The 143,764-nt window shown below is 46.5% G+C and overlaps 3 protein-coding genes across 4 annotated transcripts; all 3 read right to left on the reverse strand.

Annotated features, from left to right (window-relative positions):
• Positions 1–17,335: 17,335 nt before the first annotated feature.
• LOC134424687 (organic cation/carnitine transporter 2-like) lies at positions 17,336–43,823 on the reverse strand. Its single transcript, XM_063168640.1, has 10 exons — positions 43,407–43,823; positions 34,163–34,266; positions 30,814–30,968; positions 29,281–29,452; positions 28,236–28,362; positions 24,426–24,526; positions 21,360–21,574; positions 19,917–20,099; positions 19,335–19,470; positions 17,336–18,790 (listed from the first exon to the last, which is right to left on the reverse strand). The coding sequence occupies exons 1-10, from the start codon at positions 43,797–43,799 to the stop codon at positions 18,703–18,705; spliced, it is 1,674 nt and encodes a 557-aa protein (XP_063024710.1). The 5' UTR covers positions 43,800–43,823; the 3' UTR covers positions 17,336–18,702.
• Positions 43,824–45,239: 1,416 nt separating this feature from the next.
• Positions 45,240–69,517, reverse strand: LOC134424688 (solute carrier family 22 member 4-like). Of its 2 annotated transcripts, none has more exons than XM_063168642.1 (10): positions 69,092–69,517; positions 63,004–63,107; positions 61,232–61,386; positions 57,427–57,550; positions 55,444–55,570; positions 53,410–53,510; positions 52,220–52,434; positions 51,376–51,558; positions 48,800–48,935; positions 45,240–47,658 (listed from the first exon to the last, which is right to left on the reverse strand). In XM_063168642.1, the coding sequence occupies exons 1-10, from the start codon at positions 69,482–69,484 to the stop codon at positions 47,583–47,585; spliced, it is 1,614 nt and encodes a 537-aa protein (XP_063024712.1). In that variant the 5' UTR covers positions 69,485–69,517; the 3' UTR covers positions 45,240–47,582. The 2 variants fall into 2 exon arrangements, with proteins under 2 accessions (XP_063024712.1, XP_063024711.1); XM_063168641.1 differs by having other exon boundaries at positions 57,427–57,598.
• Positions 69,518–75,993: 6,476 nt separating this feature from the next.
• Positions 75,994–120,541, reverse strand: PDLIM4 (PDZ and LIM domain 4). The gene is made up of 7 exons (XM_063168643.1): positions 120,396–120,541; positions 107,212–107,363; positions 98,766–98,850; positions 87,623–87,801; positions 83,436–83,593; positions 79,648–79,768; positions 75,994–78,774 (listed from the first exon to the last, which is right to left on the reverse strand). The coding sequence occupies exons 1-7, from the start codon at positions 120,486–120,488 to the stop codon at positions 78,570–78,572; spliced, it is 993 nt and encodes a 330-aa protein (XP_063024713.1). The 5' UTR covers positions 120,489–120,541; the 3' UTR covers positions 75,994–78,569.
• Between the last annotated feature and the right edge of the window lie 23,223 nt (positions 120,542–143,764).

The following is a 143,764-nucleotide window of genomic DNA, read 5'->3' on the forward strand; positions in this document are numbered from 1 at the left end:
GCTTTTACCTTCCATTGAAGGGAAACCTGGTGTCTCCACAACCATGAGCTGATGCAAGATTTGCAGTGCAGAGGAGGAAAGCAGCACAGCTAGAAATGCAGGGACATTGGGGTAAATCACAGCAGAACCCATGGGATTGCCCCCACTGTGGGGTGCTGAGCATGACCTGAACGTGAGGGCTCTGTGTGGTGTCCTCATCTGAACACACACAACAAGGATGATGCAATTGACCACAGGTTCATTTTTCACAGTCTTTTATCAGAGTAATTTAGAAACATCAGCAGACTGGTGATGACTGAACTTACCCTCACCTTGAAGCAGCCTGGGAAATATTAACCACAAACATGAAATGAACATACCACAGCCACTGGGGTTTTGGTTGGTTTTGTTTTTTCTTCTTAGAGTTGTTTTTTTTTTAGCTCATAGCCATTATGCCTTTTATAAGTACCTTTTATAAAGGTATTTGTAACACTGCAGAAAAGAAGAACTGAAAATTCCAGAGGTGCATTTTATGCACTACAAAATGGGTTTCTTCCAGTATACTATCTTAAATTTGACTTTTGCTGTATCCCAGTATAACACTCAGCTTGAAAAGAGCATATGTGAGCTATATCCTTGAAAGGAGTGTATGTCATAATGGCATAACCAGTGTTTTACATGTGCAAAGGAGAAATTACTCCTGCCAACATCTTTGAAGACACTCAAATATTAAAATAGGTGTTCTCCTTTTCCAAAACACGTTTTATTTAAATTCCTTTAAAACACAATTTAATTTTCAGTGCATCAGCCAAACAATCTCTAGATAATATCTGACTAGGGTACAGTACTCTATTTTTAGGATAATAAACCTATATGGAGATAGTTAAGTGAAGACCCAAACCCTGGCGTGAGAACTGATCCCTGATTTAAACCTCCTTAAAAAAATCTAACAGCCCCAGAAAACCAGATAATTACGATACAACATATACATTCATGCACTTGTGCCTATGGGAAAATGAGATTTATTTTCATAATTCATAAAAAATCCAATTTCTAATGCATCAGCAGCTGCTTCCTTGCAACAAGCACCACAGCCAAAAGCCTACACCTTCCCCTTGCAGCCTCCGAACTCTGCCACTCCTACAGGTGATTCTGGCTTTCCTTCTCAGCTGCATGGACAAGCACATCCTCTCAGTGTGGCAGAGTCCTCAGTGACACAGAACAGCAGCTCACCTTCAAACAGCTCAGTGTGCCAGGACAGAAAGCTCTCACTGACCTGGCCCCTTGCCGTTCCCTTGCAGCCTTTCATTTTCAGAGCAGGCACTGAGGCATTTGCCTCTCAGCTGAGTGCATTGCCATACTGCTGGAGTCCCACGTGTCCATCTCCTTCTGGCACAAACTGCTGCTGCTGACACATGCTGTTGTTCTGTGCTTTCCTGTTCAGTCATTCACACTGTCACATTCTGTGTCCTGCTTGCATCTGAATCTAAACGGAGAAGTTTCTGGCTACATCTCACACACACAAGTGTGCCAGGAGGGAAAGGTTGCTTGGACATTGCCACTTACATTCAAAATGTCCATTCACTCTGCAAATGACAGCTTTCTTCCTTTACATCCTTCAAACTTCACACACACACACATTGGAGCCATGCACTTTATTTCTCAGCTGCACTCACCCTTCCCCACCTTGACTTCTCTACCCCTTTTCTCTTGGCCTTGCTGTGCATGGACTTTTCCCCTAAGACACTCACTGTGTTGCCCATCTCCCTTTACATTGCCTTGCCCTTCCTACCCAGCCTTGCACTTCCTCATCATTCCTGACCATTCCTTTTCTCCACTTTCCTGACCCATCCACATCTTTCCTTTGCCCTTCCCTCCAATCCAGTTCTTTGCATTGACTTGCTCACCTACCCCCCCCGGAATTCCACACCCCTCTTTTTGTGGAATTCCTTCAACGTGCCATTCCCTGCCTGCTCCTCCCAGGACTCTCCAGACCTTCACACACCTCCAGTGTTTCAAGAGCCTGTGAGAGGGAGCCCAGAGGAGGTCATGTGCAAGCACACCCATCTGTCCTGGCAGCTTTGTTCTGGCACCTGTCCTTGCATGTCTTGAATTTTGGACACAAAATTCACATTTTGCCCTTTGCTCCAGGACCAGAATGACAGTTCTTTTCATACACAGGAGAGCAGGTAGCCCAAGTGTTTTAAGTGCAGATTAGAGATGGCCCATGCGAGATCAAGGCTGGACAGAGCAGTGTGTCCTGGCTGCTTCTGTGTACCAGCAATCATTGAATGTAGCTGTCACTTGCCTTGCCTTGGCACCCCAGCAGTTTCCTTGCCTTGCCCTGCTGATCCTCCATTGCTTTGCAAGCCCTTGCATGCCCATTCCCCATCCTTGACCTGCTACTGCTTTCCTCCAGGGCCTCACCTCCAGGCCTACACCTTGTCTGCATTTCCTTGCCTTCCCTGTCCCTTCCTGTACTCTCTGCCTTGCTGTGCAGTCTGTATCCCTCCCTCAGTCTTCCTTCCCTCCACTGTTTGGATTGACTTGCTCCCCCATCCCCCACCTGACTTCCCGTTTGTCCAGGTCAACCCTTTCATTTCCTTCTCCTTCTAAGACTCCATTGCCTTGCCTCCCTCTTTGTTTCCCTGCAAAGCTCTGATTGTCTTGCCTTGCCTTTGAACCCCTGCCTTGCCTTCTGTTCCTTGCTCAGCCCTCCCTCACCTGGAGCTCAGGATCCCATTTCTCCAGGCATGTCCCAGCCCTGTCCTGCCCTGAGGACTCCCAGGGCTGATCACACCACCCCAGTGTTTCAGAAGCATGTCAGAAGAAGCCATGGGGAGGTCCCATGCAGCCAGATCCACCTTTCTGGGCATTTTTTGTGGGGGATCAGTGCTTGCATGTGTTAAATTGTGGACAGGCAATCTAGATTTTGCCCTTGGTCTCCGGGATCAGAATGACAGTTCTTTTGCATACACAGGAAAGCAGGTGGCCCAAGGGCTTTAGGTGCAGATCAGAGATGGCCCATGTGGGATCAAGGCCAGACAGAGCACTCTGTGCCTGGCTGTTTTCGTGCACCAGCAGTTCCTGAAGGCACATCTCATTTGCCTTGCCTTGGCAACCCCAAGAGTTTCTTGCCTTGCCCTACAAACCCTCCCTAGGCTTGCATGTATGCCCATGCCTCACCCTTGCCCTGGCTACTGCTCTCCTCCAGGGCCTTGCCTTGCCCTTCCTGTTTCTGCCTGCCTTACCCTTCACTGGGCTTGCCTTCCTGTGCCCAGCCTTGCCTACAACTTCTGCTCTTTCCCACCACCCCATTTGCTTTCACTGCTCTGACCTTGCCCACCTGCACCTTGACTCAGCCACAATTGCCTGCACTTGGTTTGCAGGGCCTTGCCTGCATGGAAGGCAAGGCAAGGAGTGGTAGGCAAGGCTTAGCAAGGCCAGGGAGCTCTGGGGAGGGCGAGGCAAGACTGACACAGGCAAGGCAAGCAAAGCCAGGGTAGGCTGGGAAAACTAGGCAAGGTACTGGAGGCAAGGCAAAGTCACTTGGAGTCTCTCACAAAGAGACTTGGAGTGCCTTTCCTTGGGGCCAGGGTTGGCAGGGCAGATGTCAAGGCACCATGGGAAGGTACAGTCCATCAAGACATTTCTGTCCTGGCCCCTTCTGTGCAGGAGCCATTGTTGGACATGTTCAATACTGGAGACATGGTATGCAACTTCTGCTTGCTAAGTTCCTGAACGAGAATGGCAATGCTTTTCATGGGAAGGAAAGCATGTAACCCAAGTGTTGGAGGTGCAGATAAAAGCTGTGTTGTGCAGGTCAACAGCAGCAGCAATTTCTGTCTTGGCATATTTAGTGTGAAAGAACTGCCTCAATGTGTACAATAATGGAGATGGTATCCATCTTTGGAAGGTGGTCTCCTGAAAGATTCAGTTTGGCACTTCTCAGAGGTGACCTTCTTGAAATTCTGGAAGCACATTTCCTTTGGACAAGTTAAGCAGCTATGCTGAGGCTTGGTGTGCAGCTGATCTAGTGCCCTGGGCAGGTAATGCCCAGTAACAGTGTTCTGGCACTTTTGTATGGGATCAGTCACTGGAAGTTTTGCATTTTGGAGGAGGGGATGCCATTTCTCTTGAGATGAACTTCTAGTTCCTCTCTTTGGCAAAGCAAGCAAGTTTGGATGCACACTTTGGGTGAGCCTAGTGAATTTAAAGGCTTTTCCCAATAGGCAGTTGTCCAGGTTAGAGCTGTTGAACTGTCAGTGGGAATGCAAACACCAGGCTGTTGAGCTTTCTGTCCTGTTAGCTTTAGTGTGTGAGCTGTCCCCAGTCCTGTTCCATCTGGATCCTGACTCTGAGATTGAAGGCTGAGGATGGTACCTAGAGCTGGGAAGGAAAGTGCTGATAGCAGGGTGTGCTGTTAGCTTGATGAGTGCAGGTGAAATTGTAGGCAGCAAGAGCTTTTTCAGAGGGCACTTCTGTGAGCTCTGTTTTTGCCAGATGTTTCCAAGTTTGTTAGAAGTTTCACTCTTCAAGAGTGAAAAGCTTTGTTGGGTAAAGGAGTTGTGTTGTCCTTTGAATGTGATGCAAAGAAGAGTAAGCACTTGGAAGGGGAAGATCAGCCAAACGTTTCTGTCCTGACACGGCTGATTAGAGAGCAGGGATGTTTCTGACTTGGTGTGTCCTGGGGGAGTGCTTTCGAGCTGGGCTGGGTGTGTTTCCTCCTTCTGAGAGCCGACACCACCATCGTGTGGTTGTTTTGGTGAGCACTGACAGTGCCCAGGACAAAGCCCAGCCTGACCCCATTCCTGTGGGAGCAGCTCTTGGAGCAGCTCTGCTGCAGGCCCTGGCTCTTGGGCACTGACAGAACAGGATCCTGCATGGAGCAGGGCAGGAAGAGGAATCCTTTCCTTCTTGGCTGAGCAGTTTATCAGCTGCAAAAGAAAAGGCAATTGCAGCACAGCCTCTTCCTTTTAGAACCTTTTCTGTGCCATCAGCTGCTCAACGTGTAACTCACGCCCTCTGAACTGCATCCACCTCCATGGAAATATGCATGGTACATCAAGCTCTATGTACCATGCTACCCTCTCACTTTCACAGATCCCAAACCCCTTCAAAACACCCAGCAGCTGCTCACAAAAAAATGTCCTTCAACAAAAAGCCAGTGCTGGCCTTCACAGTCCTTTTGCAGTCTGTAAACTAGACAAAACACACTAGTGACCCACACTTCCCTTCTCAACTACACATACAGCATCAGCACAGTCAAAGTGGCAGAGTCCATGGCTAAAGGAAAGCATTTCCAGCTCAGTTCAGACTGAAAGATCTGCCAGGGGACAAGGCATTTGCTAAGCTTCCCTCTTCCCTGAGAAACCTGATATTCACAGCGTGATCAGTCACACAGCTTCACTGTCACTGAGCCCAAGCAGCTCACAGAAAAGTAAATCTCATGACAGAAAACATTTCTAACACAGCCATTTCTCTTAACAGCATTTAAATTGTGCAGAGCATACTGGGACAAGGCACATTCCTTCTCACATATATCCTGTGAGGAGGACAGTCTGTACGTGAGAGGGACAGTCACTATGTGAGAAGGACAGTCTATATGTGACAAAGACAGTCTATATGTGACAAGGACAGTCTGTATGTGACAAGGACAGTCTGTATGTGACAAGGACAGTCTATAAGTGAGAGGGACAGCCTGTATGTGACAAGGAAGGTGTGTAGTCCCAGTGTGCTCTGTGCAATTTAAATGCTGTTTGGAGAAATGGCTGCTTTAGGAACATTTTCTGTTATAAGATTTTCCCCTCTGTCCTGAACTCAATATTTTTACCCCTCCTGGATCAACCAGAGGGCATTTGGCCTTGGCATCATTCCTATCTGCCTGGGCCACTTGCAGCAGCTCTTCTGACCAGGGCCAGTTCCCAGGTGGGTGGAGCAGGCTGGACCCAACGTATTTACTAAAACCCCATCAAAAACTCTCTGTACAGCAAACTCAGCCCCTCCAGAGCTAAAAGGGCATGGGTTTGGGTGCTTCCCCAGAGGAAGGCAGCATTCTGCTAGGTACCTGCTTTGTGGACTGAAGGCAAGGCCAGATTACTTGAATCATTCCTTCCTGTCACTGGAGTCTGGGACACAAGAAGATGCTCCACAGGGTAACAGGAATCGTTGTCACAAGGTTAAACTACTAAGACTAAATTAAAGCTAAATCATATAAATAAATCTAGGAAATATTGGCTGTAACCCAACTGCAAACCCAAAGTGCCAGCCAGGTTTGTTAAATCATCACCATTAAATCAAATACATCACCATTAGCAACTTATCATGCTTTAAGAACAGAATTCATTTAGCAATATGGTTTAAATTTTTGTGAATTTATTTTATAATACCTGGATATCAGAGTAGGTTTTTTTGTATGTAGTCCAGAAGCCAAAATTATGATTGCTTTTAGGCTGCAACTAATCAGCAATGAAGCAGTCTGCCCACTTCCCTGAGTAAGCACAAGAAAAAGTCAAAACTTTTCTGCCAGTCTGGGGGATTTTTAGGAAAAAACTGAGTTTTTGATAAAACTGTTCACTTGTAGCCATTATTTTCCTTCCAGGAGAACTCCCTTTGTGATATTTTTAACTTTCAGTGGGTTAAACACTGCTGCAGCCTTCTGTGAGCAGTAAAATACTTCAGCTTTGCCATTTTCTAGCACATGGGTATACAACCTCTTGGGCTGAGTTGTTTCTTCACCCAGACCACACCAAAACAGCGTCCCCAACCCCCCCATCCTGTTCACCCCTCAGCTCTGCACGTCTCTGCTACCTCACCCTGATCAACAGGAAGCAATATTTTCTATTCTGATGACTCATGGTTCACACAGCACATCATAATTCCCTATTTATGGCACAGTGACCCTTCACATGGCTCACCACCCTGGCAGCTTTAAAGAGATCATGGACACTCCTCAACACAGTAACCCTGATCCTGGTGCTTGGGTTTGTTCCTCCAGAATACAGGGTTGATTCCCAGGGTGTCTCTTTCTTGCTTAATGCAGAATCTGTGGCCAGGGGTCCCCAGCACAGCTGTGACAGTGACAGTGTGGGGCTCTGCTGGCCTGCTGTGGCACACACAGACACCTCCAGCACCTGCATGCACTGAGTTATCTCTCCTTCCCTTACTGCCAGGTTTGCCAAGGTACACTGGAACTTTACAGAATGTGATGACACACGTCAAGGCGCAGCAGCAGCAACAGCCAGGTCAGGGGAGCAGGAATGACCCAGCAGCAGTGACCCAGTGACCCAGCTTTGTCACCCTGCCTGCCTCCTGCCAGCTCTCTGTGCTTTCATCGTCACCAAAGTGCCATAAACACAGAATGGTTTGGGCTGGAAGGGATCCTAAAGCTCATCTTGTTCCAACCCTTCCTCCAGACCAGGCTGCTCCAAGCCCCATCCAGCCAAGCCTTGAGAACTTCCAAACCTTTCTGAGCAGCCTGTGCCAGTGCCTCACTGCCCTTTCAAGGAAGAATTTTTTCCCAAAATCCAATATAACCCTGCCCTATCCCAGTTTAAAGCCCTTTTCCCCCTTGTCCTGTCACTCCAGGCCATTGTCAGAAGAGCCTCTCCAAATTTACATTTGCTGATCAGCTTCAAACCAGCACTAAAGGCAACACTGCAGAATACTGCTCTTATTTTTGTAATCTTTGTTTTTTCTTTCCTTAGCAGGGTGTGCCCTCCAAGAACACAACACAAACAAAGGAAAGCTTCTGCTAACAGACAGACCCAGGTCCTCAGGGCTGTCTCTGCACTGCAATGCAATCTGTCCTTGGACACACCAGTGCCAGGAGGAAACCTGACACTTTTAAAAATAGGTCCACATCAAATATGTCAACATTACAAGCCCTAAAAAACAAAAAAACTCACTTGAAAGCTACAATCCTTCCTGCCTGAGGCCATAATACAGTCAAGCTCTTAGGCTCACCTTCTCTGGGCTCAAAATAGCCCCAGAGTCACCAGCCCAGCCCAGCTGACACCAGCACCCAACCTGCCCCAGCAGCACCAGTCTGGCTCCATGGTGGGGCCAGTACAGCACACTGGGAAGGCAGAACCCATCCCAGACATGCCCAGGGGCAGAAACACAGCTGCAAGGCTGCCAAGCCATCCAGCCCTGAGTCTGAGTGAATTTACAAGGTGGCCTAGCAAGGCTGGCTCTGTGTCTCCAGTGAAAAGACACAGCTGGGTGAGAGCTGGATGCTCCAGCCCAGCCCAAATGCCCTCTCATGGAAAGCAAGGCACTGGGAGAAGGGGACAGGGCACCTCTCCCTTGACAGGGACACCCAGGACCAGGATTCTACAGCCCACAGTGTAGAGTGAGCAACAGCTACACACACAACCCCCAGTCCATATCTATATTCCACCTCTATTACTTGCCTAAAAAATAGTGTTCGCCACCAGGGATTTTTTTTTCTTTTTCCCATGATGTTTCCAAGGCAAAAGAACAGACATTATCAAGCATGTTTGATGACTATAAGAGAAATATCCTATCAGTGAGCATTCACATAGTCTTTTTTGTCCCTTTCTCCATGTAAGTACTTAGTTGTAAACAAAGGAAAACAGACAAAATAAATTGCAGAGGAAGATGTACTTCAACAAATGGATATATTTCTTTCTTCCTAAAACTGCCTCAATTCTGCTTATGCTGGGAGACAGCACTCTCCATTCTCCTCAAACAACAAACCAACTCTGAGCTAATCATGCAATTCCTGCAACCAAGGTCACGAGCCTGGTTTTGCTGGAGCAGGCACTGAATGCTGTATCCAGGGCAGAACTCAAAACCTCATTTAAAATGGGCTAAGAACCAACAATTTAAGTAATTTGCTGAACAGGAGGAAAAGCACTTAGGGAATGTTTTTCTCTCAAAAGAAAGGAGGAAAGTCGGAAACCTTGTGGGTCATTTTGAGTGCTTCCTGCAGAGGAAGGCACAGGGAGAGCTGTGCAGCAGTGGCAAAGCTCCTCCCCACCAGGGTGAAACCAGGACTCCTCTGCATCTCCTTGAGGCTACACCCAACCAGGAAAGAGGGTAGTTCAGAGAGAGAAGGGACGGCGCACCACTCACACCCACGTGCAAAAATCAGAGTAATTTCCCACCTGTGACACTCAGCCGGGGTGTCAGTGCCCGAAGCAGCAGCTTGGCCCCACACTGTGAGCAGGCTGCTCCCTGTGCTCTGTGTGCCAGGGATGTGGGCAGGGGCCTGACAGCCCTTCCGGGGAAGACTTTCCTCCTCATATCCAACCCAAACCCCAACAAGTTCGAGGCTCTTTCCTCTTGCTCTGTCACATTATCTGTGAGCAGAGACCGATCCCCACGTGGCTCCTGATGCTGCCAGCGAGTGCTGGAGGGTGACAAGGTCTCCCCTGAGCCTCCTTTTGTCCAGGCTGGGCGCCCCCAGCTGCTCTCATCAGTCCAGTGCTCCAGACCCTTCCCAAACTCTGCTGCCCTTCTCTGGACACACTCCAGCCCCTCAATATCTCTCTTGTCACAAGGGGCCCAAAACTGAAGCCACGGTTTGGGGTGTGGCCTCACCAGTTCCCAGCTAGGGGACAGTCACTGCCCAGCACAAGCTGCTTTTATTTACACTGAGTATTTGGTATAAATTAAAGCTCTGCTGGAGCCAGCTCCTTCCTGTGCCAAGGGACCTCCCATATTGATGCTTGTTATCACCAAGCTGTCCCAAACTACAATTTTATTGCCCAGAGAAAGATGATGCAACAGCTGCATGGGAAGCATCAGCTATTTTATGCAATGCTGTTTATTGTTTCAGAAAGGCAACCTTCAGAATGGAATGGCTGCTGCCATGCTTACTGACCTCCTCTAAGAAGGCTTTTGGCTGTGCCTTTTCTTTCCTCTAAGGGAGAGAAAAGTATCAGGATGAGAAAATTGGTGTACGGTAGTGAAGAGGAGAAATCGAGCAGGGCTGTCCTCCTCTGCACCCATTCTGGCTCCTCCCAGAGGCTGAACTCCAAGGGTTGAGCAGATAACACTGTCGGTTTCTGTATCTTATCCCTTGCCCATTGCATTATCTCAGCACAAACAAACAGCTGGTTTCTCCAGTGCTCAGCTAAACTCCCTCGAGGGAGCAGCAGCCACGGCATTGCCTGAGATCAAACAGGGCTGGGGGAGCTGCTCCATCCTGCACTGACAACACCCCCAGGAAAGGAACATTGCTCCATGCTAACAACTCCTTTGGAATGACAATGTCGGCCTGCTGTTTTTTCCCTGGGGCTCCCAGTTACCTTTCTCTTCAGGGGCACAGAACCAGTTCAGCTTTATCAGCCCCAGTCACTTCCATCATCGCTAACCTCATGCCACGACAGTATTACACCACCCCTGAACAAAGAAAGGATGGCAGCTGCATTTGGGCTCCTGAGGACAAACATTCCTGCAGCTTTTCACGGGCTTGTGAAAAGCCTTGCCAGACAGGCACGGATAGTGACAGTCGAGTAAATTAAAGGCACACTGACACCAAATCAATGTCATGCTTGCAGAAAGGCCGGTTCAGTTCCTCCCATCAGCAGGTGTCACTGCCCCTAATGACAGGTAGGTAATTAGCAGCTGCCCAGGCCGGTGCTGGCAGGACCATGCAGCCTTCCCTCAGCATCCTGGCTCTGCAGGGCTGCGGCAGGAGGAGCCCAGGACCTCTGCATCTTTGCATCTTGAATTTCCAAGGCTCACAGCCCACATTTCCCAGGAAGGAGCAGTATTTCAATTGTCCCCAGGAAGGACATTTTTTTTTCATTTTACAGGACATGGAGGTCACCAGGTAAATGCTTTAGGTGGCCAGAATATAACAAATGCCTTTCAACAACTCTTATGGGAAACCCAGAGAAAAGAAGGCAAAGATTTAAAGTTTGTCACCTCCAAATCTTCTTGTTCTGCACCTTCCACCATCAGATGGTGCAAAGGCAAAAGCTGTTTCATCTGTGGAGCCTGAGCCCTGTCCAGTGGTCAGCAGCCACCTCTGACCCATTCAACACTGTGCTATGAGAATATGGTATTCAAGACGATCCCTTCCTGTAAAACTCACAGAAAACTGGTTTTGCAGCCCTTCAGTCATGCTCATTTGCTGATGGAAAATAAGGTGTTTGTAAGGGAAAGCCAGTTAAGTGGGCTTTATCCAGTTTAATCACTGTGTCAATTGTACAGGAGACGAGCACCATTTAAGTTGTATAACTAGTGTATAAATCTCCTTAAGTATGGTTCACTTAGAACCAAAACATCTCACCCATGAAACCACCTTCTCTCCAAGAGCGTCCCTCCCATCAGCTGCCAGAGGTAAAGAGAGGAGAGGCTGCCCTGAGGCTTCTCACCACAACCACAAAGGCAATAAAGTCACGCCAGGCGTTCCCTTTTCTCCAGGGACGCGGTTTCAGCTGGGAGAGGTTCGCTTGGGCAACGTAAGTTGTAGACATATATTGCTAAAATAAAAGCAAAGGCTCTGTAAGGCAAAGGGGACTGACTCAAACTCCTCTGAAGTAACGGAGCACTTTTAGCAGCAGCTTAAACTGCCACTCAGGGGAGGAACCTCACATCTCCTTTGCCTGTTTCTTCAATCAGATCCACCTGCAGTTTCTCTACCAGACCCAGCACACTTCTGCTCTCCTGCAAACCCCTCTTCTGCTTCTCTCTTCTAGAAATAACCCCCCTCCAGGTTTCCTTTTGTTATAAATGGCAGTGCAGTTATTGGCTTTTGCATTTATGTATTGATCACAGCTGTTGCTAGAGGAACAAACTGAACTTCATCTGCCAAGGCAAGGGTAAAGCACCCTGTCCTCACTGGTCTCCATCCTCTGCAATTTATAGTGTAGTCAGTCCAACCCCAACATTAGCCCCTTATCCCAGCAGTGTCTGCTAAACCCACATTGATGCCTCACCCCCTTCCGGTTCCCGACCTTTTCTTCACACTCTGCTCCACCAGCAGCAATCTGTACAATCAATACCCAACTTGAGACAGAACAGAAAGAAATTATAGTTTATTATAATTTGTGCAAATCAGCTTATACTTGGGCAAGAGATCTTTACAAAATCTGTTCCCCCTTCCCAGATATGAATTCCTAGCTGGAGTTAAGAAGGAGGTTGGGCAGGCAGTGCTGCTCCAAGGAAAGGTCACCAGAACTACGGCCATCTGAGAGCCAGGGGTCAGTCATTGCCTCGCTCTTGGATGGAAGAAAATAAATGAACACAGAAAGGAAAGCCACCCAGGTCACAACACTTTCAGCTCAAACAACTAAAGCTGGCAGAATGGTAAGCAACCGACAGAATTTATAAGCAACTGAAAACCTGAAGATAGGACCTTGCTGTGGGAAAAACAGAACCATCATTGGGCAGCTGCTCCCCAGCACTTTGGGAAACACTTGCACGAAAGAAACCCCCGAACAGAATAATCACAGAACCACAGAACGGTGCGGGTTACCAGGACCCTAAAGCTCGTTCAGTCCACACCCAGCCATGGAACCAGACCGAGCTGCTGCAAGCCCCATCCAGCCTGGCCTTGAACAGGCACCCACAGCTGCTCTAGGACATGCGTGCCAGGATCCTGCTGCTTTCGAGAGATAAATACATGCGAAGGTCTGACGTGCAGAGCTCCACCGGGAGCTCGCAGGACCCAGCCCTGGGGTGCAGGACCCGGCAGGGCCGGAGCGGACCGGACCGGAGCGGGGCGGGGATCCCCGAACGGGCGGCACCGCTCCGAGACAGCCCCCGCCCGCGGCCGGAGGAGGAGGATGAGGAGGAGAAGGGAGCGCCGGGGGGCCGGGCAGGGGCTCGCCGCAGCCGGTCCCTCAGTGCCCGCAGCCCGCCCGGCCCGCTCCGCTCCGCTCACCTGCCGGGGCCCCATCGCCCCCAGCCCCGCTCCACTGACACCGCTCTCCGCTTTCGCTTTCCCTTTCCTGGCCAAGGAGGGGCGGCCCCGGCTCCGGCCGCCCTCGGGGAAGGGTCTGGGGGAGCAGGGGCGGGGGGACCGGCCCGGAGCCGCGGGGGAAACCCGGGGAGGCGGCTCGGAGCCGGGGCTGCGGGAGAAGCGGCTCCCCCTGCCCGCCTCTCACGCAGAGGGGTTGTCTCTTCCCCAGGGCCCGGCTGCGATTTCCCCTGAGCTGCATCAGGGCCGGTGAAGAAACACTGAGGCCGAGCACCGGAGGGACCAGAGGGGTTAACAGACGTGTAGATGTGGCACTTGGGGACGGGGCTTAGTGGTGAGCTTGGCAGGGCTGGGGAATGGTTGGGCTGGATGATTTTAGAGGCCTTTTCCCACCTGAACGATTCTGTGAGTCCCTGTAGATATGGCAGACCCAGCTCCCACAAGGTCATTTACCTCTTGGGAATTGACTTGAAGGCACTTGGGATGGTGGGAGTGACTTTGTTCATGGGAAAGCAGCAGTGCCACAACAGGAGAGCTCCCTCTGACAAATATCCTCTCTGCAACTGAGAGCAGGAGCTATATGAACTCTGGTGGCTTGGATAAAGCTATCAGAGCACTGAAGAGTTCTTATGGCTAAGAACAATTAATGAATAAATCAAAAGGAAATTAAGTTGGTTCACCCCAGGGGCAAAGAACCCTCCAGATGGTTACAATTAAGATACTTCAAGAAGTCTCACTTCTAGCAGAAAGCCAGCACCAACACAGCCAAGGGGGGAAAAGCTGGGACTCTCAGAAGTGCTTTGCAGGAACAAGGAACATCCTCCTCAGCTGGTCTGCAATTCCCCTCCTGCACAGCTGCTGCCAGGAATGCTCACTCAGTGACTGTAGGCTTTTAAGGTATTTTCTTCAGGAATTTAATCAATTACCTGGTGTTCTTGGACAGTTGCTGCTTATCACTCATTATTTACCTTGCCTCGAAGTAAAGCTGACCTAGGAGCCAGCACACTTGTAGTTTGTTAGAAGTCAGGCAAAGAGTCAAGTGACACAGGTAAGACTTGCTGGCCTGAGAGGTCAAAGATCTACAGTGCAAGTGAGACAGAAAAACTCTCCCTGCAGCTATGGACATCCACCTCCAGGAACAGCTGGCTTTACACAGTGCAGTCTCTTGTTTGGATGTGTTTTTTTTTCTCTCCTCAGAAGCATTTGTTTCTGCACAAGAATTTCTGGAATGCTGCTCCCAGAATCTGTTCAAAAGAATTACCCCAAACGTAAGAAAAACCAGTGTGCACAGGCTGCTAGAGGCACTAGGGGTTTTACATGAAACCACAGACTGGTTTGGGTGGGAAGAGATGTTAAAGCTGATCTCATTCCAACCCCTGCCATGGGCAGGGACACCTTCCACTAGATCAGGTTGCTCTAAACCCATCCAGCCTGGCCTTGAATATTCCCAGAGATGGGCCAGCCACTCTGTTCTAGTAGTCATTTGTCCCTCCACAGTTGATAATTTCTTTTCCATCTCTTATCTAATCCTGCCCACTGTCAGTTTGAAGCCATTTCACCTTACCCTGTCACCTCAAAGCCCCTCTCCCACTCTCCTGGAGCCCCTTTAGGCACTGGCATCGGCCCTGAGGACTCTCTGGAGCCTTCCCTTCTCCAGGTGAGCACCCCCACTCTCTCAGCCTGGCTGCACAGCAGAGGGGTTCCAGCCCTCAGAGCATCTCCAGGGCTTCTCTGGACTCACTCCAGGTCCTTCTGATGCTGGGGATCCAGAGCTGGACACAGCATGGCAGGTGAGGTCTCACAAGAGCAGAGTACAGGGGTAGAATCTTGTCTCTTGACCTGTTGGTTATTCTAAAAGGACATTTCATTCTGCTTTCATTCTGCTCAGATCCTGGGCAGCACATCTGGGTTGCACAAGTGCTGCTGGCACCTCTTGCTGGGCTCCTGGGCACGGCAGGCCTGCTGCTGTTTGGATGCACACAGAGAGCTCTTACGCAAGGATCCAGGGTACAGACAGTCCAAGGGATCTCAGACTGGCTGCTAAACAATGAAGCATCATACCAACAGCATTTCAATAGATCCTAGGATATATTTCTAAACAAAAAAAAAATTAAAATATAATTCCAGACATTTTATTCTTAATTTTACAAATAACAAGCATTTCTATATTAAAAAACTAGGGTAAGAATCAATGTAGGTACAGCTAGGAATATTTACATTCTTAGAAGAAATTTATATATCTTTCTGTGTACAAGGCTGTAGCCATTGCTGGTTTAAGGTACTCCCAAAAGCATTTCTAAGTAAGCCTTTATGGTCCTAAGCTGATAGTATGCTTTAAGAAAATAATTTATAACTGCCAGGACTAAGCTTCTATTCTGATACTGATACAAATACTGAAATAGGTGTTGCAGTCCCTGGGCAATGCACCCCCTCCCTGTGTACCCACCCACCCCAAATGCTCACTTGCAAAGGGGGGAGGAGTTCACAACCTTTCACAAAATAATGTCAGAAGTCAGCCAAAGTTGCCCCATTGTGGAAGATGAAATACTAAATGATGCTTATGGGAGCATTACATTCACTGTCAGATCAGAGATTCTAACAATTATTGACTGTGGAGCACAGAACATCACAAGTAGGTGTGGTACCTTTTGAGTTAATGGCATTTCCAAGCAAAGAAACAGGAGTCACAGGATTATCTGCCATGCCTGAGAGCAGGAAAGGAAGGGATCCTTGTCCCCAAGGCCATTGCTATTCTGTGATTGTTCTCTGGCAACAGGAGATCCTCCCTAACCAGGAAACTGTAACATGTATTGCTGCAGTGATGCAGGTTTTAGGCACCAAACCTTGCAGGATTTCCCAGGTTAAGATCAGTCTGAGTTCAAAGTCTGTTTCATCTTCCTCCTCTGCAGCACAAGCTCACAGGTCTGTAACAATTCCTCTTCCAAAGGTCAGTTCTGGCCTTTCTCCCTGTTCTGCAGGTACTCTGTGCTGCAAATCTTATCTGTTGCCAGCATGGATACCACTCTAAGATTTACCCATGACTGTATCAGGTCCTTTTGTCTGTATCTGGTTTATTAAAAGATTCCCTCAGTTTCTTTTGGAGATGCTTGTTACCCACTAGAACAAGATCCTTGGCTTAGAGCTGAACTTGAAAAGAGGAGGATAAAACAGTAAGTACAAAATAACCCAGTCTTCTATTTCAATTACGTTCCACATTTCTGACTCAGACTTTTAAAAACATAAGCAAGGGAAAAACCCGTTTTTTGACATGAAGTGATTGTCATTGAGTTTTGTAGTATTAGTCACAACCAGGAAATCCCCCCATTTGGATTTTAAAAAAATCCCAAACCAACAATAACAACAGGAGACCTCATAAAGAACTTTAGTAAACATCAAAATATTTAAATATTCAAGAACAAAAGTCTCTCTTTCAAGGCACATACTTTGATAAAACAATGGGTGAGAAATTACAGCTAAATCAGATGTTAAATGGACACTGCATTTTAGGACTGGAATTTCCAGACTAAATCATCTATCAGGCAAGCACATATCTTACATTTCAGAGTATTTTCTGAAGCTGTTTACAGGAAGAGCCTTATGGGACATGGATGTTTACATTGGCAAATTCATCACAAGGAAGTTGCAGCTAAATGCTTTTTGCCTCAGATTCCTGCAGTTACCAGATCATTCTCCTACAACACACACCAAAAAAGCTGCTTCTCAGTGTTCCAGTTCCTAAACATAAGGTTTACAAAGAAAAATATCTGTACTACGTTTTACAACATACTCTCATGCTTGCAATAAATATTTCAAAAGGGCTGTAAAGCTCACAAATCAGGTCATGTTTTTGGGCAAGGGGGACTGGCTGTTACATGCACTACCCTGACACGTATTTGTTCATGTCAAGGCTGTCCTGTGATGTGCAGTGAGGCTTGTAAAATCCAGGTTCTCAGTTTTGGCAGTAGCCTCAAATCACACACTGCATTTTGAACCTGCCCACTCAGGGCTTGTCAACCTACTAAACAGAGTGACACTGAACCTGCCCCAAGGTTTGGATTTTTTCCTTGGAAAAGCTGGTAACACTGTGGTTTTGGTATCATTCTCTGACCCGGGGACACTGGTCAGCTCCCTGCTGCATTCATAAATGAAAATCCTAAATAAAGAGGTGAGAAAATGCAGGAAAAGTGAAGCAAACCCTAGAGCTCAAGACAGTGTTAAGAAGAATTTAACCAAACCACTATAGTCTATAGAGCATTTTCTACTTTCTTCTTGTGACAAGCAGTCCAAGGTACACATCAGTCCCATTGCTGGAGTCTGTTACCAAGGTCACAGTTTGGGATATTGATTAATGAAAGACTGAAATCAGCCAACACCACCTGTATATTTAAACACCATAGAAAAATGCAAAACTTCCCCAACCAGCTGCTGCAGCAGAGTAAGGACCCTGAGAGTTTAGGCTTCAAAGGTTTAGGCTGTTTATTATTATTGTCTTAATTTAACAAGACAGAACAAAACACAAGTGCCATGAGAGAGAAACCTTTCACCACTCACATTTGTCACAGTGTAACCAGCATAGCACAAATGAGACTCTGTGTACATATATATTGTGTATTTAAAGAAACACAGGTAATGCCAAACTTCCAGAACACAAGGAACAGTTTCTTGGCAGACTGACAACAAGATTTGTGGGTTTGTTGGGTTTTTAAAACAATTTAAAAGCAATTCGCTGATTACATAAGTTAAGTGAAACTTAACTTAAAATGTACAGACCTCACAGCAATCATATAGATGACACTTGAAGATGGAGAATCAGGGGTCAGAGATATATTCTGAGTTCTGTTCTCAGTACATTCCACCAGGAGGTCACTGCAGTGGCATGATTAACGTAAAAATTTACAACTGAATGTATTAATTGTGTGCATGTGTACAGGAGTGGGGAAAACACAGAACAAAGACAGGAGAATTGTTTCCATCATCCAAATTGCACAGAAAACATTAAAACAATTTATACATAAAAGTTTCACCACACATTGAAAAGGGAGAATGCCAAACTAACACCACTCCCTCTACACACAGGTGAAACCATTTGCATTTAGAATAAATCCAGCCTGAAAAAAGGCCACATCCAAGGTCAGATGTAAACAACTTCACCAAGAAGGTACAGTTGAAATCCAGCATTGGAATCAAGTGAATTTCGTGAACAAAATTTCAGTGCTAAATACTTTGTGCAAGACAGTCCTTTCAGTCTATGCTGAGTTAAAACATAACAGGTTAGAATTAATGCTCAAAATCTTTCTTTGCATCTTTCTCAATTTGATAACAAATTAAGCATATGCAAAGTCATTTGAGCAAGATCACAGAGAGGCACGTTGTCATAAACCTTCACTATAATAAATAAGTTTCCTGTCCACAAACAGAAGTCAAGGAACCAAAAGCAATGAGCAACTTTTCCAGGCAATTTTTACCTCTTGATGTAAGCATTAGCTTTGGAGGAGGTTCACTGAAGAATCCAGGCACACTGCCAGCCCTTGAACTCATTTTCAAGTATCTTTCAGCTGAACTATATGTGTAAAGTTACAAAAGATTGATCAGATTCTGCTCCATGGTACTACTGCATGAACTCAACCGTGGCTGAAAAATCTCACTGAAGGCTACAAAGTATTTATGTTCATATAAAAAGAGAATGTAGGGAACATGGTGCTTAAATTAATAAATAAGGTTCAAATTACATAAAACAAAGTGTTGTCACTAGCCCTTTCTAGGATAAATTTTAGAAGAAAAGTCCATTTAACTTTCAGTCCACCAGGAAATACATAGGAGTTTCGTCAAAAAGCTGTGCTTTTAAAAATCTCTGGATTTTCTTCTTCCTCCTTGGATTCCCTTGTGCTACTAGATGGAGGCCTGTATTCCAACCTAGAATGAAGAAAGAAAAAATAAAATAACTTTAAAAACAGATGAGAGAACTTAGAAAAAAAAAATCAGAGTCCTGTCTGAAAGGACACAGCTTCCTATTTTTAATATCCTGTTGACTTCATGTGAAAAGGTCCCTTTCTTACAGCACATCTGTGCTCATGTGTCATCTTCAATCAGAGCCATGGCAAAAGGCCAAATGCTCTCAGTGCCTTTTAGATCAGCTGAACTAAACTGGAAGAGTTCAGCTCTTCCCCAGCACTTAGGGGACTTTCAGGACCTACAACATGCCCCTATACCTTGATAAAGCAACATACTTTTGAAATGCATTCCTCAGATGTACTTTTATTAAGTCATCAAATGATAAATTTGGAGTGAGAGATGTACACATGAACATTTACAGTTGGGAAGACAGACTAAGACTTCAGCTAAGCTTTTGTATTTTCAACAGAGTGCTGCCTTTGCTGCCAAAACCAGCCTCTCCCTCTGACCATACCTAGGCAAACCAATCCTCAGAGCAGAGGATGTTAAAGCAGGTGGCACTTACCCTTTGACCCTCAGCATTTGATCAATGGTGTCAGGAAGAGGCATGCCATAGCTTTCAGGCAGGAACAGTGTGAGAATTCCTGACAGCACAGTCAGGCTCCCCATCAGGATGTAAGGCAAAAACCGATCATAGGCACCTGTGTAAAACACAAAAAAGAAGAGAAAGAAACAAAGAAAAAAAAAAAACCTGTATCAGCTCTATGTTTCTGGTAATTGCCCAGAGATGCTGTGGATGCCCCATCCCTGAAGTGTTCAAAACCAGGCTGGACAGGGCATGGGGCAGCCTGGTCTGGTGGAAGTCTGGTGGAATGAGATGATATATAAGGTTCCTTCCAACCCAAACCATTCTGTGGTTCTGTGGTAATGTTTGTACCAAGGTTCAGGGCTTCACCTGGGTAAGTCTGTGCTTTCAGTAGAAACAAAACCAATCAACCCCCATGACAGCCTGATTTCAAAGTGAATGTTGTTATAACTGTGGTTGTAGGAACTCAATGAGTGGGAATAAACAGCTGTAAGGAGTGTCCTTATTGAGGCAAGAGAATTGAGTCTCTGGAGCATCTCTCCAGCAGCCCAGGGAACTCACCAAGGTAAACAAAGTAGGGTGAGAGGATGCTGCCCAGTCTGGAGGCCATGGAACTTGCTCCAACTCCCATGTTTCTTACTACAGTTGGGTAGAGCTCAGCCGTGTAAACATAAACCATTGAGAAGGCAGAGGTGATTCCAAACTTGCCCAACATCACCAGCAGAATAGACAGCACATTGAGATCTGAAAGCCAAACACAGTCAGGACTTAGGCTCCTGCAATTCACTGTATCCCTTAACTCCTTTGTGTTTGTGTAACTCCTGTCTAATTAACTCCAATATCTGCTGTCTTTTTCCCCTGTAAATATCCACAAACATAAGCAATGTTCTTTTTAATTTTTTCTTTTTTAAATTACTAGAAGTCAACGTTTCCATTTTCTCTTGAGAACAGGGCTTCCTGCCAAGTGAAAAATAAGGAGAGCAGAATCAGAACTGCTGAGATCCTCTCAGGTTTCAGGGGCCAGACCTCTGCTATTGCAAAAAATGCCATAGATCCCTTTTTAATGAAGTGAACAAAGTAAGACATTTGAAACAAATTATTTTATTTTAGGTTCCCTAAAAATCTGGTTTTTCATTAACATTCTTAGCTACATTCTTCATTCCATTAACACTCTTAGCTGTAATAATTTAATTACAGCAAGTTGAGTTGACTTTAACTGAAACAGTTAAGATTTGGAAATCAAAACAGATCATATCAGTGTCCAATTGACTCAAAGAACAGGGGAAAAAACACCAAACCTGAGAATGCAGCACACATATTACTGTTATAAAATAAGCAAGGCAGTTCTTGCACATTCTATTTTGCATGTCTTTGATTTTTAAATGAGTCCTAGGCAACATCACCTCCCTTATATTCAATATTGTTATCAGTAATGACTCTATAGCCCTATTAATCTAACTGGACTAAAGATATGTATGGTTTGAGATCCAATAAATGTTGGTTGGCCTTCCTTCCCAGTAGCTCCACATTATTTTAACTATCAACACTAATTCAGTACAAACATATCTGCTTATCAAAAATACTTTCACAATGATTCCATTGAAAGTAACTCTTTAAATAAGCTCCAAAGTCAACAGCAGCTGTTTGAGAAGTGAGTTCTGCAGCCCCTTGGTAACTTCCACTTACCAAATTTACAAATTCTGGTTGGTCTAGTCCTGGTTTTACACCTGGACCTTACCAGGACACCCTGCCAGAGATGTAGCTTAGAGGCAAAGCTGGAGTACAGTTCTAATCCCAACAGATCCCAAAGCCAATGACCCACCTTCCAACCTGAGTCTGAATGTCCTGCTGTGGCAGTGACTGAGAGCCAAGGAGAAGGGGCAAAGACAGGACATGAGTGTCTGCATTGAGTCCCCTCAGGACACTTTTCCTCCACATCTGCCCCGTGCAAGGTCCTGTACCTCACCTATCATAGATATGTGAGATCAACTAATGATTCCATACGTGAAGGCACCAGCTGAATGAAGAGAAGAACACAGCCTCCCAAGAATAACGCAGCAGCCATTGAGTACCGTCGGGGCAGGTTGCGCAGCAGCAGCCACGAGATGATGTAGGCTGGCACCTCGATCACTGCTGACAGGAAGCAGTTCACATACACGTCCCCGTGCAAGTTAGGTGTGTCAAGAGAAAGTCCAAAGTAGCCAACTGAGATTATCATCCTGAAAGAAACAATAGCAGGGTCAAATCTCTCTTCTTCCTCAGGTTGCCATGAACATCTTCCACATTTCCATCAAGCACAGAAATGGCTGTGTAGGGTAAATTCAGCATCTGGCAGACTTGTTCACTTCTGAAGTAGCTAAAATGCTGACTCAGAAACAGCAACTCAACAATTAAACCATGCAGATGCTTTTGATCTTTCAGACTGCTCTTGAACTCAAAGGAAAAAAATATATTACCCTGGGAAGAAAGCAATGATCATTCACACTGCAGTAATGCAGTAGTTGCCTTTACTATTGTTTATAGCCTTAACCTGAAAGTCTGAGCTACTGAATTTTACTGCTGCTTAGGCCTACAGCAGCTTTCCATTATGTTTACCAGAGAGCTCTGGGTGGAGATCATTGTTTCTGGGTCATTATGCTCCATGCTTTCTGTGTAAAGTCAGAGAGGAGGAGAATGGCATCCTGGCAGCCCCAAGCAGCCTGAGATTTTCTCTGCCATGCTCCAAGCTGGCTGGGCAGATTCTAAATGACAATGGCATGCCTGGCTGCCTGGGCTGGTCAGTGCATCAGGACAGAGACTGGTGGCTGGATCACTGCCATCCTAATTTTGTGCCAGATGACAGCTGGCTTCCATGTAATCCAGAGAAATACACAACTGGCCTTGGAGACAAACTCTGTCCTGTCCTGGGAGATGCTGGGTAGAGAAGGTTAAGCTTTACTGACAAGTATAATGTGGTAAATAAGGAAATAATGGGCAGTGGATCAGGACATGTCCAGGTGCAAACATGAGGCACAGAACACTTGGCACTTCATCTCCACCAGCATCTGCCTTACAACAGAACCTGGAGCAAAGCCATTGTACAGCACCAAGTGCACCACTGACAAAAGATTAGCTCTTCCTCCTCCTCACTGAATATTGGACAAGCCTTCATGGTCCAGTTGCTTAAAATAAAGCTGCTTAGTGTGCCTGGGAGGGCATGAAGTGACACAAATGAGAGCTACCCCCAGCTGCTGTGGTGCCCTGCCCTAAGCCATTCTTCTCACAAGTAGTTCTGAAGTGTTTTTCACACCCCGTGCTCCTTGGAGTTATTTTTATATACAAACTGTAATGATGGAACTCCCTTTTGGTAGCAGATTCCCTCAGCTCATTACATTGGCAAACCTTAATATAGTTATATAATTTGTAGAAAAACTTCAGTGGTATTTACACATCCTAGGGTGCCAAGAAGCCAAACTTCTTCATCCCTGGTGCAAACCCTGCAAAGGGAATAGTTTAAGGGCCTGTTACTTAGTCAAAATTATAAAACACTCAGCACTATGTAAAGCTGATATATTGCTGCCTGCAAGTATCCTCTTTTATAGCCCTTTTTGCTGAGAACTTTTAATTAATGACATGGAATACACCATCAGTGTACCATGGGCTGGAAAACTATGCTGTGAGGAAGCACAAGATATTATGTCTTTATATATTGGGAAATTAAAGGAGATTAGGTCACTGACATATAAATTAGAATAGTGAAAACATTGCCCAACTTAACCAAATATTTTTCTGCAAGAGGAGGTAAGAGTGTGCAAGTCAACTGTACCTCCTTGCCTCTTCTTGCCTATCATAAAACTTGATTTTTGATGTGGTAAAAAGCCCTTCAGTATGGGTTGCTGAATCCATTAGAATGGATTATGTACTGTCATGTCAGTGCTTCTCTCAGTTGCTTCATCCTGCCAGAAATGCTGTTCCAACAGGTTTTGCCTTTGATTTCTACAACCACACACCCAAAGCTGGTTGTGCCCAGGAGCTACTGCCCCACATCAAGCAGATGAGGAGCAGGGCAGTCTCACCTCCAATCACACATGGGAGTCAGTGACTGGACTTGAGCAGGAAGACATTATATAGGCACCTTACTGACATTTCTGCAAGGAACCAACATTACTCTTCTTTTTGAGCTGTTTTTTTTTGGCACAAGTTCCCTTCTCAGTGTGTTTATGGCCTGGCCTTGTGCTTGGTTATGGGCCAGAGAATCTGGCTTAAACATAAGCCAATTCATCCTTTGCCCTAAGATGCCACATCATCTTGTATGTGCTGGCAGGTCAGTGGACTGAACTCTGAGGCTGTGCCACCTAAGGAACAGGAACATTGCTCAAGAAGACAGCATATAAACTTAGTTGGCTCCCAAGCACTTAAGGGGCCTTTTTGGTTTGGTCATTAGGTACATGCACTAATTAAACCTCACTTGTACAGCCTCTGGCAGGTTTTCAGTTACCCTCTCTGTTTACAGCTTAGTAAGATTTCTGGTAAGGAAAATAACCACCATTTAATCAAACTGAGCATAAAGCATGGCTTCAGCCAGTGAAAACCAAGCTGAAGATGACAGCTTGGTCATCTTCAAAGCAGATATCAGGAAAATATAGAGAAATCTCAGATGAGAACTTAAAAGGCAGCATTATCCCTTTAAGAGCCAATACAAAACAAATGGAAAGAGTCTCCCCTTATTCAGGCATCACGTTCAGATCCCTGGGCAGAAGTTCTCTGACTGGGGGTAGGGTATGACTCATTCCTCTAAAAAGACTTTGCTACAGTCAGAAGAGCATTCCCCAAGGCCCAGGATGAGGCAGCATTCCCACACATCCACTGCCAGCTGTTTGGATTCTTGCTCAGTTCAGGATGAGCCTGACTGTTCACAAAGGAACACCAACCCAGATGTGTTTCTACACTGTCACCAAAATGAAGACCCTATGTCACCAGAATTTTGATGTTTCAGCCAGCTAGTCATTGATTTTTGAACTGGTTTTGTCTGTATCTCTTCAGAACACCTTAGTATTTAAAGTTACATACTTCTGAATCACACTTGCTTACCAAAGAAGCACTGACATAATTGTGATAGTTAGGATATTTCGAGTTCTCATTAGATCCAAAATGGTGTATGTCTGTTGCTTCTGGGAATTCACATCTTGTAGCTGTAAGAGAGCAAACAACAAAACATGGGAACTTAAACTTCCTGCAGAAATAATGATTATGAAACTAAGTCCTACCACCAACTTATACCTCAGTCTTTTGATCTACTGAAAGAGGTTTGTAACAAAACACATGTGAGAGCCAAATTTGTGAAAGCAGAAGCTCTTCTCTAATTTAAAGTGACTTAAAACTTAGACTGAGACTTTTAACTCTCGTGACCAGTGACAGGACTCAAGGAAACTGCATGAAGCTGAGTCAGGGAATGTTTATCAGAAAGTGGGTGGCTGGGCACAGGAGCAGCTCTCCAGGAAATGGTCACAGCACCAAGGCTGACAGAGCCCAGGAAGCACTTGGACAATGCTCTCAGGCACTCTCAGGTGTGACTCTTAGGACGTCTTGTGCAGGGCCAGGAGTTGGACTTGACGATCTGTGTGGCTCCCTTCCAGCTCAGCACATTCTATGGGTCTATAGTAATAATTTTCTTTATCTGAGGCTTCACAAATCAACTGCTTTTTGTTACTTGAATTATAAAGCAACAGTATTAATTCACTATTTGTATGTCACTGCTGGAAGGGTTCTTACATCCAGTTTTGAGCACTGCACCTGGAGAATCAACTGCACTCAGACTAGAATAGAGTAAGAAGGATGGTGACACATTTGGTAAAAAGTAGAGGGTTTCTTTAGCCTAAGGGTCAGAAGACCAAGGACATCTGGAAAGACACAGCATAGTCTTCAAATATCAGGAAAACAAAGTGATAAACTGTCCATTGCAGACACAGCAACAATTAGCAGGATTTGCTTCAATGAACTGCAGCAGGGCAGAGTTAGCCAATGACTTCTCAAGCTGGACCTAAGAGTAATGTATTTAAACCAAGACAAATTGACTAATGAGCTAAGAGTGCCCATCATTGTCTAGTCTGTTTTTGAGATTATCTTCTAAGAATGTAAACAAAAAGACAACAATCTTCTTCTTTCCCCATTAAACTTTCCAGCCTCTCAACATAAAACCACTTCCATGTAAACAATGCAAGGGTATTCATCCACAAAGTATGAGAACAAGTTCTGTGCTTGGTAAGACAGTAAAAAAGAATTATTTTTTTTATTAGGACTTTATTTAGACTCCTAAAGAGGGGGACCAAGAAAAAGATTTTTCAAAATATAGAAAAGGTGATTTAAGAGGACAAAATCCATTGATTAAAACTATCAGCTCTGATAAAGCAACTTGGAGTTTCTCAAACCTCTGCAGTAACATGAATATTTTTTCCAAGTGACAGTCAGTTCTGAAGATCTGGATCATGAAATAGCAGTCTGGTACACACCAAATTTCTGTGTATTTGCTTTCATCGATCCCATTTTCTACAAAAGCCAAACAGTCCTTTACCTTTGTTAACTTTCTCTCTGCCTGAAGCCAAACTTACATCACACAAACTGTAGTCACTCCACAGCTCACAGCCCTTTCTCATAAATCACATGATCTTTCCACATGCCACTACTTGTTGCCAAGAAACAAGGGAAAAAAAAAGAAGAAACAAGCAAACCATAAAACAAAACCAGGAAGAGAAACATGCAGTCAATTAGTCAGTTGATGAGAAAAAGGGTCCTTGCCTTTCAAGAGCTGGATAAGCAGACAACATAATCTTACCAGGACAGGCTCAAACAAGAAGGTATGAGAGAAGGACGGGGAAAACAAAATGATGGTTTGAAATTAAATTTATCATCCAAACATTTCTATCCCTTCTTAACCAACCATACCCCATTTGTGCTCCACAGCTGGTTTGTGATTCATCACCTGCTGGACCTCAACTGGCTTGAAATCTCTGGAGTCAAAACTCTGCAGTTGCAGCTCTGCAGCTGCACAGGCTGGAGGGACTCTCCAGCCATAAGCTCGGGTGGCTCCTCCATCCCAAACACACATTCCAAATGAGGAAGGCAGGGGGCCAGCCAGATTTCTGAGAACCTCTCTGAAGCATAAACATGCTTCCTAAACCCTCAAGAGGCTCTAAGCCTTCTGCTTTCCAGCTCTCCAGATAGCAGACACAAGAACAATGTAAACACACCACTGATGCAGAGGAGTTCTGCGCAGATCTTTTGGCCACAATATTACTTTTACCTTAGAAAGGAAAGAGATGGACAGGAATTCTCCATGTTCATCAAGATCATTTTCCTTTGATGGTCAGAAAGTTAGTATGTTTTTGAAAGCTGATGTGCTCGTGTCTGTAAATGCACACCACATTCTCCAGCCCACCCTGCTGCAATGCATTTCTCCTTGTCCAGCATTTCCTGGAATAAAATCCCTATTTTTGCCCCTGCCTTCTGCTCCTTCACTATCCAACGCCATTCAGAGACAGCAAACTCATCAGTGTTTCTTTCCAAGAACAAGAGAGAAGATTCCAGGAACAGTGATCTTAGGCAGATGTTGGAGCCAGAGTTTATTTTCTATTCTCCCACTGCATTGCTGGCAATAGATGAGTTTTCATGGCCACAGCATGAGAAAGAAGAAGAAGAAAAAGGAAAATATGTATTCTAACAAAGATCCAGAGGAAAAGGTATCAGAATAAGTGTTTTCTTGGCATTTTTACTCTGTTCCAGTAAGACCAGGATGTTTGCCCTACCATCTCCTAATAAGTCTGCACAAACAGCTTTGTCAGTACCCAGCTGACTTCAACACAAGGGAAGCTGTTTTAATCTCAGTAGCAAACACCTACAGCTTAATGGCTTCCCATTCTCCTTAGCAGAACAGAGGCATTGTAAAGCAAATGAGTACATTATATTCATTATATTCATTATATGTATTGTCACTTAAAGGACTGTCAATTGTCAGCCTGCAACTGCCCAGACAGCTTCTGTCGAGGTGCCCATTCCCCTGGAATATACAAACAGTTTGTCTGTCTTGACTTTCTGAGGTCAAGTTTGAATGTCTATGGAACTGCTTCTACACCTTAAAGGCACCCTTCAGCTCAGACAAAGGGAAGATTTCCAGAGAAAACAGGAGCACGTAGGAAGAAAGAGATGGGAAAGATATCTGTCACTACTTCACCTGAAAGGGGCTCAAGTGCTGCTTTCCCTAACATGGATTAGAATCCTAATATGCTCTTATGGATTCCAGAAGTGCTGAAGGAATTAGCAGTGACTCAGAAAAAAGGGCAATCCAAACATTCCAAGTATGGGATTAATTTAAGAAATTCAGAAATGTGAACACACAAGCAGCACGCTGTAGATTAAGAAACCTATCTTTAGAGGCTAAAACATATTAAATTAGTAACTGTAAATTCTGTGACAGAAGTTGAGTATGAACTAGAATTACAGTATTTCCAATGTCATTGGCCAGGATTAGCTCTGTGTTATACAGAGTTATATGACAGACTGAATTAACACAGAATCTGTTTGGTGCAAATATGTAGATGACTGAGCAATAGGCACCGCAAATTCATTATCCTCCCCTGAAAAACAGAGTTTAAAAGGAAAAAGGGCAACTGTAAACTGGATGAAAAAGATGCTTGCATTAGAATGCATGTTGGCCTTCCTGTGGGAATGGCACCACAAAGGCTTTGCAATGAAGGGAAAGAGTATTGTGCTTTTCAGCAGAAAACAATGATCTTTCACCCACTTGAGAAGCACAGAATGCAGTGCAGGCATAACTCCATTCATCTGTATGGAATTAATTGCTTTACATAAAGTCCACAAACAACTGGACTGCTAAACAAGTCTTACCTCACTAGGGTCAAATATTACATCAGGGGCTGTAATGCCATTGGTTTTTGCAGCTTTTCGGATGATGTCTTCTGCCTCCTGAAACCTCCCCATGGAGATCAACCACCGTGGAGACTCTGGAATGATCCTGCAGAGAAGGTTCACAATAACAAGCCTGCATTTCCATAGAAAGAGCTGCTGAAGGGACCAACACATTGTTCCAGGCAGGAAGATCTCTAAACATGCCACATCTTGCAGGAATTAGTGCAGTGACAACAGAAATCAGATTTACAAGAGCAGACTAGTGTAAGGAACAAGACCAGACTACTATGCCCTTATGGATTTCACAAGTGCTGAAGGAATTAGCAGTGACTCAGAAAAAAGAGCAATCCAAACAATCCAAGTATGGGATTAATTTAAGAAATTCAGAAATGTGAGCACACAGGCAGCACGCTGTAGGTTAAGAAAAATATCCTTAGATGCTAACACATATAAAATTAGTAACTGTAAATTCTGTGACAGAAAGGAAAATCAGAGAGCAGAATTCCCCAGTCATTCGATTGCACAGGAACAGAGATGGAAGCACAAACACAGCTGCTACTGTAAGTGAAGCAACACCACCACCACGTGGACTATTTCAGCTTTACATGCTACTCATATGTAGTATTTTAACAACTACAGAAGAAAACACGGAAGTGCCACAGCTGTGCAAGTATTGTTTTGTAGTTTGTCATATCTGTGTCACCCTACCAATGCCCAGAACATCTGCTTTTTCCTTCTGCCCTTAGTTCACACCTACACTTAAAAGCCTGTGGATTTCAGTTGGTGCAGAAGTATGAGCAAGATTTAATTTTACAGAAGCCTAGAGAACATGAAGAGCAGGTTTTTCAGGCATCAGTCAGATCACATACAACCCCACAGACCGACAGCTAAACAACTGGGAGAGTAAAGGACACAACATCCATCCTTCACCTATCCATTCCTGAATTTCATTAACTTCATCATCTTAAAAACCTGCAGACAGGACCTTCTAGAGACTAAAGCCTTGTGAGTGAGCTGTACTCACCACCAGAGCGGGATGCAGAGCAGGCCGGGCAGGGTGAGCGCCAGCAGCAGCATCCGCCAGTCCCGGAGGAAGAACGCGAACAGGGGCAGCAGCATGTAACCAAAGGCATAAAAGATGCACACACCCAGGGTGCAGAACAGCACTCTCACTGACTTGCCAAGGATTTCTGTGCCTGTTCAAAACAGCAGAGGGGTTATTAGGTTTTCACTTAATAGCAACCAAGCCACTTAATAAAAATACCCCTAGCAATTGGCTTTGAAATGCACTGTAGAGTTGCAGGGTGTAGCACTCTGCTGTCTAGCTGGAGGCACCACAGAGCTGCTTCATGCTGTGATCCTGCACCAATGGAGGTAATTATATGTGTAAAAGAATGAGAACTGGGCCACATAGCATTTCTGTAGCTCAATATGTAGCTCATATTTCTGTAATTTTATCATTTTAGAATCTTACATTTTAGCTCAGGAGCTGAAATCACCTGACATTCTCAACAGTTAAATGTAGCTTGATGTCCAGAATCCTCTCCAGCTTATGAAGAGCGACCAGCTTCTTTAAAGAATAATTCAAAGGTGCCTAAACTAAGTTCCCAACCTGTATCACCTTCTAAAAGACTATTTAGACTATCTAAAAGCCAAAATCCTCACTGTCTTTTGGGGTAGACATATGGAATTCGTGTTGGTTACAAAGACCACGCTACTGCCAGGGGAATTAAATGCATGAACAGGGGTCAGTGCCCTCCTCTGAAATGTTTTGGGACCTTCAAATCAAGAGATAGAGAAGAAAAATACAATCTTTCTTGTTTCCATGGAAATCAAAGAAGATGCCAGCAGTTGCAGCAGGCTATGTGCTTATCTAAGCACTGCTTTCACCCCTGAACTGGCCGTCCCTGGCTCAGAAATTATTTCTTGCCACCATTTGGTACTTTGGACAGTAAAGTCATGGTAAATGAATTTTATTTTTTTTTTAAATCTCAGATTCATGAGATAATTCATATCCCCATAATTAAATATGGTCTTAGTTAGCTTGAAAGTATACAAAGCAAAAGTCATGACAACATTTAAATTTTTACTATAGGCTGTTTAAAGAATACTTTATAAAATTTACTCTACCTATCTTGGTTCTTTTGCAACTTTTAAATGAAACAGGTATTTAGGCTAGAAATGGACATCAGAAATCCCAGAAAAACCATAGAATCATGGAATGGTTTGGGTTGGAAGGGACCTTAAAGATCATCTAGCTCCAATCCCCAAGAAATCATGTCTCACATGTATTATGTCTCCCATTAGAAGATGGACTTTATTTCAAATAGTTTCTGGGGTTTTGCCTCTTTTAGGATGGTAAACCATAGAAACAATTCAAATTGCACCTCTATCAGCTGGAAGCTTCCAAGGAGAAGAGAAGTTATTCATGCATGGTGAGGCCACACTCTTAACAGTGTTGCTTGGCAAAACAAATCTACCCTAAGTCAGTACTGAAAAGGAGCAGGAAAAGCACATGATGAAAGGACACATGCAGTGACTAGCAGGACTTTCATACCAAGAACAAATGCTGCCACGTAGTTAGATATCTGTCCCATGCCAACCAGCACAAACAACACTGAAAACATCTCCCAGCTGGTAGAGAAGACCTGTATGAAACTGAAGCCAGTCTGCATTGCCAGAGTTGCAAACAGCACATTCTTCCTGCCAAACCTTCCATGGACAGATTAAAAAAAGAAAGAGAAGGGGGGAAAAAAAAATATGATTAAACAACATCATGAACGAAATCTACAGAAACAGAAAAATAAAATTACTTATATGCATAGTTAAGGAGATACAAAACTTCTGCAAAAAGCAGAGGTTCAGGAAATGTAATACAGGCACAACTATTCTAAACACATTAAAAACATCACTGGCAAAGAGAAATTATATCCTAAGGGCTGCTAGTTAAGTCATCTTCAAGCATGTGCTGGAACACTATTCCTCTCTTACTGACTGGAAACAAATCATCAGGAACAAGTTACTTTAAGTGCAAGAGTATCCAATGCTTCTCTTCCTCCAAGGAGCACATGGCCCCTGACAGCTCAACAGGTAAAAAAAAGGAAAAGAAGAAAGGAAGAGAGGTATGCTTCTGGAAGAGAGGTGAAACTCAGATTTGGAAGATGCTATTGGCAGTCAGTGATCCCGTACCACAATCTTCATTCCCTTTTGAACAAAATTAAGGGATTCCAGAAGATCTCCTGATGAAGTACTAACAAAACCCCAAAAACCAAGAAGAAAAGAAATTAAACTAAACTCAACCTGTCAAGCTGCTGTAAGAGTGGCTGCTGCTGTCCTGGCCCAGGCAAGCCCCACGCTGCTGGGACAGGGTGTGCTGAGTGCAGGTTTCACAGCTTGAAAGTCCTCACTGACCTGCAGGTCTACAGCTGGTGTCAGGGGCATTACACAAAGAACTGTTACTTGAAACCCCCAAATATTCTGTCAGCCTTCATGTCTGAGGCTCACTGCGGGCAGCTTTGCTGGACCATCCTCCTCATGGACAGAGGAAGCTCCTGACCCTGAGCTTGGTGTCCCTCGGTGGCTACAAGTGACTGGATGGACTGCAGGGATGGGCTGCAGGGATGGACTGCAGGGATGGATGGATGGATGGATGGATGGATGGATGGATGGATGGATGGATGGATGGATGGATGGATGGATGGACGGACTGTAGGGATGGGCTGCAGGGACGGATGGACTGCAGGGATGGATGGATGGACTGCAGGGATGGATGGATGGATGGATGGATGGATGGATGGATGGATGGATGGATGGATGGATGGATGGATGGATGGATGGACTGCAGGGATGGATGGATGGACTGCAGGGATGGATGGATGGATGGATGGATGGATGGATGGATGGATGGATGGATGGATGGATGGACTGCAGGGATGGGCTGCAGGGATGGACTGCAGGGATGGATGGACTGCAGGGATGGATGGATGGACTGCAGGGATGGATGGACTGCAGGGACGGACGGACGGACGGACGGACGGATGGATGGATGGATGGATGGATGGATGGACGGACTGCAGGGATGGACTGCAGGGATGGACTGCAGGGATGGATGGATGGATGGATGGATGGATGGATGGATGGATGGATGGATGGACTGCAGGGACGGATGGACTGCAGGGATGGGCTGCAGGGACGGATGGACTGCAGGGACGGATGGACTGCAGGGATGGATGGATGGACTGCAGGGATGGATGGATGGATGGATGGATGGATGGATGGATGGATGGATGGATGGATGGATGGATGGACGGATGGGCTCCTCACCTGCACCTGGTAAGGATCTGTGCCACCAGGGGAAGGAGCTGCAGGAGACTGCCAGGAGTGTGAAGTAGGAAGCTCATGGATTCTGGCACCAGAACAGTTCCTGCTTCACCTGCTGGGTAGTGACCATGGGAGACAGAATCCTTGTAGCAGACAAGGAGCTCTTTGGAGGGAAGCACCTGAACCTTCTGAAGCAGCAGCACCAGGAAAAGGTGGTGAGAGACTCAGGGAAGAGGGGAATCACCCCTCACGTGGGAGGGCATGGATCTGGGCCTGGGGATGAGTGACAAGCCAGCTGAGATCATGGGTTGGGATTTGCAGGGAGGACAAGGGTGCTGGGTGCCTGCTGCAGCCACCTGCTGAGAAAAAAGCAAACAGGACCTGCTGCAGAGCACCACAGGAAACCTCCTCATGTCCAAAGGTGCTGCCCACCATGAGGGCTTTGAACACTCTAGGACACGCTGGAAGGACACAACCCAGGAGGCTTCTGGAGCTCATTAGTGGTGACTTCCTAACAGAGAAGGCTGAGGAGATGACAAAGGGACACTGCTGGACCTCAAACAAGGCTGCACTGATGGGGGTGTGGAGGCCAGCAGCCTGCTGGCTGTGCAGGGGGAAAGAGCAGGACTGGGAGGGGAGGAACCAGGCAGAAGGCAGGATCACAGAGAGAGCAAACACTGGCCTGCCCAGGGATTTTTTTGGACAAAAAACATAGCATATAGCTTTGGAGAGAAGTACAGGAGGCCTGGTTAATTTTAAAAGATCATTCTTTCTAAGCTTGAGATTGGTCCATCCTGATAGGCAGCTATGAAAAGGCTCTAAATGATGCCAGATTTGTGGCATGGAGATTATGTTTCAGTGAAACAGAAACTCTGCAAGTACCAGCAAATTAGAGAACCACATATTGTTCTCAGGGAATAAGAAAGACTGCACACAATGCACAGCAAATCCCAGGGAGAGAATCAGAAAAACTGAGCTTTACAAAATACAAACAACTGTTGGCATCACCACAGAAATTAATGGTGTCTTCCTTTTTTCCCTATGTTTGTACTGATCAACAAGAAAGTCTTGCTTCTCTGGAGTACAGCTGAACAGCATTTATGCTTCCACAAATACAGATCATTGGACTTAAATGCTGTATTTGATGATGAGAAAAAGCAGCTATAGTTTATAAAAAGAAAAATCCCAATTTAAACTAAAAAAGAAAAAAGAAGAAAAAAAGAAGAAAACAAGTGTCAGGGATCCCTCAGAACGTAGTTCAAAGTAAATAGAAGAGAATGTCATTGATCAGATTTTTCCAGACAAAACTCATCTCCAACACCTGTTTTCTGTCACAAAATACCAGTTTGCTGTAGAGTGACTTTGTTGCAAGAACAAGCAGATGTAGACAACACTTACTAACAATCTTTGTAACATTCTGTTGTAGCTCAGCACATTTCTCTACCCACTCTGTGTACACTCAGGTTAGACAGTCACAGAACAGACATGTTAGCAGTTGCAGAAGGACACTAGTAGGAAAGCTGATGTACAAGAAATGCCTACAAATGAGCATCAAAGAGACAGCAGCTCTGGTGTATATACTTTACTTGTCTGAGAGCTGTCCTGAGATGAAAGATCCCAGCAGGACACCCACAAAGAACAGGGAGGTGCTCAGGGGTCCCTTCCAGTCGTTGTCACATACGAGATTCCACTGCAGGGAGAGAGAATTGGAAAGTCTTTAATAAACAGGATTTCCCCTCCCTCCTAAACTCTGCTGAGCTGGCTTTGGAAGGACTGAGAACAGAATTACAGAATAGTTTGGGCTCTAAGGGGCCTTAAGGACTATCTCATTCCAACCCCCTGCCATGGCCAAGGACACCTTCCATTGTTGCAGGCTGCTCCAAGGCCCATCCAGCCTTGAACACGTCCAGGGATGGGGCAGCCACAGCTGCTCTGGGCACCCTGTGCCAGGGCCCCACCACCCTCACAGGAAGAGTTTCCTCCTAATATCCAATATAACCCCGTCCTCTGTCAGTGTGAAGCCATTCCCCCTTGGCTTGTCACAGCATGACCTTCTAAATAGTTTCTAAATTTGATTTCCCTACATATAGTAATGTTTCCCATTAAAAATTCACAGTCCTAATTTAAGAAAAATTGAACCATAGAAACAACAATATAGGAAGGAAAAAGCCTTTTATTACATTTTAATATGGTTTGGAGAGACAGGAGACTGCTCATTCTTCCCTGGGAATCTAACTAACCTCAATTAGAATCTTTGAAATACAAATTGAAATATATACCAAACAAACAAAGATTTCCAAGATTAAAAGAAAAATGAGGAATAAAAGGAAATATTTTTTAAATAAAGTCTTTAATATTTTTCAAGATCCTACCCAGTTCAGTCAGATGTTTTTGAAACAGCACTCGTGTTATTTTTCCATCTACATAAACAACTATTATTAAAAGAGTCTTAGTTCTATTTTGGTTTTCTGGAAGAAAAAAATGTGTAAATATTAGAAGAAAGGACAAAACCCAGCAGGGATCCCTCATCCCCTCCTTCACAGCTATGTTCTGACTGGAGGACATAAAGCCAGTTTCCCAGAGCTCTCCCAGTACCTGCTGCCAGAGGGCAGGTGCTCAGCCCTGCAGGGCAGGAACTGGGAGGCAACAGATGTGAGACCAAACCCTCCTGAGCGTAGTTATTCAAACAGCTCCTTCAAGGCCTCTTCTGGTGTTTGAGCAATGGAAAATTTTAGGTTTTAATCTGTATTAAAAAGGTCAGAATGAAAATATTCACCCTGACCTGAATAATTAATCCCCTTTGTCCCCCAGTTACAAATAACTGAGTCTATTTTTTTCAATTCATTGAAGGGAACACCCTTCCATGCTTTGATCTGCTCATGACAAACACACAGCAGTTGCTGTGTGCTCCAGCTCCCACACAGGGAATGCTCCTGTTGACTCCAGGAATCTCACAGCCCTCAGCCTGTTAACAGTCACACCAGAACCACATCTTGCCCATGTTTTAAGGCTGGAGCATAAAACTATGCACAGAATGAGCAACACCAGCAATGACCTTTCATTGCCAGATTCCTGTGTCAAAATGCAACTGAGACATCGCTTATTTCATGGAATAGCATCTAGTTTTGAATTAGAACTGGGAATTGTTCCAGAGATAAATTGTGGTCATTCACACAGGCTACACTCTCATCAGCTGTCTAACTCTAGCTGCCAGCCCTTACATTACCTTATATTTATAAGACAGTCATCATAAGTATTATTTTTAAGGTCAATATGCACCTTTTTTGCAACTGTATTCTGGTTATTTCACAACCCCTCCATTGATAAACCTGTTTATGATTTTATGTCTGAAAAATCTCTCTTTCTATCAGATTGCATAACCCTCAACATTTCCTCCTCAGGCCTTTCCAGCCTCACAGCACCTGGAGCTCAGGTACCAGCACGCCAGGCAGTGCTCCAGCACATCCCACCACCACCATCAATCAGGCATCACTACAGAAGTTCCTTCCAGAGCTGTGGCTTTCCAGTGTGTTAACAAATGTATCCCACTCATGGTAAGGAATTGAACTTACTAAAGTTATCCACATCATTTAGATTATGAACTATAATTAACATTCATAGTTAAATCTCTATTATTCAACAAAAGCTATACTTCATTATAGATTAAAGAAATCTTGAGTCTGTCATGACCACAGAGGCTAAGCCAGCTAGGAAGCTTCAGTAAAACATACCTGGCAACTGGGAAATACTAGCAAATGATTGTTATCAAATTTATAATTTATACAGACCAAAGGTCTCAGTGGTTAGTATATGCCTTTATATGATAACACCTACCAGAGAAACAAACAGAACAAATACAAAGCCTGCTGTTCTAAAGACTTGCCTACTCACAAGAAGCTATCTTTGCATCAACTACTGCAGCCAGACATCCTCAATAACACAACTAAAACCTGTCTTGGTCATCAGTCTGTCATTACTAAATAGATCATTACTTTCCAGCTGATCACCCTGTGCCTGTGAGTCCACCACCTCCTTTCATCTGTCCTACACCCTGAACTTTGGCACAAGGCTTGAACAACACTTGGATTTCCAGACACTGGCACGTTTGTGTCCTACAACAAACACTTCCTTCAGATCACTGAGGTGGAGACCTTTCTTGGAAAAGTTCACAGTATTAAAATGTTTAGCACAGCTCTGCCAAAACCTTCTTGCACTGGCAGGTGGAAACATACTGGGCATTCAAATGTGGCAATGATTACCAGCTTGTTTTTCTGGCCTCCCTGTAAAGCACAGTGAGGAGCTGTCATGCTGAAGATCACTTTGAACCAGGCATCAAAGTGAACTTCAACATCAAATTTCCAAAGTAGAACTACCCTGGTTGTACAATACCAGTTATTTACAGACTCCACAGAAACATAATAACTAGAACAAAGGGATTTTAAGGTCTGTTACCCTTTGCCCCAGTAAATAAATGTCAAAGTCTTCAACTCATTAGTGACACACCTAAAAGGTCTATCATACTGCTTGTCAGTGATGATGGCATCATCCTTCCAGATCATTTTGCAACCATACCCTTCCCTCAACTGCACATTGTCCAAGAGGAAGTCACCAAAGCAACCCTGCTAGATCAGCATGGCAAAGAGCAAGTGACCCAGGAGTAGTTACTAATCAACCCCTGCTGCTGGCAGTGCTGTTTGGACACAGCACACCGTGACCTAGTGCTCTAAAACCATGTGCTATGTTCACTTCTTAGAAGCTAGCATCTAGTTCTTTTGAACTAGCCTGCTAGCTGTGACAGCCTTTGCCCCACTGGACAAGATAAGATTAACCTTGGCAAGGTATCTGGGCTTCAAGCACAAGAAAAACATTTCCACTCTGTTTTCAAAGAGCAGTTGCTGATTGTGAAGCATTGAGCTGCTCATCACTGGTACCCAACAGAACAGAGCATTCCTGACCTATTTTGTTATAACTTTAGGACATCCTTGGTTGCAGTTTAAACCCTGATCTATTTTGTTATAACTTTAGGACATCCTCTGTTTGCAGTTTAAACTTGTCTTCTTACTCATCTTACAGATCTTGTGTGATTTTTCTACTTCCCAGGCCATTCCTCAGGCTGGGGTGATGTCTGCCAGCAGCCTGACAGCCAGCACAATGCTCACTTGTGTGCTGGAGCTGAGCTGTGCTCAGGCACCTCTGTAAGCAGATCCCTGGCTGATGCCAGTGCTGGAGAGGACAGCTGGGAACAGGGGATGGGGAAAGAGGACAGGCTATGGAGATGGCCAGGGATGAGGACAGCTTGGGTCAGAAGGCAGGGGGAGCAAAAAGGAGAGGGACTGAAGCTGTTGCTTCTCAAGCCCAGGTTTGGGGCTCGAGTATCAAACAGTCCCAGGCACTTACAGCCATCACTCACACACCTTTCTAGGAGAGCATTTTGCAAGTTCTGCTTGATCTCTTACATGCCAGCTGCCCGGAACCATGTCTCCAAGTCCCTTGCTAGAAAGGCAAGGCCAGTGAGAGAACTGAGAAGAATAAAAACTCTATAAATTACTCCATCAGATCTCCTCCCTCCCACAAACTCAAGGCCCTCCCCTAGTGCCACTACAAGAACCCTAAACAAAGCTGGACTGTGACAAATACAAACCTTCAAGATCATCATCTGACCTCTGTCCTACAAGGAAAAGCCTTATAGACAAAACAATTTTTACAGCTACAAGATACTGTGTCATCACATTCCTTTATTTTTTAAAACTCTTTTCCTGGCTTGCCCAGAATGTGCACAATGATAACACCTACCAATTATGCAACATGTGTAATTGAAAAATTAAGTGGCTAGTTCCATGTATTAATATTTTCTTTATAAAAATCAAGACTTTTTGAAGCTGGCCCAGTACCCTGTATTCCCTCCTTCCACTTGCTTCTCTCAGCAAGTAGAGGCAAGTTCTTCAAAAAATCTCAGTTTTGAAGATTGAGTCTTCAATCTTCAAAAGACTGAAGTCACACAACCAAGTACTGACAACCTTTGATGCTGAATCTGATTTTGTTTATATCCATACAAGTATTCTCTGCTTACTTGAAAGCTGTGAGTGTTATTAAACACCCTTTCCTCTAAAAACACATTTGTATATTCCAAATACTTAAAAGATCTAGATGTTACATTGAAACTTATTATCTACAGCAAACAGAAGTCTGTGTCTACAAAATACACATTCTGCTTAATTTTCCCTCCTCTAGCCGTTTTACATTTTTGCAGCAATAAAGTCTGCATAGAACAGGAAGGAAATTGCCAAATATTTTACAATCCCGGTGCAGAAATGGAACTGTTCCCTACACATCACATTTTTGAGATGGCTGGAGAAAAAGGAAACGGGGCACTGCCATCACCTGAGGTGAGTTTGAATTTAAAAGTAAAGGCGACATGAAGGGAATTTTACCTTTACTAACTGCCCACAGTGCCTCTAAAAGAGCACTGTTTCCATTTAACAATATCAACTGCAGGCCTATTATTCTTTAACAATATTAATCTTACTTTATGTTGTGATCTCAGAAACAGCTGTACTTTGTACAATTTCAAACACTACTGCATGATGTGCTTTTTAAATCACACCTTGAAAAACCCAGCATTTTACAAATACCTTTGTTTATCTGTCAGATATTTGTATTTACTTATTAAATGAAACCCAGACTTTCTTTTCCTTCTTCTGACAAGACTAGTAATACTAAACTTTTGCAAAGCTGCAAACAGCTTTTTCAGCTCCTGGGGCTGCAAAGTCATGAGTATGAAACTTCAGCCACAGTGATAAGCAGGTATTAACCTACAACAACAAAAAAGAAGCACCTGTTTTAAAAGATGATAAATAATGGAGGTGGCTAACATTAATGAAGAGTTGGGTGAGAGCTGAACCTGGATGACACAGGGCTGATTTACAATTCATCTGCCGGCCCCACTCCTGCAACAGCCTGCTCTAGAGGAAGCTGTCCCTGCCCATGCCAGCAGGGGTGCAAGAAGATGATCTTTGAGGTCCCTCCCTGTCGGTTTCTTGGCTGTTTAGGTGGCCTGGAAAGGCTCGGGGATGGCCTTGGGCAGCCCGCGCTTCAAAGGACGAGAAGAGGCTTCAGATCTTTTCTCGGTCTCGGTGTTTATTAATTGTTTATCTAAAAGATTTTCTCTTGGCCCGACAGAGTCTGCACAGCAGCCAGCCATGAGCACACTGAGAGCCCCCAGGGCGGTCACCTATCTTTATACTCGAAGTTACGTATACAATATTTATCATTTTTCCCCAATACCTTTTACCCTTATTGACCAGTGCACTTTTAGTAATAACCAATCCCAAAGTGCCAACATCACCACAGAAGATGGAGCCTAAGAAGAAGAAGAAGAAGAACAGGTCACGCCCCAATTCCTCCATCTTACTTCTCTAGACCCCCCTGTACAGAAATCTTAAACCCTGTGTTTTACACTCTAATTAACTTATCCCTTCACCATTCACCCCAGTGAAATCCTCCCATCCTCATACAGGTGTCGTCTCCCGTGTAGAATCAAAGTCCAGCCACCAGACACTTCTGGCAACATTCCAGGACTCCCGAGCCCCGCAAGGGTGGTCTCGGTCACTCTGCACCTCTGTCCTGAGGTGCTGAGATCCCACACCTCCCCACCCAAACCATTCTATGATTCTATGACTGTATAAATTACAATGTCTAGCACAAGCCTGTGGTTTTATTTTGGCAAAGTGAAACAACACACCCCTCTGCCTTCCAGCAGAAACCTCTGGATGAGCAGCTGTGCCCCAGAGCCCATTTGTGTCCTGCACACGTCACTGCTGCAGCCTCCCCTTGCTCCCTGGAGCCCTGGCATAACCCACTCAATGCAGGGACTGTGGTGTGACAGCACAGCAGGGCATTGGATCCCTGGGGCTACAGAATGGAAACCTCTGGGCCCTCACCTCTGCCCAGAACTTTCTCTCTGAAGAGCCACACAGGAAGGAGCACCAGCCCTGCACCTGACCAGCCTCCAGACACCTGGCAAGTCCCACCATGGGCATCCTTCCCCTGCAAAAGCCAACAGGCCCTAAAGTTTGCCAATAGCAAAACAGACACAAAGCATGCAAATCTGGCATACACCACCTGCACTGATTTCAAACTGATGAACAATTACAACACCTTTTTAGAAGCTGAGGATGAATAAGTGTATCCAAAATTCAGCATCTGTTTAAGGTTCACTGTTTAAGAATTACTCTTGTGTGAACTAAAATGTTCTGACTGATGTATCATCTAACACCTCATTATATCATATTTCTAGTGCACTCATGCCCTTAACTCCACTGCTCAATTCTACTCCTGGTATAGCCCCATAACAGCCATGACTGGCAGAAGTTAATCTTTTCCCTTAATTACTCCTGGTTTAGTCCTTTTACTACCATGTATGAACTTTTACTACTCCTACATTCATTTTTTACAGGACTTATGGAGGAATTAGAATGACACAGCTGGTTTCTTGAGCCAAAATAAAGCCCTTCTTATGCCCTGAGCTACAGCATTTCAAAAAGTAAAAGACAGAAAGAGATTTTGTTGCACCAGAGCTGGTTAAATACTGCAGACTGGCTAATAACAACCTTCTGTTGTTAGTCTGTGAGAAATGAAAGTCTCTCTTTAAGTGGGAGAGAACTGAATGTTTTAAGTCTCTGTTGAAAAGCAGAACCGTAAACAAGGTTTCTCTAAAGTCATGAGAGATTCAGCAAAAACCTTTCTTAAAAAAAAAAAATCCCCCTTCCCCCTCCCAGTGTCAGCCATGGAAATCTGGGACAAAGGTCCTCATGATTATTCAACAAGTTAGATATGCAACTAAACACAAGATTAGTTAATCATGAAAGCAGTACCACCAAGCCAAGAAATTAAACAAGTTAAACACTGAAAACCTGTAAGTGTGTGAAAGGCCACAGCTCTTGCAAAACTCGTTTAGAAGCATTAATATTAGAGGAGAAAAAAAAAAATACTGCCTCAGTGCATGATGCCTGGGCAGACAAACATTGCCTCCCACGGACATGGGACATCTGCCAAGTCACACAGACCAGGAGCCAGGGCTGGGGAGCCTCAGCACTATGTGAGCAGCTCCCTTGTCTTATAGATTGTAAAACTCCTGGACAATACTCCAATAGCTCAAGACATTTTAATTAACATCAAGCCAAAGCTGAGCGAAGCTCCAAAGACAAGGCAGCACATCTAAGCCAGGATCACCATCTCAGCACAGCACTCAAACAGCACCCATGTGCCCCCTGTGAAAAGCCTGCCCACGAAGATGCCAACAGCCTCACACTGCCCTGAGAGCACCCAGCCTTTCACAACAGTGCATTCAGCAAGCACTGGAGCTGAGACATTCCCAGCAGCTTTCCTCTGCAGTAAGACAGCAATTCTTTAGATGAGACAATGCCTTGCACTTGTCAGAATCATTCAAACCTTGACTGAGTTTCCTACAACTCCTGTGTTCCCATTTCTAATCCTCCCTTGTGCTGCCATGGCTCCTCTCCCGTGCTCCCCAAGCCACCTTTCCTCTGTGCCCAGATCAGCTTATGGACATTTAGCACCCACACCCATCACTACCCAAACACTGATCACAACCCAGTTTGCAAAACAAGAAATCATGGCAGATTTTTTATGGAGCTCCAGCTCCATGAAACTCATGTCCAGGCAATGGGACTGTACAAACTTTGTAAGCCTTCTGAAAAAGGCCTATGCTTGTATTGAAATTCAAGTATTCCTCAAAAGTACTTATCAAAATCCATTTCCTTGCTTCTGAAGTCAACCTGCCCGTCTGGACAGCTATCTTGTGAAAGCAGTGACAATCAGCACAGCTTCACCTTTGGTAGGCTGCCCACACCCCAGACCTGACTCAGGCAGTGTACACCTGCACAAACACAAACATGACCTGTCCCAGCACGTGAGCACAGGGACACAGCAGAGGCACTGTGGGCACACAGCAAAGTTCAGGGTCCTTTGAATAAAGCTTTAAACCAGGCCTCCCCACCCGTGTATCTTGCACAACTCAGGGTGACTCCAACCAGTGAGAGTGGTGACACATTGGCACAGGCTGTCCAGAGGAGCTATGAATGCCCCATCCCTACCAGTGCTCAAGGCAAGGATGAACAGGGCTTGGAACTACCTGGTGTAATGGAAGGTATTCCTGCCCATCTCAGGGGGTTGGAACTGGATGTTCCTTAAGGCCCCTTCCAACACAAACCACCCCGTGATTTCGTGAGTTCTACCACCTTTATTGTTTCAATGAAAGAAAACAAACACTGTTGATGTTCAAAGAGACATCTCTGTCACACCAAGCAAGCTGAACCCAGTGCTAACCCTGCTCCAGCCCCTTGCACAGATACCTGATGAACCAAGAAGCATTTGCACAGTGTGATCAGTTTCGCTGGTAAGGAAACAGGCTGCACTTGGAAGCTCATTATAGAAACAAACAATGTTAAGGGATTGGAATGGACCTTATAAAGATCATCTAGTCCCTGATATAGACAGGGACATCTCTCACCAGACCAGGTTGCTCAAGGCCTTATCCCAACCTGGCCCATGAACATTGGGGATCCACAACATCCCTGGACAACCTGTTCCAGTGTCTCACCACCCTCACTATAAAAGTTTCCTTCCTCGTTCTTATGCAAATGAAAGTGAACAGAAGACCTCAAAATAAACTCGGCATGGCTTTAGCAGCACATCAATGTGCCGGCAGAGAGCCCAGAACGCGGCGGAGATGCACGGGCACTGCGATAACCCCGCGGCTCTCCGCGGCACCCCGGGGCTGCCCGGGATTCCCCTCCCGCTCCCGCGCACCTCGGTGACGATGGTGGAGCGATAGACATCGCGGCTGTACTCCCAGCCGTCCAGGCACGGCTCCTGCTCCAGCGCCTCCAGCTCCACGTCGGAGCCGGGTCGCAGCCCCAGCGCCGAGAAGTTGGCGAGCGCGGCCAGGCGGTAGCGGCGGCAGCGGCTCGGCACCTCCTGCCCGTCCCGCAGCTCCAGCGGGATGCTGGCGTTGCGCCACTCGCCGCTCAGGTTGGCCCCGCGGGGCACGACGCACCGGTGCTCGGGCGTGCCGGCCAGGAACACGATGGAGAGGCCGTTGAAGCCATTGGGAATGATGCTGGCGCTGAGCAGAAAGAAGACGAGGCGCTGGAAGCGGCCCCATTCGCCCAGGAAGGCGGTGGCCGCGTCGTAGTCGCGCATGGCGCGGCCGAGCTGCGGCCGGCGGTCCCGCGGCTCGGTGTGGCGGGGGCAGGAAGCGGCTCGGCCGCGCAGCCCCGCGCCATGGGCCGGCCTGGGGGTGGGGCCGGCCCGGCGGAGGCGGGCCCGGGGCGCTCCGCCCGGAGGCGCGGCGGGGGCTCGGCCGGGCCGGGCCGGGGCAGGCGGGGCCGCCTCAGGCGGGCCGAGCGCTGCTCTGCGGCGGCCCCGGCACACACGGCGGCCCCGCACCCTGCCCGCTGCTCCCGGCCTCGGCTCTGGGCCTGGGGCGGCCTTCCAGCTCCCGCCCGGCCCAGGGCTGCGGGACAGGTCCCCTGCCCTTCCTGACTTGTGGTCAGGAGCGGCCATTAATACAGGCGTCGGATCTGGCATTTACTGCCCAAAGAATTCAAAAACCAGGGTGGAGATGAATCCTAGTCAATGAGGTGGGAAAGGATCCCGCAGATCGTCGCGTCCAACCTATGACCGAACAGCCACGTCCCGTCTTCCCTTAAACACCTCCAGGGACCGCACTCAGCACCCCCGGGCTGCCCCTTCCCACCCAAGGGTGACCGGGCTGCGACCGGGCTGCTGCAGCCCCCAAGGCACACTGTGAACCTGCCTGGGGCTCTGCCATTAAACCTCATTGGGGTCAGTGCCATGTATGAGCCAGGAGCCTTCGGGAGTGTTCCAAAGCAGGGCACCAAAGCAGGGCAGGTGCTGCAAGTTCAGGAGTTAAAGGGTTCCTCGTGTCACTCTAGCACCTTCCCACAGCTGCCGTTGTCCCTTCAGCAGGCTCGGCTAAAGCTGTAAAAAAGCTTTCCTGACCCTGACACTTTTTTCTCAGGCAATGCACACTACATGCTTAACAAATAATAAATTTAATAAATAATAAATAATATTCTAATCCTAGGCCCCATATCCCAGCTCAGTACCTCGTGGTACTGCAGGAAGTTCACAGAGTCCCATAGATATGCAATTCAGCTTTTGAACTGATCACTGCACAAATTTGGTCCTGCTCTTTATAAGGCTAATTCACATTTTCAAGCGGCTTTTTATGGCTGATATTTTTCTCCACCTCTAACTGATTTTAAAAAATAGTGTACCTCCATTTTTTGAACACTTGTATTTACAATGATCTTTTATCCCAGGCTGGAATCACACAGCTGTGAAAAATCTCAAAGGTAGAAAATTAATGACATAATAGGAGTTAAATCACAAAATCATCCTTGAGCCTGGCCAGGGTCAGCTCCCAGGGACTTGCACCTGAAAGGCAGTAAAACCACATCATCATAAGTATCCTGTGTGGAAGAACTTAACTGGTGAAAGAGCTTATTTCAGGATTTTTTTCCATGCCTGATCCACACTAAATACATTTTATTACTTATTTATTTAAAATAAAGTTCAGAGACTCGCTCTTCAAATAGAATCCACACACAAAGCAGGTTGAAACAATGTCAGTGCACATTTTTATTGCAATGAAGACCGAGGGCAACGACTGACAATTACTACAGCTTTATATACTCATTAGCAGATCCAGCAAGTCAGCTGAGGATCCAAGGTTGCACAGAGAGACCCCAGTGAAGGTGACAGAGGTTACAGATGACACACAGGGTGATGATCCCTGTGTCAGTGAGAACAATCCAGCTGGGATTCCCTCATTTCCACTGTGCTCAGACTCCATAAGGCCTTATAACAACATCACATAATTTTAAGAAGGACATTCCACTCCCCTGAAAGATTATTAAATCTACTGCAAAAAATACTAAAGTGTGATGCTAGCTCGAAATCAATGGTTTAAGTAAGAAAAATGAGACTGGTTAAAACATGGTATTTTAAAAAACACTGCACTTTTTCTTATTTAAAAAAGGAAAAACAGGTTTTAAGATACTGAAAGGTTCAAGAGTACAAAAATATTTACCTTTTAGAAATACCCAAACCTACAATCACATAAAATAAGTCTCAAAATAACAATCTTCATAAAAATATGACCACCTATATTTAACTCAAGTCCTCAAACCTGTCCTATGCTGATAAAAAGACTTTTTGAGAAATTCAGTTACATCTAAACAGTACGTCTTTAGATTAACTCTGTAAAAGTAAAAGCAAGATTAAATACTGCTGTTATTAGAGAAATTGATTGAGAGGGGATGAGAGGATCAGGAGTCACAGGTTCTCTTATGCCATGTTACATTTATGGCAAAAGCATAACTGCAGGAAATTAAAAATAATATTTTAACTCCCAAAAGCAGCTTGAGTTAATTGCACAAGTTCCTTGCACTTGTTATAAAGCTTAAAATTTGTGCTTGAACTTCAGGGAGAGACTCATTCTTGTGCCAAGAGCCAGCACAAGACAACCTACCCTGAACTCATGCATTAGAGATGAGACACTGTGCTTTTGTTAGCCCTTACAGAAGGTGAATCAGGGCTAATTGTTATTTATAGAGAATAAAAATCAGTCTGCCAGGTCTGACAGACTTTAAGTGACCAAGAAGTGCACATACAGCCAATAAATACCAAAATAAGAGGAACTACACTCTTCAAACAATGTAGTGTTCATAAAACAGTAGAAGCACAACTCTGAACTCGACATTTATCTTCATCCAGTCTAGTTTTGCCAAACTTAAAAAAAACCCAAAAAACCCCAAACATATATAATCTGTAGGATTTGAAAACCAAATACTGTTTGTTGGTGTTTGGTTTTTTTTTTAATAAAAATCTCTGTGGTCCCAAATTAGTCCTTTTGAATTTTTAATAACTGCAGGTGAACATATCCAGTATGAAAAATCAGATTTTGTGAGCATCAAATTGCCTTTAAGTTTGTAAATTCAAAGGTTTTGCAATGCAGAACAAAGTGGTATATATTCAAAGAAGAAATTAAATACTTCAGGAAAAAGAAAAAACAACACCCCAAGAGAGCTAAAAAGCTGCTTATGCCCACATACCATGAAAAACCTGAAAGCTATAATGCATGGCACGTTGGGACAGGATCATGGATTTGCTACAGCTTACTTTTCTGTTGAAAGTGGGTGTGACCCACCAGAAAGTCAGCAAATTACAGTCCTTTCTCAGTGCTCAAGATTTTCCCCCTTCCCCAAAGACACTGAAGATTCACAAAGCTGAGGGTTTTGGGTGGGCTCAGGCTTTATGAAAGAGCAGCAGCTTCTACAGGAACAGGGGGATCCCAGGTCCTGGGAAAAGCAAGTGACACCTAAAGCCACTGATGGCATGTTTACAACCCCTGTCCTTACAGGGAAGTCTGTGTCTGCTCTGCTACAAATGAATTTTGACTCCACTTAGTCTATGGGCTTTGGTCACAGATTTCAAAGGAGGCCAGGATGTTTCTTTCAGGTTTTGAAAGGCAGACACCCAGCTCCCCTTCTTCCAGTCAACACACAAAGTGAGAAGAAACCCCAGCATTAGGTTTGCTATTTTTTTTCCCCCTTCAGCAGCTTTTATCGAGTACCTGACTGCCTGGAGTCACTGCTGTGTTATTTCTAAGGCTCACTTCCAGCTTACTCCTTGGCTTGTGTTCAGCACAGACAGGCCCCCATTTCTCAATGGGGACTGTGTCTGCTGACAAACAGCAGGGAACAGGACACTGAATGACAGAATAATGGTCCTGCAGGAGCAGACAGCATCTGGTCAGTATACCATGTAATCTAGGGAGAGCAGCACAGGGGATAACAACTATGGTGCAGTTGGGTTTTGTTCATTTTCCTCTGGCAGCAAATGCATTTTGAGACGATTTTGTTCTTCTTTCAGCCCCTCTGAGGGGTGTGTCTTTCTTCACAAAGGTGTTATCAGACTTTTAGGACTCTCCTTGGAACTCCTTATGCCAGTGGTCTGTTGCTCATTTCTGAAACTGAAAGCAAGTAAAAGACTGAGCACATTCTCCAGGGTATGATCAGACACTTCCCTCTCCTACAAGCACGACCACAATACCCATGTTACACTGCTAGTATAAACACAAGATGAAATATGATGTTTTGTACAGTGTTCCTTGCTGGATGGCAGCAGCAGTGCAGCAAACAGTGCTTGGAACTTGAACATCATTCAGCAACTATAACTCAGTTACTTCAGGCTGTTCATCCAAGAAACCTCCAAGGGGCATCTGGTTTGACTCTAGGATTTCTAGCTACAGTTTGTCAATTGCAAAGCTGAAAAGCTTCATGTGAGACATCTAAGAAGTAATTGTGATAAAGAGCAATATGTCCTTTCTCAAGGAAAGGCCCAGCAACTTTTCTTTTTCTGAAAGCATAATGACAGCTCCTTATGCTGACCAGGAATTAGATAGCTTTTTCAAGCTATTATTGCTTACAGGGGCAAATTCTGTTCCAATACCAATTTTCACTGGGCTGAATGGTGGCTATGCAGCTGCTCTTTAGTTAATTCAGTTTCCCTCTGCTGTTCTAAGAATTTTTCTCACACTGTGGTGGATGTGCATAGATTTGAGTGTTAATATTTGCTTGGGGTACCCTAAATAACAATGTTGGTGGCACAAGAGAACTGTCATTGCTTACAGCTAAATCATAAACCAGAGGAAAAGCTGTTCTGGCCTGTCTCTGGCTGCCCAGGAAGAGACTAGAATGCTGAAATCCTGCATTTAATTTAGAATAGTACCCAAAGAACTTACACTGGAAGAATGAAGGGTCTCATAATGCATATAATCCTACTAAATAAATAGTTCAAGGAATAGTTTAAATAAAGAGTTTAGGAGAGTAAATAGGGTGGAAAATGTCTGGACATCTGAAGCAACAGCCTCAAGGTGCTGTGAAGGTCAGCCTTGCTTTGCCAGCACACATCAGCTCTCAGGTTCAGACGTTCTGGAGAAATTGTATGATGTCATTGTCTGTCAAATTAACAACCCCAAAGAAAACACTCTGAAGGGCACTTTGAGAGCTTTGAAGTTTTGCAGTGGACCTGAAAAAACATGTTCTCTGATTGTGAAAAGGGAGTTTATTCTAACCCCCTGTGAAGTGTGGGCTGAATGAAAGCTGCCTTACCATTTCACCTTCAGCATCTGCTCAAACCTCTCAGGCAGTGGATTGCCAAAGCTCTCTGGGAGAAACAGGGTCAGGATCCCAATCAGCACAGTCAGGCTCCCCATCAGGATGTAGGGTAGGAATCTGTCATAGGCACCTGGCAGAATACACAACATTCCAACAGTACTCAATGTCCACAACTGACAAACCCACATGTAAAATTTATATTCCAGACATTGCTGTAATGCAGAATTAATTGGAATAATTAGCTGAAAGATTCATCAATATCAAAGGTGAATCCAAAGCTGAATTACATCTATTACCTGCCAGCAAAGGGACTTTTCAATTTTAAAGCTTCAGAACGTGCTCTTGGATGGCCACAGCTACCATAATTTTATGCCAACCCCCACACTTGTGTAGCAGCCAAAAGTTTAGGTAATTTTTTTTTTTGATTGGCTTTTTATATTTTTATATTTTCAACTGCTTTTTAAAAATATATTTTCAACTGGAATAATCAACATCTTTGCAAGGCAATAGCTCTGCTGGAGCCTTCAGTACCACACTGTCATCAAGAACCAAATCCTCTGTTAAATAATACAACATGAGGGAATAAAATTGCTTGTAAGCAGTGAAGCACTAATCACTGCCTGAGATCATACACCCTGCTGGGCTGATGCAAAAGAAGGGAAGGGACCAAGTCAGCTGAACAGGTCAGTTCCAGACTAAGAGCTCATTATTGGGGAACTGCTTTAAAGCCTTCCTTGCTGCAAAGGGAGAGAACATCAGGCTTTCCAAGACACACATGAGGCTCTGACCTTAGTCTACTCAGAAAATTATTTTGGACATGAATGCAGCAGCCTCTGCCAGCAGCCTCAAGCTGGCACACAACTGTTTAGGCAGGATGCAAGATCCTCAAGTCACAACAGCACAGCAATGAAAAGGTCTGAAAAGAAAAGGGATTAGCTAGGAGTTAAAGTATTGAAGATAGAGAAAGTGCCAAACTGGACTTGAAAGCTTTATTTTATAGCTAGGATAGAGCAATATGCTTTATAATGTATGGAATAAACCCAGAGAGGACCTCTGGGTATGTCTCACAGAGCTGAAGTTTGTGATCTGATCTCCTCTGTGTTTTTCAGCTGGATGAATGGCAAGGTCCTAATTTAGCTGTAGCAAATAGCAGCAGCTGACAAGTTTCTCCTCAAACCTCTTAAAGTTTAAGAAACTATTTTGATGCCTGGAACAATATTTTTTTAAAGATTGAGCCCATGGATACCTGGGAGAAAAAGACTCACAAATCCACAAAAAAAAAGAAAAAAAACCCAAACAAACAAAAACAAAAACCAACAAAAAAACCCAGTAAAAATGATATTTTGTCTACATTTCTCTCTTAGTGCTGCAATGGAGACTGAAGACCTTAAGGAGAATCACAGTCGTGCTGACCCTTTCACTTCACATTTGCACTGTACAAGCATGAAACCAAGACAAGGCATTTTCATCATTTTTGGTACAGTGTGTTCCAGTTACACTGGAATGCAGAGGTGAATCAACACTGATTAGTTACAGATAGTAATCTCCTCTCCACTTTCCTGCCACAGAGAATCAGCAGGAACCCCTCAGCAGTACACCAGCAATGTTGTGTCAAAGCCAGAAAAGTCAAGCTCATGTTGTATCAAAGATCTCAGCAGGAAGCATCACTCATTAGGGGCAGAGAGAGTTTGACATGGGTCCAGTAATGGAAGAAGGAAATAAATCATGTGTGAATGAAAGAAAGAGGAGATTGAGCACCCCAGACTGAACAGAAGGTATTCACTTTCACCCTTAGTCCCCTAACCTCTATCACTCTTTCCTGTCTGCAACATGAGTAACATGTATTTTATGTATTAAACAAAAAACCAAACCAAACAAAAAAATATTTGTCAGTTAATATATGAGCAGCACTCAGAATGTGATGGCATTGAGTGTCAAAAAAAGCCTATGAGGAAATTAATAATTCTGCTTACAGAAATATTGAGCAATAGGAAAAAGCAAAATGAATGAATGCTGAGATGGCTGGCTTAGAAACTTAAAAAAATTTTTAAAAACCCACTTCAAGTAAACACACTTTCATGCCACTTAACCTGTATTTTTTCCATGTATTACTTTAGAGAGCACAAATCCTGGGAATGTTTGGATTACCACCTGCCAACATACCCATCTCAGGATGCACAGGGACAGTGCCGTGGAATGAATTTCCTACTGCAACGTTTCCTTACTTGCAAGACCACTTCTTGTCACACTCTCCTGGGAAACTATGTGGCATGCCGAGATGTGATTATCATTTCAGCCACTCTGCTTGCACAGTTTATAAACTTCATCATTGCATTGGAGCTTCAGGGATACACGAATGGTCCCTAAAGGAATGAAGTGCCTGATCCTTCTGTGAGGCCCAGGGACCTCCGCTTAATTTCTACCATGTGTGAACTCACACCCAAGCTGAGAGAAAGAACTGGAAAGCCAACAAGTGAAGGCACTTCAAGCTGAGCCTGCACTGCAGAAGCCCAGACAACTTCTCTGTTGTGGCAGTTGTGTGGTGCAAGGCAGGAAGAAGGAGATCTCACCCAGGTAAACGAAGTAAGGAGCGATGATGCTGCCCAGCCTGGAGGCCGTGGAGGTGGCTCCCACTGCCATGTTCCGCACCAGCGTGGGGTACAGCTCCACATTGTAGACATAAAGCATTGAAAACGCAGCTGTGATGCCAAACTTCCCAAGCATCACCAGTCCAATAGACAGGACATTAAGTTCTGGAGGAGAAAAAATAAAATCAAGGTGAGTAAACAACACCCTGTGCTTATTACCTGTATTACTTCTACATCTAAAAAACTGTATTACTGTGTTTTTCCAAAAAGTCACAAATTGGGCGCTTTAGGTTATTTTAAATATACCAAGTATTAATCCCATTCCTAGATGACTCCAAACTCCCCACTAAGCATAATGTAGATGCTCAGGTTATTTTGTATTTTTCAGATTTTGGTTGTCTTCAAGTAAAACAGCATTCTTGAAATGGAACAAAACTCTGGATTACACAGCAATAAACTACAAGCTTGAACCCACCCCTTTTTCACAAAATCCTGTGGAGATTTACACACAGGGAAATCCGGATGCAGATTTTTGTAGCCTGGAAGCACAACCAGATAAATCACAGTACACTTTCAGCTTTCATTTTAGAACTTGGTTCCCCCTGAACTATATAAAGCTCAGTAATTTGACACAATAAATGAGAGTTGAGTGTGACTCAGCATATACAAATACAAAATAAACAACCTAAGGCTGCAAGGGATCAGCATAAACTTGACCTCGAATTCTAAATTTGATCCTGGTTTCCAGTAATTTTGCAGTACTGTTACACAGTACCATAACATATTTTGAATGTTTCATATACTTAAATCACATGTTATTTTGTACCTGCAGGAACCAGCTGAATGAAGAGGACAACACTTCCCCCTAAAAACAAGGTGCCAGATAAGGAGTAGCGCCGTGGGAGGGAGCGGAGGAGAAGCCAGGCGATCACATACGCTGGAACTTCAATAACAGCGGAGAGGAAACAGTTGACATAGGCATTCCCATGCCAGTCTGGAGTGCTGAGGGACAGGCCAAAGTAACCAATTGATGTGAAAAACCTGAGAAAAGCAATAAAAACAAATTATTCCAGAAACAGCAGTCTCTGAATGCCTCCAGTGTTGCCTCAGATGTCGTTACAAAAATAGGATACCGCAAAGCACCGCCACAGGCATTGTGGCTTAAAAAAGTCTCAGTGGCAACCCCCTCTTTCTAACTCTGTCATCCCATTCAGTGATCATATCCACAGCAGCTTGAAGACATCTCAGATTTCTCTGTCCTTCCTGCATACACTACACCAAGTAAAAAGCTTTGTGGAAGTTGTTCACAGAGGCTTTTCACTGCAATGGACTCAACAACGCAATGACACGCTTGCAAGCTTCCCAAGCCAACTACATTCCTACTTGCAGCTAGTGTCAGGATCTCCCACCCTCAGCAGTTCTGTTATATCTTATTTAATCTTCACAGAGAGCTGGATGTTCATGTTTCAGATCTCAGGAGTGCCTTACCAAATGTGCTAGCCAATTCCTTTCTGCTGGAGTGAATATGGACAGAAAGAGTTCTGGTTTGTCTATACAGCATTATTAGGTCCTCATTTCTCATGGCTGCCCAGGCAGGGACCAGGATCTCACTGAGATGGGCACAATACAGAACAGAACAAAAATGCTGGCCATGGGTCTGGCTCTTGTTATGTTACTGAGTTGCTGCCTTTGCTTCAAGAAAAATATTTATCTTCAAATAGAGATTACAGAGATCGGGAGCATTTAAAAAAAAACCAAAACAAGCAATGTACGTAAAAATACAAAAGTTGTTACATATAGTTTTCTAACTATTTTACATCTGAGTCAAGGCTACTGTCTCCATATTCTGGTGTATTAATGCAGTGTGGTTGTGAAGACACTGAGGGCCATGTACCAGCTCCAGACCACTGGAGCTCGACTCTGAGGCTCAGACTTATTATCTAAACCCGTGGCACATGCCCTCAAATCAGGAACTGTTCTATTGCCTGGGTACTTTAGGAATACACATTTCCTTACCACAAAAGTAATGACATAATAGTAATAGTTGCAATGTTTCGGGTTCGAAATAGGTCCAGAAGGATAGCCTTCTGCTGCTGCTGGGGCTTCGAATCCTGCATCTGAAGGAAAAAGGAAAACAAAACCAAAAAAATTCCCACACACCTAAGAGCATAACAACCTCTGCTACCCACAGTCCAGGCAGTTACGGAGTTATGGCTATCAGGGGATAAGTGGTCAGCCCAAAGGCCACTTCTGCACCAGGGAGCACAGTCCTTAGTGGAGCTTGTCCTTGCACCCAGCTGTACTCATGGGAGTTTCCACTGCACCATGAAGATTAATTAGAAAGCCGAATCAGCTGAGCAGGCAGATGAGTTAACGTTTCCTTAAGGATCTCACGTGGTACTTCCAGAAGTAACCTCAGTACCAGAGGCATTGTTCTGTCCATTCTCTGCACTGTCCATTCAACTCTCTCAAACCTTCATAAGTGATGGGAAATTAATGTAGGAAATCAGCCAGTTTTTGCTGCCTGCCAGCACCCTGGCAGGGAGAGAAACAGATGAGAAAGGTTGGTGAGGTGGCCAGGGCACATCACAGCAGCATCCACCACCTCAGACTGGAGATAGAGGATCTAGTTTGAGGCTTGAAGCAGGAATCTTCTGGATGGCATTAGGGTGCCATTCTGCCTGCACACTTTGCCCTTGCTAGGGCGAGGCCAGAACCTGGGGCCAGGCTTCCCCCAGGCCCAAAGAACAAACCACCCTGCTTCTCCCTACAGGACTATCCAGGAGATACCCTTTCCTAGGAATAGATGATGGTTTCCCAGGAGTGTCTTTCTATTAATGTTTGAAAAATACTTCCAACATGAGACTTAGCATGCAGACATCTTCTTCAGGCTTTTTCTGACAGACACTTTGGCACACAAAATTTCCATTAAGCAGATGAGTGTCTCCTTGGTTTATAAAAGTATGCAGGAATGATAACATGCTTCAATCCAAAAAAGTCATCCCCAGTTTGAAAGACATCTGAGGCCTGGCTGTGAAGTAAGAGAAGTGCTTTTCCATGGCTGGTGTAGAATGAGCTTCACATAATGGGAACACACGCTTCAATTTACACGAAAACTTCCACTTGGGAAAGAAATCCTCAGCCAAAATATAAGTGTGACAGTCAAGTGATGGATCCTGCCCAGGGGAGGGGTAACTCGCAGCATCTTTGTCCTGTAGCCATTGCAGAGGAGCACACGGTGCTTTGCTTCCTGCTCTCTCTGCCACAAAAGGAAGGTGGCAGTATAAGGCAGCAGAGGAAGATCTGACCTACAGACACAGGGTCATTGCTGACGCAGGGCTGGAGGAGTCTTTGCACCAGAAAAACCTCTGTGAGGAGCTCCAGTGAGGGCAGAGCCAGCAGAGGGAGAGATGAGCACAGGAACCAACCATCCCACTGTGGCTGCGCTGCTCCCTGCTGCTGGGCTGCCAGCTTTCACCAGACTTTCTTCTTTTAACCAATAGATATGAAATAAAGAAAAAACAGTTTTGAAGAAGAGCTTGATTTTCTTCCCTGTCTTCACTCACATCATGGTTTTCAAGTCCCCTTGTAGCACTCAGGTGCTTTGGCTGGTTTGGGCAACCTGAGGAGCCCCTCAGGCTCCACACAGACCCAGCTCATGTGGGTGCTGGTTTAGGGTCATGCACTCAGACCCCTGCAAAGGGCTCTTGCTAAACTGCAAACTGCTAAAAAAGCACCAAACTGAAATGGGCACAACACATTCTCCTTGGGTTTTTGCAGTGCCCAAAGGACGAAGCAATCTGGGTCACCCTTGCTTTGAAAACCACAATAAACAACTGCTGAGGAAGAGAGTTTTACTGTGAAAAGCAAACAAATAAAACCTCCCTCTGGGTTCTCACTTTGATCTCTTTGATCACTTTGCTAACCCAGCACTTACCACAGGCCAGCAGCCACTGCCAGCCCAAGAGCTCTGCTGGCATTTCCCAACAAGTCAACCAGCCAAACAGGGAAGTGCCAGCGAGGTAAAGCACCAGGATGTGTGGAACATACCTCTGCAGTGTCAAAAAGCACAGCTGGGGCTGGAATGCCATTCATTTTTGCAGCCTTTTGGATAATAGCTTCTGCCTCCTTATATCTTCCCTGGGAGATCAGCCACCGAGGAGACTCAGGAATGATCCTGTAATAAGTTTCAGAAGAAATGATTCAATGTTTCCCCACAAGTAACAAGTTATAAATAACATATTTATAGGAGTTACACTCAGATCTCACAGATTGCTTGCAGCAGGAGACAGCCAGCACAGAAGCGTGTGGGCAGTGTAATTCAAATACATGGGACCTATTGCCATGCTAAAGTAGATGCTTTGTCCTCAATGGTTTTTTTAAAGAAATAATTGATGTCCACCAGGTGTCACCAGATAGACAAAAAGGATGGGAGCAGCTTAGCCAGTGTGAATAAAAAATATTCTTAGGAAACTGCACACGATGTGGAAATGCTTTAAATATGCACAGTGTGTATTTAAAGGTTCTTATATACAAACCTCACCATGTTGCCACAGCTCTGAGGCAGATTCTCCCAGGCACAGGGCAGGGGCAGTGTCCCCTTGCAGAGTTGATGACATTCTCTAATCAATTACAGGCACACGTTGAATGAATTAACACCAAGCACAGGACAGAAAACTTTAACTTTCCTTAACTAAGTCCTTTGGTATTAACAGATGCTATCTTGCTCCCTTTAGCCAGCAGCACTTTTTCCTCTCCTTGGAAAAAAGCAGGTCAGGCACTCCTTTTCTGATGAGCCCCAAAGACTGACTCAAAGCCAGGTCAATAATTAAAAACATCAGATGATTTATATCTGATCAATAATCATTAATGGGACTTTCTGTAAGATGAGCTGCTCCACTGCTTTACTTACTGGGAAAGCTGAGGATCTTGAGACTGCAGAGATAATTCAGGGAACCTTTTGGAGAATTTGGAAGGGAAATGAGTGAAGGAGCAAGAACTATACAGAGCAGAGGGACTTGTAAATCACACAGCCTGTGGAAGCAGTGGGTCCACATGCCAAAATGCCAGCTAACACCAACCTGCCTTGGCAGAGCTTTGCCAGGGCACCTTGATCCTCATCTACCCCCACACAGGCCCCAAAGTGCCATCAGAGGAAGTTTTTTGGCACTTTTAAGTGTAAGCTTTTAAAAGGCCTGGGAATTCCTAGCCCATAGATTTCAAAGCAGGACTCTGAAGCTATGCCTTGGGGACAATTTTCCTGTGCCTCACAGTGCCTGTTTTACAGCAGACATCTGAGAGGCTCCCACCCAGAACCAGCCTCCCCAGAGAACAGCTGCTTGGCACAGAGGGAAATGCTGCTGTGATGAAGGAATTTGAAACACTTCAAGTGAAATAAGCAAACTGACCCTTAAACAGAATCAGACTGTCTTTAAAATCCAATGACAGCAGAGGTGGAGCTGAAAACCATTTTAAAGGTTTGGTTTGAAGACTGAGGTTTAAAAAAAACCCCAACTAACCAACAAACCATCAGCAGATACTTCTAACAAGACTGGGACATGCAGGAGGTGTTTTAGACTATAGAAGTGTGGGTGTAAATCACTCAATTGTTATAAAGGTCCTAATTGCTCACTTACAGATATAACTTTTTCAAGATAGCAAAAAGAAAGGAGTTCCCTGAATAATATGAAAGGACTCTTCCTGTTGTGAATTATTCTTAACTTAAGAGTGTGAGTGATGTGTTGCTTTTCCTTTCCTATTTTTAAACACCTGTCCCTTTAGAAAGGCAGCAAACAAACACCGCAATCTGCCTTCCTTCCGTGCTTGTCCAGCCAAAAAGAGCAAGGCTTCGAGTACACAGCACCAACGGGGTTCTCTAGGTAGTTACTCGACTTAAAATTGGCAAGAAACCTCAAACAAAAAATATCCCCTCGAGGCAGAGCCTTGTGAAGAGAAGAGCGCCCCTCCTCCCTGAGCAGCACAGCGGGCACCGGGCGGGCGGGGAGCGGGAGCGTGGCCCCGGCACGGACTCACCACCAGAGCGGGATGCAGAACAGCCCCGGGACAGTGAGCGCCAGCAGCAGCATCCGCCAGTCTCTGATGAAGTAAGCAAACAGTGGCAGCAACATGTAGCCAATTGCAAAAAATATGCAAACTCCTAATGTAGAGAAGAGAATACGAACTGATTTGCCAAGAATTTCTGTGCCTGTTTAAAACAAGGGAGGTTGGATTAGCATTTTAACTCTTTGGTTTCAAGCATGACTTAATACTTTATTGCATTTACAAACAACAAGAACAACAAAAAAATAAGCTAAACAATCTTAGAAAAGAGCAGCACAGCACAGACATGCCTATACAGAAATGCTGCTGGAAGTATTGGGAACCTTCAGATAAAGAAGCTACTTCTGTTTGCTTTGATTAATGCATTGGCAGATACAGATAAGGACAGGCATGGGGGATGGCTGGCAGACTTCCAGGAGCCTTCCCCACACACTCATCCTGCTCCTCCACTTAACCCATCTGAATTTAAGATTAATTCACTGCTGGGCACTTCTGAAAGAGCAAAGGTCTGAGCACAGCAGACTGGCATGGGATGGAAGGATGTGAATTTACAGTCAGGTGAGGTGGAAACAAATTTCCCACCTATTTTTGGGAACAGAAGGAAGGTTGGAATGTTGGATGGGCACATCAGGGGCTAAAGGACAGAACCAGGGAAGATGCCATCCTCTAGTAATGTTACTGTTCCAGTAGCCAAGCAGCAGTCAGGGAAAGCATCCTACAGCCATTGCACCATGCAGCAACCTAATATCGAGTCATGATAACTCAGACAGTTCTAAGCCTTCCACAGCACCTCAATTCTTTTATTATAAAACACCCAGCCACTCCTTAGCAGAATGCAGTGAAGCCATCAAGTCCACCTCACTTCTCCTTGAGCTCTCAGGCCCTGGTGTGCAGAGCTCTCCTTCACATCAGGAGCGCTGCAAGGGCCATGACTGCCACAGTTTGATCTGGACTTAATTAAAACACAAATGACACTGAGTGAACTGAGGGTCACAAAGTGTGGAGAGTGTACTTGGGCTGTGTATCATGACAAGAATTCCAACACTTATTATTGCAGAGAAAATGGAAAAAAATACCCAAGACTGGAAAACCCTCCTATTTGATAGCTAAATGAATTCTCATTTCAGAAACCTGGAGTAACTGAATAAAGTCACAGTAAAAAAACATGAAAATAAGAATTTGCTGGGCCAAAATGAATGTGTGGGGATAAATTATACCATCTTCCTCTTGACTTGCTATTGTTTAGAGAGACTTTCTTGGGAGAGGTCTGATACTTGAAACACTGTTTTAAGCCTGTTAAATGTTACATTACAATTTGTGTCAATTCAAAGACAGTACAAGATGATGTCTCTCCTGCCTTTCCTCTTCCCTCATTCTCCTAGCCATGCAGTAACAGTTCTTGGACAATACCAACATGCTTTCACAAACCTCTGCAGTGTTTTACAGCCCCAGAACCTGAACACAACAGTTTTGAGCACAGAGAACAACTGAGACTAAATCTATGAGAGAAATTGCACAGCATGGTTGAAAACACCCTAACATTGACTACAGAAGTTCACCAGCAGCTCAGGGGGAGCTATTTCCACAAAGGTGGGCAACAGTGCAAAGAGCTGCATGAGCCTGGGTGGCTAGGGATGCTGAAACAGGGTCTGAGCTGCACATGGGGAGGCAACAGAGGTTTGGATGCCGAGAGTTTGAGTGACAAGAGAAACTGTGCTGAACTTGGGAAAAAACCCACTGCACTCAGGGATGGAGGGTGCCAGGGCTGCAGCACAGCCAGGGTCAATGGGGCCTTTGTAGGTGCTGGTGTCACTGCTGCCCTGCCAGGCACAGCTCAGCCCTGCCTGAAACAAGGGGAGCATCTCCAGCACATCCTGTAATCAGGATGGGCTTTCTAAAGGAGGTACTTTTTTTTTTAATGGGTATAATCTCCTATTCAGTACCTCTATCATGTGCAGCTTCCTGGAAGCTCCTGGGTCTGCCTTGCCACAGGCAGAAGTCACAGTGCTTATGGGAACAGCTGGCTGTGGAGTGTAGGGTGGGAAGGACCACCCTCTGTAAGTACCTCCCTCCTTACCCATGACAGAGGGCTGATGGCTCACTTAAACGAAGGAGCTAAAGTCTAAGTTAGTTTAGATTAACCCTGCCCTTAGAACCAGCCTCAAGGCTGCTGGGGAGTGGCAGCACTGCTGCCAAGTGCCCCAGGAATCTGCCTCTGCTCCCTGGCAGCCACAGCTGAATGTGCCCCTCTGCTCCCTGGGAACCACAGCTGAATGTGCCCCTCTGCTCCCTGGCAGCCACAGCTGCTGTGGCAACTCTACCGAGGAGGGATGGCAGAAGAGACAGCCCAGTGGGGATGGGCCAGCAAATGACAGCTAACCCATTAAACAAGCCTAATGGCACCAGGGAAAGCCAGTCCCCTCTCTCAACAGAAGGAACATTTGCCCACTGGGGTGTTCCTGGCCCTCCCTTCCAGCTTTGTTTCTGCTGAGCACTGAGACAGCATCCCAATCCACGTCCAGCTGTGTCCCACACTCCCAGCGGAGCTGGCAGATAAATTCCTGCCTGATCAGAACCTGCACCTCTGTGCTACACAACACCCATGTGTTTCCACAAGGATTTTCAGCTTTACCCAGTGCTGTACCTCCCAGCCTTCCCATGGCAGGCATTTGCTCCTGCTCCATCAGCTCCACACAAGGATTAAACTACCAGGACAGTGGGAGCAGTGGCAATTGTGACAGCAGTGGCAGGAACAGTTACAATGGTGATGGTAACAAGGGATCTCCCTGCTGACAGCCTGACCTTAACCCTCCTCCCTGTGCCACAGGCAGCAGTGACTCCTGGCTGCTTGGGGACACAGTGTTGTATCCTGTTCATAGCACTGACTTCACTTTATGCTCTTCTCAACTGTTTTTTCCCCCATTAAACCTCATGGGGTAGGAAAGACCAGCATTAACTAGTTATGTACAATTTTAATCTAGCTCACATTACAATCTACAAATTGTAATGTTGATACCAGGGGTTTAAAACCAGCCATAAATATATATTTATACAAACTTTAAAGACAGCAAATCTCAGTTTCCCCGCTGAGACCTGCATCACTCATCCCCATAATCTGCCCATGCTGTTGCCTTTCCTGAAACCCCCGTGTCCAGTGGGAGCCTCTGTGGGGTCCCCTTCCCATGGGGTCCCTTGTTCCCTGCAGGGTCCCCAGGCCATGCAGCTGCTGGGTCTTTATTCCTACACTCTCCATAGTAAAGAAAGCAAAAAATCTTCCAAAACTTAGGTCTTTATCACTGATCTCAACATTGAGATCAATGACTTTATGGCTAATGGGGCTTTGGCAGCAGCCAGCTCCTCTGCTCTTGTCCCCCTGACACTCATGGTACCTGGAAATTGCTGGTTTGCTCCAAGGCTCTGCACTCAGGTATGCACTGACCTCTCTGCAAAGGGTGCAGAGGGAGGCAGGGATGAACCCAAATGCCTTCTGTATCTCAGACCTGCTGCTGCTAAACCCTGGACACTGCCTCGAATGTCTTCTCCAAAGAGGAATGAAATGGATGCTTATTTAGATTCTTCCTGCTCTCTTCTTTTTCTCTAAACCTACAGAAAATATAGGCTTGAAGAATCACAGAGCAAAAAACTAATCGTTCTGGCCTAAAGTAGGAATTTTACCAGTGCAGATTTACCATTATCTAATTAAATAATCCAGGTTCATAGGGAAAAAAAGTAACAGTACATTAAGCAAACATTGAATCTAATGCAAATATATTCATACCCAAAATGAAGGCCACCACGTAGTTAGAGATCTGTCCCATCCCCACAATGAGAAAGAGCACTGTGAACATCTCCCAGCTGGTGGAAAAGATCTGCAGGAAGCTGAAGCCAGTCTGCACAGCCATTGTCAAAAAAAGGATATTCTTCCTTCCAAACCTTTGGTAAAGAAAAAGATTATTAGTGAAACAGCTTGGATTTATGGTGGGGGCTATGCAAGAGGGCACATGGGAGAGCAAACATCCAATCTCAAGTTTGGCATCTTAGCACAAGCTGAAGTTCTGTTCATCTTAAAGAATTTTATTATTTTCATATACACTAAAGAATATTAAAATTTCCAAGACCCACAAGACAAACAGAGAAGAAAAGCTATGAGCAGAAACTTCAGAAAGCCACGAGACAGAGATTAAGGAGACCAGGCAACAGTACAATAGGGAGCCCATGCAAACTGCAAGCCACACACCTGAAAGTGAGGAAATGATGGATTTTAGGCTACTGGCACCTATACTTTGCAACACCATTATGCTTTGAGTGTGCTAGATAGCTTTGTCAGCTGGTTCTGGTCTGAGTTGCCAGACACACTGCCCCCTTTGTCTCACCTGTTTCTCTGCATTAGGATTATGTGGCTTGTGGTCCTGGAGAGGCAGGACAAGCTCAGGTTTTCATACCTGTGGGCACAGATGCTGCACAGGCTGCCTCACCTGCTGCCTGCAGCAACCCCTCACTTGGAAAGGGTGGCAGGCATGGGGAAATCGCTTAGGGACAGGCTTAGATCACAACTCTTTACTGACAAAAGCCCCAAATAATCCAAGGAGGCTCATGTGGGAAGGCATGAGCCAGGCTCTCAGCGGCTGTGCTGCCACCAGGGCACACACACTTCCTCAAATGCTCCCACTGGGAAATGGCACCACTGGGATTTAGTGATTATCTCATCTCCCTTTCAAACAGTAACACCAACTGACTTCTGCACTGGGGCAGGAGTCAGGAGATTAAATTCAGATCACATGGAATTTAATGCTGGAGGCTTTAGGATTAAGACTCTCAGTGAGTTTTGAAACCCCTCCAGTAAGCACCCAGAGGAACACTGCTACCTTATGACATCCTCATTTCCTGAGAGCAGTCAGAGCAGGACCAGAGATCTCATCATATGGCTATGGACACAGGGCTGAATGGAGCAGAGATCTGCACAGGAAATGTATATTCTGCATTCAACACTTGCAAGGCCAAAACCTCCACACTGCTGAGACAATTATCAAATGCCTGTAATTACTTTTTTACATTTATATCTAGTGAGATGCTATGACAACTGCTATCACTTTCAGGTTAACTTTTTTCCTTCCTCTCACATGTCCTTACTCTGTTTCCACCAAACCATCTCTCCTATGCAGAGATTCCATTCAAAGGGCAAATTCCTATCTCGCAGCTCTAGGAAGGGATTATCAGTTAATGTGCAACAAAACCAGCATCTCTAAACTACTAAAAAGACTGGATAAAGAAACAAATGGGAAGTGGAAAGAAACAAATGGGAAGTGGGTTGTGAAGGGAAACCCACTGCATCAATCTGCAAAGCAGCCACATGGGCTCCTTGTGGAGATCAGTCCCTGGGCTCAGAAATGCCCAAGAGGGAGAAATCCTTCACCTGGGAGAGACCAGGTTGGGATTTTTGAAGAAGCCAGGCCAGTAACCTAATTCAGATCAGAACTCAGAGCACTGGACATTTCACTCCCTTTGTTTCTCAAAACAAATGCCCCAGGTGTGCCCTGCCCATGGCATTACCTGTCTGAGAGCTGCCCCGAGATGAAGGAGCCGATGAGGACCCCCACAAAGAAGAGGGAGGTGGTCAGTGGGGCTTTCCAGTCGTCCTCACACACCAGGTTCCACTACAAGAGAAAGTTCTGTGCTCAGACACAGCCCCAGTGCTGTGCTGAGCCTCATCCAGCACAGGGGCTGCTGGCTGGAGACACACACATCTCCATGCAATGGAATTCTCTTTCCCACACTTCCACCCATCACCAGCACTGTTTTCTTGGCCAAGGTCACTGCTGGAACACCCTGCTTAAAGCACAGGAAAAAGAAGGGAAAGTGATTTTCTCCCCAGGCAACTCCATGAGAGCACCAGCAGCTGTCTGACACTGCCCCATTGCCTCTGGCCAGCAATGCCAAACCTGATGGGAGCCCATGTGTGCAGCTCAGGGGCTGTCCTGGACCTGCTTCCAGTACAATCCTCCCATCATGTGCCCACCAGACCCCTGGAGCTGGCTCCCCATGGTCCAAGATGCTTCCACCAGTGAAACAGAGCAATGGAGAAGGGTAAAGAACCACCCCAGCTAAGGACAGCTCCCAGTTTACCTCTGCCAGCACAACACCAGCTGCATCTCTATAACTTCTGGGTCTGACAAAGCATGTGTAAGAAGACACACAGAATGAAATCTCTTTTCTTGCACTGATGTGTTACCAAATTCTGTTCCACCCCACCAGCTGCACCATTGACTTGCCACCCATCACTCACAGCCTCATGACTGCAGCTGGCTGTGGTTGCAGACTTAGGACAGGAGCCAGTGTGGAAACTTCCACCTAAAACTACTCATAACCTCAGACAAGGTTTCAAAAAAATAAAAATGGCATCATGAGCCTCTGTCCACTGAAGTTAGAGCTGAGCATGTCTCTGCCAAGGCTTGCTCCCTTGCTGGTGACTAATCTCCTGGCTAAGGCATGTCTGCCAGGAGCACTTAGGGAGAGGCTTCAAACATGTCACTCTCAGATCAGATAATTCTACCACAATGGTAAGCTAGTAGATCACAGATTAAAGCATGGCATCATTTTAATAATCAGTCATGCTATCAGAGAGCAGGGGCATTGCCTGCACCAGCAGCCACCCTTTGCTCAGAGAATGGATGGGCCAAGCACAGGCAAAGGCTTTGTGATGGAGCAGAAACCTGCCATCAGAGCTGCTCAGCCTCCTCACTCAACTGCAGGCAACAAGGAGCAGCCCTTGTGTTAGAGAGACACCCAGGTGCTGTCTGATGGCACCACAGCCCTGCCAAAAACAAACCACAGTGCATTGGTGGGTGAGCTTCAGAGCTGATGCAGAACAGGCAGGAAAACCCCAGAACAAGGGGGAAGGTGGTGTGCTTTGATGCAGTTGGCTTTGGACTATAATTTAGGCAAGAGATGCAATTAATGCCTATCTTCAGCCAGAAAGAAGTACACTGCCATCAGAGGGGAGTCAAGTTCCTCTGCCCTTTGCCCAGCCCGCAAAGTAACACCAGCTACACAACAAAAAAAGAAGTTGAGGTTAAATACACAGCCCATAGCTCTTCCTGAGAAACACACAGGTATTCAATGCAGGAACAAGGAGACCTGTGGACTAAAATGTGCCTCCAAGACCTTGATCTGATTAAGAACAAAGAGAACCCTGTGGCAGAATTTTCTGTAAGGTATTTTCTTGTCCCTGTTGGGAAGGGAGAAGTGGTGATGGGTGGGCCTGTCTGGGCACACACCTGCACTTATCTGCACTGTGTTTTGAGTAGGTGGAGGTTAGCATGTGGGTCAGGGGGCTCTGGTACATTCAAGGAAAATGTGAAAAACAGATGCAGGGATCTGCTTCACCTGTGAAAGGAAACAGATTTCTGTAAAGAAAGTCAGTAGAAATCAAGTCCAGTATTTAAAACAAAGCAAAATTCAGCAACAAAAACCATGGCATTCAAAGTGCACTGCAGAGGTCTTTCACCTCATCCTGCTGCACCTTCCTTGCCCCTCTCAGGGAAAGCTGTTGAGTGACAGCATGGCAGAACCTGCAGCTCATACAAACTATTGTCAATTATCTGTACTGAGCACCTTGCTCTGGGCCACCAGCACAGCACCTGCTCCTGGACCTTCAGACTTGAGTTGCTCAAGGTTAAGGATCAATGTTTTCAAAATGTCTCCATGGTGCCAAAGGCACTTTGGCTGTAAAATAAACCCAGCTAAATAATAACTTGCCCATGAAGCTGCATTACCTCCTTGGTGCCAAATGCCTCCTATCCAGGTGTTTGCTCCACTTTTTCCCATGATATACCCAGCAAAAATTCACTGTACAGGGTCAAGTCTTCCAGACTTGGGGGGATGTATAAAAAGCACACAGCAGCTGGCTGTCCAAAGAGGGGTTACTGTTTACAGGAACTCACTGCATTTGGCCAGAAAACACACAAACACATCAAATCCATCTGACTTGAAGTATACTTGAAGCTGCTGAGTGAACAATCCACCTATTTTAGCTCCAATATCACATGGTACCTGAGCAATACAGCCCTACCCTACAGCTACACCTCATCTCCCAAATTCCAGCTTCCCATCCCCACAGGGACTCACTCTGGCTGAGGCTCATGCACAGTGATCAAACACATATAAACATGGTAAGGTCTCAGCTGTGCTTCAGTGTGTAGGGAAAGGTGAAATGTAGCTTGTTTTACCCCTTCCTCAGAGCTGCATCCTTCACAGACAGCACCAAGCACTCCATAGCTATAGGAGCTCCAGCCCAGGCACAGCAAAACTGCCTACGGCTACAACTTCCAAAATGTCTCTACTGGGCTAATTATACATTAACCAGAAAATAAGTAATTCTGTAATGTCCCTAGTAAAGCAAACTGGGGAGCAAAGTTCATGTAAGATTCCAGGCAAGGCCTCTGAATGCTAGGAATAAGAGCTGTTCAAGAACACTGTTATTAAATCATTTTATTCCCATCAAATCCCTACAGCCCTCTCTGACAAGCTCCCAGGTACTGCAAGAGCCAATTCTGCTAAGTGCTGCTGCCAGGAACACTGTAGATGGAGGAGCTTTCTGAAAAACTGAAATTGCTGGAGAAGGTGCCCTGACTGCCCCAAGTGCCCCCCTGCCAATCAGAAATCACTAATTAACCCCCTGAGTACAGCCTATTCACATCAGAGGAGAAAACACTAGTGGAGCCTTGTGTAAATGGGTGGGGCTGCAAAGCAGGGAAAATCTGAACTTGTTTCCAAGAGTAAAGCTGACCATGAATAACTCGAGAAGTGTTAATTATTCACAGATGGCCCCATCCTGCTCCCTGGGTACCAGGTCCAGCAATGACACCAGCTCTGCTCAGTGCACAAGTGACAAGCACCAGCACCTCCATACCTGAGCACAGGGTGGGCTTCCAGGGTGGGCAGGGCTGCTCTCCACTGATGGAAAAAAACCAGAACAGAACAGAAAAGACCTTCAGATGCCTTCAAACCACAGCAATTTCTACCCAGTCTCTTGCCTCTGCCAGTCCCAAAGGCTTCTGGTTTCTGCCATCACTAACATCAGGGCCAGGGCTGGGACAGGGACTGAGCAGGATGACCCAGGTGACAGGGCAGTAGCCCCAGCAGAGCCTCTGGCACTCCCTCTGCCCCTTGCAGGGGCTCCAAAGTGGTGTCTGGGATACATGCCATGCCCCAGTGCTGGAGGCAGCTCAGGGGGTCCCCAGAGAGCAGTGCTGGTGACAGCCTGGCTCAAGGGAACTGACTGGATCCTAATGCCTACTCTGGAGGGCAGAATCAGTGCTTGTCCTTGAGCCTCTAATTCATGTTTGATCTGAACATCATTATCTGGAAGTAAAAGAGAAGCAGATTAGTTCCAGAAAAGAATACCAATGTAACAGACCCCAGGAGCCTGCAATAGGAAAAGGAAACCCTACAGCCCCTTCAGCTCAGCCAAGGGATCACTCTGGACCCCACAATGACTCACATTTCCACTTACTCACCAATACTCTTACAGCCCCTTTCCTACATCAGCCTGTCCCAAAGATCACCTTCACTTTTCCCCATCATCTCCATTTTAACACCACCAAAATGTCTCAGTCTGGGATTCTCTGGTCCCAGGGTTTAGCATGTCCTCACAGACCAAGTAACCCAGGTGCTGAGCTGGCATCTCCCACTTGCCTTCAAGCAGCATTTAATAACAGGATTAAATCAACTGAATGAATCAAATGAAGTCTCCAGCACTTAATCCTGTACCATCAAGTTCTGTTCTTTAATTGAGTTCTGAAGCTATTTCTTCACTAAGCTCTTCTGGTGGCCTGTCCTGGCTTGTCTTTCCTAATACAGAGAAAAATGTTGGGTACAAAAATAAGCATCTCAAATTTGTCTAAACTGCCTCTTTCCAGCATTTAATCAGTGCCTGTTTTCCTTGTTTTGAAACCAAATTCTGCATTTTTTCCAAACGTCCATGACAATTTTGAAACAAAGCAAGTATCCTTTTCCATCTGGCTTACAGATGGGAACCTGGCACTTGGTTTCCATCTCTGAATGTGCTATTGCCTCTCTGGCACACCCCAGGCCCCCAGGCAAACCCCACAGCTATGTCCCATCCGAATACTGCACAGAATGCTCTTGTCTGGCATCTTCCAACATAAATGATTTACTGTTCATTAAGAAGAATCACATTTCTCCTCCTTTTGCTTCATTTACTGCCTCTCCCAGAGCATGCACTGACTCTAAAACAGAGATAACAAGTTCATAGAGACACCAGGATAAACTGACCTCCCTCTGGCAGTGAGAGTGGCATTGTCTGTGCCAGTGGTGGCCACCAGGCACCTGCCTGGTAGCCGTGCCAGCCTGTGGGTTATGTGGGCAGCAGCTGTGCCAGCATGTGGGCAGCAGCCAGGTTTGCCCATGGCCAGGAGCAGGGCAAACCTCCCACGAACCCCTGCATTGATCTGATAGTGTGAGGGATCTCCAGAGACTGAGTACCAGTGCCAGCACAATGGCAAGTGTCACATGTGCCAGTGGCGCCCCTTTGAGCAGGTGACAGGAGGCTGACACCTCCTGCCCACATGCCAGGCACATGGCTGAGCCTATGCCTGCCCACCCCTGGCACAGACCCTCCTCCTGTGTCCTCAGGGCACAGACTCCTCGCCTCAGCACCGGAACCTTTCCTGGCTGTGCCATCCTCCGATGCTATTTTGGTGGCAGATGTTGCTGCTGAGTCACAGGGACCCGTGAGGAGGGATCCCCACCCTTTCCCTGTCACGCTCCCGAGGATGAGGAGGGTGGCCCTGGGCTGAAGGATCGCGGATCCTGCCTGCTGCCACCGCCTGCCACGAGGGCGAGCCTGTTCTTCCCTGAAACCCCTTACACAACGGGAACAGCAACAGCGCTCCTGCAGCTTCAGAGGAATCATCTCCCTCCTCCAACGGAGCTCCCCGCTCCGTGCCAGCGTTACGGAACAGCGCGGCTCTGCCTCCACACCCTGGCACGGCCGGAGGACACAAACAAGTGCTCACATTGCCCGGCACCACTGATGTTCCCCCGTGACACTGTGCACAGATGATGCCACTGCAGACAGAGCCTGACAAGCCGAGGGGACAGCCAGGCCAGGCTCCCGCACGAGTGACCGCGGCACCTGCCGCCCGCCGGTCCCAGCGCTGACCGCCACGGAACACCGGCACTGCAGGGAGCGGGGCAGCGAGGGTCCGCTCTGCTCCAGCCCCGGACAGCTGGGCTGTGTTTATCTGAACCTATCCGTGTCCCCATTCAACGCTGCACCGAGGACATGGGGCTATTCCATCACACAGAAAACTACCGGGATGGTCATCGTGCGGCAGGAGGAAACTACCGGGCTTCAATTTTCAGCCTCTGCCTCCCCCTCCACACAAACCTGTCCCAGAGTAAAACCATCTGGCAAACACAGCTGGAACGGCGAGGGCGCGCAGCTCTTTCCTCAGCCTTTACCTCTCTCATCCCTCCCGCCCCTCGCAGCATCGTGCCCACCAGACCCCTTCCCACAGGCACTTCACCCGATGGTTCCTGCTCCCACTTCGCCATCCCCCGGGCAGAATGACAGACCCCGGCCCCAGCACGGCCCGGGGTAGGGGTGTCACCGCACCTCGGTGATGATGGTGGAGCGATAGACATCGCGGCTGTACTCCCAGCCGTCCAGGCACGGCTCCTGCTCCAGCGCCTCCAGCTCCACGTCGGAGCCGGGTCGCAGCCCCAGCGCCGAGAAGTTGGCGAGCGCGGCCAGGCGGTAGCGGCGGCAGCGGCTCGGCACCTCCTGCCCGTCCCGCAGCTCCAGCGGGATGCTGGCGTTGCGCCACTCGCCGCTCAGGTTGGCCCCGCGGGGCACGACGCACCGGTGCTCGGGCGTGCCGGCCAGGAACACGACCGACATCCCGTTGAAGCCATTGGGAATGATGCTGGCGCTGAGCAGAAAGAAGACGAGGCGCTGGAAGCGGCCCCATTCGCCCAGGAAGGCGGTGGCCGCATCGTAGTCGCGCATGACGAGCGCGGAGCTCCGCGGGTCTCCCCCGGAGCCGCGCTCCGCGGAGGCGGCGCGGGCAGCCCCGCCCAGCCCGGCCCGGCCCGGCCCGGCCCGGCCCCCGCGGGGCGGCGCGTCCCGGCCCGGCCGGAGGGCACCGGGGGGGCTCGGCCGGGCCCGGGCCCTGCCGACCCCGCCTCCCCGCGGCGGCATCCCCGAAGCCTTCCCCGGGCACCGCTTCTGCTCCGCCGCCGGCTCCGGAGCTTTCCCTAGGAGGCGTGTCCGGTTTTTTTCCATTTATTTGCCTGGGCAGCCGCAGCCGGAGCGGAGCGGGTGGTGCCGGTGCCGGTACCGGCAACGGCGGGACCGGGCTGCTGTCTCGGCAGGTGCTGCCGGTGCGAGATCAGCGCCTGGTGGGAGCGTGGCGATGATTCCGCCGCCCCCAGCCTTCCCCGAGCCCCGAATCCCTCCAGTCGGGGAGCCAAAACAGGCTGTCCCCTGTATTGGTGCTGCAAGATGGAGGCACAGCATCGTACCACCCCCGCGGGAGCGGAGCACAGCCGGGCATCACCAGCACCGTTAATGGACGGGCAGCTGGAACAGGAGCCATCAGCTGGGAGCTGCCGGGCTGGCGGGGTCTCTCTGCCCGACTCATCCCACCAAAGGTAGCGACGTCAGAAATGGGAGCCCTCCTCCACACTGGCACAGAGGAAAAACAAGGACCAGACAGCGCTTTAGGAATCGAACGTTCTCACAGCCCCTGAAATCCCGTCCCTAATGCATCCCAGTGCTTTTTCCTAGCAGTGTTTACTCTCGGCAACAGACAAGGTCAGCAGTGTCTGCTCAAGGAGCCTCAAGCAGCTCTGGCCCCGAGAGAGGAGCTTTTAATATTCCCGTCTCCTATCCATTTACTATTCCTGCTCCACACGTGACTCTGGCTTTGCCCACAGTCCCATACGTGGATAGCTGTCAGAGCCATTTCAGAAATTCGAACAACGCTGTCATCTCCTGAAATGACTCGGGGAGCCCTCAGAAACGCGGTGCTGTCTGAAACGAGCACAGTGCTTGCCCTGCTCGGCCAATGCAGCTCCCTGGAGCCGTGAGCAGGGTGCCCGGCTCGGGCTGAGCCCAGACGAGGATGCCCCTGCGCGATGTGCGAGGGCAGGCTGGGAAGCATCGCTCCAGCAGGGATCACAGAGGGCGAGGGGGAGTGTGGGAAGGAAGCACGGAGTGGAAGCCGCGCTGCCTGGGGAGGAGAAGCTTTTGGCAACATTTATCTGCCAGGCAGCGATCTGCTGCTGCTGCTTTGGATGTGGGCGAAGAATTCATGTCATGGGAAGCTTCAGATATCTCCTGTTTGGAGAGGACATCCTCGTGCCAGGCCTGGGCTACTAAGCAGTCTAAGCTGTCCCCAGTGATAAGAGCAGGGTGGGGGCCAGCTGGGACGGATCAGGGGTTCCCAGGCAGCAGCCCTCCACCTGCCCTGCCCCGAGGCTGTGCAAGAACCACAGTAAAATGCAATGCATGCCTGCTCCCGTGAGGAAATTAGGGATGTGGAGTGTATTGTCTTAAGCATTAATGTTAATGCAATCTTAGCAATTATTCAGTCAACAGTAATTTATTACAGAGGACTAATTCGCAGAGCTCAGAAATAACTGTGGTTAGGCTGCAAACTTAGCATATCAAAGGTAGTAGACACAGACTCAGTAAGTGGTAGATGATGTGCTTAGGTTTATCTGGTTTGCAGATGCATGCTTAGCATATTAAAATTGCATGTGTCTGACATGAGAACACCACAGGGTTTTCTCTTATACTGTGAACCTGCATAAATTAGCAGTAATAGAAATCCCTTGTGTTCTAGCCAGCTCTGCCACAGCACCACAAGCTCTTGCTGCAATCACCACAGACCAGAGCTTTTGCTGGGTGTTCCCCAGCTTGCAAAACCCACTTGTGATCCAACATCAGGGATGCTTTAAACCAAGCACGGAGATTATGAAAACTACATGAAACAGTGGCCAGTGAATGGCTTGGACTGTTGTGGAGCAAATTCACTGTAGGGGAAGGACTAGTCCTGGTTCTTGCAAATGACCCTTCTTAAAGAGGTCAGTGCATGTGTCCAGAGAAGGACAACAGAGCTGGGAAAGGAGCTGGAGCACAATTCTGATGAGGGGCTCTGGAGTATGGGAGGCTCAGTGGGGACCTTCGTGCTCTCTACAACTCCCTGAAAAGAGGAGTTGGTGAGGTGGGGGTTGGTCTCTTCTCCCAAGGAACAAGAATAGGAGAGAGGAAATGGCCTCAAGTTGTACCAGGGGAGGTTTAGGTTGGATATTAGAGAAAATTTGTTCGTGACACTGGTAGTGGTGTAGTTACCATCTGCAGAGGGATTTAACAGGCGTGAAGATATGGCACTTGGTGGCATGGTTTAGTGATGGGGGCTTTGGTAGTGCTGGAGGCTTTTTTCACCAAAACAATTCTGTGATTTTACCACAGCCTTATAAAACACACCTATTAGGTATTAGGTATTAGGTAAAGATAAGCTATTAGGTAAAGAGCAGTGTGTGGGAAATGAGCTCAGATTTAAATCCTTTAAATTGAACCCATATGTCAAGGAGCCAGCAGAGAAAAGGAGGAGTACTTTGTTATAGGGGGAGATGAAACAAATCTTTGAATGGCTGAGACACCACCTCTAGTGCAGGCACTTGGTTCTTGTGGAGGCAGGAAGCTGCTCCAATGGCTGCTGGATGCCACAGCTGCCCCCAGCTGTGGAGGAGCCCAGCTCCTGCTCGTGCAGTCACATTACCCTTACCCAGTGTCCCACTGCTGGCATCAGAGCTCCTGCTCTGCTCCAGAGTGGGGTGGTGCTGCCCAAAGCAGCTCTGCTCTTTCTGCCAGGGCAAAAGCCCCTTTGAAGGGACCCTCTGCTGTGGTGAGACAGCTGTGCCACTTTCCCAGTAGCCATCTGGAGAGATGGGAATTAAGAAAGCACAGGATAATTTGGAGTTCTGTGCGTTGCCTAGCACTGGGATCACATGGAAATTTGCTTATCAACAGGGCAAATCAAGGCCCATTTTGTGAGCTGCAGTGTCTCCTCTGAGGGGCTCTGTGCCACATGCTGGAGCTCCTGTGCCACCCTGCTGGAGTGTGGCACAGCCCTGCTCTGGCCGAAGCCCTCCTGCCTACCTGCTGCCCACGCTGGAGCTGGTGATCCCATCCATCAGGGTCACATCCCACTGGACCAAGAGGACTTGGGAAAAGTCATCTTTGGCAGCCTTTAAAAAGGCTCTTGGCTCATCTCAGCCTTTCTGCTCTCCCAGCAGTTCAGTGCAGGTACCCCTTGCAGCAGTGCCAAGAGTTGCCTGAGGCTCACTTGAATCCAGCCTGTGGGACTTGGAGCTCTCAGGGGCATTATGGCCATCACTTCCCAGCTCCTGGTAGTGGTGAATGAACTTCTCTCCTCCTAAGAGGGGCCCAGCAGACAAACATATGGTGTGAATGATTTTTCATCTTATTTGTGGTAGGAATCCTGTAAAAGAGATGGAGTGAGGATGCCTGTCTTTAGCAGGTGTGTGAGGATTTGGTATAAACCCTCCCAGAGCCCACCTTCTCAAGGGCAGTCAGCTTTCTCAATGCTATCCACCAGGCAGGAAGGACTTCAGGAATTTTGCCTGGTGCAATGTCACTCCAGCAGGGGAAGGGACATTGCTTTGGCCCTGGCGAGGACCAGCACTTGCTTCCCGTGCAGCAGGAGCACATCCTGCTTCCCTGGCCCCCAGCCTTCGGGTCAGAGTCAGTGATGTGGGTCAGGGCTGCTTCGGAGCAAGGAACCGCCAGAGAAGAGAGGAGATGCTCAAGCCCATCACTGCGGCGTGAAACGACCTCTCCCGGAGAGATCATTGCCGGACGTTTCCCGAAGTGCTGCCCTCTGGGTGGATTTGGATGTTCTCGCTCAGGAACTTCCTCACCGTGCCGGGACTCCTCACAGAGCGGGCTCTTGTCCCAGCCTGCTGGAAGCCGCTGGATATTTCAGTTTTCATCACTAGATGGAGCAGGAGACAGCACAGCGCAGGGATGGAGCTCTGCCTTGTCCCATGGCCCTGCAGCCAGACAGCTCCTCTGCCCCTCATCCCCTCCCCACATCCTTTACAGCCCGCTGCAGCCCATCTGCCCCCACACACCCTCTATAGCCCCCTGCAGCCCAGGCACACCCACTTACCACCATTTCCCCTACAGATCCCATACATTCCTCTGCACATCGTGTATCCAATGCCCTCCTTTACATCCCCTGCACTCCCCCAGATGTGGGGAAAACCCCTGGGACATGCGGCCTGGGGAGCCAGGATTGTCCATTCCAAGGACAGGTTGGACACCTCTTGGGAGGGTCATGGTGGCTGGTGCTGCCTGGGGACAGGAGCAAGGTGTAAGTGGTCTCTGGAGAGCCCCTCCATCTGGATTTTCCAGTGGTGGTGTCCATGTCCCACTGGTGAACCCAAGCCCTCCCAACCCACGGTCCCACAGTGCCAGCAACTTTGCATCTCCTCAGGGTCCATCAATTTGGGGAAGACACACTCATCACTGGCCTCCTGCAACCCTTCAGGTTTGGGAGTGCAGGACTAAGGTGCTTCTTCAGAAAGTAGTTATTAATAAAGGCAAAAGCCTGAACCAGGCTTGAGCAGAACCTTTGCAGAGTAAAGTGTGGCCCTGTGCACCTGAACTGCCCTGAAATCAGTTCTGGCCCAGCCCAGGCCCTCCCCACTGGGCTCCCTGCATGAGCAACTGCTTTAGGACTACCTAAAAATTCAGAATATTTAAATGTCCTGGGGGAGAAGCTGGTCCTAGCTGGAAGAGCTCTGAGAGTGTTTGCTGGGGAGAAACAAACAACTTGCAGATAAGTTTCTCTAGAATCAGGAGCAGGTTTCTGGGTTTTACTCTATGTGTAAAGGGAAGATTTTTTTCCTCCCTAAAGTAATGAAAATAGCTTCTTTTATACATGAGAAAGGGAAGAGAGGGAACTTTTCCAAAGAGCTTCTTCCCCTCAATCCCCCTCCTATGGCACAGAACATTTATCCTCAGATAAATGGACAAGCTGAGATTTTTTCAGTCCCTGGGGCAGACCAGTAGTAACAAAAGCAAAGTTAAACAACTCCAAACAAAAGCTGCAGCAGAGCAGGGTGTGGTGGTGGAAATAATGCCTGGCTAAGTAAGAAACTTTAATGATACATGGAAAAAGTTAAACAATTAAAACTTGCATCAGTCTGGCCCTGGTCCCACCTCATTTAGTTAATAAATGCTGTGCTTCATCACGGTGGAGCTTGTGCCTCTTTTTTCCTGAAGAAGAGAGGAGGCTCCCAGTGTTGGGCTGGTCAGAGTAGCTGTGTGGGCAGCAGAGGGTCTGGGGGGCCCCAGAGCTGCCCAGGCTCTCTGTACCCCTCAGTCTCACAGTGGGGATCACCCCAAGGGGCTGAAGCCCCCCAGGATCAATGCCCAGGGGAGAAGGGCTGGGGATGGTGGAGGCTAAACCACAGAAATACATCCAACACATGTGTGTGTTCAAGGGTGAATAGAAAACCACTAATTGGAGAGTCATAACCATATTAATTATTTGAATATGTGTACAAATTAGACATAGAGTCACACAGACCCACACTGGAAACTTTTTCTTTCCCCTATGGAAACTTTTTCTGCCACATGCAGAGCCTCAGAGGTTTTGTCTTTTAAATGTTTTAGGCACATACAGACAACAATTTCCATATGTGAACAGTTGCCAAATCAAACCTTTTAGGTTAAATATTGGAGGCACTTACCTCACAGCCCTTCTGACTTTCCCATACACCAGTGGTTTGAATCCCAATCAACTGTTAAAGCCAGACCCACAGAGACTGAGCTACAGAAGCAAACATCCCTCTGACACAGCTGCTAACCCCAGCCTGCCCTCCCCTCCCACTCCCCCACACTCCCACCACCCAGTGGGCTTCTGTACTCCAAGGGCCAGCAGTAACCTCTCCTTGGGAAGGCCCAGCTCACTCCAGCAGTGACAGCAGCAACACCCCAGCACTGCAGAACTGTGGATTCCAGTCTGGTGACAGCCTGGGACATCAGGTGGGAGAAGGATCCCTTGGAGTGTCACTGTGGCTGATTAAACATCACCAAAACCACCGGTTCTTCAGCCTTGTGCAGGAGTAGAGGCAGCAAAGCTCTGAACCATGACAAGGTGAGCTGGGTCCCACTGGTGGAGAGGAGCCAGGCACCAGTGGGGGATCACACAGAGACACAGTGGCCTTTCCCACCTCCACACCTGATAGGATGTAGGATCCCAGGAAGGTCTCAAGTTAAAAAAACCTCACACCAACTCCCCCAAAACATAGACCAAACCTCAAACAAGGTCTCAATGAAATGTGGAAAGCAATTCACATTTGCAATGGCATGGAGATGCAATTTGTATCTCCAAGATGCTTTTTGAAGTTTATCCAGTGTCCTTCTCACCTGGATGCCAGGGGACCCCCACACATACAGACCAGGCAAAGGCCAAGTGATGTGAGACAAAACCCATAATACAATTTTATTTTTTGTTTCATACAAACAGTACCCTCCCCACATTTTACAGAGTTTAACAGCATTATCTGGTGACAGAGAAGGTGACACTTGTGGCTGCTCCTGCAAGCCTCACAACAGGAACAGGGTGGCCTGAAGCCAGGAAACCATGTGCCCTGAGATGGGCCTGTGTGAGGCAGCTCCAAGCTCTGCAGGGGGATCAGGTGAATGGATTACTCCTAAGAAAGGGTATCATGAGATGCCATGTGAAAATATTGATTTGAGGGAACTTGGGATCATTAGAAGAACAGCTCCATGCCCAGCATTCCACTGGTGTGGCAGCCAAGCAAGACCACCAAGGGTGCCCTGGCAGCAGCCTGCTCAGCTGGGTGTTTAAAATGAGGGCAATGAACCCACTTATGAACTTCTTGGTGCTCCCTGTATCAGGGCTGCAGATTCCTGGCATCCTGCAGGACATGGCCACCATGCAAGTAGAGTCAAATGGGGACAAGAGCCTCAGGGAGTGACAAACAGCACCACTGGCAGCTCCAACTGCCTGCCTGGAAACAAGGAAGGGCATCCTGTGCTATTCATGTTGGGAGTCTTCCATCATGCAGCTGGGCTGTATTCAGTCCTGGATTTTGGTGAAGCTTGAACTCTCAAGCTACAGGCACCAGAGCTCAAACCAGCAATGTATAAGGATAATAGAGGAATTCAGAATAAATGTTTCTGACAAGGGCACTCCAAGGAGCTCCAAGCAGAGCCCTGCAAACCAGGGCAGTAATACTTCCCACCTGATTACCACCTCCTCCTTTACACTTGTCCCAAACATTCCCCCCTTCAGAGGGTCCAACTGACCAAGCAAGGCCATGCAAATACAAGAAAAACATGGTTCAGAACTGTGATAAAATTTCCACATTTCTTGTACTTTAATAATTAAAAATTCCTGATGGCAGAAGGAGGAGAATGTCCTCTGGATGTCCCCCTGCTAGCAGGAATGCACAGAGCCAGCATCCCTGTGGTACCCAGCTGGAGGGGGCCCAGGCTGCTGGGAGGCTGCAGGACATGGGGCAGGAGCTGCTGTGTCTCTGTAAAGCACTGCATGAAGAGGTCTAGATGAAGACCAGTAACACCCTAAAATCCCTTCTGGGGTGCAGAACCTGTAGGAAGAAATTACCTGCTCATCTAGGATCATGCTCCCAATCCTGTACCAATCCCCAATTTTCCCTCTTATGGAGAGCCAGGAGAGAAAGGGGTGCTTTGCCCATCACTCCATTTCTTATTTTCCTTTTCCATGGAAGGAAAGCAAGCACAAGCATTTATTTTTCTCCCCCACATCCTTTCTCTCTCAAAATAAGGAGGAAGAAGACTGAGGCTGTTGCAAAGCAGAAATAACCTCGTGGTACCAAAGACACAGCTCCCATCACTTTGCACAGCAGTACCCAGCAGCTGAGCAAGTCAGCTCCCTCTCTCCTTCCTCTAATATGAAAAAACCACATTTCTCTAACAAAGAAACATTTCAAGAGCCACTAAATCTTTTCCCTGTAAAATAAAGTGGATGATGGACCTGGCTGAAAGCACAGCCTTAGGAGATGGGTATGAACACAATCCTGCTGCCCTGGGACCTGGGGCTCACCCAAGCTCCGGTTATTCCCTAAGTGCCTGGAGGGATTTTATCACCCCCTCTCTGCTGGGAGGCAGACCCAGATAGCAGCAATCTGAGGATTTAGAAATAAAGGACTGTAAAATTACAGCAAAAATTGGGGAATAGTCACAATGGCCAAAGCAAAGGCAGCTGTGGGCAGAAATGTAGGAGGTGGGGATAATCAAAGGGTGCTCCAGACTGCTGCAGTGTCCCTTCAAGGTGTGCTTGAGTCATTAGATAACAGAATAACAGAATTAGGAGTAGAAGGAGGAAGAAAAAGGCCTCATGACACACTCAGTGTGGAGATCTCTTGGGAACTTGAATCAGTCCTTGGCAGCCTCAAACTGCACTGCCCTGGTCCAGAGAGTCTCACTGTAATTACTGTTTTAAGAGACCAACCTTCCTTGGCACATCTGCTGGGATGCAGCTGAGTGAGGCACCCACTGGGTATTGTCCTGACTCTCGGGGTTGGTTTTTAATCACTGGGCAGCCATGGGACAGGAGATTAGGGTCAGGACATAAGAGACAGCTTCTTTTGTTAAAGTGCCTTATTTTCTTTGAGCTTTTAAAACATCTTCTAAAACATCTTCAGTAGAAGGAGGGCACAAAAAAAAAAAAAGGAAAATAAAAAGGAATACAGGTTTTATATGAAAGAGAGTAGAGAATTAATCAATATTTACACAGATCTTGGATAAGATTACAGCACAGACTAATAACCCAACACAGCAAAAAGCAGAGTGTCAAAAAGAAGGGCAAAACCTGTTTGAATGCTTTCAACACCATTCCCCGGAGATCCCAAGTGTAAACGGTTTTATCTAGGAAAAGGCATTTGAACTTGGGCTTTGGTCATGGGGGTTGATTACAGCCCCAGTGCTTGCAGCTGGCAGGAGGACGTGGGTGGGCCACCCCACCTCTCCAGAGCACAGCCCAGCCTTAGACGAGTTCAACTTTGGCGTTTGGATAAACAGCCACCACGTCATATCCTTCGGGGGGCTTAACCCTCTCCTTGGCGTGTGTCTCGCAGTACAGCTGCTCCTCGATGAAGAAATACCCCCTCTGCTTCAGGTTGAGGCCACAGTCGTCACACATGAAGCACTCAGGGTGGTAGAGCTTGTCCCGAGCCTTGACGATGGTGCCCCTGCGAGAGATCCGGAGAGCTCGAGTGAGGTGGAGGAACGAGGAGCATGAACAGCTTTTCCTGCTGCCTCAAGTGAAACAGTAAAGTGGAGGAAAGCAGCGTGCAGGGACATGTAAGGGTGTTATCAGGGCTTCTCAGCCCACCCAAAGCTGCCACCTCACTCCAGGTGTGGCTTCACTGTGCTTCTGCAGGCAGGGTGCTCCACACCCAGCAGCACTGCTCCACAGCTTGGTGCAAAACAGAGCCCTGAGTATCTACACTCAGCCTGGATCTGAAAATCATCTGCAAGGACTGGGGCTGAGCACTTGCAGACACTATGACTTGTGGAACAGACCCTCACTCACAGCTCCAGCAACAATACCACTGCAGGCACAGCTCACACTCAGCCAGCAAATTTGGCTTGAGCAGGATGTAAATTACAGCAGAACATAAATTACAACAGGTCACAAATTACAACCAACAAAGCATAAAACCACCTATACTATCTGAAACAAACATCCATCTGTCAGAGAGTAACTCTTCAAGAAACAAACAAACCAGCTGTCTTCTTCTCAACACTCAAGGTGTTTCTCCCACAGCCCTTGTAAGGCAGTGAAGGAGTGCTTGGTGCTGTGGTGCTATTCATAGTCCCTGGGCAGCTACTATGATAAGCAGGGCACAAACCATCCCATAAATCATCCCTTGCGAGATTCCCTTAAAAGGGGCAATCCAAACTGCATTGCTCAGGTTTAGATATGGTTAGAAAAAGCCAGAAAGGGATTCAAGGTATTCTGCTATAAATTCTAACCCACGTGCCTGGCAGGACCCAACCCAGCCACGTCCCAGTGTCACTGTCCCCACTGCACAGGGGCCCTGGTGAGGCAGGACACTTACACAATGCCATTCCTGCAGCGGGTGCACTCGGGGAGCATCTGCAGCCCAGACATGGGGCCACCAAGCTTTGGCACCGGGGACTTGATGTTCCGGGGGTTGCTCAGTTTGTCGAGTTTTTCACCTGCCAAGAATTATAAAGACACAGATTAAAAACTTGGCCTTTCAGAGCTGTTTTTTCCCCTCTTCTTTCTTATTCTTCCTTTTTTTTTCCTTTTCCCTTACAGAGTCAGATGGAGCCTGCATGTCATACTAGAACCTGCAATTCCTTGGAAGTTCCAGGACAGCACCAGGTCAACAGACACAGACCTTGTCAAAATGCAGAGCAGCTGTGATCTAGAGATGGGAAGTTAATTTGGCTATAATAGTACTTAGTTAAAAATCATAAAGTGAAGAGCTCAGAAAAGTCACTCCTCCCCATCCCCCCACCAAAAAAAAAGTTCCATCCATGAAAGAATTTCAGAGAATGAGGCAAATTGAACCTAACAATAATAGAATCATGTGCACTTTTCTTCCTAGAGCACACATTTAAGCTCAAATAATATAAATCAAAATACTGTGATAGAAGATAAGGTCTTCTGAGGCACCAGACCTCCTTTAATGAAGGTCCAGCAACAGGAAAGGAAGCAATGAAGATTTTGTGCATATGAAAAATATCATAGCAGAATTTTCAGTGTTGCTGCTCCCACTCCCTACAGACCCTCTACCATCTGCCCTTCAATTCTGGACAACAACAACATGCTTGTTGCCAACTCCTGGGGTACTTAAAAGCTTCCAGTATTGACTGCATGGTTTTCCACAGCTGACAACTGACTGGGTCTGTTTGGCATATATTGATCTATGGTGCCTCTGTGATTGCCTAAGGTCATAGAAAGGAAAGGCTCATGAAGAAGGACCACCTGGCTCACAGTTTGGAAAAGCAGCAGAGGAGCTCTTGGATGAACAAGTCTTCTCCAGAGTTCTAATATGCCACACACTCCCTGAGCATCCAAGGTGTTTCAGTCCAGGGTCCACTGTAAACATGGGCTTCAAGTCCTGATGCCCAGCAGGTCTCAGTAGGCCACAAGCACTTTCTGACCTAGGTACCTGCACATACTCTGTGCCAGTTTTGGCAGCTTCAGAGCAAAATCCAGTGTAAGTGCCTCCCATGGCTCCAGAAGCATCTCTGCCTTTCCTAAAGGGAATTTTGAGTACCTGGAGCCTGATGCATCATCACTGCTGGTTGCTCACAGCCCTGAGGCAGGGTCACACCACAGATACATTCTGAAGGGCATTACTCAGAACAGAGACCCCTGCTCTCCAGGAGTGTTTATTGTCCTGGGCCCAGATGGGAAGGAGGGTGTACCCCTGACTCATCCCCTGGGGTGCACAGGCACCTTCCCACCACAGCCCCCCTCTCCAGCCATGGCTCTGACACAGAGGCCAATGCTGCCAGCAGTGCCAGCTGAGGGGGTAAAACCAAAAGGACCAACTTCCCACCAGACCCCACCTCCCCAAAACACAGCACGGTGTTGGGCAATGCTCTATGAAAGAGCATGAATGCTCTATGAAAGAGCTTTCATACATGCAGGAGTGACTGCCCAAGAGCAGAGCAGGGCTACTCCACCAGAGGAGTACTTGGCTGGCTCCAGCCAAGCCCCTTGGTGAATCCTTCCGCTGCCTTGCTGGGAATAAACTGAAGCAACTGCTCAAGCTGCTGGCTTCTCCCAGCATGAGACACAGCATGCTTGGACTAGACAGGCTCATCTGCCAACATTTAACAGTTAAGCTGTCACTGCCTCTCATGCAGAGTGCTTGCATAAGCTGCTTAAAAAAGGAAAGAAGGGAAAAAAAAAAAAAAAAAAAGGGATTTTACAGCAAAATGAACCCTGCAGAGAAAGCTGCTTCCCATCTTCCTGAACTGTGTATCATTTCCTTCTATTTACCAGCCCAGTCTCATGGTGATTTATGGTCTTCAGCAAGGCAGTAAAATGCTTTAACTCCACAGCCCCCACCATGCCATCCATGTTATGGCTGGAGTTTTTTGTCCTTTCTGGGTTATGGGTGTATATGAGAGTGGGCACTGCTCCCTAAGGGTGTGGGATAGGGCTAAAATGCTTCCAGTAGGAATACATTCTATATAAAACAGATTGTTGTCCAAGACACTCAGCTCCTTGGGAGAGGAGAGCTTGACTTTAAAAGGACAATGCAGAGCAGGCTCAGGTCAAAATGTGTAATTTTAGGCTTAAGGATAAAGGAGCAGGGGTGGCAGCTGTAAAACAAACCCAGCAGGAACACTTAGGATTGAAAACGTGCTGGAACATCACAGAGCTTCATGCCAAGCAGAGATGCTTTTCACCTAATTTCTCATCCCTTGTGAAATAAACAGGGTTGGAATGACCAAGGCGTAAGTGAGGCTGTGCCAGCAGGCAGTCACACATCCCCTCCACACTACTGAGAGGGAGAATGGTGGAACCCAGGTGACAGTGACTGCTCCAGCCTGGCTGGTACCAAATACAACATACTGGCTGGTACCAAAAGCAGCCTGTCAGGCTGCAGTCAAACACACAGTGTTGCACTGGTGATAGGTTAGAGCCAGAGAATGCTGATGAACACCTATCCAGGACTGGCTGCACAGTCCCAGGATGTGGGGATTTGTCCTGGCACCTCTTTGTTCCCCAGCCTTTTCTTTCTCCCTTCCTCTTAGCACTGGGTTTCTGCCAGCCCAGTGCTGCAGGATGCAGGGGGAGGCAGGAGCAAACCAGCAAAGCTTGAATTTTGTTCCCTTTCCCTGGGACAGAGAAGGGAGGAAGGCAGCAGCATTACTAATTGGGATTAACACAGTCACTTCCCATTTACTTCTTCCTAACAAGGTGACTGGAGAAGAAGCAGATTTGTCCTTGCTCCTGGAGGTCTTGAAGGACCTGAAGGTCCAACTGAGGCTTGTATTTAACATCCATCCAAGGACTTTAATACTGCCAATCCAGAGGTTGTATTACTAATATAAAATACAATAACATACCCAGTGCTTCTGAGGTTGAATCTATCTCATGCTTTGCAACTATGGCTCAGTCCCACTGAGAAAACCAATACTGGTGGAATTCCATGGTGATCAGAAGTTACCTGCAATTGTGCTTCTAGTGAAGCAAGAATCAACATCCTTCTAGTCAAAGAACAGACTTCTCCAACATTTGACACAAACAAACTGAAATGCAACAGCCCAACTCACTACCTCTCACGGCTCCATAATGAGATTTACAGCAGTTGGTATCTTCTCATAAAAGATATGTTCCTGGATTCACATGATTGCAGTATGGGGCCCTTGGAAGGAAACAGAAAGAGGGGTCTTGCCCTGTAAAGCAAAGCCTAAAAATTTGAACATAAAAGCTCCAATAGACTTGACCGTGAAAGGCAAATAAAATAAAAAAGAAGCTGAAATGTATAGATTGGGGATCTTATTATTTAATGTGTTAACAACATGGGCAGGAAGCTGTGACAGACCTGAGAAGTGAGCCAAGAGCTCCTGATCTCTATCCCTGCCTTGCTGAGGACCATCCCACGTCCTTATGCAAATGCCATTTACTTAACCAGACCAGGTTCTCCAACAGTGATCTTACACAACTGCTTAGGGCCATCACATCTCATAAACCATCTCAGAAAACAGCTGCCACGCTGCTTACAAATCCAGCTTTCACACGGTGCTCAAGTCAGTCACAAAATCTGGTAAACAGGAGTATGTGAAACACTGATTTGAAGCCTGCCATCCCAGTGGGTCTCCTCACAGGAGGGTGCTTGGGTGCCAACCCCCTTACCATTCTCACTGGCCTCCAACATGCCCTGCAAGTACCGGAAGGATCCAGACTGCTTTGGCTCTGAAACGGGCTTTTCATAATCCTGGAGCATCTTGTAGACATCGGACTCCACATCAATCCCATTTCTGTTCCGTGGGAGAGACTTCACGGGGTCAATGCTGGTTTAAAGCAAAGAAAGAAAGGCTCAAGTCAAACAGAAACAGCTACTGTCAGCTCATCAGGGAGGTACTGAAATCTCCACATTCCCACAGATTCAATTAAGCACCTCTGTTTTCATGTGTTTCCCTGCCTGGAGGTATGTCTGGCACAGGAACAGTTGCTGAACCGAGGAGGTTAAACTTGTTCCCTGTTGGGCTCCCATTGAGCAACACAGCAAGGGCTGGCCCAGTTACCAGATGCCTTCAGGAAAGAAGGCAGCTGCTTGCAAATGCTGTAAATTGCTTTGCTACCCATGGAATTTATTGATAAAATGGGAAAAAAACACGCATTTCATTAACTGTGTAGGGCCAGAGCATGCACCCACCCCTTGTAAGGGCATCTGGAGAGCATGTGCCAGGCAGGACAGCAAAATCCCTCACCACCCACAAGTGCTTCCTGTGAAGCTGGTGTTACTGTAGGTACATCACAAACACAGAGCACAGCTTAACTGAGAAAACCACCTCACCAGGGAGGGGGACACTGGGGCTGCCCTGTAACCCCCACCTCCTGCCTTCAGCCTGGAGCTGCTCCTGCTCTGTATGAGGAGCGTTTGGGATGCACAGACAACAAATAGCAATTTAAACCATTATTTCAGTCCAAAACATCAAAAAATGAAAAGCATGGTCTGGAATCAAATATATTTCAGGTATATGCTTAAATGTCCTGCTGAGAAAAGCTGAATCCAAGTGCTGTTGTGCTCCAGAGGCCCCAACACACAGCACAGCTCCAGGGGAAGGGGCTCCTCTTCCTTTTTATAGAGCAGGTCATCAAGGTCATTATAAAACCAGTAAAAACAGCAAGAGCCCTGAACTCCATCAGCTTCACATACTTTAGCTATCATCTGGATCATTTTCTCCACCAGTGTTATATTCATGTCTGCTTAAACAAATAAACAAAAGAAATAACATTCACTTTCAAAGAAAGAAAGAAGGAAGGAGAAAAAAACCTCCAGCAAAAGTCACTTTCAGAGAATGGCTACAGCTCCATATTCTGGTAGTGACTCTCCAGCAACTCTGCTCCCTGTGGGAGGTGAGGACCAGCCTGGGTGGTGCAGAGCCATGGACCCATCCCTGTGACTCCCAACCAGTCCAAACCCTGCAGGTGTGCTCCCAGTGCTTCTCTACCCTGCTACAGCTCACTCCTACGTGAATTCACACATTGTCAATGGCAAAGGGCAGGTTTTGGCCACCTGTGTTAATTTGGCACAACCTGGTTTGTTGGTAGCAGCAGGGAGGGGGCCCCACAAGGGTAGCGTCTGTGAGAAGCTGCTGGAAGCTTCCACCATGTCTGACAGAGCCAATCTCTGATGGCTCTGAAGTTGGACATGCTGCTGGCCCAATTAGAGAGGTTGGTAACGCCTCAGTGATGACATATTTAAGTAGAAAATCAAAACGATGCAGGGGCAGATTTTCCAGGGATAGTGAGGCACTGCAATGGGGGTCCATCCCTGGCCCGGCTTGTGGCGGTACACGGCCATGGCTGCAGCCACCTTGGCACGGCCCATGGTGAGCCTTGCCCTGCCTGCCCAGCCATGCCTGCCCAGCCACGCTGTGGGCAGGGGGGCAAAGGGGCACCAGTGGCTTCTCCTTCCTCATGCCCTGCAGACATTAAACAGCGCCAGGGCCGCGGCCGTCACTGCTGGAAACATGGCGGCAGGGCCTGGCCTGTGGTGGAAACATGGCCAGAGACTCCCTCACACAGAACCTAGACAAAATCGACCTCTCAGTGCTGTGGGATCCTAGAAAAATTTTTGAATTAGTGGAACTTGTTGGCAATGGTATCTACGAGCAGCAGCTTTTCTTCTAGTCAGAGAAGAGGAAGAAATGAGGACGTGTGAGGGAAAACAACATGGCGGCACCAAGGTCAGTGGAAAAACAAAGAGGGTGAGGAGGTGCTCCAGGTGTTGGAGCCAAAATTCCTTTGCAAGCTCTGGTAAAGGCTGTGATGAAACAAACTGTCCCCCCTGTAATGCAGGTAGCCCATGGGGGATGCAGATCCACTCACAGCCCATGGGGAAAGTGCTCACGGCAGAGTGGGTGGATGGCAGAGAAAGCTGAGGTCCAGTGGGAGACCCGAATGGAGAGAGGGCTCCTGCTTCCAGCGACACAGAGAGGGGCCTGGCTGCCAAACTAGAGCAGCCTATCCTTAGGACTGCACCCTGTGGATGAGTGACCCAGGCCACTGCAGTTTTGGGAACACTTGTTTGCCTGTGGGAGGGACTCACAGTATAGCAGAGAATAGACTTCTCTCCCTGAGAGAACAGAAAATCTCAGGTGCTGAACTGGCCAAAACCCCCAAACCCTGTTTTGTCCTGTGCTGTCACTGGGAAAGGAGGGCTGGGGGGGGGGGGGGGGTGGGGATAGGTGTTTTAAAGGCTTATTTTACTTCTCATTAGCCTCCTTTTACTCTGTTAATAATCAATTTACTTCTTACCTATAAATTTGAACCTGTATTGCCCTTAGAGTGTTTTCTCCCAGTCCTCATCTCAACTCATGAGCCCTTTGTTATTTCTTTTTCCCTCTCCTCTACCCAGCTGAAAGCAAGAGAGGGTAAGCAAGTGATTTTAGTGGTGCCCGGCATTTGGCCAGGGTCAAATCATGACACCAGCCCAGCCTCATCAAAGAAAATGTACTGCAATTCAAAGAAAATGCACTCCTGCCCCAATTCTACTCAAAGACCCAAGTAAATGTCCTTGCTTTAGGCTCATTTGAAGAAAATACCAGATTTTGTCCTCTATTTTTTGTGCAGTTCTCCTCTTTCCAACTTCAATAACTCTCCCAGCGCAGCACAGGGAATGAGCTGGCTTGCTGCATCACTGAAATGCAGATTCATGCAGACACAGAGTTCCCAAGCTGAAAAGAAACTCTTTTTGCGATACAGACATTACTTTCTTGCAGGATATTTTGCCAGTTTGGAAGAACATAAATCAGATCCTCATAAGCCATGTGAAAGCATCCCAGTCCACAACCTGGCTTGTCTCAAAGTCTGAGTTATTCACCCAAACCATTCTTGGCTACACAAAAGCCTTTTCTTTCCTAGGAGCATTATTTATTTCTCAGCCTCCCGGACAGCTGCACTGAGCAGATCTTACACTTATAAACATCCCAGTTACTGGAGTTCATCCTTTCAGCCAGTATCTCCAGCTTCCAGGGCAAGTATTGGCTCCTAGGTCTGTGGCAAGGTGATCCCCACTCCTAGGAGCACAGCACCCTCCATCCTGCCTTGGAGATACACTTTGAAAAAACAAAGTATAAACAAAATATTATTGTCTGTGACACTCACAGAGCCATGGAATTGTTTAGGTAAGAAAAGCCCTCTAAGATCATCAAGCCAAACCATTCCCCCAGCACTACCAAGGCCACCACTAAACCATGTCCCTAGGAGAAACACCCATATGTCTTTTAAGTCCCTCCAAGTATGGTGACTCCACCATTGCCCCAGGCAGCCTGTGCCAAGGCTTGACAACCTTGTTGGTGAAGAAATTTTTGCTAATATCCAATTTAAACCTGTCCTCCTCTTGTCTTCCTTGGCATTAATCCCAGCTGGGGGACTGTACCTAGGGGACACTAATCTGCCTACTCACATCAGCAAAAGAAGGATCTTAACAGAGATCTGGAGAGTGAGCACCTTCACCAAGATGCAAACCTGAGCATTGCTTCACAAGCTTCAATTCAACGTTGCAGTTGCTACCTATGTAAATGTGGCTATTTTGTTCAGAAATTGCCATCTCCAAGCCTTTTTATTTTTGCTTTGTTTTGTTTATTTGGCTAGTTTCTTTTCTCCTCCCACCTACACTTGACCAGCCCAGCATCCTGATGGACTTAGCAGAGTTAAGTCAATGGTTAGAGAGGATGATCTTGAAGGTGTTTCCAACTGAAGTGAGTCTAGGATTCCATGACCTCAGGAGCACAGCAGCCTCTGTGCACTCCCTGAACCTTAGTTAGCAGGAGCAGCAGCAGCTGCAGAGCCAAGCCCTGCCCTGCTCCTACCTGTGTGCAGGAGTGATGTGGAGTCCACTCAGCTGGCCTGGAAGGGCTGACTCAGAGCTGTTGTTCGTGTACAGCCGGGTTGGTTGGTGATGCTGCATGTTCAGCATCTGCTTGCTGTCCACAGGGCTGCCCCCAGCTCCATGGGGCATGGACCTCCTGCTCTGGGCAGGGCCACTGTCCTGGAAGAGAAAGAAAGAAGAAAACATGAGATTTATAGGGTGTGATACACATGGAGGGGCTGTGTTTGGACATGCAGTTTGCAGTAATAACATTTTGTGTGTGCTGTGGAAAACAGAGATGTGCAGCAGGAAAAGGAAAATTCAGCCTTGACCTGCAGTTAAATTGTGCTGAATCTACACAGCTCCCCTTGGTCCCCAACCAAATGAATTTGCTGTTTCTCCATGGTGAGCCACTGCCAAATATTCTGCATTTATTTCACCTGCATTTATTATATATGTAAAAGCATATGTGCTGTTTCTTTAAAAGAAAGGCTGTGAGTCTACTTCTTATTCCATGTTCCATCACTCTGAGCACACCTGCTGCGCTCCTGACTTCAGGGCCATCCCTTCCATTTCTATCAGCCAAACAGGATAAACCCAGGCTAGGCAGCTCCACAGGCAGGATGGGCAACCCCCGAGGCCAAGGGATCAGTCCTGGGATTTTCACTTGCAGCCACCCTTGTCCACACAGATCCACGTTCATTTAGGAAGGTTTTCTCCCCGAATAAGATTAGTCATTTACAGTGTGAGAAACACATCAGTCAAGGGTTTAGCTTGATATTCATATTTCCATTTGCTTTTTAAGTCCCAAGGTAAACTGTGGAAATATTTTTGTCATATGACCTCAAGTCAGGAACTCAGATGCCATTAAACGACTAATTTTCCACATTATTTTACCATTTTACCCATGTCAAACATTACCTATGTGTTATTCCACACACATGGAATTCCACATACATGGGTGTGCTATTAGTCAGTCCCATCCACACCCATAAACCAAGCAATACCTACTGCTAATGTCACCTGAGCCAGGCTTTGCCTGCAAAAACTCACTATGGGGAGAGGAGCTAACCCCAGCAACTGGGAAAAGCAGCAGGAAGCTGGACACAGCCCATGGACACACGTTGGCTGCTATTTCCAGCCATCTGAGTCACAAACATGCCTGGGCTGATGAAAGACATAGATGATGTGTAAGAGGCAGGAATCTATTTAACCTGGTTTAATTTGTTCTAGGGCAGCTCCCCAACACAGCTGCCTTCCACCAGCTTTTCAGTAGATTGAAGCTGATAAAAAGCCAAGCAGGGAAATAAAACACCATCCTGTGAGCAAATCATGAAGTGTATATCGTGAGGCTCTGATACAAAGCTTATTTTTGACTAAAATAATCCAATAAATACGAATTAGAAACAACTGTCTATCCCTAGTGCACAGGAGAACACACTGGCACTCACAAACCTTGTAAAAACCAACAGCTAAGAGAAGTAATAACCAGATCCTGCTAGAAAAGGAGCTTGAAAGTCCAATTCTTCAGTTCTTCCTAAGGCAAAATGTCCATTGATACAACCAAGCTTACTTAAGAACTGCAAGATGGTGTCTTCAAGGTTTTTTTCCTACCATCAGCTGAAAGCCTGCAGCCTTCAGCAAGCTCCCAGCAACTCCCCCTGCCTCAGAAGCTGCCTGGAGCCCTCTTGGCACAGTTCCCTCCACACCACACATGCACAAACACGTGGGGAAAACTGCTTCCAACATAATAACTTCAAATTGTCTATTAAAAAAAGGAATTTTGCTGCCAGGAATAATATAATTTTAACTGTTCCCCAATTTATAGTCTTGAAAAAACCCAACCATATATATACACACACAAGCAGGTTATGTGTTCCCAATTCCCAGATTTTGATTATTATTTCAAGGGAAATAAAGAAAACACTCAACTATGCTGCAGAGAGGAAAAGAAGGATCATAAACATTTTTTTGGGATAAAAGCAATGGCCCATATGGGTGGAAGCACTGACAGCAATGCTTTGAGAAAGCCATCACCTTTAATTATCTGGGCCAGATTCACACTCAGTCCAGGGTGGCTGCAGGAGAGGGCTGGGTCCTCTCCTCTGACCTCACATGCACACTGGTGCCATCCAGACCATGGAACTGGCAGCTGTTTCCAGAATGGAAACCTCCTCCAGACCATCATCTCCACGGACTTGCTTAAATCCAGAGTAGTTTGTAAAGCGTTGCCCCTTCGTCCCTGTTAAGCTCAGCAATTTGTACATCAGGACCAAATGTTGCTATAAAGCTAAAACTTATTGCTTGGGCACTCTCCAAAAGGAGGCCCTTGATGGAGGGGAGGAAACAGAGCCTTCCTGCACTGCCTGGCAGTGCCACCAGCTCCCTGTCCCTGTGGGAGGAGGATGCTCATGGTGGTGGCAGCTCACCTTTGCTCAGCCATGGTATAAAGCCACAGGTGACCCAGCAGCACCCAAAGGGATCAAGAGGCTCCTCCTGCACCACAAAATGCTGCTCCCAGGCCAGAGCTCAGTCTCCTCTTCCTCTCAAAGCCAGTGAGACCTCTGCAAGGTCTGAGTCCAAAACACTCAGACATTCACCCTCAGAAACCCAGAACCAGATGGATTTCTTTCCAGTTGTCAAATTCAAGATCAGTTCAGATTTCCCCCTTTCGAGGCCTAATTTGCTTTTCTTTGCTGGATTTTCTTCCTGCTTTTTATGGCCTTTTTTAAACTGTGCTTGCAAACTCTTCTTAAGAGCTGGCCTGTGAACTCTTACCAAGGAGAAATCTTTCAGCCTACAAACCAGAAACTCCCAATTTGTTTTCTCATGCTTGGCTGTTTTTGTAATGCATATTGCAAAATGTCCTATTTGTCCATGGAATTCTGCACTCTTTGGTGTGCAGCAGTGTGATGTGGGACCCACACCACCACAGACCAGACAAAATGAGACAAGACATTGTTGGGACCCCATTGCTGGATGGGTGATGGTTCCACCTAACCCCTGTCACTCTCTCTCTCTCTCTCCCCCCCCCCCCCCCCACTTCTTTTTCTCTCTTTCTTTTCTCTTTCTTTCTCTTTGCCTCTTTTACTATTAAATAAAAAATACATCCATTTTTTGGCACCAATATGGTGCCTCATTTGGTTTTAATCTAGTTTTTGGGTATATTTTGAACCTTCAAAGTTCTTTGTGGTTTATACACAGAGACTCAGCTTTCCTCGCTTTTCTGGGTTTAAACTGGATCCTAACAAATGTATACCACAGTCTGAAGGAAAGCCTTATCCATCACATCCTTCTCACTACACTCCTTTCACAGCTGTCACCTAAATACCAAATTAGTTTTTCAGATCTCTCTAATTAAGAGACCAAATTCTTAAAATCAGACGTTCTTTTTGAAAAAATGCTGCAGACAATGTTCACATGAAACATAACTCAAGCTGGAGCCTGGTGGAGCCCCAGCCTGCCCATATTCCCAGGACAGGCTGTACTGCACAAGGGCATGTAGTGACAGGACAAGGGGGAATGGCTTCACACTGACAGAGGGCAGGTTTAGAGGGGATTTTAGGGAGAAATTCTTCCCTGTGAGGGTGGTGAGGCCTGGCACAGGCTGCCCAGGGAAGCTGTGGCTGTCCCATCCCTGGAAGTGTCCAAGGCCAGATTGGATGGGGCTTGGAGCAACCTGGGATAGGGGAAGGTGTCCCTGGGCATGGAAGGGGTGTGGAACTAGATGAGCTTTAAGGCCCCTTTCAACCCAAACCATTCTGTGATTCTGCATAGCACAAGGCATAGCCCACATTTAACCCAGGGACAAATCTCTCACGCACAGAGCAGTAACATTTCTCCACCTTGGAGCAGCCATGTGGATGGATGGCCATCAGCAAGGCTCCTATTGATGTTTCCTCCCACAGCTCCAGGGAGAAGCTGCACCCTCGTGCAAATTAAAGAGCTCAGGAGAGACTCGAGCTGTAATGCCAGGGCTTTAACCTACCTGGCTCCCCAGCAGTCTCTTAAAAATCCTCAGCAATGGAAAAAAGTTACCTAAGACTGTCAAGATTAAAATGTGCTTGCATTTATTTTGCCCGCACAGTGCAGAGAGCACATTTCTAACATCAAGTGTGTGAGGGGCATTTACCCAGCAGACAGAGGAGAACTCTGTATGAATGTCTTGGTAGAAGAGCCTTGAAATTTCCTCCTTTGCCCAGCAGCAGCAAGCTCCTGCCGGGTGACCACCTCACTAGAGCTAGGCTGAACAACAGCCTAAACCCTAGAGAGGACTGTCCTAGATCCAGGTGCTCAGGGTCACCTTCCAAGCTCAGGAACAGGAGGGCATTGCTCAGTGCAGGTGTTGGACTGATGCCCAGATTAACTTCCCCACTGACAGAAAATAATATCCACTACAGATGGAAAAAAACCCTGGAACCATCACAGCAAGTGTCCACCTCCCTCCTGTCTGCCTCCTTTCTCCCAGGGAAGATGCTGCTGCTCCCATTTCAGTCTGTGTTTCCATTGAATCACTTTACTCACAATCTGGTGTTTGCCTTACAGGACAAACCTGGTGAGCTTAACACTGACAGACTATGCCCTGATATGTTTTCCAGCTTACTGTCACTCCCCTCTCTCTGAGTTGGGGAATTGTTGCATTTTCAGGTGTTACCATATCACACGTTATGATTTTCTTTCCATAATCATTATCAGCAGCTAATTGAAACTAAAAATTTCACTGGCAACAAGCTAAGCTTCAGGCTACAAAAATATTACATGCTTAAAACCAAAAGGTGCCTACTTCACCAGCATGGCTTATCTGAACACTTCCTTCTGTAAAAGCCAGGATAAGGTACACCAGAAAACACAGCAAAAGCAACAGGATGATATATTTTTTCATTTTGGATTGTCCCAACCTTTTGTTTTTCCTCATTAATAAAAAAGATAAATTCAGGTAGATTCAAAAACATGTCTCGCCTTTCCCAGCCCTCTGTGGCATGAGCTGCTTTAGGGGATGGAAGCAGCTGCTTCAGCCTGATCATCCTGAGGGACCACAGTGAGCATCCCTCCAGCATCCCTCTTTGTGCCACTGGGGATGGCTCTCTCCACTCAAGTGGCCTCCAAGAGCAGTTAATTCCTCTTAAGTGAGACAGAATGAAAAGTGAAAGGGAATAAGCTGTTTTTCCTGATGGACAAGAACAGAACCACTGAGCTACACCTGTGCTTCCAAACACCTGGCACTTCTGAGTACACAACAGCAGTTTCCTTAGCTGTGTTAATGCAGTCATCACTGAAACTGATGTTATCAAGTAAATAACACAGTATATGTCTGTGTTAGCACTTAATCCAACAGCATTTTGTTTTGTCCCAAACCAACCCACACTGTTATCATTTCAGGATAATTCCTATGTACCTTTGATGAGAACAAATTATTCAAGTTACCTGGACAGAAGAAAACACTATTTTGAAGTTTCCATTCCCATTTTTTCCCTCCTTTATCCTAATATTGGTTTTGCCTCTTTCATATACCAGGACTATCAAAACTCACTTAAAGATGCTAATTTACCTATGACACACACAGAGAATTTCACATAAAAGGTTACAGCTTCAAGATGTTACAATGGTACTCAGAAAACTCCTTTGCTTTCAAATGATGCAATATTATAAAACAGCCAAAAGAAAACACAAGTGCACATGCTATGTGTGTGTAACCTTTCCACCCAGTAAATTAGATTAGTGTTTTTTGTAGTGTAAAACCCCATTATCTGGGTGTGAAATGCTGCCTGAGCACCCAGAGCTGATGCACCCACAGTGGCTGTCAGCATTCAGCATGTTTCTGCTATTGAATCAGTCCTCAAACAACGAGCTGCAAGTTCCCATGGAAGGGAGCCGGGTTCGTGCCAGGGCATGAGCTCATCCTTTGTTTTCCCCAAAGCAGACATTTTCCCTCCTTCCTCAGGAGAGTGCTGGTTGGTGTCCCTGCTGGCTGGGACTGGGGGTCACAGCAGGAGCTTTCCCAGAAGCAGGCATGGCCCATCCTGCCCCAAGAGCAGGGGAGGAAGGATGGTCAGTCTGCCTGAGAAAGGAAATTCCATCTCTCCAGCCAGGAGGCTTTAACCCCCAGCTCACAGAACTCAGCATGGCTCATGCCAGGCTTTTGCAAAGAAGTACATAGAAGTTTCCTGCTTGGCAGCAACCCACAGAAAACTTAAAACGACACTCCATCTAATTAAAGTTAACTTAAATCCATTACTCAGTTAATTAAATAAGGAGACATTCACCCCTAGTAAAAAAAAATAAATTATATATAATCTAAAAAAAAAGTAAATATGAGCATATTTAATACATTTTAAAGGTGTTAAAATCAGTTCTAAGGTATAGGATAGCAGCCAACTACCCTCCCTGCTCTACCATGAGACACCACTGCTGTCCCTGGGTGCCCAGAGCTGGGGCACCAGAGGCTCAGACTGCCCTGAAGCCCACATGTGATTTCATTTATGTAGTTAGGAGCAAGCAGGATCAGCAGTGATACTATTTGTGAAGTCAGGGCAAGTATGAAAAGCTCCCAGGAATGATGCTGCAGAGCCCATGCTGGGTGGATGCCATGTGCAATGAGAGGTGGCAGGTCCTCAGCCCTGCAACCACACACACCTGAGCCCCTCTGACAAGAGCAAACAAAGGTGTGTTCACGTTTCCACTGGCCTAGCTCACACCCAGCACTGCCTGGATTAGGCAGCTCAAACAGTTACAACAGATGCAAAAGTTTATCCCAATTCCTCTTCATCCCATTCTGGCTGGCATTTTCACACAGCAAGCCACACAACTTGCACCTGATTTTAGTCAGAGCAAACTAACAACAAATTTCTGTGGACTGAGACCTGGGGGTCAAGAACAGAGTAACACATAGGAAAAATAATTGGTAAATGATGAGCAGAAACAGCCTTCTCATTGTTCCTGTGCAGCTCCCCTGGGGCTGTGGCTCTTCTTCACTGCCCAGAGCTCACCCTCCCTGTCAGGGGGTCAGGATGGGAAAGCTCAGGACAGAGCACAAGAGAGGAGCAAGAGTGCTGCTGCACCTCCCTCATCCATCCCCTGAGAATGACATGGGGCGGCTCTGCTAGCTCAGTAGCACCAGGAGGCTGCTCCCCTGGATAACTGTGGGAAGCGCCTCTGCTGTCTGCACTGCCAGAGGAAACCCAGCCTTTCATCCCATGGAGTTATTTCAGCCAAGCATCCAGGTTTGGGAGGACTTGCATCCTATTCCAGCTCTGGCTACGTGCTGCCAATTTAATTTCTGCTGCAATTATTCTCCCACCCACACACTTGATCTATTGTCAATTAGCACTGACAGAGTCCCCAAAGCCCAGAGCCCACATTTCCAGCCCCCCTGGGCCAAAGAGCTGCCAATTCTGGAGTTTGGGAATGAACAACAAAATAAACATCCTCTCTTTTTATTAGCACTGCATGGCAATATTTTGACTAGCAAGCCCATGCTACAGGAAGCCAATAACAATGGGATCTCCAGAAACTGATGGATGGGTGCCACCACTCCCCCTGTCTGCTGGGGAAGAGTGGCTGGGACCAGTGCCCACAGGGACACCAACACCAGGCCAAGTGAGACTGGGGATCCCAACATGTCAGCAGTGATGTCATGTCTGAGTGATGGAAATCTTGAAAATGGAAAGCTCTGAGCTGTGCCCAGCATCCCCGTAGGTCCCACCTCCACCCATCTCTGGGTCCAACAGACAGGCAAGCCCTTCTTTAGGTTGCAAGTCTGAGCATCACTGCATTTGTGGCCTCCTCTGTAGGTCCTTCCTGCTAAGGACAGACTCATCTAGCAAAACCAACTGATAACCAAAGTCTGCTTTTAAAAATATTTCCCCAAAGTGACTCACTCATCTTGTTCAGTGCTGTTCCTGCTAATTGTGAAAAAGCAGCTCTCCAGTTCCTGCTTCTACAGTTTGAGGGCAGCTATTTCCCACAGTCATGGCAATAACCAAAGTTTTAATAAGGAGGATTGATCACATTCTTGGACTCTGAGTAGGGGTTTACCAGAAAGCTCAACTGAGAAACCACAACAGATTTAGAAAAAGGGGAGAGGAAAACTCACCAGCTACTCCACACCTTCCAAGTTCTCTTGCACAGAAGGTAACTACAAATTTCACTGCCTTCAAGACAAAGATTACACCTAAAAACCTAAACTGTAATAACAGAAATACAGATTTTCCTACAAATCATTCAGACTGAGGCATTCTGCTTATGCTCACATGTTTCAGTCAAGAGTTACTGTAGTCATAAGTCAAGATTTTCAACAGATCTTTGTCCAGTATGATGAAAAAGCATACAGAGCAAAACCTGGAAGAAGAAAGGATATGCGCTCCCTATTACTGCAAAGGCCACTTGGGGTAAAAATCTCAAAACCTTTTTCAGGGACAAACCCCCAAACTCTTTTTGTGATTTGAGGGCAGAATTCCAGCAGAAATTTTTCCCTGTGTTTCAAAGCATATTGCTTTTTTCCAGATGCAAGGAAGTGCACCTAAAGGTTGCACATACTGAGCCAAGTTATTACTTTACAATGAGATTTTTCCTTCTCACAATCTCATACGTGCCTTTGCCAGAGGGGCTGAATGAACACAGCACAGGACAGCCCTGGGTCACCTGGCACTGCTCCACAGGGACCCCAGCCCTGCCTGTGAGCTCTGCTCCCAGGGGATTGGCACCTGCAGCAAAGATTGGCTCTCTTTGGGGGCCGATGGTGACCCTCAGCCTCACACAGGTCAGAGGACATCAGTGATAACACTGATAAGATATGCACAGCTGCTGGCATGTGCTCCAGGCTGCCAGCATGAACCACACTGGAGGCAGTTTGCGGGGGGAAGAGTCAACCAACACACCTTGGCTGCCAGCACAGCAACCTGGAGGTGTGCAGGGAACCACCTTCACCTCCTCTCTGGGAAACCCAAAAAGCCACTAAGGAAGACAACACATGGATATAGGCACAAAAAAAAAAAAAAGAGCAAGAGCAGGAATCTGCTGCCTGTAGTTGTGTACCCTTGTTCACACACCTCTCTCAGTACCCTACCACAAACACATCTGCCTTGCACACCTACTCCCCAGATTTATATATATTCAGTGTAGGTCTGGATTCAGAATAGTCCACCCCTATCCCCTTCATTATATTCTATAAAAGTGTCTAATTTTTAAAAAGATCCATATGTAACATATATTAATAGTCAGATTCAAATCCAATCTGCATTAAACCTCAGGAAGTTGTATCTGGCAGTGGAACTGCTGCACATTTGTTCCTCATTTAATATTATTCATAGGTAAAGCCTAGTAAGAAAAAATATCTGTCAGAAAAGATGGCTGTAATTGATAAATGAAGCAAACATGGCCAGAATGCAGGGCCCAAGCTCACACATCAGCCAGTGCTGTGAGTCAGGGAAGGAAAGACAAACAGCCCCGTGTGCTGCTGGTGTGTGGTACCAGGCAGCTCTGCCATTGCTGCTGGTGTGTCCTGGGCAGAAATGCAGAATATCTGCAAACTCCACGTCACTGGAATGGCCAACAGACCCAATGGCCTCACACTCTGGTCCATTTCTTATGGGGTTTGGGGGATCTCACCCTCATCCTGATCACTCAGTGGGCTCTCTGCTGCCAGGACTTTCTCCCCATTCCTCACTGAAGGAGACTTCACTCCTTACAGCATCATTCCCTCTCTTCCACCCTTCAGCTCTTGTAATCCTTCTGAAGTGAGCCAAGGGAGGGCTGAGGGGGCACCCTGGAGCCCTCATCAGGACACTCTAAAAGCCTCTCTGGAAAGTTGAGCTAAACCAGCAGACCTTGCACACAGGCATTTTATAAGGGCTGGAGAAAAAGCAAGGAAAAGCACATGACATAAACCACCTCTGTGGAGGAGACAGCCATCTGAGCAATATTTGAACACTCAGCATCAGCCAAAGGGAGCTCACATGCTTTGGGGGCAAGCACAAGGGATTCTGTCAGCCTGAACTAACAGACTCTGATGTTCTGAAGGCTGCAGGCAGCCCCAGGGCCTCTGCCCTGCCCTGGGAGGGGTGGCCAACCTACAGCAGTGAGAAGCCTCAGCAGGCTCCTGCTCTGCCATCCATGACCTCAGTGCCCTGGGAAGGCTGGCAGCATGTGCACCAGCCCAGCACACATTCAAGGGGAACCAGACAGCAGGAGCTGCCCTCTGCCCATCTATCCTCCTGGTCTCCTCCTTGTTCCCCAGATATCTCCACAACATGGACCAGCACATGCAAAAATTGACAATCTGGTACCTTATAAGAAGAGAGGGAGAAGAGAAACCCCATTCCTCTTTCCATCAAGAAGCCAAAGGAGAAGAATGAGAGTCACCTCTGACCTTGGTAACAAGCCATCAGAAATGGGCAGAAAAGATGGGAAGACCTGCTCAGCTCCATCCACCACTTGGCTGCTGCAGGAGACAGGGTAGTAAGGCAGGGCAGGATACAGGTAGAAGGCTCCAGGGAACAGAGCTGAGGACAGAGGAAAGAGAGAAGCTGCAAAACAGAGAGAAGGAGTGAGAGAAAAAACCCAAAACAACACAAAAGATGAGAACATTCCAAAAAAAAAAAAAAAAAAAAAGAAAAGAAAGCCACCATCATGGGACGTGAATCACTGTCACGGGACTGGGAGGGTGCAGCAGATGTTGGAAGCAGCCAAGGTAGAGGCACACCAGCTGAGGCAGATGCAGACAGACCCTGGACATGCTGTACCCTGGGAAGGGCAGGCACTGGACAGTCAGAGGACTCCCAAGAGCTCCATCCAAAACAACACTAACTCTGAGCTTGGTCACAGCCTCACAGGGTCAGTGCTGGATGCCACCCTCCACGTGCTGCCCGGCCATCCTGTGTCCCCAGCAGGCTGATCCAGCAAAGCCTGGCCTGGCTGGAAGGCAATGACACAGATGGGATTGTGCCAGATCTGCTCAGGATCTGGCTCACCATGGAACCAGCCCAAGAAAAGCACAGACAGACCTGCAGAGAACTTCAACATCACACATGGAAACTCCTTCACTTCTGGAAGGAGCACAGGGCTTTCCAGCCTCCAGACATGGATGTCCTCTCCCCCAAAGCAAGCTGGGAGAGCAGCAGAGTGGGGCAGGGCTGCAGCTGCCATACCTGTGGGTCTGGCTCGATGTTGATCCGGTATGCTTGAGCCTTGCCATCTTCCAGGACAGGGGGGGACCAGGTCTTCCCTTCAGATCTGCAGTGGGAAATAAGGTAAACTCTACTTGAATTGCTTTTGAGAAAGCCCAAATCAAAGTGCTCCCCCTCAAACAAACAAAACCCACGAAAATCCCAAAGAAAGAAACAGGCTCCTTAAACAAAACAAAAAAGCAATTAAACAAATTAAAAAAAAAAAAAAAAAAACAAAACAACAAGCCAAAAAAGGAAAAAGCCAAATATATATATATATATAGCATCTATTAATTCCTTGGCAGGTTTATATTATATTTGCAATTGTGCAAAATTATCCTCAGAAACATTACAATGATAAATAGAGAAGATGAGTTTCATTCTATTAAAGCTCAAAACCATCCTTGAACTACAAGGTTCTGTCTTAGTTTGAGGTTAAAGAGACAAACTTATTTTGGTTGAAGAAATCAGAACACAGGCTCTTGGTGGCTCCTGTTTTGCACATTCCTGGCTTTGTCCCTTTATTCTGGCCCTGAATCCAGAAAGTATTCTGATTACACATGTGTATAGATATATATATACACATATATAGATGCAACCCCTGGCAGGCCTGTGTACTAGACCACATCAGGAATTCCATAAACACCTTTAAGGGAGAAGGCTTTCACCACCCTGTATGAATCATCCTGACCCTTTCAACAGTTGCCAGATAGAAAAAGCCCTAAAAATACAGTTTCCATTCCCAAATGCATCTTCAGTCCTGCCAAGGCAGAGCAGAATACTGTCACTGTCCAAAGATTTTCCATGTGCCTGATCATTTTTTCCCCACAAAGGCATCTGGGGACACAGCTGGAATGTCATCTCCAGCACTGAGGGTATGAGGGAGTCCCAGGGGCCTGGGCAAGGTCCAGCAGGTACATCCAGACTTCTCAGGATGCAAGAAGGTTAAGCTGGAAGATGGAAACTCGAGTAAGTTCAAGATAAAGCTTTCAACATGGAAACTGTTCTATTTACCATCACACTCTGTACATGCACCACTTCACAAAAATAGCTGTTGTTCCATGGGCACAGATGCATCCAAGCATCCTTTGTGGACTCTCACCCCTGCCACATACCATGTTTGCTTTCAGTTAAATTATCTGCAGAGTCCAAGTTTGAAAAATAAGGAGCATGATTTTAACCCAGGAATTCTCGAGGAGATTTTTACCTTTGGTATTTTGCAGCTACACAGGTCAACATACAAAGCTGCCTTTACAAATCTACCCAAAACCTACCAAATGCAGGGACTCCCACTGACCTGAACACACTTTGGATCCAGCCCCTGAGGATTTCAGCTTTTTTTCCTCACTACTGCTATTACAGCTTTTTCAACAAGGAGTGATTACTCTCATAGCTAGGTATCCTGTTCTGGTAATTTATCTTTAGTGTTATTATTTGATTTTAGGCTGGGACAATTCACTTATAAATTAGTCTGTCCAACTGGGACAAAGGAAACTGTTTCTCCCAGGGACATCAGCATTCCCAGCAATCCCCACTTGCTGTTTGCCATGATCTGGTGCTGTGTACATTGCTTCCACATTGAAAATCAAATCTGGAGGCCCAGAACAATGGAGTTGTCTAACTGCATTGGCAGGGATCACCATTATTATTTCTGTGCTTTCCCCTGCACTGAGCAAGCCTGAGGGGAGCTCACAGTGCCCTGAGGAGGGTCCATGACGACTTCCCCCTCTCAGCTCTGGAGCCCACATGCCAAACACAGCTTAAAGCATCCCCAAAGACTTCAACCTGCCAGTAAATAAGAACACAGCTTCAGCAAGTGATTCTGATTGCAGAAGATAAGAGCAATAGCAGTAAATTCTTTCTGTGTGAAGGTATGGCATTTAGTCACCAGCACTGCCAGCACACCCAGCTCCCCATATCCCTGACAGAGATCACACTGTCTGAGCAGAAAACAAATAAACCTGTGCTTTCCAAAAGGCATGATGGGTATGTTTACACTTACTGACAGACATGGACAGACTTCAGTTTACATGGAGAAGCCCATTCATGGTTAATGCTTTAATGATTAAACTCAAGGTTTCACTATCAGTTCTGCAGAGTGACAAGTTCTTGGTATAACTGAGACCAGCTCTGACAGCTTCCAGCAACAGTGTGAACAAAGCCAGGCTCACATCAGCCCCAGCTTCCACCTGAACCACACTGAAACAAGTTGATACAGCACAATCTGGGCTCCACCTGGCACTTTGAAAGGCAAAGCTAAGGCGAATGGGAGAACCACCAGCCTCACCAAAAAGAAAGTCAAGTTGGAAATTTAATGAGCATTTATGCTTACACAGAGAGACCTCCCTCTTTTCCCTGGGAACAGCAAAATACCAAGTAATCTGAAATAATCCAAATAATTAAGAGATTACTCTGCCTGAGAGAACAATGCTACAGACAGCTACTGCAGGAGGGGCTGATGCTTGGAGCTCACACCCCAACCCCAGCTGCCAGGAACATCCATCCCATGCTCACAGGACCAGCAGTAGGGGGGTCCCCTGTACCCCCAGAACAAGCCCCAGAGCAGTGGGGACTTGGGGGCCAGCAGAGACCCCCACCCCAGGAGCAGGTTCACCCTACCAACAGTCAGAGCTTTGTGTTTAGGCAACAGCAAAATCCCAACACATTTCTCATACGTCACAGGCAACAGATCAGGCATCACTCAAATGTTCCAAGTTGTTTAATTTACAGTTCAAGGACAGGAAAAGTGTTCTCAGATGTGCTATAAGGGATTAAAGGCAGTTATGTGGAAATCATTACCCTGCACTTACACCACTCTGCTCTCTTAATGGCATCCAGGACAGTCCCAAGAAAAATAACTTGACCTAGGTTCGTGCAAGGCCTTCCACACAGGGCTTGGTAGGAAATGGACCCATAAACAGGACATCACTAAAAAAAACCAAAGTTGCAGACACCTTTTATCCCACCATTTGCTTTCTAAGAGTCTCAGTCATTCTCAAAAGATTACTTGCATATGCTCACATATTTTACCAGAATGTTTTTTCACCTGGTAGTGATCTGCAAGCCTCACTCTCAAGTTTGTCAAGCTGCTTTTAAGTTGCAAGAATTCCTGTGTCTTACCAAATTTCTTATTTCTCCATCCTCTAAAAACTAACATTTATCACCTGGGGAAGTGCCAACCTGGATCCAGGTCACTGCTGTCACCATGCAGGCACAAAACACCAGAATAATCACATTGCTATTTTCATCCCCTTTCTTTGGGGGTGGCTCCAGGGTCCTGCCCACCTCCTGACTGCTCTTCACCTCCCACTATGGCACATCACTGTGCTCACAGCTGATTGTTACCACTGATATGGCCATCAGCCTTCCAGAAGCTGAACTCAGTCTAGAAGCAGCTACAGCTGATGCCTCAAACTTCCCAGGCTTGTGAACCTCCCCCAATAACTGTGGGGTGTTGGATCCATCCTCTGCAGGGCAGCTGAGCAGCACAGGAGCTGAGCTCTGCTCAGCACCCCAAAGGACAACTCCTTCAGTCATTGTGAAGGAGCTGCAGGATTTCTCCTCCTTCATTCCTCTCAGCTGAAACCATTGTGTATTGCTCTGGAAAGCTGCCGGGTTTCCTCTCTAATAGTCTTCAAGGAGCTCCAGAGGGGAAGCTGTGATTCACTTTTTCAGTTGTACTTTTACTGGAAACTTGAGAACATACATTGTCATCCTTCCCATCTTCCAGCAGCTTGCCTGTGCTGCTTACAGCTAACAGACCCCAATAAAATCCCCAGGAACTGGGGGAGATGGGAGGAACATCAACTACGTGAGGTTCCAAGTCCTTTTGGGGCTACATGTCCAGCAGATTCATTACTGGGCTGTCTTACACAGAAACTGTCAGAGAAACTCCTTCTTTTTACACAGAGCAGGAACAGATAATCTTAGTCAATTCTCCAAGCAGACTCAGCAGTGGCATACACACCAAACCAAGGGGGAACAAACTGCTTCCAGGATTTAGTTTTGATAGAAGGAATCAAAGCTGAATCTTCAAGGATTTATTCTTTGACACCACAGTCAGGAAATAAATTCATCTCAACTACCCTGGGGTTCTTGGCTGCACCTGGGGCCAAGCAGATGCTCCCAGTTGTCCAGCACCCACCTGGCCCTGTGCACAATAGCCCCAGGGCTGTCACCAAACCAAAGGGCTGGAATTGGACTGGACTGGAAATCATAAAAGTGTGAAAGTTGAAAAAGCCTCTTAGACCATCAAGCCCCACTGCTACCTGAGCATTGCCAAGCCCACCACGAAACCACGTCCCCAAGTGCCACATGCACACGTCTTTTAAATCCCTCCAGGGATATGAGGTCCCTGGGCTTGAAAATCCTTTCAGCAAAGACATTTTCCCTAACAGCCAATTGAAACCTCCCCTGGCACAACACACTAACTTGCCTCTTAAGGAATTTGTTGTGTAACTTGGAAGCAACTTCACAGTGAGTAAAAAGAACAAGTTTTATACCAGGTGTTTGTGAGTAATACTTCATGGTGCTGCTCAACACCCCGGATCTTTCTCCAACCAGCTGCCACGTAACTGGCCTGACCCTTCCTGCACTAAGGCAGGCAAAGTACAGCTCGTGCTACCTTGGCTTGAGATTCAACAGCTGGGAAGAAGATGATGGAACAGCTGCCTAATTTATCCCCAGAGCAGCCTGAACCATCCTGCTGAATCTTTATCAGCACCATCACTGCCTTCCCCACAGCCTCAATAAGCCCATGTGGACTCCTAGCCTCCCATTCTGGAGCCATTAACCACAGCCTGAACATCCAGCCCTTGTTCCAGGAGTGCCCACACCAAGTAATTCCTCACATCTTACATCAGTGCCCACATAGGCATCAGTTACATAAATCAACTCCTTTCGTAAACCAATGAGGATTTTCAACCACTTTGTTTCAGAACAGTAAGGCCACTGTGCTGCTTTGCCTTTCACTGCCCAAAGACAGACTTGCACATGTTGGGGAAAAGCAGGATCCAAAAGATCCAGGGACAAAACACCCACTGACTTCAGGGAGGTCAGGGCTCTGGCCAAGAAAAGGAGGCAGAAAATGGAGGGTATGAAGAAGGAAGCAAAACCCCCTCAAGAGATTTGTCCTTGACAAATGACAAAGAGATTTGAAAAAAGGAAATATCTGCTAGTCCAGCCTGAGAGCAGGGGCAGCTTCACATACACCAACTCTGACTGTGGGCTCCAGGGGCACAGGAGAGCCATGGAGCCCAGCATGCTCAAAAACCTGTGACACCCCCTTGCCAGCAGTTTTCCCAATGTGGGCACAGGGCCAGTTTCTTCAGGAAAGCTGCAGCACAAGCCTTCATCCTCCCTGGCAGATGACAAAAGGTTCACAAAAAGCTGTGGGGCTCGCCCTGGCCCTCTGGCACAGATGGGCAGGTCTGGACAGTGCTGCCAAGGGTTTCCTGGTAGTCTGTGTCAGCAGGAACAGCAATGCCATGAGGTCTCCCATCCCACACCCAAGGTACTTTCAAGCAGTGATTTCAGCAAAACAGAGCTCCAACCCCATTTTATGGCTGCCTTTATTTGATGCATGACACTTGGTCTGGTCAGGCCACTCAGTGACTCCCCTTTCTTGTTCTCCCCACATTCTGACTTTCCTACTGAAGTTCCTATGTTTTCCTACTGAAGTTCCTATGTCTAAGGGCATTTACTGACCAGAGACTGAAAACAAAACCCATCTTGTTCTCTGGCTCACTAACACAAAATGTCAAGGGTTGATGGAGAAAGGGCATGGAATAAAGCAGTCCAGAGGGCACCATGGGGATGGAAGAACTGCACAGCTCCCTGCCCTCCCCTTCCCTCATGCCTGGCTGGAGGAATCCTGCTTTGACAAAACAGCTCCTCACTAAAGACATGCAACAAACAGGCTTCTAATTGCAAATGTATTTCAGACAAACACATTTAAAAATAAATCTTTTGTGTTGGCTTGCAAACTGTATTTTGTTGAAGGCAGCATACAGAAAAGATGTTTGAAGAGCAACCTCAGCCCAAAGGAAAAGATACTAACCCACACCACCACAGGCAGAGCTTTGTTGAAGCTCAGCCTCAGAGCAGGGTCCAGGGTGTTGATCCTGATCCACAGCTGTGACAAACAGCAGTGGCTGGACATGCAGACAAACCAACAAAACCCCTCATTATTGGCCCAGGACACGGCTCCCTGGGCAGTACCAGGTCACCCCACGTTCCAGGAGGCAGATCCTGGAGCAGGGATCTACTCACACTAGGAGGGAATGCCAGATGTGCTTCCAGCAATGACTAACAGCTGGGCAACAGGATCCAACAGGTCACTTGGGAGACAGGAGAGACATCCAAGAACCAAGTCACTGTGCACCCACTTTGGGCCAAACTAAAAATAGACCTAAAGCTCACCACTGGAGCTGCTGTCCCTACTGCAGAAAAAAACCAAACTACTCAGTTTTTCCTGTCAAGAGAAATGCCACTCTCATGGACATCTCTGGGCACAGCCAAGGTGAGTTCTGCCCTTGGAGAAGCCACCAAGCAGTGTTACCTCCAAGAGGAGCCACCCCAAGCTGAACAGCCTCTCACTTCACCATCTGTTCCTGCCTTGTAGAACCTATGAGACACAAAAGTCTTTAAAATCTGTGCTTATAAAGACTTTAAGGCCTGACAAAACCATTGCAATCCTACTGCTTAGCAAAGGCCAATCATGTCACCCACAAACCCTGCACCACTGAAAGGCTGTGGCGACCACCAGCAACATCTGCTAGAAAATTCACCTCCTCAGGACACACCACAAGGTCTCACTGCTAAAAATACCCACCCCTTGCTAGGTGCAGTTGGGAAAAACAACCTGAAGCCACAGAGCCTCCACACAGCATCTTCCAGGTCACCCTGAGGTCATGAATGAGCATGGAAAGGGAAAGCAAGCAGACAGATCATCCCTAACCCCAGCAAGGCACACACCAACACTGCTGTGACCTCTGTGACCACAACCTCTGCCTTGGGCAGGAATCACCACCCAGGAGAGGAGATGCACCCACACAGCGATATTCAAGGGTCCAATCCGAGCCAAAAAACTAACATCAGTTGATATCAGGGGCTAAAATGTAAAGGTGGGAATTCAGTCCATCAGTTCACACAGCAGAAACACTCATCTGTGAGAATAAACACCTCCATGCTGCAGGTGAAAGCTGCTTTCAGGAAAATGTGGTTCTAACTCCCAGTGAAGCTGCTCTGCTGCCAGACCACCACAGCAGTGGTGGCTCACCAAAACCTCCTGTCACTACACAAGGATTTTCACCTCGTCCAAGGAGAGCTCCAGTAGCCTGCAGGCAGTCAGGAAGGGAACTCTGGCCCTGCCCTGGGCACAGGTCCTCCTGGGGGTAGAAAATCACCTGTCTCCCTAAAACTGCTCCAGACAGAAAGCAGAACTACTGCCCTCCTTGGCTATGGGAAACTCCACCTGTCTGAAGGGGTTTTGCTTGCTTTTCTTATCTCCTTTCTTTTGTAATACTGAAGCCACATCATCTGTACACCACGAGCTGAGCTCAGGGGACTCTGCTTTAGCCAGGCAGCTCAGAGATGCCTGTCTGAGGAACCATGAGGAATCACTGAGGGTTTGCTCCATTTATGGCAGCGCTCCTTCCCCACTGCCCAGGCGTCCAGTCAGAGCTACATGGTTTTCCAAGAAAAGTATAAACAGTAAATGATAGCTCTTTATATCAGGAAATGCCTCTTTAATCTGAAGTGGAAAACTATATTCACTTATTTTAACTTATGCCAGATACTATTAGCCATTTGTGAACCTTATAAGGAGTGCTTATTTTGCTTGGGTAATTTGTGATTTTGCTATAAAATTAATTCCAATAGAAATCCAAAAAAAGACCAAGAAAATGAAACCAAACAAACAAAAACCTACAACACACACACAAAACATCCCAACTATAAAAAAAAAAAAAACCAAAAACAAAAACCCAATACCAAACTCATGCCTTCATTTTGCTTTGAAATACCCTAAAAAGTGAATCTGGCAGGACCTTCAAATGTTTTTTTATTGAACAGATGCTTAAAATGATGGGTGAATGTTAATGAAGCAGAAGGGTTTGCCCAAAGGACATTTTGATTCCCATGCTACTCTTGCTTGAGTTGACACAACCACAAAGACTCAACTCAGGCCACAGAATGGAAAACCCATACAAGGTACAAATGATAATCCACATGTAAAAATGAGCTCAACCCACTTTTTCTACCAGTGAACCATTAAAAATAATTTTGTTTTACTGTTTTTGAAAACACAGAACAATTACCCAGGCCATGAGGATGCTCCAAGAACCCAGCCTGAGAGTTCTTCTGCTCCAGGGCCAGCCAAAAGCCCTCTGAGCAAAACTGACACAGGAGCACACCAGAGAGAACCAACCTGTTCACAGAGAGCAGCAGCTGGTCCACACAGGCTTTGATCTTGTTTTGAGCTTCTAGATGTGTCATGTTGTCTGTGTTCTCTCCGTTAATTGCCAGAATAATGTCTCCTGGGCACAGGTCTGCCATGGCTGCTTTACTGCCAGGGTTAATCTGGGGAAAAAAAAAAAAAGGTTACTTAAAAGAATGCTGGGTTTTTTTAAAAGAAGTCCAGTTTCTTGGAGTAAGATGCAGGTAAAGGGAAAGATATTTCTAGAGATTATGTGTTTTCTCTTCACCAACAGCACCTACCTGGGGTTGGATGTCAGAGCTCTCAGGTCTCCAAGGGCCATGCCCTATAACAACACTCTTTGAAATAAGGAATTTCAGTCAACTCCAGCCACTGTGTGACCAGGTCCCCTCTTCACATTTGTCTCCTGCTTGAAATAAATGCAATATCCTCTTTCCAGAGAGATGCTTCACACTCCTTTTGCTTGCAGGCCTTTCATGATGCTGCAAGAGTCTGTCCCTAAGCAGCACATGAAACCCTCCTCTGGTTAACCACCATCCCCCTGGCTGGGGGAGAGGTTACGTTTGACATCACTTCTTCTGCACTGACATCCAAATGACTTCTCTCTTTCTAGCCCTGCGTGGTCACAGTCCCAGAGGGATTCAGCAGATATGGCACTTGGGAACATGGTTTAGTGGTAGCCTTGGCAGTGGTGAGGTAACAGCTGGAACTGAGGATCTTTAAGATCATTTCCATCCTAAACGATTCCATGATTTTATTCTATAAATATCACACAGCTCTTTAAGCCTCCACAATTCTTTCCTTCTGGTTTTGTCAGAGTGCCAGAACCTTATAAAACTTCTAACTTCTTTCCTGAGGAACTAATGACAGGTCCAGGTACAGTCTGTGGTCAGCAACAAGACCAATCCTATTGCCCATAAAAGAGGTTCTTGAGAAATTACCATTTCATTTACATCATTCTAAATGTGGTTTTAATTTTACAGTAATAGAGAATGACGCAAGGCATATTCAGAACAGGTAAACATGTCTGGTTAAACTCTATGCTATGTGCTTTCCCCCTGATTTCCTCTTTAGTTTATTCACAGCATCTGCTAACCAAACACATTTTATCAACTGAGAAGTTATGGCATGCCTGACTTTTGGTTCTTCATGTGTCACTGCACTAAAGCAAGCTGGTGCTTTGGTTCTGTTTACTCTTGATTTACACAAATGGAATTCCCTGTCTTCGGCGCTGGGTCTCTGCCCCACCCTGCTTGAGAAACCCAGACAACAGGAGCACTGCTGTACCCACCACCTGCCCTTGGCTTGCAGCAGTGCACGACAGCAACCATGCAGACCTGGTGTAGTTATTCAGGCAGTAAGACCAAGTGGGGCAATTCCCCAGTGCCCAGAAACCCCCAACCACACCTCATCATTAAACAGATGGTTTTTTTAGAAAGGGGGCATGCACATGTACATCCCAGCTTTCATCTTGATTTCATACAACCCTACAATGGCTTGCAGGATTAAAGATCACCTTGTTCCAACACAGAGCACATTCCACCCAGGTTGCTCCAAGCCCCATCCAGCCTGGCTTTCAACATTTCCAGGGACAATTTGTTCTGTTTTTGTAGGGAATTAGAAGAGGATTTAGTCTTACCACAACAGCCCCAGTATAACACTGCACTGCTCCCTGCAAGAGCACAGCTCCTGCACCACAGAAACACAAACCTGAAGGTGTTTGGCAAGCTCCAAACCACTTCTGACAGTTAAGCAGAACTGGCAGCCCAAGTTACAGCTTTTGTTGCATTGTCAGAATAAATCAGTATTTGCCATTTGCCCTCCAATAGTTTCAGCTGGGCTGTTTGGCTCCACCAAACCCGCCCAGACCAACTGCTCAGGGGCAGCCCTGTGACTCAGCTCAGAGCAAACAACAGGAGATGGCTCTCAGCTCCACACACATTAGCTCTGACACAGGACATTTCAAGCCAGGACAGGATTATTTTTCCCCTGGCATTGTTAGGGGCTTTCTGACCCCTGTATCCATTTACAGGACATTAGGGTCCTATTACAGGCACAGAAGCTGCCAGACTCATCAGAAAGTCAACCTAAAGCTCAACCAGCACCTCCAAGGAAGCACCTCCATACTCTTGCCTGCTGTTATCTGCTTCCCCCAGTGTTCATCCCACAGCTCTGGCTGCCAGCAGGCTTTTAGACCTTCAGCTTGACCCAGGACAGCTGTATTTTGTTCTTGTCAATTCAGTGCTCTCTAGATGTCTGATGGATTTTTCCCCCTGTACTGATCTTAACCACGTTGTAGCTTCCTTGAAGAATAAGCTGTTCACAAATGGGACTTTTAGCTGTTTCCTAATTTAAGCTTCTGCTTTATTTCAAATTGTTTTGGCAGTATTTTCATATTAGCATTTTATGTTTGCTGTGGAGATGACTGAGGGCTTGAAATGGAGCTGCACTCCAAGAATTCATCTGAGATACAGCATCAGTGACTAAACAGCTTGGGAATCATTACTGTAATGTCTGTCAGGCCCAAAGTTTGTATTTTAGTGAATAATATTTAAAATACTGTAGACTAAGTTCTCCTGACCCACAGCTGTGCAAAGCCATTGAGACCAAACACTGCACAGAAAGCCTGACAGGTCTGGTTATGGGTCAGTGCTGTGCCTGAATCCAAGTGCAGAGGTTCTACCTGCTTTGGACATGGCTTAGTGGTGACCTCAGCAGTCCTGGGTTAACAGCTGGACTCAATGTCCTAAAAATCTTGTCCCACAAAGGACTCTGTGATTGTATGACATTGGAGCCTGGCAGTGCGCAGAGGTGTTGGGATGGAGCTTGGATCAGAGGCATCATTTGTGCCTCTCTCCAGAGAGCCCTCAGGTCTGCCCTGAGCCAGAACCACAGAGAGTATGACTTCAAGGAAGCACACACGAATCTGAGAGTAATCAGGCAGGCTATGAAGCGAAAAACAGTGCAAAGAAAACCTGCACCAAGTCACTGCAGCCCTGTGTGCTCTTGAAAGGCAAACATAAACCCAAAGCCACATACAGCAGACTTGGGGTGAAGTTGCCCAACACAGACATGCCAGTCCTGCAGAAAGGGGAGAACACCATCTCTCTGTATCTTCCTGCCCCAGGAGCACCATGCAGCCCCTGCCTGTATGCCATCCCTGGTGCTCAGCAGTTCTGAGGCACAGCCTGGGATGCAATCCAGAAGAGCTGAATGCTTTACAGAACCACAGAATGGTTTGGGGTGGAAGGGACCCTAAAGATCATCTTGCTCCAACACCCTGCCATGGGCAGGGACACCTTCCACTATCCCAGGCTGCTCCAAGCCCCATCCCACCTGGTCTTGAGCACTTCCAGGGATGGAGCAGCCACAGCTTCTCCGGGCAACCTATGCCAATGCCTCACCATGCTCACAGAAATAATTTCTTCCTCATATCTAATCTAAATCTTTCTTACTTCAGCTTAAGGCCATATCCCCAAGTTTTCTGTGAGTGAATCAAAGCAATTCACAGGAACAGGTCCAGTGCAGTGGATCTGTCACCAGGGACCACTGCAGGGCTGGGTGAGCTCCTCGTGAGATGGTTAAGCAGATCCCAGTGCTACCCACCACCTTAGCACTGCTCCATTTTCAGCAGGAAGGAACCAAGCATGAACTATGCGCAGAAGCAGTTCATGTGCTGGGAGGTCACTGGCACCAGTGCTTTCCCAGCTCCTTTTATGCCCAAAGAAGCTCTGGGGTGTTCTCAGCTGCGCACGCACAGCACGGTCGCCGCTCTGAGAACGCACGCCTGCCAGCTTCACTGCTCTCCCAAAATTAAATAAAGAACAACCCTCTGAGTTTAACCCCTCCACATAAACAGCAGCTGCTTCCTCGCTTCTCGCTCTCAAAAAATGAAGATGCTTCAGAAAGCTTATAAACAGAAAAGACTAAAGAAACAAACCACTTGGCCAGCAATGCTATGGTAGAGCAGAGCACAAGGGGGTGTTTGCAGAGCACTTGCCCCAGGTAAGCAGCTCCAGGCTCTCCAGATCCCAGAGAGCAGCCCCTCCTCACACAGCATGCCTGTGGAGGGTGTGTCCTGCAGGGATTTGTTCCCCTAGGGAGCCAGAAGTTTTCCCCTCTTTTCTAATAAAAATATTGTTCTTCCTAATCCCCTTGGGATATGTCTCATTTGTGACATCTTTCCATGTTCTCCACATAGCATTGTGCTTCAATAAATACCAGAGGTCCAATACTGGTGCCTCTCTCAACCCCCTCTATTGTTCCAGGAAGAAAAAGACGAATTTAAAGAAAGAGCTCCCAGAGGACAGCCCTTCTTTCACTGCCCTCTGCCTCTTCAGCCACCACAGAAGGTTCAGTGACAGCACTGCAAGCATCACCTCCACACCATGCCTTTTGCCAAATCATCCACCAGAGAACTCTATCTCATTTTTAAAAATTGGCTGTGTTTATTAAGTTTTTTACACTATACTCCTCACTGCTTTTTTCAGGATTATCACCCACCTCTCCTCTCAGGCACTTACCCTCCAGCAGCCCCTTCCCCAGCCAAGTGCATACTCTGATGCTATGAAACAGATTGGGATAGTCCCAAAGGCAGCAACAGCTCTCTTATCTGACCACTGGAGCATCACCAGGATTTACTGAGTGCTGGCATCTGACAATGACAGGACATTAAAATAAAGTACATTGGGGCAACTGCCTTGTGCTTAACCTAAATTGGTTGGTGTTGGAGCCATGCAGTCTAATTTAGCAAGCAAGATTATTTGCACCAAGAGAAGTTTGCTCTTGAAACACAGTGTTCTACCATGTGCCCTGGAGCTTGGCCACAGAAGGGAGCCAGGGCTGGGAGAGCATTCAAACCAGGGTGAAGTCCCCATGCCTGCATCCCTGCCCTCACAGGGACGGGAGCCCTGCCCACCACAAGGATGGCTCTACTCAGAAACAGCTTTGCTCAAGCCAACTTCAGAACTCGGCAAACACCACAAGTTGAACCAATCAATAGTTTAGTAAAAGGTTAATTTGTAATATTAACTTAATCCCTTTTCATTTCTACTTTTTCCCCCAGAAACCTGCATCTGAGGTCACCTGTGTAGGACTGAAGGATGAGGGATGCAGCTCCTCACTCCCTGCAAGACCTCAGCACAACCATGGGAAAGATTAGGTTAGTCTTTATTCTCACAGAAATTTTTTATCCAAATCAACAAAAGGTGCCTATTCAGGCCATTCCCACCTACACAATGAAGGCAGCTTTATCTCTGCCACATCTTCACTTTATTAAAGGTGTACTCTAATGCATCCCATCAGTGAACAAAGCCAGGATTTAATGGGTTAAAAGGTGCAATCCCAAACAAGCCTACACAGACCACAGCACTTTTCTCTTAAATCAGCGGTAGTTTGTTGTAGGCAAGGCTGGGGGAATTCTCTGTTCTGCAACTGTGATCAAAAGGACCCAATTAAAGTCTTTGAGAGACTTTCAAGACAGTGTGACAAAATTCTCAGCTTTTAAACAAAGCCTGTCTGTTCCATGCTATGGGGAAGGGAATGATCTTGCATAGCTGCATCTTTTAAAACAAGATGAACCAAGAGTCAAATAATTAACTAATGAAAATAAATTCTCTAAACCCTTTAAACATTCTTTCCAGGGATTCTCTTCAGCTTTTCAAAGCATCCTGTCTTGAATTCCTTGCCAATTCATTTGCATTTTTCTAGTTGCTTATATAAAAGTCTGATGTATCAAGGCATTATTTAGATAAGCTCACAGCCCAGTACATGAAGAACACTGTTCATGGAATCTGAATTCATTTAACTACTGGAGAAAATAAGTTTAAAACAATAGAAGGGAAAGAATCAAGTATTATAAAAGGCAAGACAGTAAAAAATCCTTTTGAATCCAAGTACTAATGGATCCAAATCCAAATTTAGAAACAGTTTCATAGGGCAGATCCTAACCCAGCCCAAAGTACAAGGTCTCTGTACAAAGAAGAGGCTGAGGATCAGTGAAACTGGACATGTGTTTTAGAGCACCAGCCACTAACCCATGTGCAGAGCTCAGAACATGGATTGAGAAAAACAAGGAAGGGATCCACAAGGATCACCTGGTGTATCTTGTCACCAGCTGTCTTGCTCAGCCCAAGGGCACACAGCGCAGCTCTGGGAGCACTCCCCATGGTCACAGCCACCAGGAGCCCCCTCCTCCACAGACAAGTTAAAGATTCTGTGTTTCTTTACTGCACGGAACAGCCCCACTCAGCAATACAGCTGCCACTACACTTAAATCTGCTCTGTGTTTACTTTGCCTTGTTAGGGAGCAAGGCCAGGGAGGGAGAGCTGCCCTGGGGACACCAGTGAGCCCCTGGTGCGGGTGTGCTTGGAGCACCACCCCAGTCCCGCAGGCACCCCACCTCTGCACAGACCAGACTGAGCAGCATCACAGAAAGTGTTTATGGCCAGAATTGCTTCATCTCCTTCAGGGCTTTAGGAGCCAGCTCTCCAGTGAAGTTTTGCCCCTCAGACACCCCTCAACAAGCAGCAGGGCTTCTCCAGCCCCTCTCAGGAACAAGCCTTAAGCACTGTACAGAAGACATAGAGGAATTGCTTAGAGTTTGCCTTCCAAACCATCTGCCTCTTGGCCAGGAAGGCAGGCTGACACTTTCCTTCCCATCAAAAGGAAAGTGTACACACAGTGATCTCCAAAGAGAAAAAAAAATTCTTCAAGATAAAAAGTTTCATCCAGTTGGTGAGCATACCTGAAGTTTCATTCTTGCAGCACACTCAGGTGTTAATCACAGAGTGAAGAGATTTGTGCCTTTGCCAAACAGCTGCTTTATTGGTCAATGTCAAGTAGTTTGCAGGGTTTGGTCTTTTGGACCAGAACCTTTGTATATGCTAAAGGTTTCTGAAGTGTTTTGTTGCTTATGGTAGACAACAGCATTCAGAGCAGGGTCAGCATCCTGCAAACCTCCCCTCTGACAATCTCCTCTGTTATTATCAACCAGTCCTGGAGTCAACTGCTCAAAACAGCTTCTCTTTTAGCTGTGCACTGCCCATATCTAATAATTAAGAATATCAACTTAAAATAATCTTCTTTACTCTGGTATATTTTGTTTTCTGAAGCTTGGGCTGTAAAATGTCATTGCCACATAATCTGCTATCAATCCACACAATATGTAAAACTACTTAAGGCTTAATGGGTGTGAATGCAAGTTTCTCTGGTTGTCAAGAAGGATTGAGTGTGGCTGTGAGGCATCTTGATGGTGTTTGGAAAACTCATTGGCTGAAATCCTGTTGAACAGAACATTTTTTTTTTAATACAGCTGTGTTCTCTATGGGGAGAAATCAGAATTTGTTTTAGGCTTCTCCTGGCTGGAAAAGTTCCTCAAAAGCCACACTGGCCTGACATCTTTGCTGTTGCTCAAGTAACATAGTGAAACCTGTGTTTGCTTGAAGTTTTTGTGTAAATTCTGAAGTAGAAACCAAACACAGCCTTATCTAGCAGGGCCTGGGGCAAGTGGGGTGTTAGGGGCTGTGTACAAACCCACTACACGAACAAGCTCAGCGAGATACGGGGTTTGCTCTGGCACACATCTGGCACTGATAACAAATCAAGCAGAGTATTTTTCTGTGAACTTGTTTGTTTTAACCTTTTCTATCAACACTGCTAGATCTTGAGAGAGCTACTGTTTTCTTTCACACTTGAGAACCTGTGGTTACAGATGACTTAAAAATAAAAAATGTTTTTACTAAGTGTTTGGGGATCTGAGAATCACAAATCAAGGTATTTTTGAGAGCTCAGAAACTGGAAAACAAATTCAGTTAGAAATACTATATTGCTCCTTCTAGGATTTCCTGTGACAGGTATTTCATCCTCAAGCTATCAAAAATGAAATTAAATTGCATTGGTCTGCATTAATTCTACACAGCTCATAATGACATATTTGTATAAAAATTAAGGGACTTACCCAATTTCAGGGGAACCAGGATTATAACCATCTGTTTTGTTACATAGCAAAAAAGTTTAGGAAAAAAAAGAATAATTGCACATAATTCCCCCTGTATACCTCTTGCACCAACAGGGCTGTTCTAGTAAGCCTGTTATCTAACTATCCCCTTTAACCCACTTTATCAAGTGGGATTTAAATGCACACTTCTATGAAATAATTTTGAATACCTGTCCCAACAGGCAATCTTTCAATCTTCAAGGGAAGCTGACATCACCACCATTTGAAACAAAAAGAAGGGGGAAGGAAGAAAACCCCAAATCCCTAATCCCAAATACCCAGGGACACTGACCCTATGCTGCTTTGTCTAGCCTGGCAGAGGCCTGGTGTTTTCACGGGTGTGCTGGGTTTATTTTGTTAACTTGCCCCAAGGTCAGAGCTTGCCTACATGGATCTACATGAATCATTCTTTCCACCTGCTTTCCCACTCAGGATTATCAGGGTGCTTAATTACAGTAATTAGTATTAGGTTTTCATTCCAGTATGTTCCACCACTACTGTCTCCTGAACCAGCACAAGCATTTATTCTTCTCTTTCAGTTATTAAACAAAGCCTCAGCGATAGAAACACTTCAGCAGCAAATATATTTGTGACATATTTCTGTTAGTTCTTATCTGTAGCTCAGATTAAGTGTTCTGTACCAGCACAGTTTCACACTTAAACACCCAAACCTCTCGGCCCTGAGTTTATGGGAGTGATGAGAAAAACAAAAACTGACTCGCAAAAGTATTTCCTTCCACTTGAAATAATCATCCCACTTGAAATACTGTAACAATTTTACTACGCAACAAAGTGAGGGACAGCTTTCATCACTCAGCTCCACACAGGCAGCAAACCCAACAAAAGTCAGCAGAAATCGGGAGGGGGCATAGCTTTGGGATTCAGCAAACAGAGAGGCTTCTTCAGTCCATTTGGGAGCTCTGAACAGAGTGCATCATTTCCATCCAGTAAACTATCAAATATATGAGAACTATATGAAACAAAACCCCCCACCTTAAGGAAATTGAAATCCTCCTAACTTGTCTTAAACAGAGACAAAATTCCTGTTCCTTTTGCTGCTGTCTCTGATCCTTGCCTTCTACACCAACACAGGTGGAGTTCCTGGGGTAACCAAACCTGTTACTGCCAGCCCTGGGGAGCCCCTTCTGCTCAGCCATCCCACCCACACAAGAACAAACCTCCCAGGTATTATACCACTGAGTTCCCTCTGCATTCACACACGATCACAGCACAGACTTGGGCATTTGCTGGCTGCCCTGACAGAGTCAACAAAACCACTTTTACTGGAATTCCTTCCTCAGCAGAATTCTTTCTCGAGTATCCTAACCTTTAACAAGACACGTCTCTGCTCAAATGTGAAAGCTGCTTAAGTTTAAAAGTCAACCTTAACTCAAACAATACCTGGATAATGGATTGCAGACCAATTATTTCTCATCCTTCTTGTGTTACATTTCCAACCCAAAACTGAAACTTGCATTTTTGCTGCTCCTCTAGAGACCAGCAGGTAAACTTATGTTGAAGCCAGCAGATAAAGGAAAACTTGTGTTAAAATCTCATTAAAAATACTGGAATTGGTCCATTTGTGAATTATCTGTTTAGCCAAGTAATTTATCTATGATTTCAAAAACAGCAAGTGCATGGATTAACACTGGCAGAACTGGGCAGATGATGACATCAGCTGCTCCAGGAGCAGGACAAGCAAGTTCAAATGATTAAATGCATTCAGCTCCTCCAGTTACGCTAATGACTGATTATCTTTTAATCCCAGGCAAGGGGGTAGATCAACTGTGATCCCACACAGAACCACAGCACTCACTGATGTGGTTACAAGCACAACACTGAGAACAGCCAAGTGAGTTATCCCATTCCTGTTCCTGAGCCATGGCTGCTGGTCAAAAGGAATGCTGTCACTGGAGTCAGAGCCACAGGGAACCCCCTTTCCCACAGAGGGCAAACACAGCACCCTGTATTACCCTGCTCAACCAAGGAAAAGCAGCTACCAGACATTTAATTAAATCTTAAAACCACTCTCTATGCAATCATTAAGGTCAACTCAAATCAGATCTTTTGGATAATTTCCTACCCCCATAAATATCATTAGGAGGAGTAACCATTAATGATGTGATGTCCTACACCTAGTGTTAGCTCACTGTAACAGTGGCTATAAAACAAACTGTGCCCTGTGCTGACAACACACCAGTCTCACCCTCAGGGCTGCATGCCCCCAAACCAGTCCAGCAAACTCCAGCCCTGCTAATATGGGTCCTCCTGAATATACAAGAAGAAACAGGATAAAAGGGTGGCTATAGCACACCTAACTCTTCATGTGACTGTATGAGAGAGATGCCCTAAGCATGCCCTTCTGGATTTGCATTTATCTTTAATACCAAGGAACACAACACCGCACCTGGAGCCCTGGCCTCTCCAGGGCAGAGTTCAGCATCAGCTGCTCAGCAGAGCAATCAGATCCTTACCCCTTGTCACTTAAGACTTACCAAATCACAGAGAGAAGTGACCTGCTTTCAAGGAAAAAAGACCATTGCTTAATGTCCTGAGCCTATTAGAGACAGCTGCAAGGGACAGACTGAATACCATCAGCACCTGCACAGCCACTGCCACCTCAGAGGGGCTAAAGGCCAAAGTAAACCCTTGTGAGGGAGGCAAGTTCCATCCCAAAGCAGGACAGGGTCACTGTCATGTTCCATGCAAACCCCTATACTGTCCTTCATCTCTTGACAATATTGTCACAAGACACTTTTGTGGACCGCCTTCAGCTTTGTCCCCTGCCTGACACTACTGTGCCTCTTTCTCAGCTCACCCTGGCAGCTCCTTTCATTATTTCCAGCCTCCAGCACCCAGAGCTGAATGTGGGTGGCCTTGGATGCCTGAAATCCCAAACTGCACCTGATTTCCCAACATAACCAGGTAGGACGCTTGCAGAGCTGTACAGCCCAAACACCTTGTGACGGGTTGATCCTCAGCCTCCTTTGGCCAAGCAATGGGACACAGCAGTCCCACACCCCTCAGGCAGACCAGCACACCCAGCACATGTTGGCATCCTGGGCCCACAGTTGGATGTGGGAATCTGAGTGTGGTCCTGCCTTCCAGCAGGGTTTCTGCTTTTCCAAAGATGTTTGTAATTTAATGGCATTTTAGTATAAAACAAATAAAACCGAAATTAAAGAAGAAAGGCACTTTGAAGGGAAGCAGAAGTCAGCCAAAAGCCTCCACAATTAGCAAGAGTCTCCTGCTGTGAGCCAGGCTGGGCAAAGGGGATGGAGGCTTCTCATTCCTGGAGATGGGAAGCCCCCAGCATCCTTGCCAAGATTTAAAGCCAGAAAGAACAGATTTCCTGGACAATTACAGAATAAAAGGGAATATGGCACCACAACAGCCATGATCAGTGCTCTGCACAGTAGCAGGGTTGCACAGAGCCACCCAAGCAAAGCCCAGGCTCCCCAGGAGCCCTCCAGCAGCCCCTTCCTACATCCCCACAGCCAGGAGCTGCAGCAGAAGATAATTCTTACCCAGCTTTAACATTTTCAGGTACTGTTTGCAAAGCAAGTAAGGTCTTTTCTTGTGTTTAGAGACTAGAGCCCAAGCAGAGCACCCTACATCTAGATTTACACCCTAGTGATTTGTTTCCCACCCTCTGGGAGCAGCTGTTAGAGTACAGCACATCAGAGCATCAGCCCACTCCTCAGGGGGAACAGAATTTTAAAAGGATCCAATTTAAAAGGCTGCCAAATGGAATAACACCCTACATCTGCTTCTTGCATTACAACTCCTGGTGATCCACAGCAAGACTGGCCTGAGGAGAATCATCCTCCTGACACCTCCCAGGTTTGCTGAATCAAACAAGAAATCTGGCCAATTACCTATCTAGGCAGAAACAGACTTATGTTTTTCTTGTTTAATATTAAACCAATTGGCTTTTTTTTTTTAAGTAACAGGAAAACTGGCTACCTCCACTGAGTTCAGATGTTCACTTCCACAACAAGAACATTTCTACAATTGCCAGGAAGAGATTTTTTATACGTGCCATGTTACCAGGGGAGAAATAGAACTCTCCATGTCCAGGAGGTTCAGACTGAACCCCAGAAGCCGAGTGCCCCTCTCACAGCACATTCCCCCAGCTGTATGGAATACAGCTCCCCCGGGCTGCACAGCCAGCCCCACCTGCACCGCCCCACCTTCCCTCTCCTCCTGCTTCTCCCCAAAAACAGCCCTCGCTGGAGCACTGGGAAAGGGACAGGCCAAAGTAGAAACAGAAACAAAGCCATGCAATAGACATGTTTGAACTCAAAGACAAACTAAACCTCTTTAAAACACATTCTTTTCCATAATTATTTCTCTGAAACTCAGGATTCGTGTTTTTGCTTTTCTGTCACAGCTTTGGCAGATGAATTAAAAGACGGCAAACAGCTTGTGCGCATTACAACAGTATTTTTAAGTTACAGCTCCTTTCAAATGCACTCAGTGTTTGTTCCAGAAATTCAGCAACAGCAGCAGCTGCCCAGGGGTGCTGCGCAGTGCTGCAGAGCCCGACACGCCGGGCAGGCAGAGCAGGGCACGGACACATCAGCGCCCCAAGGAGCGTGCCCAGCTCACACCCAGCACCTCATCCATCACACAGCCATCACGCCGCCGCGCCGCCAGCCTTCCTGCACGGGGGATGCTTTGTTCGCACATGTATCTACACACAAAGCCTATTTCAAACTATCTGCGGCGTCTTAGCGAAGAATTTTCCAGAATACGTATTTGTGAGGTCAAACACAAGTGTGAGTACACTTACACAGTAATTATTACCAGCCCACATAGACCCCAGAACACTGCAGCCTGCATGGAGAAACTTCTTGCTGACTTAACTCATGCCTTCTTTAAAAACCCCAACAGCCTGTGAACTCAGTCCAGGGCACGAATCCAAACCCTGCGAACACTAAAAACTTTGAAAGCAGATCCTTATGAATTAACATCCAAAAAACTAAAGCACGGAGAACGCTGTAACACTGGGGAAAGCAGCTGAAACAGTGCAAAGCTCAGAGGGGAGCACTTATTTGAGTGCACATAGAATAATTTGGAGTTGCAAAGAGCCCAAGCGCTGCCACCCGCCCGGCTCCGGGTACCACCCGCCCGCCCCCATCACCTGCGGCCGCCCCGCTCCCCCTGCGGGCTCACCCTGGAGATGGTCAGCGGGGCGCTGAAATCTTTGCCGCCCACCAGACGAAAGCCCCACGGCGAAGGGCCACGCAGGACCACCGAGTGCGCCATAGCGGCGGCGGCGGGCGCTCCCTGCCCGCGGACTGCGGCAACTCCGAGCGCCGGCACCGAGCGAGCCCCAGAGCCCGCACGGAGCGAGCCCGCCTCCGGCACACCCCGCCCTCAGGGCGGGCCGGGGAGGAGGGACGGACCCGCTCCGACTGGCCCTGGGGGAGCTACAGCGCGGATTTCCCCCTGGATGCTTTTATAAGTGGGGTTCGGAGCGTTTACTCGCCCTGGTAAAGTTGCAGTCCTTTACTAGTAGTAAAGTACTTTGCATACTACCAGTATGCGAAAGTGAAGTTTGGTGTGGTTTTGGTCAAAGTCCCCCTCACTGCAGTTTCATCCTCTGCAGTGCAAGGAAAATGATGCAATAGGTCACTAAACGTTTGGTTGTGACTGTTTTATTCATTACAATAAGTCTTCCGAATGAGAAAAAAGTTCAAGGAAACAATCAGATTTGGTTTAAAGCGCTTTGTGAATCTCTCTCATGGTCGTCACTTGGGCAAAAGATAAACTTCCAGGAAAATAATCACAGAATCACAGAGTGGTTTCGTTTGGGATGGACCTGAAATGTCATCTCAACCCAGCCCCCTGCTGTGGGCAGGGACACCTTCCACTATCCCAGGTTGCTTCAAGTCCCATCCAATCTTGCCTTGAACGCTTCCAGGGATGGGGCAGCCACAGCTTCTCTGGGCACCCTGTGCCAGGGCCTCACCACCCTCACAGGGAGGAATTTCTTCCTAATATCCAACCTACCCCTGCCCTCTGTCAGTTTGAAGCCATTCCCCCTTGTTCTGTCTCTCCATGCTCCAGGTCCCTCTCCAGCTCTCCTGGAGCCCCTTTAGGCACTGGAAGAGGCTCTCATTGTCCCCAGAGCCTTTTCTTCTCCAGGCTGAATGCTCCCCGGTGTCTCTGTCTGTCCCCACAGCAGAGATGCTCCAGCCCTCAGAGCACCTTCATGGCCATTGTACCCCAACATTACTGTGTCCTTGCAGGGGTCTCTGGAGCAGCACCTGGCCCTGCAGAGGATCTCAGTTTCCTGGTGGTACAGCTGGATCAGTGACTCTTGGAGCACCATGGAGATGTCCATGCTGCTGGTGAGTGTTTAATGGGATGGTTTGCAGGCACAGAGTGGTGGGTTGCAGGTGGGGTGGGTGGTCAGCAGAGCTGCAAAGCATGTCCCCCAGAAGCTGAGAAAAAAAATCTCCAAATATCTGTAAAATTTCCTTTTCTTCCTGGAAAGGGCTGGACCAGAATTTACCACTTGAAAAAGAAAGACCTAACAAAGGATTCATTGTTTAAAAAGTCCAGTTCCATTGAGCACCTTCCCACTGCCTGGTTTCTGCAAGTTTGATTTATGTGCCATTTGCTGTGAATGCTCTTTGCTCGTGACACAGGAAGGTTTGTGTGACTGCCTCATTGCTGTGCCCATTTTCTGGGCTTTGGTCTGGGACAGGGGTCACAGCTGTGACCCTGAGGTGTCCTGCAGCTTTGGGTATAGCAGCATGAGTACAGTCTGCATTCTGTGTCACAAACCTGAAACACAATACTCTTGGTTTGCTCTGCTAGAAAGGTGCCTGCAGAGGGGAGGTCCAGCTGCAGCCAATACCAGCAGAGCTTTCCCTGCTCTTTGTTCCTCACAAGAGTCTGCCTTCACCAACAGAGGCTACACAGGCTGACTTTGTCTGGGTGATGAATCATACCTCCTTATTCCTGCATGATATCACCCAGCTTGCAGAGGCCTGGGAGTAGGCTGGTCTGAGGTTTCTTGCTTGTGTTAGAAAATCCACCCAGCCAAACAGCAAAATTCCTCTCACAGAGAGCTGGACTGGTTGTGTCCCACCTCTCCTGCTCTCGCTGTTCAGTGATGAAGAGGATTCTCTGAAGGACAGAGTTAAAAATGTGCACAAATGCAGCGTGCCAGCAATGGCATCTCCTTCTTCTTAAGAGGGAAAAGAAAAAATTCTTGCAGTGAAGGGCACTAAGTTTACTGGAAAGTAGCAACAATAAACCAGAGCTATGGGAAAAAAAGAGGAAAAACCGAAACCCGCGGTTCTGTAGAGTCAAACATTTCCCACTGCCACTCGCTCCATTCCCTGGGTGGGTTCTGAACTGCACCCTGCTGGGAAGGGCAGTTCTGCTGTGCAGCAAAGCTTCAGGGGTTCCAAGTAATTCGCTGGCAGAGGCAAAAGATGATCAAAACTCAGAAATCCCCTCCATTAGAGTATTCATTTCAAAAGCAGACAGGAAACTGCTGGCTCCGAGGCACTTTCTCTTCAAGGCTTTTTGAACGCTCAGCCCGGATCACTCCTTATGGAACTGATGCCTCATCTAAGACTTAACCCAAGTAGAACAAAATAGCCAGATTGGTATAAATTTGTGGGTGTGTTTATTCCAAATGAGACTATATTCCAGAATATACTACACTCTGTGAAGCAGTTTTACTATGAAGAAAACGATATGCATTTGAATTGCTCCTGATTGAAAGTGTTCACATGCAGAGCAGCTCTCAGGATTCAGAACTGTATCAGGAACTAATTTTGCACCACTCTGCCATAGATGTTTTTCCCCAGGATGCAGGGAACGAGAGCATTAGCTAAAGAGGTCCATGGTTCACAGGTGCCCCATGTTCTCTCAGCTGCTCACACACCTTTTCATATGTGCTTTCTTTGAGCAAAGCAAACATGACTCTGCAGTCTACAAAGGACCCAATCAGCTCTCACTTCAACCACCTAAAGTGGGCTCATAAATTTCTGGTTTGGTCTTTGAGAGAATCATAGAATCACAAAATGGCTTAGGTTGGGTGGGACCTTAAAGATCGGCTTGTTCCAACCCCCACTGATAGGGCCACATCCCTCTAAAACAGGTTGCTCAGAGAGAATTTTTCAGTTCTATTTTAGGTAATTTCTAAAATCTAATTGGAACTAATTAAGAGAAATTAACAGGACCAACAGCAGCTGAACCTTGCTGTGGGAGCAAGCCTCAACTTCCAGCTGAAATACAGAATTGCCAATGAGTTCATTCTTCAGCTGAGTGCTGAAACCTGACATCGAGCTCTAACCAAGACCACACGTTATTCAAAGGGAGGTCAAACATGTTCATGAATTCAATCTCATTACTTTGTTCACTTTATCTTTCCCCTCCCCGATATTTTCCTTGATATTTTTTTCCAGTAGTTTTCCACCCCAGTGACTTATCATCCCTTTGTTTCTGTTTTTGACTATTCCATTCAGGCTCTACTTCACCACTGAGAGTGGTGACACTCTCAGTTTCCTTCCTTTGTTATCACAGACTGACTGGGTAAACTATGGATCTTTGTGTCCCATTCTGAATGAACATTCAGGTTTTCCATCTACCACCCTCCCAATATTTAGCAGAGGTCTGTGTTTATCTGAGAGTCCTGATATGACCCTTCAATGCTTTGTTTTTGAACATCTGTCCATATGAGGGTGATTTAAAGCATCATTATGGCTTGATAGCTCTTCTTCGGGTCAGGAGATTTTCTTGCTTGTACCAATTGCCATCAGGGCTCTGGTTGTTTCTGCTTAGACCATTTCAGTGGCTGAAGTTAGTCATGAGTTATCCATCCCTGCAAGTATTCAGGGCCAGGTGGGAAAGATCTTGGAGCAACCTGGTCTGTTGGAAGGTGCCTCTGCCCATGGCAGGGGACTGGAATGAGTTTTAAGATCCTTTCCAATCCAAACCATTCTGTGGTTCTATGATTTAAAAGTAGCTTTAAGCACCAAACTAGCCATTAGCCTGTGGGTTGGCCTTACCAACAGCCACACTTCTGTTAAAATTGTGTGTCAGAAGCACATGGTTTGTGTTTGGAAATCGTTTGTTGTGAATGGTTATTTTTATTTTTTAATGCTGGTTACTCCTCTTCATATTTTTGATTGGAAAAGGTCCCTAAAAGTGATGCTGATCACATGAGTTCAAAATCCTCGTGGGAATAAAAAACTCCAAGCAATGTTTCATGGCATTTGTGCAATTTGCCCTCCCAGTAGTCAGTGCTTCTCAGAGTACAATCTCTTTTCCTTTCTTACATTAATCAGTAATCCTTGATTTTTTTGTCTTGATTTCCATTTCCATTGCCTGAATGAGTCCTTTCTGGTGCCTTCCTGTCCCAAAAGGATTCACATAGAACAGATTCTCAAGGGTTCCAGTTTATTCCTTTACTTAATAGATAAAAAAAAAATAAAAATCCAAAGCCTCAACATCCTGTGAACAATTAAATTTGAAACTCCTTACTTGGATTAAATACAGGCAAATCTCAACCCTATGGCAACTTTAGCTGCAGGTTTCCAAAGGATTATTTAATTTATAGGCTTTGCAGGATCTCTCAGATCTGAGTTATTATTTTGGCTTTTGAAAGTTCCTTGGCAGATGCCCAAGTGTTTGGAACTGTCATTCTGAATTCTGTTTAATTCATTTGTTTGTCTAAATCATTTCTAAGAAGTTTGTCTCATGGATCTAAGCATCCCACAGAGAAAAACCCAGCTGTGATAGAAACCATTAGGGTAATGGAAGAAATCTCATTCCTCCAGTAGAGTTTTTTCTCTGTAATCATGTTCAGGTGAAGAAGCCAGCTGCCTCCCAGGGCTTTGGAGATTTAAGGGATTGTAGCAGCCTGGTCTAGTGGAAGGTGTCCCTGCCCATGGCAGGGTGTTGGATCAAGATGATCTTTAAGGTCTTTTCCAACCCAAAACATTCTATGAGTCTATAAAAACTAAGAACCTTCACTGTGCGTGGTCAGATTAAGCTTTGATTTGCAACACTGTACAGCAGGAGCAGAGTCACAAAAGGGACAAAGGCAAATCCTTCGTTATATGCGTTCAGAGAGTAAAATGCAGCAGGGCCTGTCACCAAATGCAGTTTATTCTTCTATTCTGGCAAATGTTCATGGGTCAATATTCTAAGTCTTGCTCATCAGGCTACCAGTCATCTACCAGAACTTCATGTCCTGGGGTTTTGCGACCCCCTAAGCAGCAAGGACAAGTCCCTACCTCCCTAACAATGCAGACTAAACACAAGATAAGAGCCTGTGATGGATTTCCCAAGGGGAGCACCAGGAAGCAATGACACAGCGTGGCCAGCTCACATCAGAGCTCAACAGCAGCCGGTCCTTGATAATGGCAGCTCTGCAGAAGGCTGTGGACAAGGACAAGGCTGACATCGGGGCTCAAAGAAGGTCACAACATGTTCAAAAAGTTGCAAACAAACCACTTAAAAAAAAATATATATATACATATATATGTATATTCCCTTCTTACCAATTTTGCTGGAAAATGAATTGGTTTCATGTTCACCCTATTCTCAGTCTCACTTTCCATCTCAGAAGTCAGAGCAAACAGATGAGCAAGTGCCTGTTAGGTCACACCTGACCTCTCTCACCTTAATCCCCAGACTGAGACTAATGCTGTGACAAGCCAGGCAGCACAGAGCAGGCAGGGGACTGTCCTGCTGCCCTGCCACACTCACTGCTGCCACACCAAAGCAGATCCCTGGGTCTTTTTCACCTCACCTGTGTAGCTGCAAGCCTGTAATACAGGAGCAGATGGAAGGAGCTGGTGTGTTTGCTTGGAAGGGGCATGACCTCCTCCCGGCTGACAGCAAGGGCAGGATTAACCCTGGCTCTCACCCTGCCAGAGCTGTAACCTCTTCACAGCCATGCCACTGTGACCAGGGAATGGCAGCTGAGAAAATCAAAAGAAATACTGGCGCAATATTGCAAGCAGAAGATGAGATTACAAGCGATTTGCTGTTTCTGCAAGGATAATTGTTCCCATTATGGGATTAAACTGATTGATTTCCCATCAGAAACGGTGCCTGGAAGAACAAAGTCAAAACCTCTGGTCTAATGTGAGTCACTTCACTGAGCAGCTAAACCCTGAGATTTTGTTGGTTTTTCTCTTGTGAAATCATGACAGATGTCAGCTGTTGCTATATTCTGCAAACAAATTTGGCACATTTTTCTTTCACACAGTAGAATCCAAGTGACTGTACCTATCCACAGAAGAGCTCCCCAGCCTTTCCTGGGGATCTCAGCATTTATCACCCTCTCTCTTGACTCTGTTTACATTGATGCATCCTTTTTTGGGTGTTGTACAGCTCCAGAATGCAGACAACTGGAGAAAATTAAGCTGAATGTTCCAAATTTATGCAGGTCAAGGAGAGTTTGCCTTTTATCCTTCAGAGATAAGTACAGCAAACTAACTCTTTTTGAAAGGCTGAGTTCCACAGATGCCAGCATTAAGATTCAGTGATCACAAAGATTCCTGTAGATGGATTTCACAGGAGTTTCCCCATTCATTTCAGCCTTAAACTGATAGGGACAGAGGAACAAACATTAGGCTAAGAAAGAGGGAACAAGTTTTGTGATATCTTAACCCAGTATGTTCTGCTGGAATTCATTTAGCCCAGTCCATCACTGCTGTCTTATCCCATGTAAAGCATTCCTGCTGTGCTGAGGGTGTTCCATACACTCCCTGGGGAGGATCCAGAGGGATCAGGTCTCATCAGTGTGAGAGGCTGTGCTCTGCAAAGTGTAAACTGCATGGTAAGGGCAAAGCAGTGCTGTAGAATAGCTCAGGGTGTGAGAACAGGACACAGCTCAGCTCCTGGCGCAGATCCTTTCTCCCTCCACTCAGGCTGTGCTTCATCACTTCCAACACTTTTTCAGAAGTGTCTATAGAGGCCCAGGGCATCTCCTCACACCGAGGTTCGACTCACTAATGCATGTTTGTATCACATCTTAGGGAAGGGAACATCCCCCAGAAGGACATGGAAAATGCAGTGCATAACTGGGGGTGTTTATCCTGGAGGAGAGAGGTATGTTTAACAGTTTGAACTCTCCCAATTTCCTGAATTCATTGGTTCATCAGAGGAGGATTTCCAAGAATCTTTTGAAAAATATTGTGCTTGAACTTTGAGGTGAAATGCTAGGAGGTCCTCACACTGGACAGAAGATTAGACATTCATCATCCTTGAGCAAGAAATGAAGAAACTGAATAATACACAATGAAAAAACTCCTTCCTGATGTCATAGGCTTTTGCTTACTCCTTATTTTTTTTTTTTGTTACTGTAAAGAAACAAATACACTAAGCCTTCATCTCATTACAAGGGCTTGCAGGCCAGAATTAAGATGCTTTGGTGTCCAAATCCTGCCGTTTCTGGGAGAGAATCTCTTGGGCACCAGCTGAGACTAAAAGCAGGCAAATAACATGACAATAGAATTTTAAATATTTCTATACCAATTCAAGATTGGTTTTCTGAATTAGTATGTCTTGTCTTACTTCTCTTTTAATATTCCTGAAGTTTCCACTTGTGCACCCAGATTTCACAAATACAACAGCATAAATTCCAAACCCTGAACACAGGCAGTGACTTTATTGAATAGACAAAAAAAATCAAAGTAATTGCCAATATTTATGTTCTAGCATATAAGTAGGAATTCATAAATGCTTGCAGGAATGTAACATATCAGCCTCCTTAAACAGCCATATCCTGTTTCTTTTGTTTCCTTTTCTGCCTTTGCAGTGACTGTTGCTACAACACCATCCATCACTGCTCCTTTCATCTGTCAGGCCCTCCAGCCACCCGCCCACAGCTCCATACCTGTTTCCCCAGGTCTGAGCTGTCTGGATTTCCCCCATGTTTGCTGTTTCAGGGTGTAGATGCTCACCCTTTGCAGCTGGAGCTGTGTGGGCAATGCAGGGACTGCTCGGGTTCCTCAGCACCCTCCTGTACCTGCTCAGCTGGTTGCATGAACTGAGTTCACTCAAGCAAGGTTAGATTTGGCAGATATTGTCACAGGGCATTCACACTGGGGACTGAAATGATGGTTAAATGGTCTCTAGGCTGAGACTGGGAGCGTGGTGGCTGCAGTCAGAGGACAGCATGAATCAACATCCCTGTTCAGAGAAGTTCAAGCACATCTTTCCTCTGCTTTATTAGCTTCTCAGCACATCAGTTTTGTGGCTGATCAGCTGCAGGATCCTGCTGCTGAAGATGCTCCTCTGCTCTCTCCAGAACATTGCCCCAGGATATCTTCTGGATCATATTCCTTGAAGAAACTGATGCTGCACAAATGCTAATTTAATTTCCCTTTACCCCTCATTCCAAGCATCCAGTTACTGGGTTGTGGAAAAGCTGAGCCTGAAATAAACCTTTAAAGTACTTTGAAGGATTTGTCATTACTCAGAGAAATAGGTCTGACATTCACTTGAGTGCAAGGAAGCGGAGGGAACAAAATGGGTTCCTCAGAAGCTGCCTCAGCCAGGCCAAAGCTCTGCCTTGGGCTCCATCTGGGCAGCTCATTTAGGCTGAGAGAGCTGTGTCACATGATTTGGAGGAGGATTTGCCCTTGGAGCTTTAAGAGCCTGGATGATATTTAAGAATCTGCAAGGCTGTTTGGTGATACTGCACAAAACCTTATCTAGCAGCACTGCAAACTTTGATCCAGGATTCAGTGATGTCAGTAGAAAAGATCCCACCAGTGGTGGTGGGAGGTTGAGTCAGTGAGCACTTTGGCCATTATCCTAAGTGCAGTGGGCATTAGGATCACCAGGGATTCCACCTAAAATAGGGTCAGGTCTCACTGTTTCTTTTATAACACATGCTGCCCCTTACGTTCTTCAGCCTATTTCTGCTTTCTTAGGAAAGGGTTTGACCTGACTATGGAATAAAATGCCTTATGTCTGACAAAATAATAAAAATAATTTAAAATCCAAGGAGCATGAAAAGTAAATGTTATTAACATTGAACTGTTTGTCTGCTTTAAGCACAGTATTACACTGTGGTAATGAATATAGGTCTGTACTTTAATTTATTGTTAAGAAAATAGCACCCATCTGCTTCTCTAACCAAGGCACTTAAGAGCCTTCTGCAAACATTAGCCCCAAATTTGTCCTCACACATACAATAAATTATGTTTAACAAATAAATGAGACTGTGGCATCAAATGGTTAAATAACCAGTTCCTAGACAAACAGTCATGCTAGAAATTGTACCAAATCTCCTAGGTCACTCTACTGTGGTTTAAGCAAATGATGGATGTGTCTGAAAAACCCACTAAGGACTGAGGGTCCTCTTCTGTCCTATCAGTTGTCCTGAGGTCCAACTGGAGATACAACCAGTTAGCAGAAAGAGCTAATGATGTTCCACCAAAAGTATTTCATCTGTTAAAGATACCACAGAAATAACACTTGGTTGCCAAAGGATAGGATATTTATGAGTGTTTAGGCATGCAAGGTGAGGTGTCACAAGATCAAACAGAACCTAGCAATTCTGATGCTCGTAAAATTAGCAAGAAGGATGAATCACTCAGCTTTTTTAATTCTTCCATGACTCTAATTTAAAGATTTAATGTGGGGTTTTTTGGGGTTTTTTTGTGGTTAGCTTTAAATCTTCACAGTGCTCTAAAACTTATTTATTCTCAGCAACCCCAACATCAGTCTGTGGATGGTTCTGCTGAGCTCAGCCAGAGGGTGCCCTGCTGTGCAGCCCTGTGCCATGGCCCCAGCTTGCCTGTTCCCAGGAAAATCTCACCTGGATCAAGATCCATTTTTTTGTTTAGTTCACCCCAAAACCTTTCACTGCTTCCTTCAGTATCTTAATTTCAGTACTACTTTTAAAGCCATCAGTGTCACTGCCTAGGGAAAGAGAATACAAATACTTGGCACAGGTGGACATTTACTTTTCTGTTTTCATGGATGTGGAGTCAGTTGTGCCTGTTCAGAATGTCTCAGGAGAAGCATGAATAGTTTAAACATGTGTTCAAGGAAGATTTTTAGTTTATGGGTCCCCAGGTATTATTCCAAGTTGTGCTTTGGTAAAATTTTTCAAATAGGTATACTATTGTTCTTCTAAAGGAGACTGAAAAAATAATTGAGGACAGAAGGAATATCCTTCAGAGCACACTTTGCAGAGGAAGTGAAATTGCTGAGTTAGTGCTGGAGGCAGCCCAGTGTGGCTCCAGCCCCTCACCCTCCTGGCTCCCCAGGAAGCCTCAGGCCAGCCATACTGCAGCCACACGAATCATCCCAAGAAAAGGTCAGCTCATATTAGATATTAGACAGAAATTCTTCCCCAGGAGGGTGCTGAGCCCCCGTCACAGGTTGCCCAAGGAAGCTGTGTATGCCTGATCCCTGCAAGTGTTCCAGGACAGGTAGGATGGGGCTTGGAGTAAGCTGGTCTAATAGAAGGTATCCCTGCACATGTCAGGGGGTTGGATTAGATAAGCTTTAAAGGTGCCTTCCAACCCAAAACATTCCATGATTCTGTGAGGGAGAGAGGTATAGTGCTCTTGGAATGCTACAGAAAGCTCGAGCATCTTAGTGGTTTGTAAACTGAAGCTGGGATGGAGCAAGCACATAGCTGAGTTAACAGCAGAGAGCTTTGTTTGCATCTGCAGCCACTGAGCTCAACTGCTGATGAGTCACTTGGAAATGCTCTGCTGGCAGCACAAAGGCTCCATCCCACCACTCCCACTGCCCCCCTGGCTGCACACACGTCTCCATGGTGTCGGGCAGGGATGAGTCCAGCTGACAACAATAGATACCACAGGAGAAAATCCCCAAGAGTTTCTGCTCCTGTGAGGGATTTGACAATGGAAATAGGGGAAGTCCCTTCGCTGGACTTGGCAAAAAAAAATTGGACAGTGCTGTCAGGAAAATATTCCTTGCTGAATGAGTGGTGCAGCTTTTTAGGTCTTTTCTGTATTTTTGTAACTATGAAGACAGAATTAATGAGTAAGAGGCCCTTACAGCTGGTGTCCAACTCAACAGTTACGACATGCTGAGGGAAGCACACGTTTTCTTTCCTTTTGGACAACCAAATGTGGTATTTTTAGCCTAGCCCCATGGAGAGTTTTCTCCTCTGTAATGATGTAAGGTTCCTGTTAGCTCATCAGATTTGGTTGCCCACTGAAAAAAGCCAAAAAGAGATAAAATTGAACACCCCATCATGTCTGAGCCTCGGCTTGATGTCAAGAAAAGACTTTTGGCTGCTGAATCAATCACTCCTCCACTCCTCTGCAAGTGGAGGAGAAGGCAGGACACAGAACCCAAACAAACCACAAAGCCTAATTCTGGTTTGAACAGAACTCCTGCTAATGTATCTCTATTTATGGGATTGTTTGATGTTAGACAAAATATGAAGCTACTTTATGGCCGCTTCATTTGAGAGGAAATATGTGATGACCTAAACAAATACCAAATTCCACAAATTATACCCAGGTGGCAAATTTATTGTTCATGTTTTCAGAGGCCTTTTTTCTGTAATCCTCCTAATGGGTGGCTGATTGGCTGGTGTCAGCCTGTGTAGTTGTGTCCAGTGTATTCATCTCTGCTGATTTGTGCTAGCTAACAATTTCCCAAGTAGTTTCATGTTCTAATGTTGGATGGGCCTTTGAGCAACCTGGTTTAGTGGAAGATGTCCCTGCTTATGGCAGGGCTTGGATTGAGATGATCATTAATGTTCCTTCCCACCCAAACCATTCCATGAGTCTGTGATTCTTTGTAGCTAGAAATCTAGAAATCTCCCCTTCTCCCAGCACTGTGTAACTCCACTATAAAGTGTTATTAGGAAGGTTTTTTCTGTCTTATGTTTTTTCCTCTCATAGGCAACCAAATCACATTCACCTAAAGCATTCTATGCAAGAAATTAAAGTAATTTCCTTTGGGCATTCATTTGAGGCGTGTTAGTTTATAAAGAAATCTCGTTCTCTTCCATCGCCCTTCCCAGGCACTTCCTTTGCATTCCTGGGTGTGTGTCAGTAGGAAATGCAGGTGCCTCAACCTTTGGCTGCTGGCAGCCATCACCACAGGAGAATGAAAGTGTGAAATTGAGTGCCTAAAATAGTCAGCCCAATGGTTTTTTAAATCTCCCCAGCATGAAAAGTTTGCAACTTCTAATTATAGATGCTAAGCACCCTTTAAAAAAAAAAAAAAAAGGTTTCCTATTGATGTATAAAACATATAGGGTCAGTTCCTGATGTGCTGTGAGCCAGCATCAACCTGGGGACTTTTAACAAATGGCTGCTGTGCCCTGTCATGCATGGGGACATTTCTATGATGCTTTGTATAAAACTTGGATTTTCCTTGTTGGACACATGGTCCCTTTTCTGCTGACCCACTCACTAAAAGCGACAGGACATTTTAGGTGGATGCCCACACACAGACACGAGTTCCAGGTGATACATCCTGCAACAATGCCCCCAGGTAATTCTGAGGTGTAGAAAAAGCCTTTCTGGCCCATTGGATGTGCCTGAGAATGAAGTTTCTGAGTGAGGCTGGAGCCTAAATGGGGTTTACTTTGCTGAATGCTCTGAGGGGCCCCTAAAGACTTTGCACTGGCTCCAGTCCAAGCCACGTGAGCATTCCCGTCAGTGTGGCTTCTGGAGCAGCCAGGAGCAGTAATGGATTGCTTGCAATATTTCCCAGGCATTTGCTTTATAGTCACTGAAGACAAAGTGTATTTGGTTTCTAATGAAACAGGGATGTTTCTCAGCATAATGAAGTTCCTGCCCTTGTTTTGCTTTTTGTAGCCCAGCATTACGTGACACATAAAACCAGCCCATTTGTTTTGCATTGACTGGAAATAAATTCCCCCATAAGACCACCACTGAGCAGATATTATCACAGAGGCCAGCCCCTCTCTGCATTCCTGTCTCCCTGGACCCCCAGCCCTGGCTTATCCTGCTGCAGGGCATTAGTATCTGGGTGATGCTGGTGTGTTCATGCAGTGTCCCCCCTGTGCAGGCACAGCACACACTGCCTGCCATGGTGTAATGGTGTGCCCCATACAGGCACCAAGCCCCTGTTCTGTCAGGAATGTGTCACTCTCCTGCCACAGCACATGTTTACTCCTAATTTCCTTTTTCAGCCAGATATGCCCCATGCTCTATCCCACAGTACAGCTGGATGTGTAAATGCCTGTAACATTTCTGGGTGAGTGCAAATGCATGTGCTTTGTTGAAAATAGTGCTTTATCTCCTCCAGAAGCAAAACACAACTATATCATAAACCGTGATCATAATAAATAATAAATCATATGCTGAATAAAATCATATGGTGGGTGTGAGTGGGATATTCTGGAATGGAGCTTTTAGTGTAAGGAGATTTTTTGTGGCAATAGTTCCTCTTTCTATGGCTGACAGAGTCAGGGTTGTTCAGCTTGGAGAAGAGGGTCTAGGGAAACTCATTGCAGCCTTACAGTATTTAAAGGATGTCCATTAAAAAAAGGGAGAATGACATTTTACAGAGGCAGATAGTGATAGGACAAGAGGAAGTTGTTTAAAATTAAAAGAGGAGAATTTTAGATTTGACATTAGGAAGAAATTCTTCCTTGTGATAGTGGTGAAGCCCTGGCATAGGTTGCCCAGAGAAATTGTGGCTTCTCCATTGCTGGAAATGTTCAAGGCCAGTTGGGTGGTGCTTAGAGCAACCTGCCCATGGCAGGGAACTGGAACTGTACGATCTTTAATGTCTCTTCCATCCCAAACCATTCTATCATTCAATGATTGTCCATCTTCCAGGCTGATGGTGGAGTGTTGTGTCACTGGGACAGCTCTGTCAACCCTGGTGTCAACAGCTGCAGTCCTGGCTTTTCTTCCTGTCCTGCTGGAAGTAATTCAAGCCAGGACAGATGATAGATCTAGCCCCAGGCTGGAACTGGTGTGTCCCCCTCCCTGGTGACTCCAGGGCCAACAGATGGAGACTGGAAAACTTGTGAGGTGGAGAGAAGGAAGAACTGTTTTCCAGGTTGCAAAGCTGAGACACATAGAAATGAAGTGACCTGACAGAGGCCTTTGGGGACAAAAGCATGGTCCAGGTCTTTCCAATTGCAGTCCTGTGAATTCACAGAAACCCATCTTTCCTGTCCCTGTGTCTGGCACTAGTGGAGCCTTTAGGAGGAGCAGCAGGAGTCAGCCTGGAGGGAATGTGCCTGGAGAGGTTGGCAGCTCCTCTCAGTGCTCCCTGATCTTCCAGCTGGGTATTTCCAAAGCACACAGAGAATCAAGCATGCTGTTGTGGATGTTTTCCTCACAAAGCCTGCTTGCAGAACTCACAGGCTGTGCAGGGTCTCCATTTCCTCCATGTCTGGAAGTCACGTTAGGAGCACCTGCTTCTCTTCACGGACAATAGCTAACACACAATCCTATATTTTGCTGCATTAAATGAAGGGATTACTCCCTAAAGGACCCAATACAGAATTCCCATGTTTTTAAAGATGTGCCAACATTTTATTCACAAATCCTTGGTTCCCACCAAAGTTAGTGGAAAGATGGCTTTTAACTTGCTGAGGCCGTGCTGGGGCCCTAAATGGAGTTCACTTCAGGATAACCCTGAGAAAACCTTTTTTTTTTTTTATGTGAAAAGAATCATATATTCCCTTGCTGTGATTGCCAAGGAAAAAATATTAGGGTTTTTTTTTTTATTCTTTAGCTTGAGGCTTATTGCTTTTTTGCTCTAGGACCAGGTGCTCACAAATGTATGTAGGCTGGTCTACACTGATGGTATAGTGCTACTATTAATAACAACCTGGCCAGAAAAAATAATCTGATCCTGTTAAGAAACCTCTTACATAATTCTCAGTGTATTGTGTGTATCTTGAGTTGAATCCAACCAATCTTGATTAATCTGTGTTTGACTACTAAATCTGCAGCTGGAATTAAATTCAGCACAACAGCAATGTCCTACAGAATCTGAGTTACTAATAAATTCATATAAATGTTTCATTTAAATGAATGCATCTTCAGCTTTGATGTATTTTTTTTTTACTTTTGAAATGGACTTTGAAGATTGTAAGATTTGCTCTTTCTTTATTCATTCATTGAGCCTAACCAGCAAAATTTGTGCCTTTTTTGTGTGACAGTAGCCAAAAGGGACGTTATAAGTCTCAGACTGCAGCATTTTGGGTATCAGAGGCTGTTTTTACTGCAGAAGACAAGTTCAGGTTGCCATAGGGGTTGTTTATTAGGAATCCTGCCAATTAAATGCTGAAGATATGCTTTGTGTTTACATCACTTGGTTGTCCTGGGCCGTGCTCACCCTGGCTAAACACTGTTTATTTTCAGCTGCTGCCCTCTCCTCCCCTTCCAGCTGTTTGAATTGCTGTGCCCCAGCGTGAAATGCACGGAGGCATTTTAGCCAAAACCCCCAAATTCCTGTCACCACCTTCATGGTGGTGGCAGCTGTGAGTCCTGGCTTGGAAGACCAACACTGAGAGGCAGGAGCCAGCAGTGCTGACCTCAGGGGGCTGCTGCATCCTGAGGAGCAGTGCAGGGAGCAGCTCCTTCACTGCCTCCCACGGCTCCTGTGAGCAGCTCACTCACTCTTTGCTTGCTTTAGTCTGGAGAGTCCCTCAGTTAATGAGGCTTTGCCAATCTGTCTCAGCTCACTGCTGGCCCCACGCAGGGACTCGCTGCTAATTATCCCTCTGAGGAATCAGAGGTGGTTCTGACATGTGGATTTTTACTGGCACAGACATCACAGGAGTCTGGATTCCATTTCACCCAGGAACCCAGACATGGCAGAGGGGACAGGCTCAGACAGGAACCCCAATCAAGGAGGGTGTCCATCTGTATGGGAAACAAGCAGGCTCCTAAAAGGAGCCCAGTGGGTGCACAGTGGGGACAGGACAGGTTGAGGAGGGCAGAGGTGCAGGGGGCCCCAGCTGCTTGCCACGAAAGAGCAGGGAACACGTCCTCACTTGTCACCCCTCCTCTCCAGAGTCAGCATCCTTGTCAAAGGGAGCTTTCTGGCTCTGCTGCAAACATCCCCTTGTGCAAAGAGCTCCACACAGTCAGGCTGCTCTGTGTTGTGCCCAGTGCAGGATAGTTGTGCAGGGGCTGAGGCAGGTCACAGCCCTTCGCCCTGCCTCCTCCTCCCTGTCCCCGTGGGACACGTGGCTTCCTCCTGATAGAGTGAAGGAATGATTTGAGTTGGAAGAGACCTTAGAGATCATTTCAATCCAAGCCCCCTGCCATGGGCAGGGACGCCTTCCACTACTCCAGGCTGCTCCAAGCCCAGTTCAGCCTGGCCTCCCCACTTCCACAGGGATGAGACAGCCACAGCTTCTCTGGGTGACCTGTGCCAGTGCTTTGACACCCTCACAGGGAGGAATTTCTTCCTAATAGCCAATCTAAAGCCAACCTCCATCAGTTTGAAGCCATTCCCCCTTGTTCTGTCACTCCAGGCCTTTGTCCAAAGCCCCTCTCCAGCTCTCCTGGAGCCCTTTTAGGCACTGAAAGGGGCTCTGAGGTCTCCCTGGAGCCTGCTTTTCTCCAGGCTGAACAACCCCTGCTCTCCCAGCTCCTGAGAGCAGGTGGACTCCAGCCCTTGGAGCATCTTTGTGACCTCCTGTGGACCTCCTCTAGCAGATCCATGTCTTCTTGTTGAAAGGACCTTCACCTATGTTCTCATCTTCATCCTCTGCAGGCTTTCCATGCCTCAGCTCTGCACCCCAGTAATTCCCAGCAGCTCTCCTTGGGGCCCAGCTCCCTGCTTTGTTTTCCAAACTGCTCCTTAATAAAGTCAGGAACACTTAGAGAGACAGAAATGCACTTGACTCCACCTCCAGACAATATCTTAGGAGCACTGGAACCTTATTTCAGCTCTCTGAAGTGGACAGCAGATGTGAGCAGGGACTTCAAGCTCTCCTGATAATTTAGTGTAATAATAGTGTTAGCAAGAACCAAATTGCTAACTTGGTTGTGAATAAAAATAATCACCCTGCCAGACCATTGCTATGAAAATTCTAAGAGCAATGAAAACAGACTGGTCTGGAATGAAACCCACTCATTGTATCAGAAGCATCTTGTGCATATTCATTGCCAAGTATGTTGGCTTTTGGGTTGTTTGACAAAATATGGCCTCAGCTGCTCTCTGCTGTTTGGCACCATGTCAGGAAAACATGGAGAATAGGGAATCCTATTCCACAGACTTTAAGATAGAAGGTGAAAAAAAAAAAAAGAAAAGAAAGACAAAGGGTATTTTATATACATTTTTAATATTTTTTTATAGTAGCAATGATGCAAGCAAGCAATTGGATGGATTTTGTCTGATTTTTATTTCTTGGCTAAAAATGGGATTTTTTTTGTTGGGGAGAAAGTTCATAAAGCCTCTCTGCTATTTATCCCTTTGACCTCTGCATTACCCCAGCTGTGGCTGGGATGACAGATATACATCCATGCAGTTGGAGTTGGGAGGTTAAAAGGAAAAGTGACTCATTCAGTATGAAACCCCCAGGAAAAAATCCCTTCAGAACAATAGAGATGTTAGAGCAGCAGCTGAATTTTGGCCAGTTGCTGGACTGACTGATGGGTTAGTGCTGTGCATCCATGGCTGCTTTGGGGTGAGCTTTCTGGACTAACTCTTTAGGGCACAGAATGAGTGGATAGGATAGCAAGCAAATCCTATCTGCACAGGTCCTGCCAGGACACACAGCATGGTGCTGGAACAGAAGCAGAGCTGGATGTGAGAGGCCTTGTTCTGTGCCTGCTGTGGGAGAGGCCCCAGCTGGTGAGGATGTGTGTCATGCAAGCTGGTCCTTTTTAGGGCAGAGACACAAAGCAAATGGACTTTGACAGTTTTTCATTGACATTTCCACGTTTTGAAACACTGGGCATGATCTCTCAATTTCTGTGGTTTGTAACTAGTGCTTGAAATCAGGCTTTTCCTCTCTGTGCTTTTGGGGTTTTTTAAATCTGTTCTTTAGGGAGCAAAAGTGGCATTTACAGCTTTCTCTGTGTAAATCAGTTTTATTATAACCACTCTGAGGACAGCTTAATCCTCTTGGTCACAGTTCTGTGCTGGGGATGTGTCATGTCATAACACATTCCCAGCTTAGTGGAGGAGGGAGCATCTTGGACTAGAGAACTATCCCAAGACAGATTTTTGTCACTTTTCATGCTGTAAATGAAAGGACTGGAAACAGAACTGCAAGGGCAGAACTGACCTCCATCACTTCCATCTGGTTTACACTTTTTAATCCATTGTTTTCAATTCTTTGTCCTCATGTAAGGCAGTTCTCAGCTGCCTGAGCAGCCTGGGCTTAGGTACCAACATGAGAAGCCTCATGGGCTCTGCCTGTCTGCCCAGCGTGGTGTTAGGATGTTACCCCATAAAGCTGATCCTTTAATTTGTTTCTCTCTTTGATCCAACACTTACAGTATTCTTGCCTGCCCACATGCTTGGATCTCCTCATCAGTCACAGACAGAGCCCTCTGTGCTGGGCACAGGGAAAATTGCATATTGAGATGGAAAATACCGATAATGTTGTTGAATTTTGTTGCTGTGGGAACAGGAGCTGCCCTTTGTGAAGGATGCCCAGAATTCTGTCTTTAAACAATGACATGGAAAAAGAATGAGACACAGAAGGCCAAGAACTGCTCTGTGGGTTAGTTTTCTGTTTGTTTTGACCTTTAACTATAAATTGTCCCTCTTATGACTGTCTCATAATATAATCTTCTATCTTACATAATTTTTCATGCTCTTGCATTAATAAATGGGATGATGTATTCCCCTTCTTCTCTCTCTGTGACCTTCTACGATTAAAATACTTTCTGGAGAGATGAAAGATACTATTTGCCTTCAGCCCAGATAAATATCTTGTGTTAATGCACTAATGCATGAGCATCTGCAGTCTGCACCCAGATGTCAGCCGTGATGGCTTTTTATCTTTCAGTCTGATGACTGGGTTGCTTTTATTTAGGAATGAGTAGGACTCAAAGAGGAGGTGAATAATTCTGTGGTTAATGAGCACATCTGGAGCTATAAAAAGCCAAGCTATGAAGGAGTAGGAAGGTCAAACTGCTCCACACATGTCCTGCAGACAGCAGGCCTCTGCTGATCTCCCTGTGCTCGTGGAGGTACTTTAAATAGCCAGGGCTGATTCCCATCAATGCTGACAGAATGGAGCTCAGTCTCATACCCAACTCCAGACCCAATGTTCTCTGTCTCCAAACTCCTTTTCCACCACTGGGAGCCACCCTTCGCTAATGTGTAGTTGGTTTGATGCGTTTAGAACAAACTAAGTTCCACAACTTTGCAGCCAGGCCATGGCGAGGAGCCAGTTCCCATAATTTCTGGGGCATTTCCACCTGCACAAATGAGAGGCAGGTCAATGCAAGGCCTTGATGCTCCAGTTCAGCTGCCATCCCAGCTGTGTCAGGGCACAGAAAACACCCAGCAAGCAGTGGGTCCCAAGAGGCCCATGATGAACCCTCAAAAGGACTGTTTCTTCAAAGCTGCTGGGAGCTTGGTCTTCTGCTGGCTTCCAGCATGCACATCTGTGATGTATCCCCAAAACACACAGCCAAACACCGCAGCAGTGGAGGAGGAGGAGCACAGAGCTTGTGTCAGCATACAGGAGAGGTTTCCAAGGCAGGGTGGGGTGATTACACCATGAGTCCCTCGGCCTGGAGCCCGAGGCTGTGACAGGCGCTGAGCGGGGCCTGGGCCCTGAGTCAGCCTCATCATTGGGGCCTTGCCCCAGGGAGCAGCTCAGGGAGGTTATGGATGGGCCTGTCAGGGCCTCCTGGCACGGCCTGCCAGCACCAGGCAGCGTCACAGCTGCTGGCCCCTTTCCACAGCACTTTGGAGAATGCTTTTGAAAAATGGTGCAGGGAGGTTGTATTAAACACACTGCCCAGCTGACAGGACTGTCTGCTCAGCACCACCCAAATTCCTGCTGTATTTTTAACCTGTTCATTGCCCATTGCACTGGTTACCTGTGTTAGCTGTCTGGAGCTGTGTTAAATTTCTTTTGTACTTGGTCCCTCAAGAAGGATTTCAGCCCCGGATGCTCTGCTCTCTCCCCAGGGGTGGGAGTTACATACAGAGTGTGTGTTTTGGGTTCTGCTCATGATGAGCAAGTGGCTGATGGTGACCATGCTGAGAGAAGGGAAGGTCTGAGCCAGAGCAGGGAGCAGTGGATCCTCCCAGCTCAGTGATGATCCAGGATGCACACAGAGGGTGTGCAGGAGATCCCATTCCTTCTACCTCTGCATGATTGCTCTCTGCTTCCTTCACACCTTCCTTCCACAGCCAATCCAAAATCAAAGCCAGGAGGAAGAGGAGGGAGAGGGTTCTGGTCAGCTCACAGTCAAAAGAGGCATTGGGATGCAGGGAAATGTCCAGGCAGTTATAGGATGAACTTTGGTCTCTACTCACTTTGCCTTTCTTGAGAAAGTGTCTCTAAAACTATGAAAATAAACAGTCTTGCTGTGTCTCAATTGTCTTTTCACCCAACAGAGTCTGTGATGCAACTCCTGGCTCACTGGTGTGAGGTCAGACACAGACCAGCTAATGCTGACTTCCTGCTCACCTGAATTCCCACCCAGAAAGTGACTGTGCAATTCAAACAAATTAATTTAGAAAGAGATTCTTTCAGGCTACATAATTTCTGTAGGTCCCTAGGGAGTGATGCCAAAGGGGAACTCATTCTTTCCTGCTCATTGTTTCACGGCTGGCCTGTCAAAGTAGAAACAAAGGCTACATTAGCAGGAGCTATGACAGCAACTGATGCCATCTGGACCTCATTCTGCTTGTCCCAGTGATTCACAGGGGCTGTCACAAACCACCCTCCCTTCATGGCCAGCAGATTTCCCTTTCAACTGAATCAAAATGATTCTGTCAAGATAAGGAGAGTAACAATAGCATTACCTATCTGGATGGCTGAAAGCCTATTATTAATCTTGCTAATTCGGTGTTTCACTGTCAAGCTGCTGAGTCAGTCACGGGTCCGTATTTGTGTATATTTAATGCTTTTAGGGATAAAGACAAGATCCTCGGGTTTTTCAGAACACAATTCCATTTTTTTACTTTAAAATAATCATGCCACACATCCTAAATACAGAAATACCCATTGTTTTCCAGTTGGGTTATAACAGCACTGTTGGAACTGCTGAATCTAATTTCTGGGTTTTTTCCTAGTTACTTTGTTACTACCCAATTATATGTGGCAGATGCTGGTATTGTGTTAGATTTGTGTAATGAATAGTGAAATATATTGCTTACATGTGTAGCCACGATATGTTAGCAGAATGTGAGTTTTTATTTCAGTTTGATGTGAGATAACAAGTACTTCAGTATTACCCCATGCTGCTTCCTTGGCTAGCCAAGACTCTTTGAGGGTAATAACCATTTTACCACCGGCATGTGGAGTTAGTACAGTTACCTGCAGGGGGGAATGGATTTATTCTGAGCACCTACAGCAAGAGGAGTGTGGTGGGGGCACCAGTTGTGTGTTTTTCTGGGTCTGGATTGAAGGCACTTGAGGCAGTATTTCATGTTTGGACTCAAGTGTTTATTATTTCTTATCAGTAAAACAGTCTCATTACTGTGAGTTTGGCAGCTATTTTTTAGAAGGCACAAAATGGCCAACAATCTCTTGGTACAAGGTCTTTTAAAACTGAAGTATCCAATTAAGAACTGACACCTGGATTATTTTCCCTTTTAACCCAATAACTGATCCCAAAGAGCTCCAATGCAGACTTTTCTGCCCAATTACAAAATGCCACCCAAACCCATGAAGAAGAAGGAAGAAGAAGCATGAAGAAGAAAACCAGGACAACACCCTGTGCCCTCCATCTTGCTCCCATCCACAACATACTAAAATCTCCAAACCTAAATGTCTCACCATGCGATACACCTACACTTCTCTCTGCAATCTATTTCACAATTCTGTGGGTTCTAATCTATCTTGAAGTCTAGGAAACTTTCTCCATGAATGAGGGTCAAAGTCAGTGCTCCCCTGGGGGTCAGGGCACTGCAGAGCAAACAGAGAAATATTCCTGGTACCCTGGGTTTCCACAGAGTGTTTATTATTTCGATGTTGTGTCTCAGCTGTGGAGGCTTTTAGGCTGGAAATGGATGAATGGGAATGCAGGGCTAGAGAAAGGCACGCAGCCACTCAGCCTGATCCAGAGGTGAAACCGATCCTGGACCCGGCCGATCCTGGACTCGGCTGATCCCAGACCCGGCCGGTCCTGAACCCGGTTGATCCTGGTGAACCGAGCCGATCCTGGACCTGGCTGGTCCTGGGTCCGGCTAATCCTGAACCCGGCCGATGCCGGTGAACTCAGCCGATCTTGGATCCGGCCGATGCTGCAGCCGGGCTCGGCTGATCCCTCCGGCCGCTCCTGGAGCCGGGCTCGGCGTGCTCCCTCCCGGCCGATGCTGGAGCCGGGCTCGGCGTGCTCCCTCCGGCCGATGCTGGACCGGGCTCGGCGTGCTCCCTCCGGCCGATGCTGGGGCCGGGCTCGGCGTGCTCCCTCCGGCCGATGCTGGGGCCGGGCTCGGCGTGCTCCCTCCCGGCCGATGCTGGGGCCGGGCTCGGCGTGCTCCCTCCCGGCCGATGCTGGGGCCGGGCTCGGCGTGCTCCCTCCGGCCGATGCTGGGGCCGGGCTCGGCGTGCTCCCTCCCGGCCGCTCCGGGAATCGCAGGCAGGGCCGGGCCGAGCCGGAGGCAGCGCCGGTGTCCGCCCCGGGCACAGGGCCTGGCTGTCGGTCACCGGTGCCCGCCTGGGCTGGGCTCGGGGGGATGGCGAGGCACAGCCAGCCGGGCTCACACAGACGATACACAAAGCGTAGAGCAGTGTTTTGTCCCGTGGGAAGGGTGGGTGAGCTTCCCTTCAGGAAGGGATGGCAGCTGAAGCGCTCGGTGAGGACAGAAGCCGGGGTGCCACCGAGCTGGAGCAGCACCAGGTGAGCAAAGCTCCCTGCATGCTGGGGAGCTGGGCAGCAGCTGGGGCCTCAGTGCGAACCACATGGCTGCTGGAAACTGCTCCGGGAAAGAAACAGTGCCACACCGAGGCACCAAAATTCACACCGAAACTGCTCCGGGAAAGGAACAGTGCCACACCGAGGCACCAAAAGTCACCTCGCACAGCCACACGGCTCTGGCTTTAACAGGACACAACTCTTTAACAAGAGTGCACAACGCTCAGATACATCCTGGGATTTTTGGAGTTGTCCTGTGGAGGGTCAGGAGCTGGACTCCATCATCCTTGTGGGTTCCTTCCAGGTCAGGATATTCTATGATTCCAAGGGATTCTATAATTCCAGCAGCCCAAGAATGTCCTTGAATTTCTCACAGCAAAATGATGCTGAAAGGGCAGCTCCAAGCATGAGACTCTGCCGTGGCCACGTTCCTGGCTGCCTTTGGCAGCCCATGGGCAGCAGGGTGTGAATGTAAATATGTAAATATGACCAGGGTGTAAATGTAAATGTGTAAATGTGTGCAGCAGGGTGTAAAACCACAGCAGCAGAGCCGTGCCA

The sequence above is a fragment of the Melospiza melodia genome, chromosome 14, assembly GCF_035770615.1.
Source record: "Melospiza melodia melodia isolate bMelMel2 chromosome 14, bMelMel2.pri, whole genome shotgun sequence".
Taxonomy (NCBI): domain Eukaryota; kingdom Metazoa; phylum Chordata; class Aves; order Passeriformes; family Passerellidae; genus Melospiza; species Melospiza melodia.

Coding starts and splice junctions, on each gene's coding strand:
- LOC134424687 (XM_063168640.1), bottom strand. CDS start 43,799: ATGCGCGACTACGACGCGGCCACCGCCTTCCTGGGCGAATGGGGCCGC. Junction 30,969..34,162: donor TCAGGACAGCTCTCAGACAA/GTAAAGTATATA, acceptor TGTCCATGGAAG/GTTTGGCAGGAAGAATGTGC. Junction 18,791..19,334: donor CAAATGCTGAGGGTCAAAGG/GTAAGTGCCACC, acceptor TCTTCATTCTAG/GTTGGAATACAGGCCTCCAT.
- LOC134424688 (XM_063168641.1), bottom strand. CDS start 69,484: ATGCGCGACTACGATGCGGCCACCGCCTTCCTGGGCGAATGGGGCCGC. Junction 52,435..53,409: donor ATTATGTCATTACTTTTGTG/GTAAGGAAATGT, acceptor TGCTTTTCTCAG/GTTTTTCACATCAATTGGTT. Junction 48,936..51,375: donor TCCTTACTTCGTTTACCTGG/GTGAGATCTCCT, acceptor GTATTCTGCCAG/GTGCCTATGACAGATTCCTA.
- PDLIM4 (XM_063168643.1), bottom strand. CDS start 120,488: ATGGCGCACTCGGTGGTCCTGCGTGGCCCTTCGCCGTGGGGCTTTCGT. Junction 107,364..120,395: donor CCCCGCTGACCATCTCCAGG/GTGAGCCCGCAG, acceptor TTTTTTCCCCAG/ATTAACCCTGGCAGTAAAGC. Junction 78,775..79,647: donor CGCTGCAGGAATGGCATTGT/GTAAGTGTCCTG, acceptor GATCTCTCGCAG/GGGCACCATCGTCAAGGCTC.